Genomic DNA, 130,430 nt, shown 5'->3' with positions numbered 1-130,430 from the left:
AGGGTCTGGCGGTCTTGCTCCGGGAGCCCGTCTGCAGCGGCCGACGTGCTCGGCGATGGGAGCTTACGTGGAGGGGCCTCAGGAGGACATAATGGCGGAAGCGCAGGCCAAGGATCGGAACCTGATGACATCTGGCCACCCTTGTCCACAGAGGGCGGACGGAGCACACTGGGGCGAGGTGGAACAGGAGGTGGAGGAGGGTGAGCAGGAGGCGCCAACAGCGCGTCGTTGCGGCTGTCATTCGCAGCAGTCTGTCTGGATTTCCTCTTGCGTCGGGCACGTCTCTTGCGAACGATCGCGGCGGCTTCGCGGTGCGTCGAGCTGTCTCGGACCATTTGTCTTAGGACAGCACGCTCTTCTTTTAGCCGCGGGCAGTCTCTAGATGAGGCGTCATGGGGACCGTTGCAGTTTGAACACCTGAGAATTTGTGCTGTGCATGTCTCAGAATCATGAGGCTCGGCACACCGGGAACACACACTCGCGTTGGCGCAGACTCCGCTAACATGGCCCAGTTTCATACAATTCGTGCATTGTAGGGGCTTTGGTATGAATGGCCGTACTGCGTGACGAAAAAGGCCTACCTTCACATGTGACGGAAGGCTGTCGCCTTTGAAGACAATCTTGACACAGCGAGATTTCCCAAGACGTGAAACTCGGAGAATCACGGTGCCTTCGTTTCCTGGCTTCACAAGTATGGGCAGATCTTCTTGCGTGATCGTCTCATCGACGTCATAGATGACGCCAGAAGAAACGTCCTCGCCGAGCGGGATAACTGTACGGACCGACATGCCTCCGAGTTCAGTGATGGCCCGCAGTGATTCCAGTGCTGGCGCATGATGGACGTCAACAGCAACAACGTTTTTGCGCGAGTTCACGCGAACGTCTTTAATTTCGTTCGGCACAAGGGCCTCAAGTTGCATTGAGACAGCTTGCCTGTTAAGCCGCCTCATGTTGTGGGATCGATGCGCAGGCAGGATGAGAATAGTATGCTTCGATGCTTGGCCAGGTGTCTTCACCGTGGACTGGCTCGATGAGGAGCTGGCTTTTAATAGTCTTCTTTTGGTCCTGCGGCTGAGGTATGTCTCAAATTCACCTTCAGTACTGTCCTCGCTGAAGTACTCTATGGTATCCTCGCTGTCGGGGTCACTGGGAAGGCTGCAACGCTTCCTCGAAGAACTCGAGGAAGGAGCCGGCAGTCTGGTCGGATGCCCAGGAGGATCCACATCCATCGCCGTATGACGGGGGCGGCGTCCCCGCAATACACACACAAAATACACTGAGAGGAAGAACTGCCATTCTACAGCCAGACTGGAAGAGCTTAATTGTGTGGTCTGTCTTCCACGTGTTTACGTGCAGTGGATAGTGACATGGAAGGGGGCGTATATTCAGCAGTAAATTATTTGAATGAAAGCTTTGTCATTGCATACAAAGCAATAGCATACCGAAGATAATCTCCCTCATCGGAACGGCTAATTGCGCATGCATAGAGCCACCACAGTGATTGTGGTCACTACCGCCGATACCGCATCGTGCGAATCATTCTCAGTTTACTCCAACGCTTTAAAGTCAGGTCTAGCGGCCCTTGGCCGCCACTCTTTCTTGGAGCTCTAAATATTCTGCTCCTTCTCCTCAGTAAACATGGCACATAACCACGAGGGGGGTTGGCCAAGGTACAGCTCTAAACATTAGCGTCATTTTTTTTCTTCGTTGTGTGTTTGTTTTTTATAAACGTGGAATGCTTTTAGACTCGGGTAAACTATTTGTTGAAGGACTTTGCTGAAGAGTATTTCATTTCACGTCACGTAATCTTACAAATTTTCACTCTTGCGCATACCAGCCTTCTTACCACTGTCCTTTGGACACGCGTCCAATAAATCGGATCCAATAAATATAGATGGCGATGTGATTAGTATTATCGCGCATGAAAAGATGTGAATAGTTGCAGCCGAAAGAAAAACAGCTGGCAACAGCCACGAGGAGAGGCGCAGCGCCCATCGATTAAGAAAGGAGATAAAGCGGGAAGGATATGAAGAGGAGTACCCGCCTGAAACTCGGTTACGGAAAACTTGCCCAATATAATGGGTGACGAAATCGCAGGCAGGACAGCCACGAAAGAAGCTTTTGTGCCTTAGACCATATTTCTTAGCTTCTCTCGAATGCGTGCTGGTAGCTACAGATTATGATCAGAGTTGTATAGCTTTCCTCCACTTCAGGAGTCATGCCCAGCGTTCCTGGACATCACCAACTGACGCCATCTGTCGGCCGCCAATAGAGAACATAGCGGAACTGAATGGGAAAATTTTAATTTATAACATAAAAAAACTAGGCCCCCGTAAAATGGCCCAAGCAGATTTCGATACTGATAGTATACTTTTCCTAAGCGACGCCGAATCTGACATAAAATGCTTCCTGCGTCCGCACAGACGGCTTTTGAGAACCATGGGAAATCAATGTGCTGTTTAAAACATTCAAAATTCCCGCGTTCATTTTTGATGATCAGCGCCATGTAACACGCGGCGGCAGCCGCACAAACTAGAACTGCTTGTCCAGATTTTCTGAGCGTACCTCAAAAAGATGGGTGTCAGTGTGATCGTGCACGTTGTACAGTCAAGGTTCAATGAGCCAAGCGGATTCAGGCGCAATTTAATGATGTCAAAATATATTTAAAATCTTATTAGCATTCGTAATAGCGGAAGCCACACACATTAGCGCTCATCTGAGCAAAGAGGGGACTCTAATTTTCCTCTCTTCATTTGAAAATTTCGCGATCTTTTGATATCGGACAATTTCCGGCGCAGGTCGAGAAAGTTCTCAACGCAGCTAAATATACTTCAGTCATATTCTGGAACCTAATTATCATACGGTAATCATTTGAACCAAATAGGAGAACCCATTTTAACTGACGTTAGCAGGTGGATTTAAAAACAGAGGAGAGAGGGAGAAGTGATAATATACACTATGGCACTAGCTGTACGAAAAATACACCGAAATAGCGTGCAGGAAAAACTTACACTAGAATGTAAAACGCAAGAAAATAAATGAAATAACAAAGAAACAGCATGGAAGTGGACTGAGCAAGGCAAATTCATGGCAATGCGGCAACGCAATGACCATATAGAAAAAGAACTAAAACGTGTAGAGCTTAAAAAAATATAGCAAGAAAGGCAGGCCGCAAAGCGTGTAGATTTAAAACCCTATTGGCAAAATGACCAAAACAAACATAACTAAAACGAGAAATTAATTTAGAATATAAAAAGTCCGAAACGCAAATCATTGTACACTGCTGGTACTCTAATAAATGTTAAGACCGGCAACAGTATAGCAAAATCATAAGCAGCCTAGTCGAGAAGTACAACAGAAAATTTTCTGTCGCCACGACAGGTTTTTGGAATCTTTTTGTCCATGAAATTGTAACAACAGATTATTTTAATAATAACAAATTATACGTAGTTAAGGCAGAAAAGTAGTACAGAAGAGTACTACAGAAATAACTATAGTCCTATAGAATAATACCACGAAACAACAGGAAAATCTGTCGTTACGACAAAGCGACAAAAATGTTTGTCCTATTTTTTGCACGGTTCTTTCGTTTTTTCGACTGCGATCATTATGAAGCAAACGCCTCTAGAAAGGTCAAACGAGCACGATACACCCTGTCACGTCGTAACGCAAGGCCATGCGTGAAAAGAAGCTCCCTAATTGTCGACACTCTGAAAAAAAGGTGTGCAAGTTGAGAGTGAGCTGCGAGGCAGTGAAAAATTAGTTGAGAGAGTGATTATAGCACGCATGATGTCTGCTTTCGAAATAAGAGGATTCAGCGCAAGCGAGAATTTACCATGGTGCCCTTAAAGCATTTCATGATCATGAAAGATTATAGGTGTCAATGCCGCATGACACCTGTCCTCTCCACGATGACAAGGTCTAGGACGTGATTCTCTCTCATATTGCTGGCTATCCACTGCGCAGTTCACCACAGAGAAATGCCTTGTCTTGCTTTTTTAATCGCATGAATTTCCAGCGTGGCACATGAAATGCATTTACAACAACAATAACGACGTTATAAACAACGAATATAGTTTTTTACGTTTCAACAAAATCAGTCATTGCATTATGGAGGCCTTTATTGGAACTGTTTGGTCTAAGACCCTTTTCCCAAGCATTTCACCCTAGAAGAGCCGAGCACCAGGCCAGGGGAAACCTTGTACCCATTAAAGAAACCGGTGTGTACCCGGCGGCACTGGGGATCGAACCCAGCACCTCCCGAATGCGAGGCGGATGCTCTACCACAAGGCCACGCTTCGGTCATCTTCCCTGTCGGTAAAAAAAAAAAAAAGAGAACAGCCGTAGCATACGCGCCCTGCACTTCAGAAATGAAGAACATAGGTGTCCACAAGAGCTTGTGCTCACGGAGCCGACGAGGTCATTCACCAAACCTCCTACACCCCGCTTTCGGCTCCTGATATAGGCGGGAAAGGGTGAGAATAAAACAGTGTTACAATGAAATCTGTGCGTTTACATATTGCGTGTTTTGCGTGCTTTGCAATTTGCAGTCGTGCTTCGTTAATACTACCCCATTTACTATGGACGACTCGAATTGTGGACGTTTTCTCTGGGGACCAAACATTCCCGCTGTCCGGACAATGGACAGGGGAAAAACGCAGAGCCCATTACGACCCATGTATTCTTGCCGCGTTAATGTGGGCGGTGATGATGACGAAATTAGTACCACACCAACAAGATTTCATTTTGCTGCATTTTGGTTTATGGTTTCGTTTATGGAGTTTAACATCCCGAAAGCGACCCAGGCTATGAGGGACGCCGTAGTGAAGGGCCCCGGAAATTTCGACCACCTGGGGTACTTGTAACGCGCAGTGGCATCGCACAGTACACGGGCCTCTAGAATTTCGCCTCCATCGAAATTCGACCACCGCGACTGGGACCGAACCCACGTTTTTCGGGTCAGCAGCCAAGCGTCATAACCACTGAGCTACCGCGGTGGCCCTAACATTTTGAGTGGAGGACACCAGAGGACTGTAGTGGAAAATGGAAAAATGCAAACTGAATAATGACCCTTTGGTATTCTGGTTTCATAATTTATAGTACAACGCTGCTGAGTCGACGACCCTTACCTTTGAATGGCTGTGAAAAAAAAAACTTTTCTTCAGTTTGTATTACGCAGAAAGTTGGTTCAGCAGAAGTCAGCAGACTGAGTCGTGGGCTCATGGGAGTCACGAGACGCCATTAAGCGTATCATACATTGGATTACTAGGCGTGTGAGGCTGTACCACATTATTTCAAACATTTGCGGCAACAAGGATAATGGGCTCGGAGATCCTAAAACTGTGTATAATTTGAACTTCACTAATATCGAATAGCCACCCCAATCATAGAGTGTTTTTTTTTTTTTTCAGAATATTTTTCTTTGCGATTCATCATTACTGACGACTAGCTATATGGACAACTTTGCTTGGGAACCAAAGCGTCGCTGTCGTAGGCGTACACGTTTCCTGTACGTGCGACCAACAACTGTTGCTGGCAACAACGCGGTCACTTAACTTATTATCATTTAACTTACTGGCACATTGTCACATCACTCATTGTCATTCTTGCGCTGAAAATTGTAGACTTGGGCAGCTCTACGTCACATGCTGGTTTCTGTATTCAGTTAGAGCAAGTGGCCTTGTATTTTAATCTATTTATGTCGTGATTACTGTCAAAAGACATTTCATAATTAAAGCTCAGCTTATATTTTCAAGTGAGTGCGCTGAGCAGTGAAAGCATATTTTAGTCATTTTTAAAGATATGCCACGATTTTCGAGAAACGCATGTACGAATGTTTGTCTCCCTACTTTTGAAATACTACGTGAACGATCCAAGCAGGGGTAAAAAAAAAGAAGTTCACATCGAATAAATTTCATTTGCATGAATTTAACTACAATGAATTCATGTTTTTACATGGTATGTCATGAAAAAACAACCAAGGACATCATATACCCAAGCATTATTTCAAAAACATTCATTTGGCGTCAAGTTCATTAAATATGTGATTCCGTGTATACACTTTTTGTGAAAAGTATGCACTTCACTTCTGCTGAGCTTCTTGTAACCGAGAACCTTAAAAAAATGAAGTGAAACAGAGTGAATATTTATTTTACTGCTCATTTCAGCTTCAGCACTTGCCACCGATCCCAACACAGACAGCTACTCTGCAAAGCACTAGAAAACTCATGCGCTTTCGTAGAAGCCTGGATTCACTGCTGGGGCAGGGACAAGCAGATCTAGTTAGTTTATTATGCCCATAGTACTGTCTATTGTTTGGATGTTCCAGATGCTTCAAAAGGAAATGGATCAGGAGGAAGAGGAAAGGCGGGGAGGTTAACCAGTAGATGAAACCAGTTTGCTATCCTGCCCTGGGGGAAAGGGACGAGGGGATACAAAGGTGAGGGAGTCCTGGGTGCGAAATGGATCAAGATCCCTGGATCTAAAGGCGCTTGCGTAAGTGGAACAGGAAATTAAGTGAGCAATATGTCCTGCTTCTATTTTCTGCCTTTTATACAAATTTGTCCAAGCTACCGTTGCCCGAACGTGACATACCAACCAGCCCCGAATTCTCGGTATTATATGCTTGCGCAAAAATACGGCAAAGAAGTGCTCACGCATTGGCGATTATGACTACTACACTCCTCAAGGTCTCGTGCCATTGCACTTGGATGTCATAACAGTTTCGTGTACTCTTCAAGTCGGGAGACAGCCTCATCGAACTCTTTTATTTGAAGCTGCATTGTGCTCACACTCTCCTGCGCAGAGTTGCACGTGCATCTCAACGAGTTAACTTTCTAATCTGCATGGCTTAACGCCATCGAGAACTCGCCTTGATTACCTCAAGTTATTAATGAGGCGCGATGCTGTACCTGTGCCTTGACTTCAAAATACATGGCCAGCTGTACGACATGTCTCACGAGCCGAAGCAAATAAAGGCACTATCATCCCTGTGCTCCGAGAGTTTTGTATCGACCAAGCGACTATAGCAAGCCTCGGAGCGACCAGCCTACGGCGGGGACTCTGTGAGTAAGGAATGTCTGCGGCTTTCCGAAGCATGAGAAAAGCTGCGCTCCTACACTGTGAACACGAATACACCTATATGAGAGTAGAAAGGAAGTAAGCTGTCCTCTAGAGAGTGCGCTAGAGTACAGCTGACTCCCATTTTACTCCTATGTGTTTAGAGTGTAGCGGCTCCGAAACGAAGGGGACTCGGGTTCAGAGTGACGAACTCTCCATTATGTGCACAATTGCTAGAGCGACTGCGAGCTTCACAGACTCCAAACAGACGTGTAGGAACTGCATGCGAGGCAGAATCGACAGGGCAACACCCCGCATACTGAAAAAGGCACCGAGAAGCGCAATTATCCGCAAACACGAAATCGAATGGGCTCCGGCACACGTGGAATGAGGCTCAGTGAGGTAGAGGATGAGTCAGCTTGAGGACATGTCAACAGAGCAGACTCACTACTCTGCACCACAGGCACCTTCGACCTTGTCACTCCTACATATTCAGACATCCTTCACCATTACAGGACCGCAGCGGTGGCCTAGTGGTCTGAGCATCCGCCTCCCATGCAGGAGGTGCGGGGTTCGATCCCCAGTGCCGCAGGGTACCCGCCGGGGATACAAGGGGTACAAGCTTTCCCCCGGCCTAGTGATCGGCTTCTTTAGTGTTAAATGCTTTGGAAATGGGTCTTTGACCCAATCTTGAGTAGAAGAAGCAACCCTGTGCCATAGCGCTCTTTGGCCACACGTGTCCTTGCACCATTAAAATTAATCGTCATCATCATCATAGACCATAACAGGGGAAAACAGAAGCGCTACTCAGCCCCGCACGAAAAGCTAACCAAAGAAGAGGTGGTAGATTGGAGAAGGCTGCAGACAGGCACTTACCCCCACTTGCGTAAACTCCACAATATGTACCCTACAGAATACACCGATGAATGTCCGTGGTGCAAGGACAAAACGACACTCGTACACGTAACATGGACCTGCCCGTAGTCAGAGCTAGATCCGAAAATAGACAACCCGAGTGTGACGCAGTGGGAGCACCTACTGGCCAGCGAGGAAGAAGACGTACAGAGGTTCCTCGTATGTCGAACCACGATGGTCGCAAACAGGTGCGGCATCCTAGACCAAGGGTCGACCATGTCCATGTTCATGAGCCCCCCCCCCCCCCCCCTTAACCCATGACCTCATGACCAGGAGGAAACCCCCCAAAAAACAACTTCTACGGAATTATTGCAAGACGACCGGCGTTATCCACAAGATTGCAGGAAGCGCCAGTCGGCTGGCGCGGGCGCTCCAGTACCGCGCTAGTCTAAGCCACGTGACGCCCACGTGAAGTTCACGAACTACACAGGGTGGTGATGCATGACGAGCCAAAGCTTTCACTTGAAGCAAGAAATCCAGGAATAAAAGTAAACATTAGTACTGGTGGGAGAATCTACCAGCTAGACAATGACGGAAGACGTATTCCAAGCTGACTGTTTTGTGAAATATTTCTTGCAGTATTAGCCAGTTTGCATTAAAAAGCTTCCTAATTTCAAGGTGAACGATGATAAATTAACCTGAAAAGAAGAAATCAATGCTAGCTAGAGCAGGCCCAGAAAAAGCTGTGGTATCACAATAGATGTATACAGAACTGCGTACAAAGCACTGTTGGGACTTGGTCAGCGACATCGACGCTTCCGGCGTGGTGTTGAGCCCGAGTCAACAGAGATGCGAAGTTGCGGGAAGACGAAGAGCTTTATACATGAAATTACATATTGCGGGTTGTCGACAAGAGAGCTGATACATGGTGGTGCTCTCTATAAGTAGAGTAAAAGTTCCCCAGGTCCCCACACATTGTCCCTATGTGTTCACGTCACGTTACGTAGTCGTGGGTGAGGGTTCGGAGGACCGCCCATGGGTTCGAAGGACCGCCCATGTGTTCGGAGGACCGCCCATGGGGTCGAAGGGCAGCTTGACGCGGGTTTGTTTATGAGCCGCGGCTCGTCGGCGCGGCTCGTCGGAGGTTGAATCCGAGCTTCTGGGAACAGACCGTAGAGTCGGTCGCGTTCTTTCCGCCGCTGGGAAGATGGCCCCGGAGTCACGCCTCGGTCGTGGCGCGAACAAAATGGAGCAGAGCAGCCGGAATGCACGTTGTAAACAATGTTCTTGTGCGACCGTCGCTCACTGCTCAGTCTCTCGTCCCGGTCGGGATCGCGCAGAAGCCATTAAGCCACGAAACGTAGGCAGGAGGGGATCCGCTGCGCGAGAGCTGTTTATTGCAGCCTTGGGCGAAGCACTTTGGGCCATAAGTCAGGTTGAGATCGCTCTCCGGGTACAACAGCACCTTAAAGTAATAGTCAGCAGACTAGAACGCATGCTGAACAAATGTGTATATATGTGCGTTAAACAGATAGCTGCGAAACCGCGGTCCCGAGCGCGAACAGGTCACATCTCTAGTCGCTGGAAGTTTTTGCGAAATACTGCATTAGTTCTCTCTGCGACGCCTAACTTGGAAGGAATGCGTCGCCAAACCAGGAAACAAGGCTGTAGTCCCCGAATGTCTCCGATGTGAGCACGTGGGTGAAATATTCTCCGTTTGCAGTGCCAAACTATCGCAGATAAGCTTAAAACCTTGTTGATGAAGTGAACTTCGTCAAATGCACGAGGGTGAAGCAGACACAACCCGTTTTCAGGGATGCACCATATGCGCATGTGAAGTGGCAGGCGAGTGCCTGCAGCAGCGTATGCGCGGTACAAACTGGAAGTGTGTGTTCACCAAGTTGAGCTCGGGAGGGGGCAGAGGAGCAGAGGCGCACATGCGCAGAGCGTGTAAGTGACAATATATGGTCATCGAGTAGGTCTCCCAGAGTTGCATGCAGGTTCTAAGCAGCCCCACTTGCCAGTATAGAGCACATGTGGCTGCAAGATTCAAAGCGCCATTAGCGTCGATATCGACAGAAAAATTTATTACTATCAGCACCTGTGCGTACGTATCTGGTAAATTTTGCTCTCATCAGTTGTATTGAGGTTTATAAGAGGCTGTATATTTAAGCGAACTCAATAAGAAAAATATGACGCAAGATAGTGCGCAAGATAGAAATAAACCCCCAGCAGTTGGGACGCGATAGTCATCAGCACTGTCTCTGGGCCGCGGAAACCTTGAGAAAGTAACGCGCAGACTTCTTGGCCATACGACGAATGAATCTCCTAGATGGCAAACATATGAGTGAAACTACAAGTGGTTGTGCAAAAACGCTAGTATATGTACAGAAAAAAAGTTGGAAGAAGGCGTCAGATGGCACTGTCACCTAAACGACATGTCCTTTGGCACCTAAGGCATCAGCGCGTCAATATCTGCAGTAATCAGAGCCATGTCATTCCACCGCAAGCCTCCCTGACTAACGTCCGTCATTCAAGGTCGTCATCGTGGAAGGCTTCCTAGGCGGCTCCTCATTATCTACCCGGTGACGGGGTGCTCAGGCCGCGCCGACGAAGCAGTATCTGGAACAGCGAGTTTACTCGGACCGGTTCCTCCTGCTCGGCCTCCTGGATGGTGTCTGCCACTCGTAGCACGTTAGTCTCCGGTAGGAGCAGTGCGAGCAAGCCAAACCCCAGCGTACCGAGCGAAACCGCCAGGAGCGCCAACGTGTCCCAGTAAACCGCGTCCATGTTGGTTACATTTCCAAGGGCTAACGCCGCCAGCGCTCCCAATCGGCCGCTCATGGTCGACAACGCGAATCCCGCGCCGCGTACCACCGTCGGGAACACCTCAGCCGTGTACACGAACAGCGTGCAGGAGACGCATAGCAGCAAGAGCACCGAGGCACAGATCAGCATTCGGGATAGAAGGCCGACCCCCAGGACCCTCAGGATAGCAAGGGCCGTGGTGTGCCCCGATAGCAGAGCCATGCCGAGTGTCAGCGTCCGGCGACGTCCCCAGCCCTGCATGAGCAGGTAATGGATGACGAGCAGCGGGCCCATGCAGTACATGACCACCACTTCACACTTGCTGGAACCCCGAAGCCGGCTTCCAGGCCTCAGCGTCATACCAGTGCTGAACACGAAGAACCAGCAGCCGAACACGATGATGCTCCGCATACGTATGACCTTGGACCGCACCAGGTCCCAAACGGTGGGCGGCGCGCGACAGTGACGTTGACGACTCTTCACGTTATCCACCACGCCCCTGAAGAGCGGCCGCATATCGGCCACGTTAAGACCGTTGACGCGCGCCGCCCAGAAGACCACGCGCTCGGCCTCGAAGAACTGCCAGGTGACGATGAGCCAGCGTGGTGACTCCTCCATCCAGTAGGTGGCCGGGACCAGGAGAAGGGTGGACACCATGATGCTCGCCTGCACCACGCTCCAGTTGTAAGTGAAGCGGGCGCTCATGGACAGCCAGAACGGGCTCAGCACGGACGCCCCGCAGACGGCGAGCGCCGTGTAACCCGTGCGACCACCGCGAGGGGTCACCTCGAACAAGATGAGCGTGGTGCTGATCTCGGCCACGCTGGCCGCAGCTGACGTCACGATCCTGAGCGTGGCGAACGCGAACAGGGAGGTGGCCACACAAGTGGCCATGCTGGACAGCATGAGCAGGGCGACCGCGCCGCAGAGGATGGGACGGCGTCCCAGCCGGTCAGCGCCCACTCCTGCCAGAGGCATGACGACCACGCTGCCCAGAAGATAGGACGCCGTCAGCAAGACCAGAAGCCAGCGTCTTTGGCAGACCAGGTCCCACTCGCTGACGATGGTCGGTCCGCCTATGCTCAGGTCGTACTCCCAGGCATCGCAGGTCACCTCGGTTCGGTTGATTGTAGCGTCGGCCAGAGGCGGAACGTAGCGGGAGCACCGTCGTGGCCCGCCGTCGTCGGCACGGCGCGGGAGGCTCACGTTCTTCCACGTCTCGATGGGCAGGTACTCGTTCTCCGGTGGTCGCTTGCACCAGTGGTCCACCGGTCGTGCCAGCACCGTCAGCGCCATGTGGTGCAGAGCGGCCGAGAGCAGGCAGAGGTGGGTACAGAGCAGCACGCGCCTTTGGAACGGCCCGGTGCCGAAGATTAGGACCGACTTGGGCGCGGTCTGCTCCAGCAGCGTCTTGAGTCTCTCACCGTCGATGCGGCGGAGGGATAGCGGCGAACCACACGTCGAGTCCATAGATGGTGAAGTCTTGAGCGGAGAACGGTGGATGGTCTTCTTCTGGGCGGTTCAGAACGAGCTCGGTCGCGAGGAAGGCTCACGAGGCTCGCGATCTTCTTTTTCTTCTTCATCCTCTTAAGAATGGCACATACCCACATGGGGGGATTGGCCAAGGTGTAGTGGCATAAACAAGGAAGTCCCGCGTTTCCGTTTCAATATCGTCCTTATTCCTGTCCACTACTACTTCTTTTTATAATTACGCAAACCTAAACCTGCCTGGCTCGTCAGTGCCAAATCCTGCAATACAGAAGCTTAACACAAATCAAAGGAAGCTTTAATTTCTCATTCAAGGAAGGACCGATAGCTTACAGGGCTGATATCTAATACGATACAAAATGAGGAATTTGGGCAACCGCATGAGGAATCTGCAAACTAACAACTCGACAAAATGCAAAGAGGCAGTAAAACAGCGAAATTGCATCCTGAGTTTATTGTATAAGAAAAATAACTTGGAAGACAGCTCAAAATTTCTTGAAAAAATTAATTAATTGGCAGTGAATTCCGGATCTTCGCTCGAACGAATTCAATTAATCTCTCACCGTATATATGCTTTGTTATGGTTTGGAAGGTTAAGATTGCCTCTAGCAGCATGCCTCGTTTTTCGAACGGGCAAAATGAATGAGCTCAGCGGGAATGGAAAATTAGTTGTTATCATAGTGTATATCAAAGGATACATTTTATAATCGCGCACGGAAAATCTTAGTACTTCAAGCTTTTAACATAGACTGTTGCTTGGACGACATAGTGAAGAAAACATTATCCTGAATACTCGTTTCTCTAAGCGTAGTAGAGGATATAGATATGTTAAGTAGCTCACGAAAATAACTTATGTGGCAGCGAATAAATGAAAAGCAAAAACCTGTTAAATATTAAAGTTCTAAAGGAAGCGTTGGCTGGCCTTAATTAGGGCATAGCAACCAAACGAAGCTTTACTACACACAATGTTAATCTTCTCCTTCCAGTTCAAGTTCTTATCGAAAATAACTCCAAGGTATCTTCAGTGAAATGGAATGAGATACACTGTATGCATTCAATATAAACTTATCGAAAATAACTCCAACAAAACTACAGATTCAGCCGCATAGTTATTTAAAGAAATCACAATTTGACTACAATAACGTTTCTTCTGGAACGGAAGACGACGCATTAATTTTTGTGCAGCATTTAGTGTTAATGATAGTCAGAGAACCGGTTGGAAGCGTCCAATAAATCTTTCCTCGAATTATTTTGCATTATAGGAGCCGAATTATGTGAAATAGGAGGGCGGTGTCATCTGCATACATGGAAATCTAGCAAGGAAGCAACTGCACAATGGAGCTCGTTTATATAAACACAAAACAGTATAGGCCCTAAGACTTATCTTTGGCGTACTGGGCGTTTTATATTGTTATATGTAGGGTAAAGTTTATCAATTGCCACTTTTTATTGTCGAGATAAGTAATCGGCGAAAAACGGCAGTGCACCATTAACAATCACCCTAGGCAGTTATCTTCAGTGAAATGGAATGAGATACACTGTATGCATTCAATATAAACATAGACCAGCATATCAGAGACTGGACCAATACCTCTAAAGATAAATTCAGACTTTATTCCGCGTTTTATAGTTTGGATTTTCGTAAAAAATGGCAGTTAGCATCAATATGGTGCATAATGCTTAAGTTGGAATTTAAGGTACGATTACTGCTTTTTTTTTTGTTTAAGATTAACCGTTACTCCATGTTGGCTGCTATGTTGCTCTCCGGTGGAAATAGAAATTCTTTAATATGTTTTCGTAACTTTGTTTTTGGAAGATCATGTTAACAGCCAGTACGGAGTAAGCAAAGTCAGTAAACCAAAAAACCTTGCAATCGTGAATTGTTTTAACGAATAGGAGGTCTGAGGGTGGGGTGCATCCTTTTTTGCTGGAGCGAACTGTAATCTCCGCAGGACATGGAAAAGAAATAAAAATGTAATAGAATGGCTATATAATATAGGGCTCATAACTGCACAGCCTGAGCTACTTTTATCTATTCCCGTCTTTTTAAACTATATAGTTCGAAAAGACAGGCATAGATCAGAGCAACCTAGGGCCCACAGTTATTGAGTTGTGATATTATATAACGGTTCTGTTCCAATTCTATTCATTTCTCTGTTCTTTTAGTCCTTCGTCATCGACTCAAGCGCCTCCACATCCACACTACCTCTGCCATCGACGATTAGAACAGAATAGAGCCGAAAAAAAGGATCAATATACATTGTATCAACCCTAACTTCGCATTCCCAGTCGTGTTTGGTTCACAAACTAACCGACTCACATCATACTCTACCTTTAATTTCTCGCCACGAAGCTAAGGGAACTAACTGCCTTCAACAAACCAAGAAAACACGCACTCTCACACAGGGTTTAGAATTCGACCCGTGATTTTTGCCGCAATAGCATTTGCTCTCATTGCAAAACCAGCATATCATGACGACACACTGATTTGGTCATTACCTTTTGTATTATATTCACCGAGGCAGCTGGCAATTCCAGCGCAAATGCCGTACGTATAGTTCCCGAGCAGAGAGACGGACTAGCTATGAATAGGAGGCCATCGTGCAACTTCCTTCGTACCGCACGCCCTCGGCATTCGGTTTCAATCAACGCACGGGTGTTGGCGAGCGCAGAGGAGAAGGCTTGGTCGACAGCGTGGACTAAAAAGAAGAGGCTCAAGAGACAAGAGTTCCGTGCCCGCGCTGTCGGCGCCCGCGTACATCCGCGTCGTCGGCGCCGACACGAGAGCGTGTGCCCTCCTCCCCTTCTTTACCTCGCACGCCCTCTCCTTACGACACGCGGTGTGCGACGCGTCTGCGCCTGTGACAAGGCCGACGACGTGCGGTCGTGAGGTCTCCCGCTGCGCGCCAGGAGGCGCTGTCGCCTCGATGCGCGCGCCCCCTCACGGCGGCGGGGGGAAGCGCGCGCATCGAGGCACCCTAGTCTCTTAGATGCCTTCGTGCTTCAAACAGGCCCGAGGATAGCGCCCTGTCAAGCCACTGAGGACGCGGCCAGCATTGCTGCTGTGAAAGACTGCTTGCATACAGCTGTTTGCTGAGATGAAAGGTTTGGGTGAGAGAGGCCGAGTTAGATCCCCGCCAGTGGAACGGCAGACTGGCACGGAAGACGTGCCGTACATCGCTCACGGTTATCACGTGACTGGAGCCGGAATACGTCTGTGCCTTAGTGCGTGGTTTTCAGTTGCAGCAAGCCCGGTACTAGAGACAAAGAAAAAACGAACGAAGGCAGACGGCGGTGCTGATTGCCAGTCGAATACAAAAGGCAGATCAAGGTCAAACGCATACGCTGTAGTCATTCTAGGAAGAAAAATAAAAAGGCAGAAACATATCAGATGAAATGAAGCAATGCAGCATTCACGTTTCTTCTTGCTTCTTTTCATATACTTTGTATTTCTGGAGAGACATATCTGCTTTAGAATAAGAACCCTGTTCTTCCTTTCATTTAATATTTTTTTCTTATCTGTCCTCACTGACGACCTCTTTTTTTTAATTATTGCTTACCTAAAAAAACTCAGTTCTCATTTCAACATTGTAATCTCTCTTCTGGAATGATTAGTTGGTATTGTTGATCAATCTCACTTGCAGGTTTGAGTAATTTTCCCTCTGAGGCAAATAACTATACTCGCAACCACGCCACACCTTCAGACATTATGTAGACGAGGTGTAATAAAGTATATGTATAAGGGGTCATTAATACAAAGCAATTCAAGAACTGAACGACTGCGCGTTTACATGAACTCGACGCCAGCAAGTCAAGAAAGCTGCGGCACACCCAGAAGCCGGGGCAGCGCGAGTAGCAAACCGGCTCCCTCAGTTCTTCCTTGCAAATAATCCTATCCCCAAGCTTGAAAGGGATTAATTGACATTTATGGAAGCGACCTGGGGAGTGAACCCATATCTTGCTGTTGGGTTGACTGAGCCCAACCCGCTAGCGTTTACATGAACTCGACAGGCAAATTTCGGCCCGACAGACCGACCCGACCCGACATTGTTGAGTACATATAAATGTACTCGGCAGAGACGAAACACAGAAACACAATACGAACATCATGAGCATCACTAACTAGCAGCACTCCACTCTCTATAGACATGTGAAGTAAGGTCTAAGGCCAGCTGATGCCGGCTGACTGACCAACCCGCACTACTAAGCTACACTCGAAACACAAATTACCCTCTAAGAGAGTAAAAATTGAGTAATAGGTCCTCTAGCGTACTTCCTAAGAGTGAGGGTATGCTGCCCAATCCCTGGGGTAGATTTGCGTCACCTTAAGTATACAGAATACTTACGGTTGGCAACGGCAGCAGATTCCCTCTTCAAAACATTCGAAGTACATGCAGTTGCCAAGATTTTAACCGATGTTTCAATCTCCTCTCATTGCTAACCACAAGACCTCTGGTGGCGCGGTTAAATGTCCACTTCCGTTGCGAACTGCAGCAAGTGAATGTGATTTGAGTGGGGGGAATGTGCCTCCGTTGACAACAGCACAAATATTACGCATGTTTAACGATCGAAATCACTTGGGCAGCATGTACCCTGAGCCTATTACAGAATGGTCTAGAGAACATGTTACTCCGTTTTTACTCCCTTGCAGTGTTTTAGTGTTTAGTGCACTAGTGTGTTCCTCGGTACAGCGCGGTCAACTGACACATGCCCAAATAAAGAGGAAGTAAAGTGAACACTATGTTGCTTCTGTCGTCTTCGGACGACTGCGCTCCACAACTCCATACAAGTTGCACTCCTCCCAAAAACTGATTCGCATTTAATATATTGCTTTCGCTTCTCGGTTTGGGGGGATAATGCGACTGAATGTCCTCATAACGCCTGACCAAAGGTAGAAAAGCCGTGTTTATACTGCAGCGGCAGTATAATTAGTATACTTAAGGTACGGGAATTTTTTATTAAAAAAAAAAAACTAACAGCAAGCCTCACGGCTTAGACAAAAGACAACACGGATTGCTAACAAAGTCAATACAAAATATACGCAGACGTTTTGTACACTCATTAGCAGATTGGCAGTGTAACGAAATTGCAATAATTTTATTACTTTTGGCGGTAATTTGCAATGTAATGACACTTTCCTGTTCTAGTTACTTAGTAATGTAATGAAGTGCTTTCGGACAGTAAGTTCGCAGCAAAATTAATTACATACGAAGTCACTTTTTCCAAACACGCGTTACTGGTCTGTCTCGGCAAAGGTCTCGTGTCTCTTATACCAAGTAGGGAACCTTGAAATCAGGATCAGCGCGCGACATGCCTGCGCCAGTTAAATACTTAAGTATAAGACTGTGCGCCCCAGACTGCCGGTGTACCGTGATGTCGGGTAGCCGTCTGCGCGTATTGGAGAGGTAGAGCAGGTGTCCCCAGCATTCCTAAACAACAATATTTACTGCTGTGTTTGTGGCGCCAAGGGGCAGATGCCGCATATCGGAGTTCAAAACGAGCCAGGAATGCGGGCATCTGCACTCCCATCGTGAGTAAGCTAAGTGCACAGCCGAGCCCGCTAACGCTCGCAGCCACGGGCGCGAGTGAAAAGGCGGTAATGCCCATGAACATTCCCGAGCACTGGCTGCCGAGGTCGACTCTTGGGACTTCCGAAGCAATAAACAATCCGCCTGATAGGCTTCAAATGGCGGAGACAGCTTCGGGCAGCTACGAGTTGGCTTCGCCGCTTGTTTCTGTATTGACGAGGGCTTGGCCATACTTCTGTGTTTCATTGTTTCGTTCGTGTTGTCATATCTTTCCAGTGCTTCTGTAAAGAAGAGAGATAGGGGGAATAGCTGGCCGAGGCGGGATTTGGCACGAACAGCAAATAATGTGCGTCGCAGGTCTAGGGAGATAATTTGGTGCTTGTTTTACTCTTTGCTTTGGTCCTTCTTATGTATGAAAATTAGGAAGTAATGTGCGCTGTAATTTCATTACCATGATAATAGAATTCACATTATTTCGCGTTGTTCTTACAAAAGAAATTAGTAACGCAATTTAATTTGTGCTAATGTGTACTCATAAGAAAACTCATATAATGTATTTGAAGGCCTTATATACACTATGTACTCCAGGCACACCATGCACATGTGCGCCTCTATGATTTCCTCGACATTGTTGTGTGAGCATAGTTGGAGAAGCCGGACTGTACAAGTATCTATGGCTATAAATGTATCGCTGTTTTGACAGCCGGGCGGTGTGGGTGTTAATTGTAATGCCATGAAATGTTATGAGCAAAAAAAAAAAGACGCAACGAAGACAGAAAACACGACAAGACGAGCGCAAGCCAACCAGCCCGACAACATCTCTTGCTGAAGTAGGATATTAAGCTTGGTGAGTTCGATTCTGGTGACGGGATGGTTGGGGAGGTGGTAGGCAAGTTGGCTATGAGGGCGTCTTAGAGTGTTAAAGTATGTTTTTCGTTGAGACCATAATTTCGGTTTGCAATGCGGTGGATGAAATGCGCGATCTGGTTCACAGGGCTCTGAAGGAGATGTATGGTCTGGATGGCTCTCGTGTCCTGTTGAATGTGTAGACCCAGCAGTCGGAGTCGTAGTACTGTAGGGATCGTAGTGTTGTTGAGGAGAACAGTGATAGTTAGGTAGGGTTGGAGGGTTTGTTAAAGGGGCTGCGAAACACTGCTTGAGGGGATACCGGCTATACTTCAGGTGGATTCTTTATGTCACACAGATGCTGACTTAAAAAGAATTGCAAGAATCGATGCACAGGAACGGGAGTTATTCAATGAAGAAATTTCAAAATACAAGCAAACAAAACGCTGCCCTCAACTCGATTTTGGCGGGGTTTCCCACTCCTATTTCTCTCTCCCAATGACGGCACCTGGCGTAACCAATCAAAACAGCCTGCCAGAGCACGTCGCGGAAGTTTGCACTCCATGGTTGCCTGCTCTCTGTAACTCGTTCTTGCTGAGTCTGGCAGCGTCGTTTCCATGCCAGAGCCCCTGGTGGTGTATTTTTATTTTACTTGCTTTGAAGGGCTTTTATCTTAGACAAACAAGTTGTTTTTGTTGATCTAATATGAAACACCGACAGGTGACAAAATGTGTGTCTATTTATTCACACAATTTGCAGCATATTTACTGTTTGTCCAATCATCAAGCTCGCGCCAGGTGATGTCATATCCGCTGCTAAAGCCCACCGCTGTGTGGGGACACCATCAGAGCCATGAATTTGTTTTTGGGAGGACATTAAAATATTAAAAAACGGAATATACGCAGTATTACAGACGCTCATAGCACCATTGTAACTTACTGTATGCGATCAACAGGCAAAATAGTCAACTAAGATAGTGTTTCGGGGCCCCTTTAACCAGGAGTTGAGATTTCTGGGGTGCACACGCACGGCCTACAAGCCTGCGTGCATGTGTGGATTGTATCTGTAGAAGGGGGTGTTCAACGTGGCCAGGGCAGCTCTGAGTAGCCCAGATTGCAGACTCATCTGCATATATGGCGTGTTCGAGATCTGGTATACTAGGGGAGTTAAAGCGATGTTAAAGACGAGGGGTGAGAGCTCTGAGCCCTGCGGGGTGTCTCGATAGGGTAGGTGTATATGGTAGGGGAGATGTAGGAGCCGAGTGTGATGTGGGCCCTGCCTTGGGAGAGGAAGGCCTAGACATAGCCCCAGATGTGCGGTCCGCATTGGTTAGTGGCTAGGGTAGACATAATGTAGTCGTGGCTGATGCTATCAAATGCCTTTTGTATATCGAGGGCAAGTATGGTCCGTGTGGCATGCTTATGGAGGTTGTTGTCGAGGATGTCGAGGATGGTCTCTTTCAGATGTGCTAGAATAAGGCTGAACCCCGTCATGTGAACGCGCCTCCTATGAGCTCGCAATGCCACCTCTCTATGTAGACGTTACGTCACACGCTTAGACATCCACGCGCCACAAGGCGAGGTCGCGAGCCAATAATAAAGAAAGCACGTGCGCCCTCCGACAAAGGGAAACCGAGGGAGCTCACGCTTCTGCAGCGGTACGCTCCCAGGCGCGGCGAATTAGGAGCCGCACAAAAGACGACGAGACAACGTGACCGAGAGACGCGGGGTGTGCGCGACGTCACGAAGCACCGCAGGCAACCCTCGTGCGCAGCCAACGGCGAATGAGCGCGGAACCAAACATTTTTCTCTGCGCGAGCTCCTGTCACCCTCCGCGATGAACGATGGCAGCAGAAGCAGCGGAATCGGGGATGCCGCATACGGCGTGACTGTGGGTCGTAAATTTACAAAAGAAGGACAGGTTTTGAAGCGTTTCAGTCGCCTTTTTCTTTAAGGACAGCGCTGCGAGCTATGGAAAAGAAAAAGATATGCGGTAACGTTCAAAGACAGAATGAGAGCAGCTTGGACAAGAACGCTTCTTAGGGACATTCTTCCGGAAATCAAGAAAATAAAATGGACGGAACATTTAATGCGCAGACCAACGGTGATAATAAATTTATGAGGGTACCCCGTGGATTCAAAGAGAAACCTAGCTCGGGGCGGAAGGAGTCATTTAGGGAGATGAGTTTGGGAGGGGGGTTCTGCTGCGAACGGGGGGCCGCAGCTGGCAGGGCAGGACAGGATAGATGTAGGTTGGTAGCTGAAAGACAGTACAGGTCAGGGATCGGTTATTGGCAGGTGCGTGACTGGACAGGGCAGAGATAGGACGGCAGGTGTATGACAAAACGGCATTGATGGGCTGCGAAGTGAGGGACAGGACAGGGTAGAGGTAGGTTGGCAGGTGGGGAACTGGACAGGACAGGGTTAGGTTGGAAGGAGAAGAAGAGGGCAGGGCAGGGTAGTTGGGCAGGCCGAGTACAGTGCGAGGGAGGATAAGGTGAGCACGTATGGTACAGAGCAGGGCAGGGATAGGTTGAAAATAGGGTACAGGACAGGGTAGAGGTAACGTGACAAACGGTGCAGGACAAGAAGACCAATAGGTGAGGCCTTCTTACCGCATGGTAGCTTCCAACTTCCCCTGCCTACGTTTTTCTTCAATATCCCTATGTTTCTTCAATGGGCCACAAGTTATCAGTTGCGGGAACTGCATGTCTTGCCTTTATCTACTTCTTTATAGTTTCAGCTAAAATATCTTCAGCTCGCGCTTGATCTCAATACGCATGCCTGTGGTAAGTTTATTCCTTCCATCGCTCATTCCGCGGTTTTTAAGGCGGAAACCTTTAATGTCTCATCGTTGTAAGCAGCAGTTGCCGACAGAGAATGTCACGCTTTTCAGTTGGTGGAAACGGTCGTGACGTCACAGTGCGTGAATTTCAAACGGGGCCAATTGTACTTTGGCTAGTAACCATGCAACCAATTGAAGGGATCGTATAGTGATGCTCCAATTAAGTGGGACTGAGCTTAGTTAATTGCTTAATTAGCCTAATTAGCTGTACTATTCAGGCCATATAAATAAATAAAACCGATTAAGAAATTGGTCGAGCTCAGGAATCGGACCCCGGTCTTCGGCGTGAGAGACGAGCATGCTATCCACTCCGCCATGCCAGCTCGATGGTTTGGAATGAACAAAGGCGCGTCTAGTGAATACGGTGTCTTCACTCACTCTCATCCTCCTCCATTCCCTTTCCGCGAGGTTTAGGTGTCCACCGACAAATGAGAGACAGGTACATTTCCTTTCCTCAAAAACCAATTTACTGACGAGCGAGGCGTAGAACCGAATGGGCGATGGCGTTCTATGGACTCCTTGGCAGCGTTGCAAGACGCTGTCGCGTTCCACTCTTAGGGGCATCAGTGACCACACTTTAGGTCAAAAAAGTGCCCCCCTGAATTTTGTGAGACAGTTACTGCGTAATTTCCTTTCATCAAATAGAATTTTCATTTTCTTCATTACGGCTCCTCTTTATCTATCTTCTTTCACTCCCACTTCCTCCCTTCCTCTACGGTGCGGTTCAGGTGTCCACCGAGATGACAGAGAATTACTGCTCCATTTCCTTTCCTCAAAAAGCTTTCCGTTCAAACGGCAAGGCATCGCGCTGAACGGGTGGTGGTCCGTGGACTCCCTGGCAGCGCTACAACGCGCTGTCGCGTTCCGCTCCTAAAGGCGAAGCTTAAGCGTCCTTAATTAATAGTTAATTAGTATTCAGGCATTAATCAGTAATTAACCATTAATTAGTGTTTTGTCATCACTTAGTAATTAGTACTCAATTATATGTGACGCCACCGGTGCCACAGAAACAGCGAAGGTGGTGCGGAAAACGCTTCCGCCTCTACCCACTTTAGACAGTCAAAGTGCCCCCTGAATTTTTAGCCTCACTTCTAGCCTTTTGTTCAGGCTCCAAGTTCCGGCCACGTGAATTAATAGGCGAGCTACATCTGTTATACTTGCCACCGGTAGCGCACTTCCTAGTCCCTATGTCGCGCCAAAACGGACCAGGAGCCGAACTGAAAATGGATAAGAACCTGTCGTCCATTTTCCATTTCAGATCCATTTGCTCCTCTGATATTCGTCACTGCTGCTCAATGACGTAACCGCGGCTTTCAAACGCCCGTGGGAAGCGACCGAATCATTGGGTAATTGGAGACCAGGCTTACCATTGCCTGCATATCTTAGCCAATGGCGAGCCGATGTGTGCGGCGAGTAACAATGGGTATAGATGTGAGTACCCCCTACTTTGAGATTTCTGCGAGTGGATATCTGCTGCTTTCGTCTCAGGCGTCACCTACGCGCTGACGTCACGCCAAATTAAATGAAAATGGATAAATGGATGCAGATTTCACTGACATGGTTGCAGCCGTGGGAAACTTTTTCTACGGTGTTTGGCGCCTTATCTCGAAAGCTCCTCGTTGATGTTTTATGTTTTATGGGGTTTAACGTCCCAAAGCGACTCAGGCTATGAGAGACGCCGTAGTGAAGGGCTCCGAAAATTTCGACCACCTGGGCTTCTTTAACGTGCAGTGACATCGTACAGTGCACGGGCATCTTTAATTTCGCCTCTATAGAAATTCAACCGCCGAGGCCGGGATCGAACCCGCGTCTTTCAGGTCAGCAGCCGAGCACCATAACCACTGAGCCACCGCGGAGGCAAAATTATGGTGTTTTTTAGTCAAATGAAATGGAAAATGAATAAATGGATAGAGATTTCACTGGAATGATTGCAGCAATGGGAAAGTTCTTCTACGGTGTTTGACACACAAGCTTACCTGTGGCTTTGGCACTTCCGTTTTATGTATGTTCGGATTATACTGAATAAAGATTATTATTATTATTATTATTATCCCGAAAGCTCGTCGTTGACTTTAAACTTCACGGCCGAGAGGTTATTCGTGATCTTCGACGACTGCCCACCGCACATGTGGTTATCGCCGCCGTTGAGTTCAGTTCTTTAGAGGGCACGGGTTCGCCCTATAGGGAGTAAGCTCTGACGTCACAGCGACGCCATTTTGTGGCGCATGCAGCACGGTGAAGGGCTGCAGAAGTGCGGCAGCCGGCTTACCGCCACCTCTTACTGCTTTCAGTGCTGAAACTGAGCACTGTACCACCAATGGCGCCTGTGACGTCATGTGAATACCCCCTACAGAAAGTCTGCCTTGAAAGCCTTCAGCTTTCTTCTTACTGCTCTACTGCCGCCACCGCCACGCGACAAAGATCCTCAGGGACACCTAACTCCATTACGTGTTGGCAATGCGATAGCATATTAGCAGGTGCTGATTCCTTTACAGGAAGTGACGTCACCTTCCTCCAACCAATTGGAATTTTATGGTCTAGTGACGTCACTTCTTTCCAACCAATAGGAGAAGTTTATGACCGACTACGTATTTTGGCCCCTTGGGGCTTCAAATGCTTCCTCAGTGCAGATTTTTTTCCCTTCACGATGCTTCCCCTAACCTTTTTGAAATTCCGTCTACCAGACACTCACTCTTTTCAGGCTGGCAACAAATGAACATACTCCTGGCGAATAGATAACGCAAATACAATACGTTCAGCTTATTTGCCCGACGAGTTTGCGTGTGACAGGCACATTGCTGGTGTCAATCGTTAATAGCGTCTATAAGTGCGTCGCTGCAACCGCAGTCACGACCAGACGGAACAATCTTTGGGCAGTGAACTCCCGAAGCCGGGCTCTCTTGTATAAGGAACCAAAAAACGGCAGAAGCAACAGTCGCGGCACCGGCCGCTACCGCTGGAAGCCATTTCCCCACTTCCTTCCGATTAGGACACGCAGAACGGAAGTTAGTTGCGAGGCTCCCTCATATACTACACGTGCGGCAATCGGGTGTTTCTCCGAAGCAGAGTCGTTCATTTCCCACGGGTGAGATTCGTTTTCTTGTTCGGGCACTTTTCGTACGAAAATTCCGCCTTAATCATCGGGGCAACCTGGGAAGAAAGAAAGAAAGAAAGAAAGAAAGAAAGAAAGAAAGAAAGAAAGAAAGAAAGGAAGAAAGAAAGAAAGAAAGAAAGAAAGAAAGAAAGAAAGAAAGAAAGAAAGAAAGAAAGAAAGAAAGAAAGAAAGAAAGATAATCATAAACAAATGAATTCAAAGACCCGTTTGTCGCATTCATAATGCACGTTGCGTGCTCCAGCCGCGTTCGTCGGCTTCCTCCGTCGACAGAGAGTGAGAAGGATAAGAAGAAAGAAAGTGAGGGTAGGTCAAGTTCGCAGAGCGCCGAAAAAAAATTTCCTCACGCGAACCGCACTTCGTGCGCGAAATCGTGAAGTCTCTCCGTTATCCTTCTTCTTCTGTTTTCTTGTCTTATAAAGGAGGCACTTCCCACGACGCGTGTAGTGGTCGAACAGCACACATACGCCCGCGTGAGAGTATAGTACCGGCCTGCAAGTGATTACAAATCGAAGCTGCTTACGACACACCAATCAGCTGCTTAAAGCAAGCTAATCAGCCGTCTTTGCGTGCAGATTACACACCGAACTGCGCGGAAATATGCGATCATTCTGGGAGAGGGGGGGGGGGGGGGGTTCGAACGATGACTTGGCTGCTTTTCGACTGCCGCACAACTTGCGACGCAATCCTCCTCGTGGTATAAGGCGGAGCCGACACGTTTGATATTTCAGTTATAACGTTATCGCCCCGCCGCGGTGGCTCAGTGGTTATGGTGCTCGGCTGCTGGCCCGAAAGACGCGGGTTCGATCCCGGCCGCGGCGGCTGAATTTCGATGAAGGCGAAATTCTAGAGGCCCGTGTGCTGTGCGATGTCAGTGCACGTTAAAGAACCCCAGGTGGTCGAAATTTCCGGAGACCTCCACTACGGCGTCCCTCATAGCCTCAGTTGCTTTGGGACGTTAAACCCCAATAAACCAGTTATAACGTTATGTTTCTTGTTTTCTGCTCTTTTAAGATCATCTCTGTGATCGTGGGCTCACTTTCTGAGTGCATTTCCAATAAACACACTGCAGCAAAAGTAAGAACACCCTCCCCCCCTCTCTCCCACACGCTACCACGTGATAAGGCTGTTTTGAATTTTTTAGCTTTATTGACAGCAGCCTAATCGAAGCTGCTGTCTGTTATAGTTTAATCCTTTGTTGTCTTTACGCTGTGCGGTGGCTCAGTGGCTTTAACGGTCGGATCCAGATCTCAAGTTCGCGACACCGATTCCGGTTCTCGGCGGTGGCATTTGATGATGATGATGATTATTATGATGGATTTTTTATGGCGCAACGGTATCTGTAGCCAAAGTGTGACATGGCATAAGGTGTTTTTCGACTTCTCAAGGTAGGGTGAAAGACCCATTTCCCAAGCATTTCACCCCACATAAACCCAGCACCAGGACAGGGAAAAGTTTTTACCCCTTGTAGCACCGTGGGCACCCCACGGCACTGGGGATCGAACCCGCACCTCGCGCATGCGAGGCGGATGCTCAACCACTTGGCCACCGTATTCTGAACACGAAAACGGCAATGTGCTTTGCGATGTCAGCGCACGTTAAGAACCAAAGGTGATTTAAATCAATCCGAAGTCCTCCACAACAGTGTCCCTCATAGCCCCGTAAGTTGTTTCGGGACGTTAATCCTCTCAAAAAATTTATTGTCTTGTCTGAATAAAAACACGATCGTTAAAATTATGGTGTTTTAGTGGGCAAACTACTGATCAAATCGCACTAAAAGGCACAGAAAGACGAAAACACGGACGGACGAAGCGCGTCCGGAGTGGGCAAGCAGTGCATTACTAAACGAAGGAGTGGGGGATGCATGAGAGGGGGGGGGGGGGGAGGGGAGGTGACGCTATTTGAATGTGACGTAGACGCGTGCGCATCAGTACTCCATCTCCTCACAAAATCGTTTGCAGCATTGCAAAGGCTGCCGCTATCTGAGGTAATCAAAATGGCGTGCGCAGCAAAACGTGTTCCTCCGTACCCTCACTCCGCGACTGGTGGCTCCATCTTTAGGAAGGAAAGATCACTAGTGTCCAGCTGCTGCGCGCAGGAGAGTCTGCCAACTCGACCGACGCCATGTTTGCGAATAGGAGGGCGCCACATCACAGCAGGCCTCCGCAGTTCTAAGTTAGCGCGGTCTTTCACTGCAAATTTAACCAGTGAATGAAACGTTCGCTGTACTATCAAAACACCAGCCCGGACTCCTTTATGAATTACAGCAATAATAGTGTAAAAATAGTCACAACATCTTTCAAATATTTGACGGAGTATTTGTTGTTTTCCTTGGCCCTGATTGGACGAGAGAGCTCTACCTTTCACAACGGCGAAAGCCACTTTAGAGATGAAGTATACGAGTAGTGATGACATTGCCATTACTTTACAATGTTGACTTATTTATTCAGTTTTTGGAACATCCGCGCCATTGTTAGCCCTCCACTACGGCGTCTCTCATAGCCTTAGTCGCTTTGGGACGTTAAACCCCATAAACCAAACCAAACCATTGTAACCCTCCACTTAATAAACAAGAAAAAACGGTGGTGTTACCCAGATACAAGAAAGAGGGGGTGTGGTGTGATGCACCACGCTACCTGGGATTCTGAGAAGAGCCCCTTATTGCCCAAGGCTAATATCCCTAGTCTAGAGCAGTGGAAGGCCCTTCTAACCGACTCCAACCCGAGCACATAGCTCATGTAGCTGACGAGGGCCAAAGAGGCGGCAAAGGCCAACGGTACCCTGGACTAAGGAAAACCAACCATCTAAATACTATGTCTCCCCCATCCCCTATGCCCTAATTCTTTCTTGCTCTTATTCAGTCAGACACTGAATAATAACGCCTACTCGCAACCCACTTGTTGGACGTTGGCACATGAGGCCACGCAGGCCTCATGTGGCATCTTGTCATCTTTTATGCGTTTCTTTTTCCTTTCAGTTGGAGCACGAGACTGCTCTCAAGTAACACCGCCAGTTGGGCAAACTTCCGCCCTCAAAAGAAAGGGGGACGAAAAATTCCCCGTATAATAATTGGAACGCCAAAACAGGATATCCACATCAGGAGGTGCATCGCCTGAGAGAATACATTACCAGTCCAGACCATCTAGATACAAACGCAACCATCTCCGAGCGTGATAAATGACCCATCACTCCCTACTTCTGACGCATTTCACCCCTGGGAACCAGCTGCTCGCTCGTTCTGCCTTGAAAAGCCCGCGCGCGATTTACCGTGACGCATTACACTCAGACACACACAGATACACACGCGCGCAAAAAATAAGGAGCGCCTGTCTTGCAGCTCTTCGAAAGACCGTGCGAATCCCGGAGACGCCTTCGTCTCCTCGCCACAATAAGAGGCGGCTCACCGCATAGACACAACACACGCGAATACACGCATCAACAGCGAAATCAGCGGACACAGACAAAGCAAAGGTAGGTGGAGGTCCCAGCAATGGCCATGGATCCCACCCCAGTGTGTGTCTATGTATTCTTTCTTCAGCTGGCGGCGATTGGCTCTGCAAGAACAGAGCTAAGACTGTCTGCCGTCGCTTCGGAAGGCAGGCAATGCGGAACGCCAAACGAAAAGGGTTCCTCGCTTCTACGTCGTCGTCGGCGGCTCAGCGAACATCGCCGGTGGCGGCGGGGTGACGAGTCCGTGGAAGCGAGCATCCGTACAATGGCGGGCACGTCCGGGACACGGTAAGCCGACTGGAACACGCGGCGTCTCCTTTTCTTCGCGCCAGGCCGCCTGAATCCGTGCACACAGACACACATACGTAGCGTGCACGCCTATACCTCCTCCCCCAACTGCGTGACGCTTGTGCGGGGCGTCCTGTCCCATTCATGAGTGACGCCACTACTGACCCTGACCACCAGAGAAGACAGAGAGACGCCGCGTGCGGCCCACAGTGGCGTCGTGTGTACTCCGGTCCGGCAGGCTCCGCGGAGACTAGCGACCCTACCCGGGTCGTAGTGTGATCGGGTGACGACACCACCACCGCCACTGCCGAAAGCTCCAGCCACTGCCAACAGCACCGGATAACTTTGCCGCAACTACGCGGTACATTCGCAGGACTTGGTCGCCGCAGCGGTAGCCTCTGAGTCGCCTTCGACATCTCTACGGTGAGTAACGCTTGAAGGCCCTTAATTCTTTTCGCGTTTACCCTTGAATGCTGCGGAAGCGGTCCTCTTATTTCCAGCAGTTGACAGTTCGGTTTCAAGAAGGACTTGTAACGCAAGCAATCTTAGCAAACTGCAGTCTTCTGCTCACCGACGGATAGGCTCAAGTGTTGAATCCAGCTGCATTCAATTCATCTTTCACGTTTCCTTACTTGGATCACCGTATCGGAAATGGTGGTAGAATGGTCTTTTACGAATCGATAACCAGTAAGCCAATATCAAAGTACTGCTAGCCGCCGCCCATTTACAGCAGAACGGTACAAGAAGCTGGGCCTGGGACAAGGCAGACAAGATGCCGGCGAATAATAACAGGCTTATTGTGCAGCACTGAGCAAAGATGCAAACATCCAAGAAAGGAAAACAAGTGAAGAGCACGTATAAGACAGACGGGCACCACAAACAAGCCCTCAAGTCCAAACCAAACATTTTACTGAAATCATTTGGTTATCCGTTCATTTGTCCAGAGCATGAACGAACTCGTCAATTTGATGTACTGGTGCAGTTTGATCAGTTAAGTTACCTGCGTTTTCGAATATGGTGTATAAATTTTTGTAAATGCACACGCGATTTGATGTTGAGTGAACATACCGTCCCGTATGTAAATGCGACTAATAAGCAGCCGTCGTTGTTCGAGTCACACATGGCGACGAAGGACTACGATGCTGACTTACGAAGTACACATAGCTCCGACATAACCGGCGCAAAGAACTTAAAATCCGGGAGCAAGAAGAGGGCAGCGCTCCTTTCAAACAATGTCTTTTGTGCTAGTTACCTTCTAACTAGTACGACTTAGACCAACTCTCTACAGTACACATAGCCCTTGTGATGCGCGAGTTATACCGTTACATGTCCAACATTCTCGGTAAAAGTTTTTGAAAACTGGAAAATTGTAAGACACTGCTATGGAAATATTGAAGGTAATGGCCCATTCTTCTCATATGTAGAAGAATCTTTTCTTTTAGAGTGCTTCCATCAATCGCATCAAACAGTTAAGACTGCCATAAAAAACCAATGGTGAACGCACCTGAAGATAGCAAAAAGGGCAATAAAAAAAAAATAGAAGACTGCCATCGGGTTATCTGCGGATATATTGATTGCAATAGTGAAACTTTGCATTGTATGAAGGGACTGCGTTCGGAAACGGTTTCCCACTCAAAAATGCTTTTGTCCAGAATTCATGGTAGAGCGAGGGTGTGGTTGATGGTCCTTTGCGATCACAAAAATGAACAAGGGAGGGGAAAACCTCAGGTTGCTTGAGCCAACGTTTCGACAAGGGGACTTGTCTTCGTCTGGGCAAAGCGTTCATCATTGGCAGGGATTAAATAGGGCCTTCGCTCCGAGGAGGAAGGCCCCGGGGGTGGGGAAGGAAAGTGGTGTTAGAGGGGATGCGTGTCAGGAAGGGGAGGGAGGTGAACCTTGATTCCTTAAGCTGCAATAGTGGAAAAACTTATATCCGGGGGGTGTGTAATGAACAAAGGCTTTGAAGGGGCTGCGACGGGGGGAGGCGCTGTAGGACCTGAAAAACTCAGATAAGAGGATTAGTCAGCGTGGTACAGGGAAATGAGAAGAAGGCAAACAACATAGGCTGGCACTGGAAGGCGGGGCATTTCCAAGGAAGGACAAGGCAGGGGGGGGGGGGGGGGAATGGCTCGAGTTCAGAGAAAGCCAAAAAGGTGAGGCGGAGGGGGTAACAGGAATGTCATGGTTTCCGAGAACTGATAGTAGGGGATTAGGAGAAAAAAAAAGGGGGGGGGGGGGGGGTGAGTCACAGGGAGACGGTGAGAAGGCCGGAAATGTGGTGGAAGATATGACGTGGGAAGGGTGCAAAGAGCGATAGTATACTCGGAAGTACTTGTATTTGGCCGTGTTGGTTCATAACTTTTCAGGAGGACACAGGGGCGCAACAAAAGACCCGGACATAGAAGCAGACAGGGACAAGCCCTTGTCCCTGTCTACCTCCACGCCCGTGCCCCCCATCCCGCCCCTGTGTCCTCCTGAAAAGATAATATACTTATGCGAGGTTCTAGGAAATGGTCTGAGCACGTGCAAGACATTTGTTAATTTAAAATTATGCTAACCCTGGAATGTACCTGAGAGATTCCAGGTTTCCTCTAGACATGTTAATCCCTGTTGGTTGCAGTGTTTTAAATTTGTGGATTAGGAATGCTTCTCTGTATTTTCTGTCCCTAGTCGATTTCTGTCCCTAGTCGATGAACGCTTTGCCCAGACGAAGACAAGTCCCCTTGTCGAAACGTTGGCTCAAGCAACCTGAGGTTTTCCCCTCCCTTGTTCATTTTTGTCCAGAATTGTTAGGTATGATTACCTAAGCACCCATTGTCGATACTCGTTAGCTTATTGGTTTATTGGGGTTTAACGTCCCAAAGTGACTCAGGCTGTGAGGGACGCCGTAGTGATGGGCTCCGGAAAAATCGACCACCCGGTGGGTCCTTTAACGTGCACTGACGTCGCACAGTACACGGGCCTTTAGAATTTCGTCTCCATCGAAATTCGACCGCCGCAGCGTTGGTGAGCAAGATTCAACGAGCCCTATCGCCTTTTTTTGAACGCGAATTGTTGCGCTACTGTGGGACAGTTTTGCGTGCTATCCTTGCACTTTTCCCACAGTAGCCAGTACTTCCAAAGTACAGTCTTTGTCAAAAGTTTAGAGCCCAGGGGGTTTGCTTTTAAGCCTCGCAGTGGGACTCCTGTAACATTTGTGGTAGTCCTACCCATTGGAGGAGGCAGGACCAGAAATCTTCTCACCTTCAGCAAATTTGGAGAGCTGGAGATGCATTACGAAGCAGACAGTGTGCTTCAGAAGCAAACCCCCTAGGCTCCAAACTTTTGACAAAGGCTGTACATATACTAAAATTGGAACGATGCAGTGAAAGTTAGCATGGCTATTGTGGGAGAAGCGCTACACTTCGGTGTACTGTGCCCATGTTTTCGACAGCACGATTGCACAAAGTTGGGCAACCTCAGAAGATGGGGTATTCTATTCGAGAGCATCGTATGGTTTGTGCTCGCTGAGGAATTTTTCCGGTACTGTTTGTGACATCAGATGCTGGTCGCTTGTGACTTCATATGTGTTTCGATTTTCCTTCTCGATGCGACTTTAAAACTGTTTTGTCCATTATTTTTAGAAACAATTTATTGCAACTGAGGTCAGATAGGTTAGACAGAGGCCAGACAGACAGCGCCTGTACTGTGTTTTGCGTTTCTGCTGTGTTCTGTGCCGTCTTTTTGCGTTGCCCTCTAATGTTTCAAATATGAATCAACTAGCCCAAGTTCATATTTTAGCTTTAGCGTATAGATATGTTAGGCATCCCCAGAATAAGATGGGGTATTTCATCGCAGAGCACCGTCTGGTTAGTCTTTCGGGGAATTTTCTGGTATTGTTGTGACGTCAGATGCTGGTCGTTTGTGACGTGATTTGTTCTGCTTTCCCGTCTTGTTGCTACTTTAGAACTGCTTTCTCCACTGAAACGTTCCATAAGAGCATCTCGTATAGAATTATGGAAATCTAAAGTCCATAAGATATGGAAAAATATATGGAAATCCATATCTTGTCTGTGCAGAGTGTATAAGCTTTCTACGCAATTTCCACACGGTTTCCATACAGTGTACATGACGTCATAGTAGTCTATAAGTTTCCATACGTGCTTCCATATAAAGTCGATACCGACTCCATATGGACTTCCATGCTTAGATGTCAATTATATTTATTAACAATGTATTGCAACTGAGGTCAAATAAATATATCACCCTTATGAACTCAGAATGTTGAACAGTGCTCCGTAGTTGCCTTTCAAACCGCCATCGGAGGTGCTCCAACTCGTGTTTAGGATCGTATAGTGAAAGAACGCAGTTAGGGAAATGGGCTAGCTGATAAGAGTCTAGCTGTTGCGGTTCTAAGCCCCCCAAAAAAGACCAACGGCCAAAGCAGTGCGAGCCAGTCCATGGTTACTAATCTCGCGGTAACAGTATAAGGGAGTAAGTAGACCAATTCTGGAATCGAAGAGCTGGTTTTCCCGTGGCTCAGAGAGGGCAATTTTCTTTGGAAAAATGGAAAAGAAACACTGACATTTTGTTAATTGCGTATCACGCTAATGAAAAAAAAACTAAGCTTTAACGGCCTATTGCAGGTTGAGACAGTCACAGTAATAGCAGTACCGCCCACCCCTTTGGTTGCCGCACACAACTCCAGCACCGATGCCGTTAACCGGGAATGTCCTTCCTAAATCTATGGGAGAAGATCCTTCGAACAGCTACCGCAGAAAGTACCTCGTGCAGCTGTCGGAGAAAGCTCTTCAAACAACTGCCGGGTAAAGCCCCTCATTGAGCTATGGATGAAAGTCTCCCACTGGAGAAGTGCCTCATAGATACCCGAGCAAGTCCCTCATATAGACATCGGAGAAAGTTTCTCATATGACTGTCGGAGAAAGTCCCTCATAAAACTGTGGAAGAAAACCACGCATATAGTTGGAGAAAGCCCTTCTTGTAGCATTTAGAGAAAGTCCCTCATGTGGTTCTCGGAGAAAATTCTTATATGCGTATATCGCAGGAAGTACCGCACATAGCAACAGAAAGTCCTTGTAATTAACGGACACAATTCCTCGTATAGTCATCGTATAGAAGCCACTCACAAAGCTGCCTCTGGGAAGTGAGATCGCAGGCCTTCTGAAATGCATAACACCTGTCCATTTCCAACGTGTATGTGGAAGGGGAGGAGAAGAAAACTTCATTCAGTGAAATCTCCAAAATTCCATCTTGAAGGGGACCAAAACTTTGTTCGAATTATGCGGACTCCGAAGTAAGGGGGAACTTCGTAATGCACTTGATGGTGACCGGACCAGAGAATTAATTCGAAAGAGGTCAGCCGATGAACGCGCGTTAGCATGCTATATTTTCCTCTTTTTTTATTCTTCAGTTTGTTTTTTTCGTTCGCTTGCTGTTAGAGCTTCGTCCGCCTATCCCGTGTCCAAAGCCATTGGTTGATTGGTTTGGTTCATGGTTTACTGGGGTTTAACATCCCAAAGCGACTCAGGCTATGAGGGACGCCGTAGTGAAGGGCTCCGCAAATTTCGACCACCCGGGGTTCTTTAACGCGCACCGACATCGCGCAGCACACGGGTCTCTAGAATTTTGCCTCCATCAATATTTGACCGCCGCGGCCTAGATCGAACCTGCCTGTATTTATTGATTGATTAATGCAAAATTTACTGATTTGATAGCAGTTAGATTAGGGAGAATGGTTAATGAAACGGACATGCCATGTTCTCTCATGTCTAGAGCGTCGTGTCAGCGAACCATTTCACGCGTCTCCGGCGCGCATACCTAAAGACACCGCAAGAGTGTAATTTATGGAACAACTGTCTGAGGTTACTTCGATAATTTGCTGCGAACTGCAGGCAGTTGTCTGTTTCCATTTTTTTTATGCACTTCTTTTTCGATTCTTCATTCTATAGTTACGGTCAGTGAACAATCTTCGCAGCGAACAGGACATCAAACAATTAGCAGTAATAAATCATAACCAGTCCTAACTGACCGTTGCGACACGTTCGATAGTAGTTGCTCCTGGGCGCAATGCGTGACGACATCTTTCAGCAGAAGTCAAGTGACTCATGTATTCGCAAGAAAAAAAAAGAGAGAGAGAGAGAGAGAGAACGAACAGACAGAATAAAAAAATCAACAAAGAGAAAAAGCGATTCGTCAAGCAGAAACTCTTCCCACAGCGTGCCCGCGGGCCGTACGGTCCGCCAGCTGTCAAAGTAATTGCCAGCCGACCGCACCAAATAGCCTGCGGGCTGACAAAAGGGAAAAAGAAGATAAACTGAAAATAAAATAGGCGAAAAGTATAAAAGGGGGAACGGCTATACAGGGGCCGTCGAGACAGAAAAGATGGGAGAAGAAGGGGGTGTACAGAAGGGAGAAAGGCATAAGCCCGGGAACCCGGGAGCCCCGGGGCCGTCCACTGGGTCAGTGTCGCCGCCGGGTGTGGTCAACTCCCCGCTCTTCCTCCCTCTTTCCTTCCTTTCTCTCTTTCCCTCTTCCACACCAAAGCGCTGCTGAGGCTTCGCGTCCGGTCACGCAAACGCCGCGGTTAAGGTCGCGGCACGCTAGCGTTCCGCGCTACTTGGTGTCGGCTATATGTATACCGCTCTGCGCGCCCCCTGGCCGCAGTGAGCTTCGGAGTCGCCGCAGCGGCGGCCAGAGCGGGGTGCACCCTTGGCCCGCTTGCTCGGTCATCCCTCGCGGGTGACGCGGCCACGGACGCTCGCCCTACACGCTGCGCTGTCTGTTATGAAAGGGAACACGCGCACAAGCTTGCCCCCGGCCTCTAGATTCAGCGAGAAGCATTCCGAAGAGCAGTGAGAATGGACAGGGTGGAAAGTAACCGGCGTCGATGCATGGAAAATTCATTAGAGGGAGCGCGTTTTTACTCCGTTAACTGCTAAAGGTTACGCTCTGTGCAGACGGCGTCGTTCGCATGAAATGACGTCATCACCACGTGACCATCGCGACGAAAACGTGAGAGCTTGTTGGGCGCGCTCGTGGTCTCGTGATCTTGATTTTAGGTATTAGCGTCGCCTGCTCTACTCCCTGCGGAACAGCGTGACTTGCTAAAGGCTTGTTGTGTGGTGGTTGCGCCTTTCACACGAAATGACGTCATAGTCACGTGGTCAATGACGAAGCTGCGGTAACGGAACGCGCTGACAAGCTTGGCGCACAATTGTATAAAGGTCGCGTGACGCCAGTATACCACGACTGCAAGGTTTAGAAACCGACGCCACGATAGCATAACCATTTGTGATCCATTTAAACTAGGGGCATCAAAAACGAAACCCGCTAAGCCTAAAGGTTCCAGCCTTTGTTTCGGAAGCTCCGTGCATACCAATAGCATGTTGGTTTCTTTTAGTGTGAAAGCATAACACGGTCAAACACAACCAACAATCTTGTGGCTGGCATGACCTTGAAGTTGACCCTGGCCAGCTTGTAGAAAAATAAAATATTGCCGCGACTAGGCTTCCAACTCCCCCCCCCCCCTTTTTTTTTTCTGAAAAAAAAGTACATTAACAGGTTACTCTTAGGAGACATCTATATTAAGACTCCTGCGCTGGAAGAGGTGGTAGGTGTGAATAAAACTAACCTTTATACGGATAGAATATTCGAAGATACAATGCTGAAGTTATATCCGCTTTTTTGCCGTTCTGTAATCATTCATCGGAGAGCTTTTCGCAGTTTGACACGTATTTCGATGCGAACTTTTATTAAAAGTAATAACGAAAAGGAAAAGATATGTTTTCAGCCGGGAAACTGCCGCTTGTTTCTCGGACACCTGATAACTGTATTCAGCTGGCAGAAATAAAAGAAGGGATGGCGATCGAGGAGACAGATAGGACGAAATAAAGGCAGCACAGATAGTAAAAAGAGGAAGAGGATTTGCAGCTATGTACAAGGATTACTTTCACACGAAAACGCGTACAAAAACTACCATCGTCATTTAACAGGACAACGACAGTTTTTGCTACGTCCGCCTTCGAGTCCTGTCCTTGCGCTGCTGTACACAATCCAGCAACGACTGCCGCTTTGCTTTCTTTCTCACTGTCTTATTGATGCGTAATTAATGGCTACGTTTGCGGATTCGTGTCATCACGAGCTTGTCCGCACGATTACATCCGAACGAATGGGTTTATGTGAAAAAGAATGCTGCCATCGGATAGAGCATCAGAAAATATCGTACCGGATATCAGGAAGTTGGGTTAATTAGTTAATTAATTAGAGCCGAAATGTAAAAAGTGAGCGGGACCGGAGCAAAAGTGGCGCCAAGCGCCAAACATGAAATCGCCGGAAGTGTGGCACCGTATGACCGGAAGTGTGGGCAGAGCCAACGCTTGGCGCCAAATTTGAAAACGAAGCGTGCCGCGAAGTTTTTTCTCTGATGGGCAATTGACGGAACTTGGTCAAGTAAGGCAATCAATTGTGGTATTGATCAGGTATCGTCAATGCTTACGCATTTCTCCAATGTTAGTGCCGCAGTAATCTCTAACGTTTCTGCCCTTGCACTTTTGGACGAAACAGCAAAGGAACCGCTGCTGCTGCCTGCTTTTTCTGTTCTTCTATGGTTGAACACGACTACGCCAGGCGCTAAAAGTCATTAGTGAACTGTACGCTTATCACTCAAGAGCTTCCCTTTCCGCGCCAGCTGATCGGTCAGGCCTGGAGGGCCGCATTCGCCAATGGTTTCCCAGACGTGGGTGAACCACCCGCGTAATTATCTATATTAATAAAGTTTATTCTCTCTCTCTCTCTCTGTATGCTTATACACCGCTCAAAATCGTTCCAGCCCACTGTTTGCCATGGCACCACCGTCCCTCTGGGCTCCCACGCTGGTATTCTTCGGCACGTGTAGCTGGGCGCTGGCGTCCGGCAGCTACACGGCCACCGTGGGTCTCCTGGCGACGCCTCGTTCCGTGAGCCCAGCTTCCAGGCACGGCAACGGCTCCACGGGAAAGGTGGGAGCCACTTCCGCTTCCTGGAGCCTCCCCATCACGAGCAGCTTCTTGCCGTCGTCCTCACCGCCATCCTTTTCGACCACCGAGTCACCGCCCGCCAACTACCTCAAGAACCACGCAACCAGCTACTCGCTGCCATCTTCTCACATGGCAAACAAGAACCGTGAGTATTCAGTTCTTAGAGAGCAAACTGCTGAGCCGAACGAAACTTCGTTTGGCATGCCGCTTGTTAAGGCGAAAGCCTTTAATGGCTCATACTGCCGTCCGTTAACAAAGCATGTCACACGCGTTTAACTCTGGAACTAAATTAGAAGAAAACGTTGCTTCAGATAGAGGAGGAAAAAATGAACCTAGAAGCCACGTTTAATGATTGTAGAGTAATTAGTTTAATTAAAGGCAAAAATGTCGAAATTGCGTCGAAATAGCGCGGACGTCGATATAGCCACGGGAACGGTGTGACGTCACATCCACCGGAAGTCGTCACGGCATAGTGAAAATTATCACAGAATGGTCGGAAAAAGGTCGGATTTGTGTCAAATCAGATCAAAAAATGGGTGATTAAGCGCAATTAACACTTAAGATCCCCGAAAGATGTACGATTTGGGTAACGATAAAGCCACGGGAACGATGTGACGTCACATCCACCGGCAGTCGTCAGGGCATAGTGTCCTAGGCTTTCGCCTCTCAACACTTTAGTTTCCAAATTGTCCACGCAATTTTTTTTTGCACTCTATGTAAGGACGAGGTACACTCTGCTTAGAGGAGTCTGTTGAATAAAGCCTCTGTAGCACTCCATCTGCTATCCATAGTCTGCAAGGACAAGGCAATTTATCTAGGGAACTCCCTCCAGTGTGGGGCAAAGAGCTTTGCAGACGCCATTGGTGTAGATCGTGCAGGTGTGGCTTCCAGTAGCCACACCTGTACACCTGGAAGTTGTTTGTGGTTTACAAAAGGGAGAGCACTCGTTGGGCCTGTGTAAGGACAATAACTGTGTTCTGCATTCGACTGCCTTGACAAATGGCCGCTGTGCGAAGCACGGGGTTCCTGGGCGGTCGCCCTGGTGCGCACCAGTCCCGACCACGGTGGTCCCGACTGCTTCTTACACTCGACAGCCTTTTGACGTCAGCGCGGTCTTCACCAATACCAGACTTACTGTTTCCTTCTTCTTTCGCTTTTCCCTTTCCATTTGTTCTTGGTGCCTACGTGGAATCACTTCTGGTCGATTTTGTTGCCTACATCTTCCCTCATCTTCCCTGGTGAAGATTTTAATGAAATTAAGCGTTAAATATTGTGTCAACGATGGAACTGGAGCAGGGAAGGAGCGGACCCGTCTCAACTGAACAGTATGTTAGTCTGGTACCTGATGTTAGTTAGTCTGGTACCAGAAAGATCCAGATAACCAGCTTTTACTGAGAACAGTAATTTCATGGCGTTTTCCTCAGTCTCCTTTTAGACAAAACAGCCTTTGCATCTTCGGTCGAAATGGATAATTAGACCAGTTCCGACTAGTAGGGTATGCTGGAGAGGAGGGTAAGTGTGCTGAACTGTATCTGTTTGTGACGCAGGCTTTCAGACAGCCCCTCGTTTTGGCAGACAAGAAACATACGTTAGTTCGTAACACTCGACAGCTCGGCAACCGAACAGTTCACATGCACTCGCCAAATTCAGGGCATTTCCGAGTGGTATTCAATTTCAGTGAATATTGCTACATCACCCTATTATGGAATTTATTGGCAAGGCAGCGGCATCACTTCAATAGCTTTGCTTCCTTCAGTGGGTTGACTTACGAGAAAAGCGCTTTCATTCTCATAGTAACGCTGCATACACATAAATTTCACAATGCTTTTGGGGTCCTATTTCGTTCATTTCATTGCGGTCCATGCACCTGTGTATAGCAACGATATACCAATATGTGACAGATAAATAGTGACTTAGTTTCGACAGATGTAATAGAATCTCACTTTATTTTTTGCAGTTTATAGTCCACACAGGCAGAGTTCCTCCGACTCTGTCTACACCGGCTCCTCGGGTAGTCAGGCTGCATACGCCGCAGCGGCGTACTACGCGACGTCCTCGACATCGACCACGACGACGACGACTCCACGGCCGTTCGCGTACAACCTGCCATACAGCCCCATCGACTACTACTTCGACAACAAAAACCACGGCAGCGGTGGTGGCAAAGCGAGTTTCAAGCACGGTACCTTGTCATCAAAGCCGCCCGGTGGCGGGTACTACACCTCCAACGACTACGAGGACGACGAGGACGACCGGGACAGTTACCTAACAAGAAACGACGCTATCAAGACGACGGACTACGATTCCGCCGAGGAGTCGGCGCCAACGTACGTCAAGACCAAGTACGGCTACACATCCCGGAACCCGTTGCTCATGGCTAGCGAGAGCAACAAGGTTTCTTCCAGTCAGGTCAGCCGCGGAGACTCCGAGAAGGCGGACCAGGGGAAAGACGACAAGACGTACGCCGCGGCTCCCAGCACCGACCACTACGACTACAAGGGATACGTAGCTGCGGACTACGCGGACGACTTCGGCTACCCCGACGTGGACCACCTGCCTTACCTCCACCGGCGCAAGCACCACAGCGGCAAGGGACCTCTGGCTCTGCTGTTGGGACTGCTGCCGTTAGGCCTACTCATGGCGGCGCTCGTTCCGAGTGTGATCAATCTGCCCGTGGCGGCGGTAGGTGCGGTAGGAGCGGCGGGAAGAAGACGGAGAGAGGCCGCTCCCACCTACCGCAACCCCATCTTGGAGGTCATCGCCAAGTTCGGCGTGAACAGCCTCGAAGATCCCAGTTGTCTGCAGCGGATCTTCTGCGAGGTGACGGCGGAGGGCAAGGCGCCGGAATCCCTGCCGGTCCAGAAGGTTTTCTACACCTTATCCACACTGTGAGTGCTGGGAAGGCCTAGAGGGGGAAGCGGACGAGGTACTGCGAAAGTTTGAGGGCGTGGCATTTTCACGTCATCTTAGATAGTACCATTATCAGAGCGAAGGTAATCCCAATCTTGCAATATTGCAAGTAAGAAAGAAGGAATAAATTTTGCATAGCGCCAGTGCCAACTTTATTGCTGATGCGGTTAAGAATATAACGAGGCCGAAAAATGAGTCCATCGTGCAGTGTTCGCGGTATTGAAGTTTATATTAAATGTTTGTGCAAAAAGTTGTGCCGTGGCGTGCAAGTAACAGACAAAAAGATAAGATTACATATACGTTATGCTGTCAGCGCGGCTATTATAAGATGAAACGAATAGAGTTGCTCCTTGCAAATTCAAGTAAAGTGATTAAAATAGGTCGCACACAGGAGTAGCTACACAGCACTGATTTGAATTCAAGCGAATGGCTGATGTTTCGCGAAAAGTAATTTATTCTGGTTACATATATGGCGGCCGGTGAAAAATACATATAGTCAACAATGCTGCAAGTGCTTTTACCAACGCCGAATTTCGTCGGTCTTAACTGGTCTACGGACAGAAGCGGCAGCCACAGACGTACAAAAGAGTAAACTTCCACTTTTCCGCAATTTTCTTCACAGAGTCAACGACCTTTGGGCCGAGAGGCTGGGACTCAAGGTTCTTTTCGGGGCAGTCAAGAAGGGCCAGTGTGATGTGTTCCGGTGCAAAGCGGCGAAGCCCACAAAACCGAAGAAGCGCAGAGGAAGCAAGTCCAAGAGCAAAAGTGGCAAGCAGGCATCCAGAAAATAAAAGCCCCTTGAGATTCACTACGCCTGTTCTTGTTAACATTTTGGGACAGAGAATGTCGACGATCATACACTCAAACAAAGGCAGAGGGATCGTAGTAGAAATGAGCAGAGTATCAAAAGAACAAGACGATACAAAACTGGACGAAGCGCAACTATAGTAGCGCTTCGTCCAGACTTGTATAGTCTTGTTCTTTTTATACACAGCGCAATTCTGCCACATCTAAAAAAAAAAAATACCAACTAGCCCCACTTGTCGCATTGTTATCAGAGGGTCAGCCTGAGCTATATGACCTGCTACTCTGCACAGGTGCAGGGAGACAGGTGAAGAAAGAGGGTTACGGGTGGTAACGTTGATGACTGAACAGAGGAAAGTATGCAGACGCTATCAATGCGACTTACCAAAGCCGCGAGACGAGGTCGACGCTGGTTGGGAAGCGAAGAAAGGCCCGAACAGCGTGAATGCTTTCCAAGACTATGTCGATGTGTCTTATATGACGTCCTACGTACACAGCGGAGGGCGCTCGCACCATACAGAACAGTCAGGCAGGAGTACCCAACACCACACAAATCCCTCAATAAGTTAGAAGACACTACAAACTAGGAGACTGCAAACCAACACATACCCAACGCCAGCTAAGTTACACCAGCGGTACCCTACACTGTACTCTCTGCAGTGCCCACACTGTGGAGAGGTAGCTAATCTCTACCACATGGTGCGGGCATGCCAATATAATCCCTTAGTTGACCCCATTCCCAACCCCTCGGAGGAGCAGTGGGAGGCTATTCTGCTCAGCGATGATCCTGACCGTCAGCACTGGCTGGTGGGGAGGGCCAGCGCAGCAGCCAGTGGACTACCGGACTAGGCGGCCCACCAACATGTTTCAAGAATATTCAGGAAGTGTTCTAAGAATATTCAGTAAATAAGGACGTTTTCAATCAATCAATCAATCAATCAATCAATCAATCAATCAATCAATCAATCCGTACACAGCGCGCAGACATACATGCCCTCATTTATAGTTGGTAAAAAATTGAAAACTGGTTTTCACGTAACTCGTTGGACGCCCGAACTGGCCGTAAGGGAAGGGATAAAGAAGGGAGTGCAAGAAGAAAGGTGCTGTAGTGGAGGTCTGCGGCATCATTTTGACTACGTGGGGTTATTTAACGTGCGCTGACACCGCAACAGCACACGGGCGCTTTTTGCGTTTCGCTTCCATCGAAACGCGGCCGCCGCGGGCGGATTCGAACCCGGGTACTCCGGCTCAGCGGACGAGCACTGCAGCCACCGCGGCGGGTGGGGATCTTTAACGTGCACTCAATCTTTAACGTGCACTTTAACTCAATCTCATCAAACGTGTCTCGAGCAAAAGAGGCGGTCTTAAAGAAAAAAACCTACTTAGGCTCATACAAGCTTTCATAATAAGTAGAGTCAGCTACGCTACGCCGTACCTAAATCTCAAAGCAGCAGAGAGGAACAAGATCGACGCTCTCATAAGTGCGTCAAGATACCTCTAGGCCTGCCCATGTGCACATCCTCGGAAAAAATCCTATCACTGGGCATACATAACACGCTTACAGAGCTCGCAGAAGCAGTCCATACATCACAGCTAGAGAGACTCAGCATAACACATGCCGGAAGAGCCACACTAGCCAAAGTCGGACTCAAAACAGATAGGGGAGCTAGACAGAGGGAGGATATCGACATGGAGATTAGGAGCAATCTCAGGATTCCCCCCTTACCCAAGAACATGCACCCAGAAATAAACAAGGAAAGAAGACAAAAACGGGCACAGGTGATAGACCGCATCTACGGTGACAAGCCTGAGGAGGAGGTCGCCTACGTAGACGCAGCGGGTGATATACATAGTCAGTACACGACCGTCGCGGTAGTGAACGGAGCGGGTAGCCTCATTACGGCCGCAACCGTCTTAGGGACAAACACTGAGACGGCGGAGGAGGTCGCAATAGCACTAGCTTGTGTCGGTTCCAAAGCTAAATACGTCATAAGCGACAGCAAAGCTGCAGTCCAAAATTTTAGTAGAGGGAGAGTCTCTCCCCTCGCTGCCAAAATTTTAAGACAAGCGACATTTAATAGAACAATCAATATAATCTGGACCCCCGCGCACGAATCTGTCCGTGGCAACGAGGCGGCCCACGAGGTGGCTCGAGATCTCTACCACCGAGCTGCACACGGCGGTCCACCGCTCGTAGATCATGGGAGAGAAGGGCGACTAATTTCCTGTCAGGAAGTTACAGAATATTATAGACAACATCGCAGGTACTTTCCCCCGCCTAGCATAACACTCAACAATCAACAGACGGTGGCGTGGAGGCGTCTACAAACAGATGTCTACCCACACCCAATTCTATGCAAACATATAATTCCTGAAATAGAAGACGATAAGTGCAAGAAGTGCGGAGCGAGAGGGTCCCTCGACCACATAATATGGGAGTGTAGCCAATCCCCAGGCAGGGCGAAGAACATTAATAGTAGAGACGCCTGGGAGACCTTGCTCCGGAGCTCGGACCGGAGCTCACCGCCGTCCGACTGGCTGAAGAGGCCGCCGGGATACAAGGGATCCGGCCAGCATCTGACGCAACTACCCCATGCGGCCGGATCCCTCCTGATCCTCCTCCCTCAACTGAGGGTATGGGACAGGGGAGGTCTGGGTGAGGTAGTCTCATTCTGTTGGACAATAAATGCTTTTCACTCACTTAACGTGCACTGATATCGCACTCCACAGGAAATGAGTATCCGCTGTGCGCATTGCGAAGAGGAGAGGGAGTTGCGCGTACGCCTACGAGTAGTACACGCGGATGACATGAGTGCACGCGTAGTCGGTAGACAGGGAGCAGAGTCGGCCGAGTCACATGACACCGCTGCTCAAACGTCGCGTACGCGATCGACAGCGGAGTCACCTTGCATGTAGAGGAGCCGCAGTTTCGTGTAGCAGCGAGAGTGCACTACAAAAAGGCGAATACACTCCATAGCCGATGCAAAGCAGATCCCGAAGTACAAGCGAGCGGTGGACGCTTGCGAACGAATTCGACGCAGGCTTTCACCCAGGAACGGCGACGCAATGCAAACTAATAATGTGCCTAAATTATTATTATTTTTTTTAGGAAAGGAAATGGCGCAGTGTCTGTCTCGAATATCTCGGCGGACACCTGAACCGCGCCGTAAGGGAAGGTATAAACGAGGGACTGAAAGAAACAGGTGCCCTAATGGAGGCCTTCGGAATAATTTCGACCACCGGAACAGATCATCACGCGCGGCGACCAGTAAATAGATTTATTACAGTGTACCTCCCCCTATCCTTTTTAACTATCCACTCACCTCTTTCATTTCACTTCTACACACTGCCTGCTATCCTTTATTTCCGCTGCCCCAGATCCAGCACCGGGGCTAGCAAAAATCTTTTCTTTCCATTTATTATGTTTTTTATTAAAACCGCTACCACAACTACCACCTGGGGATCTTTAACGTGCACTAATATCGCACACCACACGGGCGCCTTTTGCGTTTCGCCTCCATCGAAGCGCGGCCGCCGCGGTCGGGTTCGAACCCGGGCACTCCGGCTCAGTATATACGAGCGCCTTAAGCACTGAGCCACCGCGAAGGTTTTTGGTTTGGTTTGGTTTATGGGGTTTAACGTCCCAAAGCGACTAAGGCTATGAGAGACGCCGTAGTGGAGGGCTCCGGAAATTTCGACCACCTGGGGTTCTTTAACGTGCACTGACATCGCACAGTACACGGGCCTCGAATTTCGCGAAGGTTTTTAAATATGGTCGTTTAGGCTTGCTGCTGAAATATAAGTTATGGCCTGCATCGTTACGTTACCGCGTTCTGATCACAGAGACCACTCTCACAAAAAAAGAAAAGGAGCTGTTATCCACCATTTTATGAGGAGCGGGCAGGGGAGGGAAAAATACTCTCAAACACGTGCGCTGCGCGACACCCCACTGTTGCCATCTTCCTCTGGGCTGATAATCCGGTGGCGGAGCAACGTCCGGCTGCTTAGCCACCGGTCAAGCGCGTGTTTGCGTCTGTACAACAAAAGCAGCAATGTAGCACACACGAGGTTGAACACGAGCCAAACCACCACGCAGAATTTTTTGGCTTGGCAGGAATAAACCGGGCGATTCACACTTCCAGAGATCACACGCTGCTTCGTCTGCAGCCCACGATGGCATCAGCGGTAGGCAGCACTGAGTAAAACAAACATGGCGGCGCCATCGACACTAAAATCGTGTATAAGCTATAAAAGGAAACTGGATACAGGTGTCGCCATCACCCGCCTATTACACAAGTAAAATGCCTGCGTTGACACTGTATCGCGGATCTCAGAGGCTTTGCTACATCGCCATTCACTTCACAAAGGTGGCAATCCGTCCTTTTCAGTAAGGCCATCACGAGTTTCAATCAACTGGCGGGAAGATCTTCCAATTCAGTTCTCTCTCCGATAAACGCGTTTTTTTCTACAGGACAAACAGCAACATTTTCATAAAGAGAGTTACTGGTAACTGGATGCAGTTGTCCTCAATGTCCCTTTAACGCTTTTGCTCACTTTCGTCCATCAAGCATCAAGCGGCCGCGATGTCGTGCCTGGGCATCTGCTTTTCACAAACTTTTCAGTACTGTGCAATTGTTCGCAATGCTTACTAGCCGTCCTCAAAGAAAAAGATACACACCAACGACCTTTAAGACCTCACGGACCGCCCTAGAATGGGTGCGCACGGCCACTACCTCATGTGGTTGCTATGGTAATGGCGGAAACCACGCCACCCGCTAGCTACACGGCACTCAAGTATGGCTAGTGATGTCATGCGATTACACCTTATCAGTGAGACGCCATTCTCGTGCATCATTTTGTACGCAATATAGCATTCTCACCGAAAATGTCGTATATCAGCCTTGATACGACAGGCACCTAAGGTAACTGAAGTTTGTGTCCTAAATGAAGTTGCTTACTATTAATACTACCTTAATGAATGTCACCACAGAGATATACTGGTTATAACAAAGGGGGCCACTGTGCTTCAGTTCCAGCCTTTAAAAGTGTCTCTGACAGCGACACTAAGGTCCTCGGATGGAACTTCAGATGAAACTATAGAGCCAACATTATTTTTTCATAAACGCCCGACTACAGCAGTGAACTGTGATTAGACTTCTTTGCACCTGTTAAATCAACTGACAATCAGTGTAACCATAATGTAAGGCAAGTTCAAGTACGTGAACAGCGAGCAAAAGAAAATAAAGACAACAGAACACTGCGTGAAGGCAGACCACAACATTCAATGTCCCAGTTTCTAAATCATTTTCCATCTCCCACCCTCCATTCATATTATATTGTTATTTCTGAATGCACAAGGTCTGTGCGATGTGAACACGGAATCGTCAGGGGATTTTTGGAACGCGGCGTGTCGACGGTGGTGTGTCGGACAGTGGAGCGTCGCACGTGCCAGCCCCGCAATGTGCGTTTGCACGTGCGAATGGTGTGTACGAGGCAGGCACGAGGAGTGGAGAGCTGACGTTTCAGAAAACTGAGGTGTGAGAGAAGACACTGCAACTGAAGTCTGGTCATTACAGCATGGAGGTGGCAGCCATCGGATGTTGGGTCCGTCCTGCCGGGGGCTTCCCTTGAGTCAACGATGCAAGCCAACTCCGTCCCCTTCAAGCGTGGAGGTGGCAGCCGTCGAATGTTGGGTCCGCGCTGCCGTGGCCTTCCCTCGGATCACTGACACAGGCCTATTGCGTCCGAAGTTCGAAGGTGGCAGCCGATGGATTGAGAGCCTGTGCTGCCAAGGCTCCCTAATGCATTCTGGGATGCCGTCAACAGGACTTGGCTACGCCTTTCCCGCTGCTGCTGCCAAGTTCCTGGGTCGGCTGACGACTCCACTGGCATCTTCCCGTGTTCCACCTTACCACCTGGCTCTCTACCACCCCTTGCTTCGACACAACGACAGCGACAGCGACAGTGGGAATGCCTGCAAGGCATTCCCACTTCACATAGGGCACTTCTTATCTGGTGAACTCTTTCCTTTTATCTGTAGTGTTGTATGTCAAGTGTGTGTTTTTTTTTGTTTTCGTTTTTATTGGCTCCTTTCCTTTAAAGCATAAACACGGCTTCGTTTTGTTTGATCTGTTTGTTTTCTTCTTTGAACCTGCACGTGATAGTGTTCCCCTTTGGCAGTCGGGGACGCGTCACCCAATTCAGACTATATGAGAAACAAAGTATGTATGAGTTGTAAAACTCTTTATTGTCACAATCATATGAACCTACCTGAGGAACGAGTGAAACCAATGTCAGTGCAGAAACGAAATATGGTGGGCTGGGAAAATACATTATCGGCATCTCTACCCCACACAAGCAAAGAACCAACACGGTTGGATACATATAGCATCCAAAAGAACGCTTGCGCGAGGTATGCAGATCTCAAAAACAACTGCATTGCCATACAGCTGGGTGGAATGTCACTGGTATGAAAAAATGCACACACATTGTTTTCATGCATCTCAGCTGTCCCAGGTAAGTCCACATACCTACTGACATTCATTTGCAAAAAAAAAAAAAAAAAGATTAAATAATGCCAGCAATGAGTCAATGCCAGTTCTATTAACAGCGAATCTGGAGTTATTGAAAGCTACATTTGCGTGGTCATGGTACTGTATCACCGGCACCTTCAGATGCCTGAGTGACATAGAAAAATACTTCTGGTGCAGTTGCAGAAAACTGTAAGGCCTTGTTGAATGGGTTGTATTGCAGCCACATTTGTACATACCTTAATGCCATTCTGCTTAAATGAGACATCCAAAGGCAAGTGCTGAAGTAAGTCGAACATGGTATCTATCACTAGACTATCTAGCGGTTCAAAAGGCATTGCAAAACTGGCTTGCACCTTGAAGGCATCAAGCTCAAAGATAATGCATTTAGAGCAAGCTTATTTACCTAAAAATGGCATTTAGACAGTGATATATAGCACTGTGAAGGCTAAACATAAAAAATTGGTGGTTGATATACGTAAACTAAAGCATGCCATATTTTCATGGATACATCCTCTACATGCTGCTATGTCTTCATTACAAAAAAGCTACAAAAAGTTTGTGTAAAAATGTGGCCCCTTTGGTCCCTGTTTAAAACCTATTAATGTATCCCTTCAAACTGAGACTTACAGAAGAAAAGCTTTCCATTTAGTGCAAGTCAACCTAAAGAAGGATGGCGGAAAACAGTTAAGGCGGCCACAAGGAGCAATACTAACATGAATACCACATTTTAACTAAGATCACAGAAATATCAATCCTACGGGTATTTCAAGAACTGGTAGTGCAATACGTGACAAAAGAAAAAAGCAAGCTATTTCCTACACTAACGAGGGTATAGTTCTTTGATGCAGCTGTTGTAGGTTGAGTCCTGTTTCTATCCTAAGGCAAGATACCTAAGGCGAGGATACATGCACGACACAACCATTCAAACGCTCACAATGCATGAATCAATCTGCATTCAAAGCACGGTATGCAATTATAACTATCACAGGACTGGTACTTAATGACAAAGCCACTACATATGAAACGGAAAAGGCCATACATTGTACAGGGAGTAAAAGTTATTCCAAAAAGCACCATTCTTGGGTAACAATGAGCACAAGCAGGCTTATTGCTTTTAAGTTGGTCACAAGAAACTGTGCCCTGCTCTGGCAAGAACAGTAACTTTTTTCTGCAACGGACGGTACTCTACAATATGTAACTACACAACTTCTTTGAATTAATCGCCACTCTTATATAATAGACACCTTATCTGCAAGATCTGCAGGCACTTCATATTAGCACCAACAAAAATGCAAACCATCAATAACTTCACCTTCCCTCCTTTTCTTTCCAAGTCACCAAAAAAGCACAGTGTCCCAAATGTCTCAAAACGAGCCACACATGCCATTTCATCCCAAAACTTAATTTTCTAGCACCAAAAAGTCGTCGCCTTCCTTCCTTTTTTTTCCTTTTCCAAGTCACCAAAAAAGCACAGTGTCACAAATGTCTCAAACGAGCCACACATGCCATTTCATCCCAAAACTTAATTTTCTAGCACCAAAAAGTAGGAACAGAAAAGAAATATCTTTTTCTTTTGCATCTGAACACACCACGAAACAAAAGACCGGCATTCTGTGAAGCCAAAAAAAAAAAAAACACGGGGAAGCTCGCAGCAGCACCACCCATTTCATTCCAAATGATGCCATAATCGCTGCTACCATGTGCGTTTCGAAATAAATAAGTGCGCAACAACATGCCATCTGCATGGTTCTTAGAACCTACTGAGCAGGGTGCAATCTGACAAATCACGAGGAGGCAGAACTGCGAAGTATGACGAAAAAAGAAACAAGGTAAAAAGTGTACAAGACATGCCCAGAAAATCTGCCTTTTAGGCTACAGTACATTAAATTCAACAGAATTTATACTTCACAAGCACCTTCTCCTTTCCTCAAAAGACGAGAAAAAAAAGTGCCAAAACGTACTACCAGCTAAACATTGAGCAAAGCATAACAAAGCTCCACAAGTGAAGGAGTCAGCCCAAGTGTGGCAAGTTGTAAAGCCAAACAGCTTTCCTAGTTTTACGCGAAACAGCACAGCTCTACGTAAAAAGGACATCAACACTCTGGATTCCCATTACCACTCCAACATACTCAAACTTGCTTCTAATGCCACTTCTAATGCCTACAAAACACAGCAGAAAAAGAAGCCAGTAAGAAAAAAAATGATGCGTCAATTCGCATTGTGTGTGATGATAAAGTACGGGGCGTGGCTTGCTAATGAAGACCATTATATATGCCTCAATTTTTTAAACTGCCAAGTTGCCAAGGCTAAAACTGTATGCTAAATTTGCAACCGGTGGTGGATTCTGTTTTACAGCCCAGCTGGTTGCAAAAATAGCCTGTTTTGTCCAAGACGTACAAATATTTGTTCTCTACAGCAGTGCGAGATCACAATGTATAATTGTACAGCCCAGCAAGTGAAGCGTTGCCTTCCAATTATCAGTAATAGCTGACGCCAGATGTCTTTCTAAGCAAAGTAGTCCATTACAGGCTAAGCCCCTCTACAGAAAATGGCTTACCTCACTTTGGTCTGAATGAACCAGGCAAGTTCCACAGCCAGACTTCATGGTTGTTAAAACTCATAAGCTGCATCCATGTGAAGTACGAGTTCAAGCCAGTTGGCCATTTACACCTGCTGCCATTAAGGGGGGACCCTGGTCTTGAAAAGAAAATTTTATTAATCTAGATATAGTAATGAAATTTTCAGGCCACATGTATTTTTGTGTGCTGATTTTAGATATGTCATTTAATTTCGTGTAAAAAAATTCCATTGAGCGCTTGTGCAATATTTATGCAAGTATTTTGGGAAAAGTTTTGAAGAAAATTTGCTGCAGGAAACTCGCTGAAATGCATGCCATTGGGTTCTCTTGACACCAAGGAATGCAATAAGGGTAAAATTATCATCCTGGCTATCATAGAACTTGAGTTGTAGGGTACTGAAGCTGCCACTTCAGAAACAGGAATACTACACACTTTTCTTCTCATTTCTGAAGCGACAACTTCAAAACTCTATAACTCAAGTTCTATGATAGCCAGGATGATAATTTTACCCTTATTGCATTCCTTGGTGTCAAGAGAACCCAATGGCATGCATTTCAGCGAGTTTCCTGCAGCAAATTTTCCGCAAAACTTTTCCCAAAATACTTGCATAAAAATTGCACAAGTGCTCAAGGAATTGTTTTACATGAAATTAAATGACATATCTAGACTCAGCGCACAAAAACACATGTGGCCTGAAAATTTCATAACTGTGACTTCATTAATAAAAATTTTGTTTTCAAGATCAGGGTCCCCCCTTAACAATGCTACAGTCTGTATAAGAATGCCCGAATGCTCTCGACATGCACTGCTGCAAATGTCAGACAAGCTCCCAGCCATCCATGTCTGCATCGGACTTCTCGGCAGAGGCAGAGAGGCCAAGAGTGTCCATCTCATTAATGCGTGACGGCAGCTCGAAAGTGGACAACTGCAGTGCAGATCCATCTGTGGCCACGGACCAGAGTCGGTCGTCAATAGACACTGCAACACACAAGTGAAATGGCAATGTCAAACATGCTCGAAAAAGGCAAACGCCACCGACACACCATGCGCACACACACAAACGTAAGCAAAAAAATACAAACTAGTGTCATCAATAAATGCGGCGTGTATATGCGGCGTGGACCTTTTTTAAAAAAGTCAGCTTAACATGGCACACTGCTCACAGCCACCTAAAAACAGAAGTTCTTTGCTATGAGGAGGGGTAGGTTCACCTATTACTGAGATGCAACAACCACAATGTTTAAAGGGCAACTGAAGCGGTTTCAGAATTCGATGAGTTTAAGGTTGCTGAATGTGCGAAACGTGCTGGTAAAGCCTGCGAAATTGTTTTGTCTAGCATTTGAAATGGTGGCGTAATCGCCGAATAAAGTCGTCGTCGGCGTTCAGGCTTCTCTGAAGTGCACAGCGACGGGCAGAGGCCCCAATAATGACGTCACTTATGACGGCACTACGTTTCCAGCGAACAAACGGTTATTCCATGGAAGAAGACCGACGCCATCGAAGGTGAAGCTCACAATGCATTGTTTGGCACCATCTGACGATGCACAGCAGCATGCAGGCGAAAGCAGCGGACATCTGAAATTTCGGCAACAATGACATCACTGCCGAGTTTCCTCGCACTCCTCCAACGTAGCAAGGAGAAGCCTAAACATCGCCACGGTTTTAATCGACGATTATGTCACCATTTCAAATGCTAGTGCTAAAATACTTAGCATGGCTTATCTAGAAGCTTGACAGATTCGAATTCTTGAATAACCTCCAATTCTCAAAAAACCGTTTCAGCTTCCCTTTAAAGCCGGAGCTGCATTTGGACCTTTTCAGCTTGTGTAAAAAAGCTGCACTGCAAAAATGTCACCCATTCAGCTTCAACAGAATGTAACTCAATGTTTCTGCCTCTTCGCAGTAGAGATTCATATATCATAGGGTGTGGAAAAGAACATTCCGCACCCCACCATGTACCGGAACCCGTTTTGAACACATGGAGTCAATTAAAACTCTAATCTGGGTGAGTTGGTTCATAGCTTGAATGGAGTACGTACTTGCGCGAAAGACGGGACAAAAACAAGGAAACACAAACGACATGTACAATGCGCAACTTCCAACTAGTTTATTTCATAGAGAGTTAAACATTTATAGTCTAGAGGTCAAACACAGAGATAAAAACCGTCGTGAGATGTGCATGCGACGGTTTTTATCGCTGTGTTTGACCTCTAGAGTATAAATGTGCAGTTCTCTATGAAATAAACTACAATAATCCCTCGTTATAACGAAATCGCTTTAATCGAATTATCGCTTTATTCGAAATTTCTTATGGTCCCGACCCAAACGCATGCATTTTAAGCCGCATTACTCGAAGCGCATGAAGAGCTTGACCCGCTTAGAGCGAAGTTGCAAGCGGAGGCATCGCCGCCGCCGAGCGTAGGCATCGCCGCCGTGGCGGTGACCCTTTGCGCATGCAGTGCGAAATTAATACCGCCGATGAATTAAACTCATGCAGGCATAGAACAGGCCACAAAAGTACCAAACCCACGATCGATGACCTGCCTAGTAACGGGCACCAAGAGAGTGCCGAGTGCCCGAACCGTTAATCTCAGTCGGAAGCGCACTCCTGGTGTTCCCCGTGACAGAATCCACACGAAAATAAAGTTTTCCTCGCGCTTCGCGATGCCAGAAAACCGCGGTGTCTTGAATGCGGAAAAGTGGCCAGTCATGCTTGATTCGCGCCATTCGACTAGACAAACGGTCTAAATGCGTGCTAGGGTCACTGAATTTTGTTGTAACAGCGGGAACACATGTGCGAAAAGCGAGCGCGATTCAACGCGGCGCGAGTTGCGAATGGCGCTGCGTTGAATCGCGAAGTTGCGAATGGCGCCGCAGCGTCTGATCGCAGCGCGCTGCTTGCGTCCAACCTGCTAGATGTCAACGGCGAGCCGCCCGCGGCAAACGCGATGACGGGAAGTGGGAGCCAACGCGAGCGCGGAGAACGGCAGCGTCATGATGACGTAGGGCGCACTCCTTTGAGCCAGGCCGGCCTGCCCACGGCCGGTCTCGAAGCGCGCGCGCGCGTCGAGACCGGCCATGGCCTGCCAGTTTGTCGATCAGCCTGGATCCTGTCTGGATCACAAAAATGAGCTAAAGCTTGCTCTTGATATAGATAACAAACTCTGGTATAAGCAATTTGAAAACTGTATCATCTTTGAGGATCGCTGACCAATACTGAGTTGCTGGTAAAACAAATGTGCTACGAGAAAATTTTGTTGCGAAAGCTACATTGGCCACGAACTTGCGATTTCGCTGTGGCGGTGTTCCGAGGAGGCACAGAGACCGACCTTGAGCAGTCGCCTAGCAACCGTCGCAGCTGGCGGACGCTGCGCGGCGTCCGCCAACGGCTCAAGGTCATCCGCCAGCTTCCTCGCAGTTGTGGAGCAATTAAATCTCGACTGTTTTAGCTTTTTTCGAGCTTATATCGAATTATCGCTTATAACGAATTTTTCCGGCGGCCCGCTGACTTCGTTATAACGAGGGATCACTGTAGTTGGAAGTTGCGCTTTGTACATGTCGTTTGTGCTTCCTTGTTTTCGTCCCGTCTTTCGCGCAAGTACGTACTCCATTCAATTCATGGAGTCAATGTATATGCACAGTGAACTGTGATGGAAAAATAACACGAAGGAAACACGAAGGCCGAACAGGACAACCACTAAAGGGCCCAACACCGTGATGGAGACACATAAAAACAGACACAAAGTCTCATGAACTAGCGATCTATGTTCCGTCGTTCTTAAAAAGAGTACTTGCTCACCAGCAAGACAGGTGGCGTGACCCGGAATCCTCTTCCAGTAGTCCCCAACAAAGTTGTTGTTGGAGATGCCAAAACGGCGGTAGATTTCGCCCGACGGTGTCAGCGCCCAGACAGCTTTCTCACTGACACAGAGTTGGCGCGCCTGAATGCCAGGCACCTCCACCCAGCTGGTGCCAATGTGCAGCTCAGGGTAGATGCCCTCGCGGACGTAGACACGCTTGCGGTTGTCCACAGCCCAAACCATGAAGTTGCGGGGACCCACATACACCTGGGTTGGCCGACAGAGTACCACGCTCGATGCGCACACTTGCAAGGCAAGCGATCGGAGAGCCTTCAACATGCATTGCCCGCAGGGGGCAGGTGTGCTGCTCGCATTAATACGAATGCCAGGCAGAGAAAGACACCAATGCCTGCAATTACAATTTTACAATTTCTGCGAAGGTTATTACATAAATCCCAGTCATTATGTGGTATGAGTCGTCTCAGCCCATTTTGCTCACTGCATTCAGTATACTGCATGCTGAGTCACCTAGCCCCTGGTTCTATAATGCAGCAGCACACAAGGCATCTCCGCAAGACTAGCACCAAGGTATTTGTTAGTGTAGAAAAAGCAAGTAGCATGTCAAAGTAAAAGTTATCATGCAACCACACAAGAACACAGGCTGGTTAGTACAGCACACTTTGCAGAGCTACATGTGATATACCAAGATAAAAAAAAAATTAACATATATTTATCTTTCAGACAAAAAGTGAGGATGCATACGAAGCATAACTGACTCCGTGTTAACAAGCGTTATATAAATGGAATACCTCTTCCCACATACCCTCAGGCGCAAAACTTACCATCAATAAGTCAGTTATTAGTATTCAAAGGATTCAGTTGCTAACGACCAGTGATGTACAAATGAAAAGATAGTCTGGTTACTGCAAACCTTCAAGTGAGGCCTACCATCCATGTGAGGCCTACCTTCCACAGAGCACGAAAGCACACTGCAAGCAACAGTCAAGGTGCCATAATAGTCAGGTTTCTTGCAACTTGCTAAAAAGGTGGCTTCTATTCCTTCACAAGGCTCAATTAGAAGCAGCACTGTGCCGAGTAGAATTTCAAGTAGACTTAACACATTCACAAAAGATACATTACATTAATCACTACAGATAGAGATTCTTCTGCAGCAGAGTAGAACTTCGCCTACTCAGACATTTAGTTCACAGAAGAGCAAGGTTACGGGCTAGTTGGTAATGCATTTAAAAGGAAGGAACGGCGCGAAGAAGCACGGACACACGAAGAAACGACACACACACGAGCGCTCGTGTGTGTGTCGTTTTTTCATGTGTCCGTGTTTCTTCGCGCCGTTCCTTTCTTTTAGTTCACGGAGTAAACTCAGGACATTCATGGTGGAAAAACAGCGCAAACTAAGACAGAAAACACAAAACAAGAGGGGAGACACCACAAGCGCTGTTACTCGGCAGTGACTCGCGAGACAACCTTCCCGCACACTGCCGGGTTTGCAAATGCACGCCCCTTTTCCCGAAAACTAATGTGCTTTTTCGCCACCAAGACAAGGTGACCCGGGAGCTGATGGAAGCGTTGTTTATTTGAAAAAACGCCAAACGGTGCGTCAGTGAACCTTCAGTGGCCTTGTCATATTTGGAATTTAGATACTTAAATAACCGGGCGTACACGCGCGCTGCTCCTGTTTAGATCATCTTTCACGCCATGCATGTAATCTGTTTCTCCGAGGTTATGACGTACGCAGTCGTGGGTGGTTACTGTACATATTCTGTTCTGTTTTTTTCTAATAAACCTTAGTTGCGAGTTCAGCGCTTGTAGTGTCTCCCCTCTTGTTGTGTGTTTTCTGTCTTAGTTTGCGCTGTTTTTCCACCATGAATTCACATCAACTAGCCCAAATGTCTGCTTTGCTAAACTCAGGACACATTTTTACGTCGATCAAATGATAGGAATGCTACAAACGGGTGACACATCAGTTTTACTTTACACTAGTTCCTTTTTGAGAACTTAAGGGGGGACATGGGTCTTAGAAATTTTTTTTTTATTTACAGACCAAATGTAATGAAACTGCACAGACTTATTCATTTTTTTCTGCTGATTTCAAATATGCAATTTGTTTAGTTCTAGACCAATTAGTTCCTGAGATATTAATATATATCATGCCATTGTCTGCTGAAACAATAGAAAAAAAAATGGGCGACCAGAAATTTAATTTTAATATGTGGGTAGATACTACAATGTGTGAGGAATGCAACGCTGGAAGCAGTTTTCAGTTTTTTGTCCATGTGGTCAAATGGGCTTAATAGTTAGTTTTCAAGTGAGTTAACCAGACATACAGTGCCAGAAAACACATGACACACATGAAACTAACTATTAAGCCCATTTGTCCACACGGACAAAAAACTGAAAACTGCTTCCAGCATTGCATTCCTCACACATTGTAGTATCTACCCACATATTAAAATTAAATTTCTGGTGGCCCATTTTTTTTTTCTATTGTTTCAGCAGACAATGGCATGATATATATTAATATCTCAGGAACTAATTGGTCTAGAACTAAACAAATTGCATATTTGAAATCAGCAGAAAAAAATGAATAAGTCTGTGCAGTTTCATTGCATTTGGTCCCTAAATAAAAAAAATGTTTTAAGACCCATGTCCCCCCTTAAGAGGGCACTACCATTATAGTACTACATATGCTCCCTCCCTCTCTCATCCTCAGAAAGAAACAAGTTTGCCAAGCCTTCATGCGAAGACACACACACACCAGTGAAGACATGCAGTGCAAAGGCTGCACTCCTCTGAGGCAACCAAGAAACACCCGTTTCAAAACTGAAGACACCGGCAAGCATTTGAGGTGCCAAAGAGGGAAAGACCGTGCAGCTGACCGGCATCTACAGGTGCCAAAAACGGTCAGTGGCATGCGATGAGAGGAAAAGTGCGAGGTGAAGGTTATTAGAGAACTGTTGACACATGCAGAGGAGTGCCCACGTTACGCCTGACCTACCTTTGTGAGATGGGGCTTCAGAAACCTTGAAATCTCAAAGGGCAACGAAAAGGGGTTTTCTGACGTGGACTTGGGTGTCGCCAGAAGACAGAACAGAAACAAAACATGATGGGTGTAAACAACTCAAACTGCTTTTGCCCCCAGCAAAACATGTGACCACGAAAACTCTCGAAGAGACCCAAAAAAAACGAAACGGAGACGACAGAAAAAAAGCTAGGGCAGGGGAGAAAGCAGCAAAATGAAAAACAAAAAAACTGAGACATGACATAATAACGAGAGATTTGGGTGAGGCTCCTTTGATAAGCCTATAATTAGAAAAAATAATACAAAGCCCCCCCCCCAATAAAAAAGGATTTCGTTTCTTGAGATTGGCTCTACTAAGAAAAAAATGCCTGATCCAGCAAATTTTCATGTTTTCACTCATTGCTGCATCAGAAAGACTAAAAATTTCAGGTCAGACAATGGCTGCGGCCATGAGACCCTCATTCAATGAAGACTTTACCAGCCAAAAAAGAATGGAAAAGACACGTAAGGCAGCTTCATAATGTCATAAATAAAGGTGTCCTAATTTTACCTAATTTTCAACCTTTTGTTATAGCACTGCGACCGTGTTCGCTTCAAATCGCCACAGGTTAAAAACAGCATGTTGCTTCTGGCTGACACAGGGCCCAAGTTAAACCAAACAGCTAGCCACTCCATGAATTGTCACAGAACCTTTAAAGTCTGACTACATTTATCAACGTTCACTCACCATTAATAGTTTATGGAACGAGACTTCGGCAAAAATTTCATTTCATTGCATCAAGGGCACATTGCTCAAGCTCTAATTACGTAGAGGATCGCTCAATATGAAAGGGAACACGGAAGTGCTTGGCCACACACTCTCATGTTCCCTTTTATATTGAGCGACCTTGTATTACGTGCAAGCAGACAGGTCTACATAAAGCTTTCGACTGTGGGCGTACGTGCGATCGCTTTTGAGCGACAAATTTATAACGTGGCGATCAACATGCAAGCACACTTCTGCACATTGAATAACAGATATGTGCACATAGCACTAACACAAGACAACAAAGGGCCTTGCTGAAGCAAAAGCGAAAAAAAAATACAGGTCTGATGGGTGACAGCGGTGCTGTGAACATGCCTGCTGCTGAAAGTGGCACATGAACTGAATGTGCATCACTCAAGCAAGTTGCATGCAGTTTATCCATCAAAAGGCTCAGGGTACAGATGCAGCAGATCTTTTTGATGACTGCTTTGAATTTGTAGTGCCGAGACAAACACTGTTCTTGACTTCATGGGACACAAGGGACCACTTCATAAACTGCCACTTACCTCGAGAAAATAAAGGCAGTAGACGCCACCAATAGATGGCGCTCCCTGCATTTATTTCATTTGCATTTGTAGTTTCATTATCTTCAAGGGAAATGCACCTTCAACGCATGAAACTTGTGACAGCAACTATAACATTGCTTGAAAAATTCTGTGCAGTGAATCATACTCAGTATTTGTGACACAGGCTGCCTAGCTGGCTTAGTTATGCTGGCTTAGCTTAATGGCTAGGGTCATGAGTATAGTTCCGCGCAGCAATTCATGTGAGAACTGCTGATGTTACCCGAGTTAACTTTTTTGCATTTTCATAAAAAAATTTAACCTATCTGCCACACTCGACAAGACCAACAGCGCTTTAAACATTTATTCAACAAAGCAGTCATAATTCAAAATGACTTTCATGTCACCATTTCATAGCGTATGCAATCAGCTCATATTGATCTTGAAATTAAGAAGGGCAATTCTTGTCGATTTTACTAGGAAAGAAACTTGAAAACATTGCCACTTCCAGAGACCTAGTCAAAACGCAGTTTTCTGAGTATTCATGAAAAACTTTCACATACAGGAAAACCTCGTTAAGGCACACTTACTTAAGCAATAGTACTGCTTAGAGTGCAGTTGCATGAAATCCCCGACTCTGTTTTCACTAAACCTCATGCATTTGGTGCCCGCTTATGATGTAGAGGCTTCACTGGTGCTACTAACATGTAGACTGCAGAAACACATCGATGTGGATTCAGCACAGCACACGATGAGCATGCTAGCTGCTGTTGACACACCTAGAGAGAACACACTCTCCTAGTGTCACTGGAGGTGCCAGCATACCCTCAACCCTGCTCGCTGGTGCCAGTACCCAAGCAGTCACAGTCCAAGCTGCGCGGATGAGCCATAGCTATCGCTTACTGTTGTCACTTGACTCTGCTTTTCCTCAAAACGGTGGCTCCGCAGTTTAGGCTGGCCACAGTAAACTTCTGTTTTCCTCCATGCACCGTAACCACCGTTCCCGCATAGTTGGCTGACCGGCGTCGCCGCACAGCAGCAATTTGGTCCCCCCTCGCTGCATTTTCGCGTTATTGGTGTTGTCATGTAATGCTTGCTCCCCACGTCTAGTGCTTCTCAAGTGGCATTACTCCCCACAGTGTCTCACACTGGGGCAAAGCTCCGAGGAGCGTTGATCACAGCTGGCGACGAAGCCTGTAATGGGCTCTCTGCAGAAATTTTGCAGTGGCTAGGTGCTGTGGAAACTCACCTTTTGCATGTTTAGAAACCCTCACAGTGCAGATGAGACGTCTCGGCATGGTTCAATAGTGGCATGTTGCCTCTGCCGCTGGCAAAACTACATCCAATGCAATGGATACTGACAAGGGAAAAGAAGACAGCCTGGACATTACGGTTGGAGAAACTTGGCATGGGCTGGACATGCTTCGCCTGTTCACCCAAATACAAGGCCCAATAAAGTAATTGGGACCTGGTTTAAGTGAATTTGAGGCTGCACTAGTAGCTGAGAGCCTGCCTCAGTGGCAGACGTCACGGAGCTCGGTGGTTTTATGTGAATAAAAGCTCCCACGTGTGCCTTCCTTCATGGAATACCACATGAATCATCTTTTAGAAGGTCAGTGGATATATTAAAGCTGTTTTCGGTTAGGTTGCATTGCTATTTTGAGTGTAGTTTTTCTGCACTCCAGCAAGGTACGCCTTAACAAGGTTTTGTTGTACTCTACCAAATACTATTTGTGAAAAAACATGTAAAATAGTATACCCCAAAAATTTGTCCACATCTTCGGCAACAAACAAAATGACCCCAGTGCAAGCTGGAGAATGAAACTGCTTTGGATCTAGACTCAAAGGAGTAGGTACACCAAGTGTTCATTTGTTTTTTGCCGAAAACGGTGCACAGGGACTTAGGAATGACAGAACCGAAGAAGACATGCCGAAATGCGAAACCATCACCAGTCCACCTGTACTCACAAAAGTGAATGCATTCGCTGCTCCATCATTTGATACGAGTGTGTGTGACTCTGTGATAGTTTTACCATTCACAGCAGATGGCAAACCCGTAAATGCACCATAATTCTGGTGAGAACACATGACTTGTGGCAGTTTCGTGCACTTTGTGTGAAACTTCATGTCTGCCCTATACTCGAAGTAAACCACGAAGCGAGCTTTGAAAAAGAGGGCAGCAAAGGGTGACGCAGACACTTTGGTCCCATTTTCCAAGCTACTGTTGTCATGCAGACATCAGTGGGTCCTCACGTTGGCTTGGCTTTACCGCTAGGCATTGCTGCACGAACCCACCCAGCATTCGAACGCAAACAGTGTAAGGCCACTTACCGCGGATATGAAGGGAGACTCTTCCTGGTAGCCCGACTCAACGGGCACCCATGCCGGAGGCAGCGTTCGAGGGGCAGGGGGCCGTAGGGAACCAATGCGCATGTACACTGTGCCTTTGCTGTCACACGCCCACACCGTTTCGTAGCTGCAGCTCAGGTGCGTCAGTTGGGCGTCACCTGCATTTGTCACGATGCAGGCCACCCACCCAACTGTTAGTGCACCACAGAGTCACAGTGAGGGAGTTTGCACCCCTAAAGCAAAAATTTGGGCATTCTTTGACCCAGTTCTGAGCACGGTGAGGCCTAGGTGCTCAGCGTAGTCACTGGGTGCTACTATTAAAAACTCTTTCTGCATGGTCGTTGCAAATGCTGTTGAACCGAATGTCATTCGACTTGACAGTCAAAGTTGTACTGCTGCACGAAGTTTTTCAACACTATTCCAGTCGATGCAACGCCAAGGAGACATTCAAGATTTTTGAACGCCTTCAAAATGTGAACACAGCCCGCACCGACCAATCGTCGTTGCCATCGCTTTCGCCTTGCCCACAGACGTGCTGCGCGACTGCTTCGGCTCTGTGGTTGTTGATTTCGACATCTGCTGCTCGCTTTTTTCCCGCTGTTTGTTTAGCTGATCGCTAGCATACTCAATAAATAACAACAGATAACAGTACACCACTGAGCATTTACAGGATGAGCATGAAATTTCCTTGGGAATGCTCCAATGAGGACGCACTCTGGTTTGCATCGCTGTGTACAAACAGCTAGTGCTCGTTGACACGACAAGATGCAAACGGCACTTTACTAATATTGAGTAATCTCTTCTCTTTTGTATCCAACGTAGCCCTGCTTGTTTGCGGACTGCCTGCCTGGAAAGCACTTGATAGCTCGGTTGCTGACAACGCACAGGATCAGCGCTCCTTGCTAACTGTCCCTGATTTCTCTGAAGTGTGACCAGTACTTCATTTTTAATCACCTTATCCAGAAGTAAGTTTGGCGACCATTCGCATTAAATGACACAGCCTAACTTGTTATCTACAAGCAACGGCCATGACTGCTGCTGGCCGCCTAGAGCACTGCTCGGCATGTGGGTCACAAAAGTGCTTCCCGTTCATTGCATATGCACAAGCTGCAATGTAAGCATTAGTCGACTTGAGGTCACTGTTGTCAAAACTACACTCGATGAGCATTTGCGTTCATTAAAACTTATTAATTCACTCTTTACAATCGCTGACATCGCACACAAGAATACTGTAGACTAGTTAGGCCTACCCATCATAAAAGGAGGATACCAATGATTAAAATTGGAGAACTTGGCAAGTGTGTATTACCGGCGAGTGCAGAAGTCAGTACATGCAAAACGTAGCTGCTCATTCACGCTGACGCCACATCAATGTGAAGTTTTCACTCCGTCAGTGGACAATAATGTCCGTGGTGCAGATCTACATCTGGTGCCTGTATTACAGGAAGTTTTATAACTGTTAAGAGAGCCATGCAGTGGGGAAAACTCATTCCCTACATTTCTTCCCATAACTTCATATCCCACATACAAGCCCTTGCTTCTAGGCCTATTCTCAAATGGTGCACTCGGCGAAAAGCAGAAAAACGACCTCTCTTCCTAGTCGGAAATCAATGATGAGACTATTCGCACTAGCTTGAACATGCTGAGTGCACCCATTAGAATTGGCGAATGAGATGCACCAAGGACGACAAGTATATGATGAAAAAAGAATTACCTAGCTGTGAGATGTCAAGGGGGACCCAAGTGTCGCCCATGGGGTGGTGTGGGTTCTGCCCCGTACGCACCAGCACCTCCCCAGTGGAGGTGAGCGCCCACAGGGACTCGGGCGAAGGGGCGATGCAGACCAGGGAGGTACCACGGGGGAGCCCCACGGGGTACCACTTGCGCAGCCTCGACGACAGCGCCACCAGCTGGCCACCCGTCTGCAGGCCCCACACAACGCCTGGGAGAGAGAAGAGAGAGAGAGTGCTGCCGCGGCAAGAGGTGGGAGAGGGCATTGACAACCTCACTTAGATACAGCCTAGGAACAATGCCAGAGGAACCCCATCCGTGCACTTGGGCAAACAATATCAACCCATTCATCATCCGTTCGTCAACCTGTTCATCAACCCGTTCATCATCAACAACCCGTTCGTTCATCAACATCAACCCGTTCATTCATCAACATCAACCCGTTCATTCATCAATATCAACCCGTTCATCATGTTCAAGGTAAGAAGAAAGCGCAAGGAATTTAAAGACAGAAAAAATTGACGAGGACGATCATGAAACCTGATGCAAGAGTGCTGTGAGGGCGATTAGATTTGCCCTCGATAAATACTTCGATGCTTTTGCTCTCAGGAGAGCTTGCACTCTAAGCCGAGGCTTCACATGGGAGACAGCAATTTTTCTGGCAGGTAAAGTTGGGCACAGCTTCTCGCCGGTGGTGTTGGGTGGGTGGGCAGCCCCTCAACTAGGGAAGGGGGGGGTAAGGTGGTTGGTGGGTGGCACTTCTGGGGGGTGGGCGCTTCACTCGCCAAGGCTTCACGCAGAGAATGCCGGCATTTTCACTAAATGCCACTGGTATACTGCTAAGGAAGTAAAGAAGAAAGTACAGAAAGCCATCTTGTGACTGACAGGTAGAAAAATTTAAGGCCCGATCCCAGCAGCTAATCAATTATGTCCAAATGGTAACTGTGAATGATCACTAACAAGGCTGCACCTTTGCTCCTTCTGAAGCTTCTCGGTTTGTAATGTTTTGTTTGTAACAAAAGAAACTCTGCTCAGTTCCACTGAACGATCAAGCTGCAACTGCTGAGAGCAAAGCCTGCTTTTCTAGAGTCTAGCAGGCTAGCAATGCTGAAAAGAGGAAAAAATCTCAAAAAACGGAGGATCAGTCAATGGGCATCCAATCCTGAGAATAAAGACTGGTACACTATGTAGCTCCACCCGTCTGCCCCCATGTGATGGAGACAGAGGGACGGCTCATGCAAAGGTGTCCGTCCTCTTACCCTCATCTTTGAAGACCCCGCCTGCAGCAATGTCCGTCCACTTTGATCCAGAGGGCAGAAGGTTCACGTGTGCCTTCTCCCAGAAGTAGCCTGCATAAAAAGCGTCAAGATGTGCGTCCAGCCGCAAAACACGACAAATACAACTGCAAACACTGCAAATGTTCAGCTGTTGAAGCCCCTTCAAGAATTCCCCCACAGCTAGAGCACAGCTTTACAGTGTGCGCTGAAATACAAGAGATAACGACCCATGCAACGATGTCAGCAGGGGTCTCATGCAAGCAGTAGTAGTCTTATATTTAGATAAATATTGATCTACCAAAGTTATTCCAATACCTTTCTAACTGCTGAAGAAAAGTTTAAGTGGGAAACAAAAAAAATTACAAAGAAAAGTGAGACGACAGAAATCAGATGAGTGAGGTGAGCAAAAAAAAGCTAACCAAAATCCCAAATGACTCATTTTCCCAAACCAAGCTTCATCACTCCCAACGTTTCAGTCAGTGGTCATTTAGTCAAAACAGACAAGGCTAACTTCAACGCATCATGTTTGAATCCCCTTGAATCCCCAAGTTATTTTAAAGAAAAAAAAAACAAAATTTCCCCCACACATTAACTGGTCATATTTTTTCTCACATTGCTCCAATTCTGGAAATTCATAATTTGAGTGATTCTTGATTGTTATCAACATCAAAGAAATCGTAGGACAGTTATGAATGTGTAACACAAAATGATTAATGGGGGTTTAAACTCCCACAGCAACTCAGGCTATGAGGGGCCCTGTAAAGTGGATGTTTGAGTGTTAGCTCTGGTGTGACAGCAAAGGAAGAATCTGGGTGCTTGTACGGCGGTGGGTTTCCAACCAGCCACCCGCTGCGGAGACGGACTCCACCTGTCGCCTCCCACCCTCTCCCGCTTGCCTTCTCTCCCCTTCGCCACCTGCCGACCGAGGCAGATGGCGTTGGAGGCACCGCCCTGACACGAAACTAAGGAACAAGCTAACAAGATCCAACGCTCCAAGATTAAAAAAGCTGTAGTATTCACAGAAGCTTTCCCTTAATGCATGGAACAGTTATGAGAACACGTGTTCTGAAATGCACAGCATTTATCTGATCAGACGCAATAAAACTGAACATCAAGTGACTAGACACTGCTCTGTACTAATGCAAATGAGGTATCATAACGAACGAGCTCTACCTAGCATGTCATTGTCACCATCACTCTGGTCGTCGTCCGAGTCCGTTTCGGCATTCAACAACTACGTCAGACTCATTCTCAGACAAACTCAGTGACTTCATCACCGCCACTGTCCAAACTGCTCCATGAAACAGCTCGCTTCCGAGGAATGCTGCCACTGTCGGCATTATACAAGTGTGCCGTCATTTTTAAATCTCCATTGCCAAGATAGATGCCAAATGCCAAAACACGTGTATTTTTGGTCACTTCTTTTGCCCATAAGTGTTAAAAACAGAGACAAACCAACAATCAAGCCTGCCTCATCCGTGGCAGTGAAATCAAAACAGCATTGGGCTTGATGATTGTGACTCATCACTGGTGATGATACTGGTACAAATTCTCATGACACTCGGGCCTGAGGGGTGAAGGGCTAATTGTGGTAATCATTTTTCTTTCTGCGCATTTTCTACTAGAGTCCAATTTCTGCCCTTTTTACAGTGGCATCGAACCTTGAAAGTAAATAAAGTAAACCAGTGGTTCTTGGCGACATACATGGTGCTTACAGGTGCTGCAACACATTCTGCTTTCATAACTGACTACTACAATTGCTTCAGATCTTTAAACATGGCTGCCAGTGGTAGAAATGATGATGATGACCTGAAGGGCAGCTTTGACCAAAGAGCGCCATGGCTAACATGTTTTTGGTCTGCATGCACCAGGCGAGTCAACGACCTATTTTCCCAAGTGTTTAACCCCAGAGAAGACCTGCACCAGGCGAGGTGAAGCCTGCACCGACTGGACAATCACAGCGAACCCGACATCGAACTCTCGCCCCTTCCGAATATGAAGCGGGTGCTGAAATCACTAGGCCATGGCTGCAGCTGTCGCTGGTAAGACCAACTGACAAATGCAAATACTAGACGAAGTATAAACAAAATCGGCTACAATAACGTGTTTGTGAAGGTGACAGGTGGACATGCACAAAACAGAGACACACACCTGTAATGTCTCTCCGGCAGGAGTAGAGGTGGGAGGACATGCTCTCGCAGAACCAGACACCGTGCTTCCCTGCCACCAGGTGCCACTTGCCCTTGCCGAGCACCTTGTGCGAGATCTTCTCAGCACAGAACACCGAACTCAGGTTCTTCTGCATCTTGGCCAGGGGCGGAGCCATTTGGTAGACAAACTCGTTCAGATCCACCTGGGCACATTACAGCATTAAAGATGGAAGGCAATATATGAGGAAGACATTAAGCAAAAATTTTAAGGCGAAAGCCTTTAATGTCTCATTGTTGTAAGCAGCAGTTGTCGACAGAAATGTCACGCTTTTCAATTGGTCGAAACGGTCGTGACGTCACAGTGCGCCAATTTCAAATGGGGCCAATTGCACTTTGGCTAGTAACCATGCAACCAATTGAAGGGATCATATAGTGATGCTCGAAGAAAGTGGGACTGAGCTTAGTTAATTGCTTAATTACCCAATTAGCCAAATTAACTTTTCTAGTCAGGCCATATATATATAAAGAAAACCGAGTAGGAAATTGGTCCAGCTCCGGAATCGAACCCCGGTCTTCGGAGTGGGAGACGAGCATGCTATCCACTCCGCCATGCTAGCTCCATGGTTTGGAATGAACAAAGGCGCCTCTAACTGCCATCCTCCTCCCTTCCCTTCCCATGAGGTTTAGGTGTCCACCGAGATATGAGAGACAGATAGATTTCCTTTAATAAAAAAACAATCTATGGACCCCCTGGCAGCTGTCTTAGAGGCGAAGCACTTTAGGTCAAAAAAGTGCACCCCCCCACCTGAATTTTGGAAACACCAAGATATGGAAGACAGTTACTGCATAGTAATTTCCTTTCTATTTCACTCCCACTTCCTCCCTTCCTCTACGGTTCAGGTGTCCACCGAGATGACAGAGAATTACGGTGCCATTTCCTTTCCTCAAAAAGCCTTGAGTTCAAAAGGCACTACAACACTACAACACGCTGTCGCGTTCCACTCCTAAAGGCGAAGCTTAAGCGTCATTAATTAGCAGTCAATTAGTATTCAGGCATTAATCAGTAATTAACCATTGATTACTGATTTGTCATCACTTAGTAATTAGTACTCAATTACATGTGACGCCACCAGTGCCACAGAGGCAGTCAAAGTGGTGCGGAAACGCTTTCGCCTCTACGCACTTTAGACAGTCAAAGTGCCCCCTGAATTTTACACACTGTCCTGAATGCAACCTAAGAAGTGAACACACTGGTAATGACCATGGCCAGCATTGTCCAATGTGCTGCCTGCCGGCATACTGGCCGCACACCACGCCTAGCTCACTTCGTATCAAAGCCACAGAGAGCGGTGCTTCAGGAGATGCCATTGCCGATGATAAGAGGTCAAATTCCGTTACTGGTATGCTATAAAGGAAATAATATCTCAATTAAAATTCGGGTACAGGTGATATCTACATCGCTGGTTTCCTCGCATTACAGAGAAAATTTAGAAACTAAATTTGGCACTCCTTGCTTGAAAAAGAGAGCTTTTATGTTATTTACAAGTTACATTTTTTAATAGCAAATAAGAGTAAAAATTAGCCCTACAAAAGGACAGACACTTCAGAGTACAAAGGGAACCAAAAACTTCACTCACTGATTACGCTGTTTCCTTCAAGACTTCAAAAGTATGCCTCTCTACACATGTTACTGAAGCCAGCTATCAGATAAATTACTCCGCAGAGCAGGCTCTTTGCTCTGTGAGAATGCACAATTACAGAAACCAGCGGACTACAGGTGAAATCGAGGAGACTAGGCATTATAAAAGTGATGATGTATATCAGGAAGCTGCTAACCTGGCTAGGGCACAAAAACAAATAAAGCAATAAAAAAAAACCTCTTCACCTGCCACCACTCCTTGTTGTAGCCACAGGGAACACTGTTCTTGAGGTTCGTCTTGAAGAAGACGTTTCCCTCGCTGTCAATGAGCCAGCCAGTGCTGTTGTAGCCCAGAGAAATGCACGCTGGGCTTCCTTTGGAGGGCAGGCTACAAAAGAGACAGACCACATGCAAACTCCCCTAAGAGAACAACCACAAGGCCCCTCCCGCCAAATTTTTTTTGCTTTCACAATAACTTGAAGTCCACAGAGTGTGCCCAGCTGGATGGTCGCATGATACACGCTCTAAAAGCACATAACACCACTCCCTTGGCAACGCAGCTGTTATCAAGTACATGACTAAGTGCACCTCACGTCTTCCCGTCCGCCAGTTAGTGGACATACTTTGATAGTCATCTAAGGGACACGGTTTTAGTGGACATACTTTGATAATCATTGTGTGTGTGAGAGTGAGTGTGTGAGTGTTGAGTATGTTTGATGTCATTTTTTTTCTCACCCTCTTCTTTCATCCTCACCTGGAGTAGCATGCCAGGCCTATAACCAGGCAGACCTCTCCATTATCCATTAAAGTCTCTTTCCTTCCTTCCTTCCCGTCCGCCACAGGTGACATGGACTTAGCACTCCTATGTGGCCATTCAGACCTCTGCACCGTGGAAACATGTACTGTAATGCCACGCCTGTTTAAAATAAAGCCTCCATGTCAAGTCGACTAGCAGGTGCATACTGCGCCTAGGAAGTCTTGCATCCGCCGAAGGCAGCGCGTGTGAAGCCGAGGCCCGGCCATATCAGACCACTGCTTCGCGTGCAGGCAAGAGCGAAGGAGCGCTGCCTTCCTTGCCTGCACCTGCAGGAACACTTACCCGCATGAAAATGCAGTGAAGCTACCTTGCGAGGGTGAGCAAAAGATGAGGACAAGCTCTCCCGAGGGAAACGTTTTCTTGCAAGGAAGCATTTTCATTTCTTTTTTTCTTCAGCCTGCCTCGAGACTGCTTTGCCGACACTCCGCGAGTACTGCTGCGAGGAGCTGCCATTGATGACAGTCATTGTGAAAGTTCATCTCAACCAAAGGGCACGCGAAACAGTTCATCTTGAGCGGATTTTTTCAAAGTTGAGTTTATGCGAAACCAACAAAATGCTCTCATATTATTCGTCCCATCCAACAATTCATCTTAATGGGGTTCATCTCAACAACAGTCAACTCCATACCATTCAGAAGGTCAAACCGAGTGATTGCTGGCCAAATGAACTTTGTAGATTCATACAAAATATTATGGACCCCAAAAGTTATGGCCACCAATGTGCCTCATAAGCTTCATAAAGTTTCTGGTGCCTTCCCTATTTTAAGCCGTACACTACAGAAACAAAAGGTACTACTATCAGCAACAAATGAAACGCGAACAAGGAAACTGAAGTGGCAACTCAAAAACACCAACATATAGGCTCCTGAATTGGAAATACATGCGAGGTTGAATAGCACTTTTGAAGAAGAGTCTTCGCGCCTTTGAAATTAAAATAGTAGGAGCTAGTGTTGAGCTTTTCCTGACTAAGAGCGGCGTATTTTGCTGTCCATGGTTCATTTGTCTTGTTCGCGTTTCATTTCTTGCTGATACGTAGTACATTCCTAATGACGGTAGAAACCAACAGTCACTGAAACTGAAGAAGGCACTGGGAAGTATTACTTCCTTACGATGGACCGATAGAGAAGCAAATTGTTTGAATTTTCATTTTACAAAAGAGATAATTATGCAACAAGAAAAAACAAACAAACTACCAAACGCCACCAGCAGGATCCAAACCCACGACCTCTGGAGGTCTCATGAAATGCCTTGCCGACAGAGACAGGGAAGCAGCTGTCTACGTTCTACTTTTGACGGCATTTAAACTACACGTACCTTACCCTTGAGAGTGTTCACCTCCCCCCCCCCCCCCCCCCCCATACCCCACAATGGCGAATGTGGTACGACCTGGTGTACTGCAAGTGTCGTATAGAACACGTTCAAAATGGAGGAAGTGGCAGCTGTGTTAGTGTGCAATGAAAGGACTACCGACACCTCCTTTTAGTTGCATGTTTTCTTCTCTGTTATGATGCGTAAGACGTTAGAATGCGTTTATCCCCATGAGGTATTCACCTACAACCACTAAATAATTTCGAACTGAATTTCTTCTCATGCTGTTTTTGTTTCGGTTTGATCAACTGAACGATGACTGTGATGTGTAAGAAGTATTTGGGCTACGTAAGGCAGGAAAGAAACAGCAATACAACCGCTGATACGTTGTTTGCCATCATGCCAGCGCTTGAAGCTGGCTTAAACATTTTAGTAAATTAAAAGCATGCATCAGCAGCTATATCGTAGTCAATTTCACACCTCATGCAACCTGCACGCTTTCTATATGTCACAGCCATCGTCTGGTTGATGAAAACAAAACCAACACAGTATCAAGAAGAAATTCAATTATAAATTGTTTAGCGACCATAGAGGAATACAACGGGATGATCCATGCATCCTAATTCTTAATGTATCATTTGAAAGAAGAAAGAATGAAAGCGAAAATCTGGTGTCTATTCTCCTTTAACCACTTATCATGCCCTATTATGCTAGCTACCGCACATTACCACACTCATTGGCTTTATTAAAGGTGCACTGAAGAGGAATCTGAACTTGTCTTTTTGCCGCGCGAACTCAATCTGCACGTTTCGAGCATTCTTAGAAACTTCAATTTATTGCCCTGTGTGGCTGATTTTCCTAATTAAATCGAATTAACGTCCGGCTCCCGCCTTTTTTTTTTTAATTCTCCCTCGTACGGTGGGTGGAGTCGACCAATGCGTGGAGTGCCTTTCATGCAGTCCCGTGGCGGCTTGCCGCTCTGCCATCGGCGGAGTAATACGTACTAACATGTAGTAGCAAATAGTCCGAGCGTATTTTTATTTCTGCCTGCTTATTTTGTGGCTATATTATCTGCGAATGAACCTATTTATTCACGGAAACCTAAAAACAAAATAAAGCGAAAGCAAAGTCTCCACGGAGCTGGCTAAAAGGCACGCTGACTCCGCCCACTGTACGGGGAGATTTCAAAAAATAAAGGCGGGAGCCGGACGTTAACTCGATTTAATTAGGGAAATCGGCCACACAGGGCAATAAGTCAACGTTTCTAAGAATGCTCGGAACATGTAGATTGAGTTCTCGCGGCAAAAAGACGAGTTCAGATTCCTCTTCACTGCACCTTTAAGGTTTCATTTGGAAGAAGCAAGAATGAAAACGAGAATTTGGTGTCAATTCTCCTTTAACCACTTATCATGTCCTATTATGCTAGCTACCACACATTACCAAATTCACTGGCTTTATTAAGATCTGCCCAAACCAATCAAAGTGGAAAAAATAAGTCGGCATGCCCACACAAATCAAGGGTGGTGGTGACAAGACTTACGGCACATCTGTCCAACTGGTGCCTTGAGGCACCTTCGGTGAGATTCCGATGCGTGCGAGCAGAGTGTCCTGTGAGGTGAGCACCCAGACGACGTCATCGTAGCACGTGACCTGCTGCACTTTGAACAGGCAGCTCACCCCGTAGAAGGTCACTGGCTTGCCCTGAGCCACCACGTTGGGGCACATGAACACGTCCCCCGTGCCCGTCACGTACCTGCAATGTGCAACACCAGAGCAAGCAGTTTTTTCCAGTTCAGTGCTCACATTTCAGAACTGCACACAACTAATGTAGCCTCCAATGTTGCCTAAAGTCGCTGTCTGTGAAGCTACGCTACTATTTCCACTCTGCGAATTTCATGTAATTGTCTTCAATACAGCAGCTTTCATTACTACCCTTCATCGTCCAAGTAAAGCGCTCCCTGTGCACCCTCCTAACTGCACCACATGATCTGTTTTCCTAGCAGAGTATGAAGAAGGCTTAGGTTTGTCCCATTATTTCTTGCCTTCTAGAGGGGTACGGACAGCGAATTCTGGTTGTGTTTCTACCTTTGTAATGATAAACAAGACATTAATATGCATGGACCACCATGTTGAATTCACCTGCGGCTGGCAAAACGAATCACAATCGAATTTCTTGTCTCAAGCTGTTACGGCTTCAACAGCCAAACGCTGGCTATGACGTACGAGAAGACTTGAGGTCACGTGAGGAATACAGAAAACTGCAAAATAATCCATCACGGCTACTTCGTTGTGTTGATTCCCACAAACTCTAATACCAGCTTGCCGCCATGAACTGGAATGAGAACAAATGAACAGGTGGCTATTACATCACGGTCTCCATGTATCTCGTGTGAACTCAAGTCCTCATACATCACGGCCACCATTCAGCTGTTGAAAACAGAACTAAAACAAAATGAGAGAAAAAATTCAATTACAGATTATTCGCCAGGCGTGCACAAACTCCACGTGGTGATCCACGTACAGTAATGTTGTCTCATGCACCATTGTAAAGAAAACCTAAAAAAAATTTATGGGACGATCAGACACTTGATGTGACTATTCCACGAAAGCAATTGAGTTTACCCACGATGACTACCGGTATAATGCTTTTACTCTAACGAACACTTCTAAGCTGAGGCTTCACACGTGCAACAGTTTTTCCGGAGGGTGAAGGCCGGCAGAGGTGGTTCGAAGGTGGGCAGCCCCCTAGCTAGGTGGGTGGGGTGGAGAGGGGGGAGTCCCAATGGAGAGAGGGTGGGGTACAGTACCACTGTGTTTGTTGCGAAATTTGGTTCCCCTATCTACAGTCAGACTCACACATAGCTATCTTCCATCAAAACCTAACTGTATCTGCTATACCGGACAGCCATAATAAAATTCTGTACCAGTTAGAATGCTACGTGGCTCACCAAGCTGAGGTCTCGGTGACGCTGACGCTGACCACGCCCATGGCAACCTCATCCCAGCCCAAGGCAAGGGGTTCACTGCGCAGGGGTGAGCGGGCGGCGTACAGCTTCTCCTTGTACACAGCCCAGAGTACGCTGCCCGATGGGGACAGGGCCACACGGTTCATGGGGCGCGTCCCGCTTCGCCACGTGAACTCACGGCCCATGAGGCGCGAGTAGTACACGTTGTCCCGACTGTCCACGCAGCAGAGGTAGCCATCACAGGCAGCCAGCGATACAATGGGACCAGGGCCTTTCACCTGTGGCCAGGCAGAGGATTTAATGACATTAAAGCCCAAAGGATACATAACTTATGAGATACTCTCGCCAGCCCTTTTCTACGTTTCATTCAATCCATGTTCTAGCTGAACAATGGCCAGTGACATAATGACATAAGATGGCCAGTGAAATAATGGGCCCATAGCCTTTAACCTGTAGCCGAGCACGAGAGCATTATACTATCGCCGCAGCTGATCACACCTTGTGTTAAACTGCAACACACGCTCGCGCTGTGCACTGCACATCGTCATCCTCATCAACATCCATCAGCGGTGCGAAGACACAAAGAATTCTCTGCCTTCATCGTCGTCAATAATGTTCAAGCAATGCTGCTTTTGCACATTCATAAAATTTAGTCAAAAATTCTCTGTCAGGTTTTTCTCCATTTGGCAAAAATATTTAGCCCTAGAAACAAACTTGAAGGAATGCTGCACTTTTAAGCTATGCAGTTTGGCAACGAATTAAGTGGCCACAAAGAGCATTAGACAGTGAATTAACAAATAAGAACGTGCAGACGGCTGTCCACAGTTTGTTGACACATTAGAACCGATGCAGGGCAGTCGGAAGGAGACGAGTAAATGAGATGTCTGAACCAAACATTTTCCAGCACCAATACATACTATGCGCCCTTGCACAAAGTTTTTGTATCATCCAACAGCTCGTTATCCACAGCAAGAGCCACAAAAGCGTCTTGCAGCTGGTCGCCACCGTGCCAGACGCCGTCGATGTGAGAAAGCCCTAAGGCCAGCGACGGCGGAGTTGTCACGTGACCAAATGCGGCAGCACCCATGCCTCCACGCCGTAAAGCGTCTATAGAAGGGTTCTACTGTATCTAGGGTAAGCACCCGCACCTTCCAGCATGCTGAGCGACACGAAGAGCAGCATCAGAACTTCATGAATGAAAAAAGGCCCCTTTAATATGTTAAAGTGTGTTTCAGGGTTTCCAGCATAATTAAAAATATGTGGATTCTTTATAATAAGCAGCTAAGCTAATCTAGGATTAAACTGTCTACAGGCTTCAACTAATTACCCAAGCAGTACAGGTAACTAGCCCAATATTGGATATGAACGGTTTCACTGTGGTCCTTTGTAGGCCCAGCCTTTGTGAATAAATTTCAAATGTTGGGTCAATTAGCTGTGCCGCTAGGGAAAGAACAACACTTACGCACCTCCAGATTGTTTATTGCTGCTATTAGTGGAAAAAGCAGGTCTTTGGCCACTGATAGTAGTATAATAAGGGAGTAATTACTCATTAACATCCGCCCGAGCGCAGCCATATGGCTAGAAAGGAAAGCTATTAAGCTTTCTCAGAAACTTCATAATTAAAGAAAAATTCGTCCCGGACCGGGGTTTGAACCCGGGACCACCGCTTCACCGGAGCAGTCGCTCTACCAATTGAGCTAACCGGGACGGCAAGCTTATGGTAGGGTGAGAGCGAATTGATCAATAACTCGAAGTGGGAACTGTGTTGGTCAAATGCTTAGGGGAATCCCCCAAGGTGGAGGAGATTTGTAATAAGGGAGTAATAACTCTTTGGCATCCACCCGAGCGCAGCCATACGGCTACAAAGGAAAGCTATTAAGCTTTCTCAGAAACTTCATAGTTAAAGAAAAATTCGTCCCGGACCGGGGTTCGAAACCGGGACCAGCGCTTCACTGGAGCAGTCGCTCTACCAATTGAGCTAACCTGGATGGCAAGCTTATGGTAGGGTGAGAGTGAATTGATCAATAACTCGAAATGGGAACTGTGTTGGTCAAATGCTTAGGGGAATCCCCCAAGGTGGAGGAGATTTGTAATAAGGGAGTAATTACTCTTTGGCATCCACCCGAGCGCAGCCATACGGCTACAAAGGAAAGCTATTAAGCTTTCTCAGAAACTTCATAGTTAAAGAAAAATTCGTCCCGGACCGGGGTTCGAAACCGGGACCAGCGCTTCACCGGAGCAGTCGCTCTACCAATTGAGCTAACCTGGATGGCAAGCTTACGGTAGGGTGAGAGCGAATTGATCAATAACTCGAAATGGGAACTGTGTTGGTCAAATGCTTAGGGGAATCCCCCAAGGTGGAGGAGATTTGTAATAAGGGAGTAATTAGTCTTTGGCATCCACCCGAGCGCAGCCATATGGCTACAAAGGAAAGCTATTAAGCTTTCTCAGAAACTTCATAGTTAAAGAAAAATTCGTCCCGGACCGGGGTTCGAAACCGGGACCAGCGCTTCACTGGAGCAGTCGCTCTACCAATTGAGCTAACCTGGATGGCAAGCTTATGGTAGGGTGAGAGCGAATTGATCAATAACTCGAAGTGGGAACTGTGTTGGTCAAATGCTTAGGGGAATCCCCCAAGGTGGAGGAGATTTGTAATAAGGGAGTAATTACTCTTTGGCATCCACCCGAGCGCAGCCATATGGCTACAAAGGAAAGCTATTAAGCTTTCTCAGAAACTTCATAGTTAAAGAAAAATTCGTTCTGGTCTGGGGTTCGAACCAGGGACCACCGCTTCACTGGAGCAGTCACTCCAACTTCGGGGATTCGCTTAAACATTTCACCAATAGTAGTATGACTCTAAAACTATGCATCCTTTTAATTTTTATGCACTTCATCTGCTAGAGCATGTCAGCATGACACTTGCAACCACACCAAATCTTACCTGTGCCCAGTGGAAGTCGTAGCGTGGAAAGCGCGGCTCCACGATGCCGTGAAACACAACATCCGGCACAGTCGACTCCTCAGATTCGTACGAGTCACTTGCATCCTTTTTCTTGCTGTAAATGTCCTCCATAGAGAGGTCCGGCTCCGAATCCGGACAGTCTTCTGGCTCTGCATTGCTGTCGACACCGGCTACAGCACTGGCTTGGAGGCAAGCCTCAAGGTCGGTTTGAAGGCTGGCTTCCGCAGCAGCCTCAACAACCACGCTTGGTGGTGAAGCTGGCGAATGAGAGAGACTGTCGGCGTTGGTAGCCTGTGGACTGCCGTTTCCCTCAGGAATGTCTTGCGACTGGCTCGTGTTGGATCCTTCCTCGTCGCGAAGCTGACGCTGCTTCAGTTGGCCGTAACGACTGAGGATGTGAGACACCAATTCGTCTTCGGAGGCGTTGTACGGAGGTGGGCATTCCGACTTCTTGGCTTCCGTGTTTAACGTAGCTTGGCCTACGGGAGAAGCATCGTTTGGAGAGGCAAAGACCTCGTCGTACGTAGGAACAGGAGACGGACGTCTATCCGTCGATGCGGGCACAACCAGTGATCCTGCACTCGGCGACACGCCTGATGAGAATGACCCTGCAGGAAAAACGAGAAAAACTCTTCTAACTCAGTTTCTACAGTTCAACTAGTCCAAAATCATTGTGCTTGTGTGCGCAACACACTAAAGTCACCACATGCTTCATTTGGCACAGACTCTAGAATGAGCAAATTTTGGACTGAAGCCATAGTCAGATACAACTTAAGTCCGCAGTGAAGCTCCGCCCTCACTTCAGGACTGCCGAACAGAATTCGTCCACGACAAAAAAAGTAGTCTGTTGTTAAAAATTCTCTTTACTTAAACAAGCTAGTACAGGAAAAAACGATGAGCTCTAAAATTTTGATGCATCTGGCTTTTTTTAATGTGTGTAGTCAAACATTAAAAGCCAATTTCATTTACTGTTGAGACTGAGCAGTGCAGTAAAACAGGACGCCATATACCATAGCCCATTGTTATTAACTGCTGCTTTTTTAATTTGCATCCTACTATAAACCCCATCCAAGCAGTATTAACTATGCCCCTGAAAAAGGTGCTGATGTCCAATGTAGTATAGTAAATGCTCAAGCAAAGTGAACTAAAGTTTTCAATGTTGCGCAAAGATTCAGACATGTACTCAGTCAACACATATAAAGTACGACATGTTTCTACCCACTGCACTTAACCAAACAATTACGAGATTTAAGGAAGAGTAAGCACACTCCAAAACCTTATGCTGCCATAGCTCTTAGGAAAGTCTTTCCTACCGAATGAGTACGCTTCAAACACTGCTGAGGAGCCTAGTATATAGTACATGTAAATGGTATGGTAGAAGGTACAGTCAAAAGTACCTTCGGGTACTTGTCAAAAGTACCTGAAGTAAAGGTTTTGTCAAAAGTAACCAGGCTGCAAGGTTTGCTTGTAGCTCGTACAGTGGAGCCCTTACAGCTTCCCTGAAGCTAAAATGGCTGTTAAAGGTAAGGACTGGGGGTCTTCTTACTTTCCAACACCTTTTGATCTTTAGGAAAGCCACAAGGACTCCACTACACAAGCTAGAAGCAAACCATGCAGCCTGGTTACTTTTGACAAAGACTGTACATGTAAAAGGTTAGCTTTCACAGGCTAACAATGCTTATGCAGAGATCTTCCACTTGCAACAACCAAAACATTCAGCAAGCACTCAAGACGGTGTTCTGGACAAGTGGCGAAGTCTCCAGGTGCTGTTGCTCGCTCACCGTGCTTCCTGGTCTTGGGTTTCCTGACATTGAACACAATGTTCTCTTCAGCCTCGGATTCGTCGAGAAACTGCATAGACTGGAAGCTCCTCGATCGCTGCATTGACGACAGGTCATCGCTCGACAATGTGACCCTTGGTTCGGCCGGCAACGCCGCTTGATCGTCCGACGTTGCATCCGTGGCGGCACGACTGCTGCCGCCACTGGCGAGAGTTCGACGGATTCCACCGGGGGAGCTGCCAGCGCTGCTGCTTCCTTGTGGCCTTGCGTTGGGCGCCCTCTGGCGAAACCAGTCCAGCACCGCACTTCCGTTTTTGTTCTTGAAGATCTGCAGCACCTGCGGGTCAGGCAACTTTGTGTCCCTGATGAGGGCAGTGATCTCGGCCAATGGTGTGACGAGGCTGTTCTTGATGGCCGCCATGTCGGGGAGCAGGGTCTCATTATCTGAAACACAAAGTTGCGCTTTCATGAGATAAGGACAACGAACAAACTAGTGGCCTTCACAAACAAAGGTTTCTAGATGCAAGCAAATTAAACAGTAATTACATATAACCTCAATGATCTGCTCCCAGTTCATTAGATCCCTGGTTTATAAGCTTGAAACTGTGAGCACAAGAAATGTCTCATAGAGTCGCACCACTTTTCTTTTGGTTAGTATCTCCCCTGATATTACAGTTTCCTGGCCCGTATGCTCATAATTTTGTCAAATTTGAATTGCGCAATACATGTGGAGACCAACCGCAGGTGCGATTAACATAGGAAAGGGCAGAGCCTAGCAGTACCCCAACATCAGCAGAAGCCGAACAGTAGTCAACGTCCACGGCGGCTTCTCTGCAGTGCATCACTGCAATGGTTTGAAGCATCCGAAAACGATGACTGTGTGCAAAGAAGTACGCGAAACAAAGAGCAAGAATGCTGGCCAGAAGGAGACAGTGGTGTGATCTAGCATCAGAGAGGTCCATCAGAATAAAAGAGGGGGACATCAGTGCCACTGCAATCTGCAAGTGAAAGCAGCCAGCAGCGGTGATGCCCTTATTTCACTGTCTGGCCTTTCTTAGCCCAGAAAAGCTCCACTTTCAGTGAAAGTAGCTTCCTTGTCACTAAAACGTGATAATCAATCAATAGAGACCAACTTGAATTTATCCTCAGTGCTCCTTCAAGTTCTGCAAACTCAGGCTTAGATGCAAAAACAAAAATCAAAAAAGAGCCTCAAGCCTAATGTCTCCATACCTTCCGGTTGGTCCCATATGTCTTCGGGGTGACCAGCAAGCCTCACAATGTGGCGCTTGGCTTGGAGCACAAAGATCTCTTCCCCGCATGCTGCAACATCGGTGATGTTGACAAATCCGGGGCAGACAACCACCAAGGAGCGCACAGCGGGGTCCACCACGAAGAATGTCTCCGAACTCCACGTGAGCAGCAAGCGCTTCTGATACGGCCGGAGCAGTCCGAATTGAGAGTCCGGCAACTTTTCCAAGCAAGACTCCTGGAGAAGTAGCAAAACACAAGAGCTGAGAGCTAACAACCACCTAAAGTGTGCTGTGAACAACAGCAACAGCTTCTGAATGCTCTTCATAAAGCTTTTGATAGATGCTTTTGAGATGCACGGGATGCAGTTCACATGAAGCTGCTACATCTTCCCTATCCATCAAATCTCCTATTTGCAGTGGTCCTGCACAAGAAATCAGCTTTCCTACCCATTTTAGCTTAATCTACTGGCACAGTAGGTCAATAGTCTTAACACTACAGGTTCTCTTGGTGTGCATCTAAAGTTCTGCTAACTAATAAATTATACGAGCTGGTATTGTGGTGCTCGACAAGACCTTGTTGCACTTTTATTGCACACATTCTATGTTTTACGCAAGAGCCTCATGCGAAGTTATCCAACTCAACAAATTCACTGAACAAAAAAAAATTTCACTCCTGTTTAAAAAAGGTTACAAAATATTTGCACAAAAAACACAAAAAGTACAGTCGTGCCTCGTTTGTATGGAAACTTTTATTCCCGAGCAAAGCTGTCCAATAGTGAGTCGCCTGTAATAACGAATCATGACAAAAAACAAAAATGAAATGTAAAAATGCAGTTCATGATTAAGGCCCCTAACTTCCTGTAATTCCGCAAAAAATCTCGAATTTAAGAACTTTTTTTTGAGAAATTGTGTGTCAGCAGCTAAATTCTCATTTTGATGCTAGTCATTACAGACATACATTATTGACATCTGTCATTACAGAACTTACAGACATCTGTCAAGTCAGACAAGACATAAATGCACTGAAAATGTTTCATCCCCAAAAAAACTCCATAATTCGAGTCGTCCATATAAACAGGGGCCGTACTAATGGGACATGACTGTAGTACCAACAATTCTAACAAACCGAAATACTGACGAGGATATTCTTCAATGGTATTTTGGGGGCCTGAATAAATGAATAAGCTGCAAGTGATCTCAAGCACTGTAAACAAGGGCCGTGAAAAGCGCTAGGCGTCTGACCTTTGGAAGGCTCAGCAGCTGCGGTCGGAAGTATTCCTGTTTCAGAGAATCCCTGAGCAGCAGCGTCTCCATGACAACGCCATCTACTGTGCCCTTCCAGAGTCGCATTCCAGGCCGGCACGCCCAGACAGTCACTTGGCGCTCGCCGTACGACAGAGGAGGCGCAAAGCATGCCCCGAAATTGCTAGCCCTGCATGAAAAATCCACAAAGTCAGCACTTGAGCAATTTTTACCCGAATTAAATCACCAAAAACAGTAAATTACAACCATAAGCACTCAGTAAATACCTTGATTCCCTCACTGGTAATGACAATCTCAATTTCACTGCTTCAGAAATATTACGACACTCCACAAAGCATGCTGTAGTACTGAGTGGCAGTTCAATTCATTTCGAAAAACTCAATAAAAGTGGGATAAAAGAGAGTTGCTCAATTTTATTATTTCCACAACACTCCAGTTGGCTCCACCAGAGTCCATGTGGCATGCAATGTCAGTGCACATTAAAGATCCCCACGTGATCGAAATTATTCTGGAGACCTCCACAACGGCACCTCTTTCTCTCTTTCTTCTTTCACTCCCACCTTCCTCCCTTCCCTTACAGCTTATCAAGAAGAAGATATGCGAGACAGATACTGCGCCATTTCCTTTCCTCAATAACCAATTTACCAAAAACGATGCGACAAGTTTGAATTGACTGGCAGGAAAATGCATCTTTTGCTGTCAGACAAACATCAACATAGTCGGAATGAGCCAGGGGATCAATTTTTACTGAGAATACTAATTGGGTGGAGTTGCCTTAAGTGACCCTTTAATAGAGCACTAATTGCTGATCACTTAGTATGCAATAACAGAATGTCGTTCGTAAATTTTGTTGCCCAGCTTAAAAACAGGGGGGCGGCTACTCAAACATAAAAAAGCACGCCAAAGAGTGCCACTGTTAACATTTGATGAAAGGAGTACACACTCAGAAATTCAATTAAAATCTCGATGTGAGATAGTAAGCTAATCATCGTAATTTTTAAAGCAGCATGAAAATACGAGGAAACCAAAGAAACACAAAGAAACGACAAGACAAGCGCTGGTAACATGTTTTTTTGTCTTTCCCACACTTTAGCACTGTTTCAAAATTTACGACAGAAAGAAAAGAAATATTACTACAATTTAACAACACTGCAGTAGAATCCCGCTATAGTAAACCCAGATAGAGAAAAGTGAAACTGCAGTTCCACTCTGCCTTCCATCGATGACCGCACATTTTTTTTCCAATAATAGCAAAGAAGAAACGGTTACCGCAAAGAGCGTCCGGTCATGGGGATGAACTTCCATGGAATGATGACACTGATGCACACATGCAGTCTATGGCATCTCAAAGCTACAGACAATTAACGGTGTAATACTGAGGCCAACAGTTTGCGGCAAATGGATGTCAACGTTACACGCTAAAACAATGCTTTCTGAGATGGTTTAACCACCAGGCACATGAGCCAAGAGGAGAAGGTTGGTTGGTTTATGGGGTTTAACGTCCCAAAGGCTATGAGAGACGCCGTAGTGGAGGGCTCCGGAAATTTCGACCACCTGGGGTTCTTTAACGTGCACTGACATCGCACAGTACACGGGCCTCGAATTTCTCCTCCAAAGAAATTCAACCGCCGCGGCCGGGATCGAACCCGCGTCTTTCGGGCCAGCAGCCGAGCACCATAGCCACTGAGCAGAGGAGAAGCCAACTTTTCAAAGTCCTTGGGGCCGTGAGGCAAAGCGTGGTGTGCACAGGGGAAAAGAAAAAGTAAAGCTGGCTATAAACACTGCTAATAAAAGAAAAACAGTAAATGTGCAGAGCGGGATAGGGATGAGAAAAAAAAAGGGCGAATGTTCATAGCACAGGGCAGCGCAGAGACCGAAGCAGAGGCGAGGCAGCACTGCGCGAGTCGTTTTGCCGCGCTACATTGTACCGCGTGCATTTCTTGTGGTACTTCCACAAGACTCGTGAAATTGAAAACGTGATAACATAAAATTTGATGACTGAAGCCCTGACACACAACACGATGACAAAAGCAGGACGGAAGGTATATCTAAGTGTTTCTGCTCTAAATCAAGACTATGAATTTAATTAGCAGCCAAATTACCAATAGCATCAGACACACCACCACCAACAACTGATACATAGTGAAGACTCTGATGTCGTAAAAATTTTTGATGGTCCGAAAAACTTCACTGCAGAGAGGTTCTACTTAGTTGCAAATCGCACAACATCAATCTCTTACGACTTTCTCTCGTGGTTCCCAAGCTGGACCACCCTGGTCGTGTCCTTTGTCAAGTGACAGATGACCGTTCTTTTTGTCGTAGAAATCAGGAGGCTTTGAGGCACGTAGTCCAGCTGGATCACAGGGTGCTCTTCCCGATGCAATTCCTTGCTCTTGCACAAGTGCTGATGAGGGGGAAAAGAGAACACACAAAAGAAGATTGAGCACAAGATACCACAGGGCTTCAGTGCAGCAAAGACTCTTCAAGCATGTGAGACATAAAGCCATTAATCTCTCACTACTATATTAAAAGGAACTTCCACAAAACAAAAAATTAAGTAAAAACTGAACCTTTTGAACAGATTGCAAGACAGGCACGTGACTTTGGCCCTTAGCAGCCTCAACAATAAGACAGCATTAAAATCACCCTTCATGTAAGACTATACGGCTAAAGTGTCAATGACCAAAGCTGGATAGTAGAAAAAAAATAATAATAAAAGGGCAAGAAAACTTCGCATAAAAGTTCACTGATGTGTGAGCTACATTATAAGCTCCTCTGTAGTAAGTGGCACCTTTTGAGAAAGAGAAATAGTATGAATGGGTCAGGTTCGTTGTGCCAATCCTATTGATTGTTCTGCACAAATACTACAAGCCAAGTGTACTTAATGTGCCTATACTCCATTTCATATATAGCAGGCAACGCTGCGGAGGTTGCTAAAGTAGTGTGTCCGCTAAATCATATTACTCCACCACATATCATTCGTTCTTCTGAAAACTCCAGTCATTGTTTGGACGAATGCAAAGAGTGGTATAAAACGATCTGGTAGCATTGAAAATCACTGTAGAAGCTGTGAGGCGCTCAGTGTTCGGGCTCTCTGGCCATAATTTTCAGCGAGTGTGAACTACTTTTTGGGCGCGGATTGAGTAGGGGCAATTCGACCTACCAACTTCTTCCCCACCAATGCTTCAACACTTTTCAACTCCCTTTCCATGTTACAAAGAAAAAAGCCATATTAACAAGCGTGGCAAGTCACATGTACAGCAGCATCTTACATGCAAGAAATCAATGCTTTCCGCAAAGCTGGATGAAAAAAAAAAAAACCCCTGCTGAAATTGTAGACTGAACATAACTTTACCTGATCATAGTCAATTTCCATGCATACAACCGAGCCTCCTGCATCACCGCTGTAGAACTTCATGGCATTTGGACTCCAACAAACACACGTGACAGGTGCACTGTGCATATCTTGAATTATGTACTTCTCCATCTGAAAGAGCCCACGATAGACTTGAAATTAGAACTCAGCAAAATCTATGTAGAGCTCCATGTTTTCCTTCGCAAATTCAGCAATTTACTTTGAACAGAGACCTGGTTAGCTTATTTGTGACGCCACACAAAATGATGGCATTTTTTTTAGTCTATTCTGTTGATAACTTTATTTGGCATCAGTAATTTCCAGACTTGTGGTAAAGATGAAAGCGGCAAAAATAACATGATTATTGCTCTCCCCTGCCCCTTGACCATTAATTTCATCTATTGTTTTTAACTATCGCATGCAAATGTTCACATATTGTGAAAAAATAGAACTTCTGAGACACAATATAGTTTGCAGTCAAGAAGTCAGCGGAATAACTAGAAGAGGGACAGTGCTAAAAAAAGAACAGAGAAGACATTCACCAGAGCCATTCACTATAATATGTGACACCAACTAGCACAGCAGCATGCTTTCCTGAACACGATTGTTTGAGTGTCCGTAGAGACACATATACTCAATGATCCAAACATTTCATTGTGCCTTATTTAGTTCGCTCTCGGACTACCACATTTTCCGTCATATTCCCATCATATGCTGTTAACTTGAAGTTTTTTCCAAAAGTGTGTTTCTCAGTACAAGCAAGCCAATTCTGCATTTCATCAGCTACAACCAAGCAATGTGGGTAAGTGCTGTACGGCATAAAAATGAGGTGTACCTTTGACTGTGTTCCAGCCATGGGGATCTGATAAGCCACACAGAGCCCGCTTTGGCAGCCCACTGCCAGCATGAAGTCCACAGATGTAATGAGAGAGACACAGGTGATGCTGTCCAGTATGTCCTGGCAAAAGAGACAGTTGGTTCACTTAGTAAAGCGAGAGGAATGAAGATCACAGCGGACGAACAAGGCAATCGAGCATCCTCAACGACCAAGTAGCTAACGAGCAGCTCCATAGGACCACGTCATATGTGCAGGTCTGTGATTCAGTAGGTCTTGGCAGAGACAATGCTTAGCAGTTCATACAGCCTCAAGCAATGCCTCATGTAATTTCATCCCAGGGTATGCTAGCTCTAATACAATACCACCGGCGGCATGTGGTTGTTTTTTCTTCTGCTTTTCTAATCAATTAGCTTTAAGCGATAACATATTCAGTAATATTCTTACTTGATCAACACCACAAAATAAATAAATTAATTAAAAATCCCTTGTGCTACTTGGTTTCTGTGGCTGTTGGCTTCTCTCATATTTATAACGAGCCCCTCAATCCCCTTCCCTTGTTTGCTTAATTGCTTAGCGAGGGTCTCGGATCTGGCAGCCTTGCCGCCATAGGAAGCATAAGAGGGTTCTCACACAGCTTCCACCCTCGCCGTTCGATGGCATTCTACGTCACACCAGCGGTAACTCAGGACGTTCCACGTCCGCCGCTTACGAACGAGGGTGGCGCTGATGAACACTCTCAAAGTTAGGTTATTTGTAAACATAAATACCCCCGAGAGCAAAAGGTTTGACAGCTGTCGCCGTAGCTCAGAGGTAGAGCACCGGACGCGTAATTCGGAGGTCGTGGGTTCGGATCCCACAGGCGGCATGTGGTTGTTTTTTCTTCTGCTTTTCTAATCAATTAGCTTTAAGCGATAACATATTCAGTAATATTCTTACTTGATCAACACCACAAAATAAATAAATTAATTAAAAATCCCTTGTGCTACTTGGTTTCTGTGGCTGTTGGCTTCTCTCACAATAATGTAGAGGCATTTTAATCCTGCCTGCTTAAGTTTCTGGCCCATTAATACTGACATATAAAGTAAGGAATAGTTCTTGCAGTACCAAGATGCAGAAAAAATTGCAAGTTTCAGAATAATAAGTTCCAGCCTTACATGGAACTTCCCTGGTCATTTTTGGCCGATGTGATCAGTCATGGCCTGCCTCCTCGAAGGAATGACCCTATTTAAACCCCACCAATGATGAACACTTAGCCCCTAGACGAACACAAGCCCACACATCGAAACGTTGTCAAGCACCCTGAGGTTCCCCCCCCCCCCCCCCCTTGTTCATTTTGTGATTATCAAGAACCATCCCACCAGCCTCTTTGTACCATAGTATCATTATGTGTGATGGTCGTTTCAATAGCATTACGTTTTGCAAGAAAGGATAAGTTTAAGCTATGGAAAGACGCAGAAAAAAATTGCAAGTTTAAGAATTATAAGTTCAAGCCTTTCACAACACTTTTCTGGCCATTTTTGGCCGATGCGATCAGTCATGTGCAAGTTAAAAAGACGACAGATAAGACCAGCAAAAAAAACTGGCCACGGTAGCTGCATTATTATGGCAGTAAAAGAAAAATGCCCATGCGCCAATATTGCGGCACACGTCATGGACTACAATGCTGCTCCAGAACACAAAGATCCGTCACCCCTTAACGCATTAATTGAAACTAATGAAAAGGTCTACTCACGGAGCATTTTAGCCTCGTTACTGTGTTCTTGGTCCGGTCGTACAGGAAGACAACTCCAACACTGGAGCCAATGGCAATGTACTCAGCAATGGCGTCCAAACATGTCAGCTTGACGTCCACTTTGCTAAGGCCCCTCTGCGCATGCTGGGGTATCTGGCTCAAAAGGTGAGTCAGTGGAGCGAACTCCTTCAGGAACACTGGAATCGACCTTTCATTCTCCGGAACCTTGGCCAGACCATTTTGGGCACTCGCGTCCCCAGCTGACGCCGCGCCGCTTAGCACGTCCGGAGATGCAAATTCCATCGGCACGCGCTAGCATGATATTGTAGGGCGACTCGCAGCAGTCATCTGGAAGCGGAAGAGATATCGACATTGATACTAGCGCGACATAGACAACAAAGCACGAGGTTGATCGACCTGACGATAAGAACGGGAGTTATTGACCCAATTCTTGAGTCAGTTCTAAACATGCACTCGGGTTGAGCTGGCATGAATAATATCTCGTTAGCACGCCAACGTCGTTACGCTCTCAAGGGGGCGGCTGTAAGCGTCAAGCACATCACACAACGGTGAGTTACGCGAACTATACTGTTATCTTACTGAATAGCTGTCCTCTTATCACATCTGACACAAGCGTCAAAGCACGCGCGCAACCTTCCAGGCGTGCCCATATCCGAGCTTCGGTGACTGTGACAATGACGACGTATACCAGTCGCTGGTGGGCTCTAAGCGATAAAAGTTCAGTAACTGGACTCTCCCACCAGTTCACAGTGACAACAAGCGGCGAAAAAGTGACTGACTGCGTGAGTCACGTTTAAAAAGCAGAAGCACGTAGATGGCTTTCGCCACTTACGTGTTTTGTCAAGACCGCCGGTGCTTGCCACAGATCTACGGTTTTACGGGAGCTCAGAGACCAGTGCTGACGTCTCGTCACGTAAGAGAAGGCACGCTTGAACGGACGTAGCCGCAATGAGTTGACACACCGGATTGTAATAGCAGGCGCAGTCAAGAAGGAACTAAACTCTTCATTTTTGTTCCGCCGTTCACGAACACCGTCAAAACAAAACTCCTTTTAACAGCGGCAGAAGCAACGTCAAGGAGAGGAGGCGTGTACTTTTCTGACACAAATACAGATGGCGACAGCAGCAGTGGCAGTTGCTTTTGCAGCTTCTGGTAGCGGAACGTCTTCGTCAACTCCGGCTTACTTGTGCGAACTTTAGCTAATCTTTCTAGCCAAATATATCTCGCGTCGCATCACTAATCATGCTTGCTTGGGCCGTGACAAGCACTGGCATTCGACACTACAGAGACGATAACTGAGAGTAAACAGGTCGCCCAACTCAAAGGTGAAAACTGTAGTGACCGCAGCCAAAATGGTATGCTCCTCCGCATGACTCTGTGGTCTTGAAATTTCCCAAATGACTTCGCAGTATTGTACCGCCGCGTACGAAATGTTCACTTCGTAGTGGCGGCTGTTAAGAATGTGCGAAGTGCGCCCAATCAGTACCACACGTTGTCTAGATCAGTTGGCCTGCCACTTTCGACTTGAGATAGTTCAAAAGTAGATAGTGACCAGATACGCAGCCTTGCATTTCACTGGGAAACTCGGGAAAACTTTCTGCTTCGCGTCGCTAAGACGGGAAGATTACGAAGGCTGTCATTAAACGATTCGTTATAGACGCAGCATTCCTTTCGCTACGGTAAGCTCTTGGCGTATAGCTGGCCATTTATCGTTATCGGAAACAGCTCGCCTTCGATTCATGTGTGACTTTGTCGCGTCTTTACGGCAGGAGTTGAGGCGGTCTTTCTACAATGCCCAGGCGATAGTCTGATGTTATCGAAGAAAAAAGACCTCAAATATCTTCGAGATGGAGTGGCAGGGAAGTACGTCAAAAAGGAAACACCACCGCACGTACCAGGTCAGTCGAAATAATAAGCCCGTTTCATTTGCCAGATGGCTCTCTCGAAACGCCTACTTTTTATTTTGCTGATGGAGAACTGACCCGTTTTCCTGCCGCTTACTAACAGCACGGGGTAGGGAAAGGTTGCTTACCTCGATGGCACCTTCTGTAACTTGGAATAACTTTTTCTACAAGTTGACCTACATGCTGTAAGTTGAACATTGCTAACAGCACAAGTCTTTAACCTTACTGAAAGCTAGACAGATCACAGTGCCATTATTGGCTGTTCACTGCATATTTTTCTTCCTTGCTCCTGGCTTCATATCTTTCTTTTCCTTACCATTAAAGGTGCTGAAAATGTTTCATCAGAACTTTTATTCAGTTGTTCCTCAAATCTGTCCTCTTTTCTCAACATTGCTTGCATGCTGGATGGGAAGTGTGAGAGCATTGTGGAATGCTGTCGATGCTTGGCTAATCATGCACTGCGTAGTGATCCTTTATCATCTATTTTGGCAATGTATCAACTCAGTGTAGACCTCTCTTATAATAAGGGAGTAATTACTCATTGACATCCACCCGAGCGCAGCCATACGGCTACAAAGGAAGGCTATACAGCTTTCTCAGTTAATTACTCCCTTATTACAAATCTACTCCACCTTGGGGGATTCCCCTAAAATTTGGCCGACACAGTTCCCACTTCGAGTTATTGATCAATTCGCTCTCACCCTACCATAAGCTTGCCGTCCCGGTTAGCTCAATTGGTAGAGCTACTGCTCCGGTGTAGCGGTGGTCCCGGGTTCGAACCCCGGACCAGGACGAATTTTTCTTTAACTGCGAAGTTTCTGAGAAAGCTGTATAGCTTTCCTCTGTAGCCATATGGCTGCACTTGGGTGGATGTCAATGAGTAATTACTCCATTATTACAAATCTACTCCACCTTGGGGGATTCCCATAAAATTTGACCAGACCTCTCTTATGCAACAGAACCAGCCAGTGCTAGTTCTTCGCCTTAATTAAAGCAACAGAAGCTGTCCTGGTGTAAAAGAAGCTGTGCAGGGTGGTGGGGTGTGAAAAACGGACCTGGGAAAAGGACTGACGAAGGTGTTCTTAGAGTTCTTCATCGCCATTTCTGTGTCGCATTCCTCGATGCACTGTTCGTCACATGTTCGCTCCCATTTCAGTGGTGAACACTTGGACCACCGCGAATCACCGCCAGAACCAGCGGTCGCCAGAGGAGGCGCAAGAACAGTCTGCGTCAGAGCCCGCCAGCCTTGCCCAGAAATGTGCTCGTGCTTGTCAAAACCGTGCCTGTCAGCAGAGCCTCTCCGTGCCGCATGCGGGAAACTCCAAGGAGCATGGTGCCCCTCTGGGACCTTTCCTTAGGTCAGCATCGCCCATCCCTGTGCAGCATTCGCCTCTGAGCTCAGCGTCGACATCATCTGGAGTCGGTACATCGCTGGGGGTTCCTGAACAAAGCTCTGCCAGCTCGTCTCCAAAAGCCAGGCATGCAGCAACTAGCACGGTTGGGTGAGGCACTACTTCGTTCTAGTCGGTGCACTAGTATGCCTGTCTTCGAAACTACAATGTTCTAAAACCAGTGTAAGCCATATTGGTGGGTGTTCATGTAAACACTAGCACGGTTGTGTGAGGCTTTGATTCTAGTGAATGCACTAGCATGTCTGTCTAGGGCTGAATGTTCCGAAACTAGCATTAACCGTACTGCTTTTCGCTTGGCAGTTAGTTGCACAACTTTTGAAGTCAGCTGAGCAGCGATATAGTGTATTGGGTACTTCGGCGCCGTAAACAAGTAACTAGAACGGCTTTGCAGGTATTGCTAACTTTTATTACACACCACTGTCTTTCGAAGCTTAATGGCTGCTATAGCCTAATGCCAATACAGGCTGGGCCCTTAGTTTTCATCCTTTTTCTTCTGTGCCACTATAGCATTTGTAGCCTAATGCTGCCAGAATAACAAGCGGTGAATTTTCCAGTGCCTTTAGTTCACGTGGTATCCTTCCGATGTTTCGCCGCTGTTATCTAGAATGTGCATATTTGTTGACATTGCAGCCAGGGCCCAGTCTTTCTAGACAAAGGCCAGGCCCCGGCCGAAACATCAGCAGCACGTGTTACTGCTTAACAATTTGTGATAATTATCTTTTCAATTTGCTGAGAATGTAACGCTCCGGCATGCATATGTTGGCACTGGATGCTCGAAAACTATTGTGAGCACTGTGGTAGTTTATTTCGGAGTTAATCATACTGTTGAAAGCAGCAGTTGGTTTTGTTTCTTGTTAATCTCCAGTGGCAAGCCGGAGTTGACAGTTTTTATATAACTTTTACCGTAGCTGGCGCACAAAGCGGAAACTTTTTGGTCACTTGCTTGGTGCTTCTCGGTGACATTATAGAGTAGCTGATTTCACACTCAATTGCAGAGTTGTGACAGTTCTCTTCTGTAAATTTCTGCAGTGGCAAGATTACATGTGTGGGCCGCCGTGGTGGCTCAGTGGCTATGGTGCTCGGCTGCTGACCCGAAAGACGCGGGTTCGATCCCTGTCGCGGCGGGTGAATTTCTAAGGAGGCGAAATTCTAGAGGCCCGTGTGCTGTGCGATGTCAGCGCACGTTAAAGAACCCCAGGTGGTCGAAATTTCCGGAGCCCTTCACTACGGCGTCTCTCATAGCCCGAGTCGCTCTGGGACATTAAACCCCAATAAACCAAACCAAACCAAGATTACATGTGTGAGCCGTTATTTTTTTTCACGATGGCACGGGTGTCTTTCGACAGTTGCAGGGCAGAAAATTGCAAAGGAAACATCAGAGATTGACCGTCTGGCACATAGAACAAACAAAATGGCAGGCGAGCAGCAGGTACTACTTCGCGAGATTAAATTGCATGAATAGCTACCCACCTTTATTTAAGGGGGGACACTGGTCTTGAAAAGAAAATTTTATTAATTTAGTCATAGTTATGAAATTTTCAGGGCACAAGTATTTTTGTGCGCTGATTCTAGATATGTCATTTAATTTCGTGTAAAACAATTCCTTGAGCTCTTATGCACTTTTTATGCAAGTATTTTGCGGAGAGTTTTGAAGAAAATTTGCTGCAGGAAACTCGCTGAAATGTATGCCATTGGGTTCTCTTGACACCAAGGGATACAATAAGGGTAAAATTATCATCCTGGCTCTCATAGAACTTGAGTAATAGAGTACTGAAGTTGCTACTTGAGAAACAGGAATGCACACTTTCCTTCTCATTTCTGAAGCGGCAACCTCAAAACTCTATAACTTAAGTTCTATGATAGGCAGGAAGACAATTTCACCCTTATTGTATTCCTTGGTGTCAAGAGAACCCAATGGCATACATTTCAGCGAGTTTCCCGAAGAAAATTTTCTTCAAAACTCTCTGCAAAATACTAGCATAAAAGAGTGCATAAGTGCTCATAGAATTGTTTTACATGAAATTAAATGACACATTTAGAATCAGCGCACAAAAATACATATTCCCTGAAGATTTCATAACTGTGACTTCATTAATAAAAATTTTTTTTTCAAGACCAGTGACCCCCCTTAAGCTGCTGGAAGAATGGGTGCCACCAAAGATCCCATTGGTTGAGTTTACATCACTTTACGATAGTTTTGAAGGGAAGGAGAGATGTTTAAGTGCTCTTGATGAATGGATTAAGTTAACATAATGATTTATGCAAGTCATTGCACTGCAGGAATGGTAGGCGTCTAAATTTAGTGTTCTTGTGTAACCTTAGTAAACAAACAATAACTGTTCCTTTTCTCTGCGCTATACAGGCTTCCCCAGGTGTCCTGTGCTAACCTATGACCAGTTATCAAGCTGGTGACTAACACAGAATAAAATTAACGTATGACTTACCTTTGAAACTTTATTTTAAACAAGTAAATAAAACAAGTGCTGTAAGGAGAAAGATATATCCTAGCAGACTGCAAACTCGTAGCAGAACCCATTTCAGGGAGGTGCATCACATGACCAGACACTGAAATTCTTTAAAGGGGGGTCGAATTTCAATGGAGGCGAAATTCTAGAGAGCTGTGTACTGTGCGATGTCAGTAACTCTGGGTGTTCAAAGTTTCCGGAGGCCTTCACTACGGTGTCTCATAGCCTGGGTCGCTTTGGGACGTTAAAACCCCCTTAAACCAAACAAAACCTTTCGTGCAGGGGCGTGAACGTGAGTGTGGCAGCGGCGAGACCCATCGCTACGGTGCCTCAGTTGGTGCCCCAGCAGGTGATGCTCGTGTCTCCCCAGACGGCGCTGCCGGCTCATGCGTCGCACATCTATGCCAATCCCTACGTCTCCCCACGACCATCGTTCGCCCATGAGTCGTCTGTGCACCCACACAAGGGCTCGTCGGGGCCCTTCTTTGAAGGCAAGCTGCTGTTCCTCATTTGTGGATAACAACCTTTCCTTTTGTAAAAAATATTGTCAGACCTAAACATTTTCTTTTTATAGGTATAGATTGTTTTAAGGGACAAAAACACCTTGGGAGTTGTCCGATTTAACCTCACAGACCCAGAAGGTTGGGAGATCATGGTCTCTAGCTAAGAGTTGGCCTCACAGAATAGGCTGGTGGAATGGGCGGAGAAGGTCGCCAGATGTCATGGACTGATGGCCGCCAACCAGGATTAAGAACCAAACCAACCAAACCTCCACCATCGCCTTCCCTTACTTGGTTCATCAATAAAGTTTTCACCTACGTACCTATACCATAGCGCTGTACAGTTGCCATCACACTTAGCCCAAACATGCATGACGGAATTCTATGTATCTCATAGCACGGAGTTTTCTCTGTGCTTGCCTGATTTGCTGACTTGGGTCATTAGTCTGTACACAATGCTCAGACATGTTGAGACAGTGTGTACAGATGTCTACCATTTAAGTTCACTAATTAATTAATGGTGCCTGCAGAGTCTCAGCACCAACAGCAGCAGCAGCCACTGCCATCATCAATGGTCATCGGAGGGGCGGGAGGCGTGCAAGAGGACCGCTCTGCCCTGGATTCGGCACTCCAGGACAACTACTACCACCAGATGGAGGAGAACTACCAGATCCAGCTGTACCACCAGCAGAAGCGGCAGCAGTACGCGCAGCAGGCCCACGCACCCCTTCACGCCGCTACCCCTACCGACCACCACCCCTTGCACAGTCCGGGTCCACCTCACATCACCAGGGTGTCGGGTGAGCTGCTCGGTGGCACGATCATCATCGTCATCACCAGCCTGACTCCGCCCACTGCAGGGCAAAGGCCTCTCCTATGCCTCTCCAATTAACCCTGTCCTTCGCCAGTTGCGGCCACCGTATCCCCGCAAACTTCTTAATCTCATCCGCCCACCCAACTTTCTGCCGCCCCCTGCTAGGCTTGCCTTCTCTTGGAATCCACTCCGATACCCTTAAGGACCAGTGGTTATCTCGCCTTCGCATTACATGCCCTGCCCAAGCCCATTTCTTCCTCTTTATTCGGCACCATTGGTGCTGAAAAAAGACAGGAACCCTGGTTCACAACAGTTCTTTTTTGCGGTTGATCTGTTTGCTTACTTGCCAACAGTATTCGCTGCCTGCGATACTAGAGCCAGCAGTTGGCATTGCTTGCTAACCTGTCTGTCGTGACCCCCAACGGCTTTCTAAAGCTGCTGAGGAACTCCAAAGGTCTTGACTTGCATCTTTTTCTGTCTGATATGCATGCAGAAAGGGCATACAAAGCACAGCCCATCAAAAAATGCCTCATTTCAGACAGTAACGACTGGCTGTATAGTGAAACATTCTGCTATAAGCAGCTGCAATGTGCTCAGTGCCGAAATAAAAAGGGTAAAGGGAAAGCGGAAACTTGGGCATCTACCATATAAACTCATGCAAGGGCCGCTTTTCTTTTTTTTTAATTTGGGAGTGAATTTTGTAGATGCAGCTCATACACGAATTGAAAAAAAAATACAAACATTGTTTCGCACAGGTCGTTTTCACAAGCAGACTGTCATGACGTCAAATAATTTATTTTTTTTTATCTCTGAGTCTGAGACTGAACTGCACTGCCTTCCACCTCCAGCTGGCTGTTGCAGAGTTCACAAATCTCTCAACATCGTCGTCAGCGCCACAAGTTATTAGTCACAATGGCAGGAAAAAAAATGTCAGATATAAATTTCTTGCCAATAAATATCTTTCCTGGCCAAAAGGAAATATTAAAACCAGAAACTGCAATTTTCACCAAGAAGGAAAATTGGATGGTGCTGCCCTTAGTGTCCCTTTAACATGTAGGGCACTGGTCTGTATACAGATGACAATAGTAATTTATTATATGTACTTTAATTTGTATAGATGCTTAACAAACATGGCAATTACCAACCAGCCTCACAGTAGCTGCCTTCTTATAACCTGGTACAGTACCATAAGTGAGTCAAACTTTTTTTTCTTTAATCTGCCATACATTTATGCCTAGTGGAGAGTGAAGCAAACTGAACCAAGCACTAAATTTGTTTCTTTTTTTCTCTCGTCCAGTGAATGCCAGCGGGTCCAGCCCCATGGGAGGTGGCGGCAGCAGTATCCAGCACCAGCTTCCTTCCTCATCATCGGTGTCTGCAGCGGTGTCGTACACCCCGGGCATCTTCAGCTCCAGCCAGCTGCTGCCCACTGCAGCGGCCATCACAAACGTTGCAGCACTGCCCATGTCAAGTAGCCATCTTGGTGCCGCCACAACTGCCTCTCCTGCGACCAGCAGCCACCCCCAACTCCTCTCTCTGGCTCCGCAGAACGTCTCCGCTGGTGGCAGCAACTCCTCCTTGCAGAGGTATGGACACTGTTAGGCTTAGTGGATGCTGTTAGGCTTAGTGGATGCTGTTAGGCTTAGTGGATGCTGTTAGGCTTAGTGAATGCTGTTAGGCTTAGTGGACGCTGTTAGGCTTAGTGGATGCTGTTAGGCTTAGTGGACACTGTTAGGCTTAGAAAGATTTGGGCTACTACAGAGTGCTTGTCCCTGGCCTGCTAAGCTCCTTCAGCTCTTTTTTTTTTGTGTGCATGGGGGGGTGGGAGGGGGGTTAAGGCTGGTGTGTCACGTAGGCAGTGCTAGTTGGTGTGTGATGTCGCCTGTCCAAGATGGCAGTTCCAAGGGACCACTTTGGATGTGTGAACGGGGAGATGGGTTTCGAAAGAACCCTGCCTGACAAAGCAGGGCTGGACTTGATTGCACTGAAATCGTGCAAGGTGAAGTAGGTGGAGCCAACTTCAATTGGCAGAAATTACCATTGACATCCACCTAAGCACAGCCATACAACTAAAAAAAATTTGGCAGAGACACTTGGGACTGCATACATGTGAGAATGCGAAAGTGTTATGTGCAGAACTGCACAAGGTAGATGAACAGGTTAGTGTTTCGTATGAGTTCGGTGCACTGCGAAGCCAGTGCCAGTGACTGCAAAGCCAGCGCGAGGCCCATTTATAGCTTGATTGCTCTGTGTCGCCATCTGTAGTCCCGGTGCACAGTACTCTGCGCATGTTGACGTAGAGCGGTAATGCAATGCAGGCATTGCCAAGGGTCAGACACTGGTGGGCGAAAATCATGGTCCCTGTGTCCAAGCAATGCATGCTGGTCATACACAGATGCATTGACCACAATGACACGGCGCCGAAATAATAGCACGTCAGAAAGATGTTCCGATATCCTCTGAATTTCGTGCCAGAGACGCCGGCTTTTGTGCTACTAATGGGACATATAATGCTTTCGCATTAAAAACTGTTCCTAAATCCGTGCTGTAGATGAAAAATTAGTCCTGTTCTAAGACAAGCTCGGAACCTCTTCCTTGCCATCGCTTTGCAGACTGAGCTGACCAGGATGGCCAGCTGGTTGGAAAATTGAAAATTGGCTTTGAGGAAAGGAAATGATGCAGTTACTGTCTCGCATATCTCGGTTTGAATTCTGGCACTAACAGGAACCCAATGGTTTTTCTGGCGGGCACAAGCATCTAGCAGCCTGGTGCCACAGTGCTCAATTTGTCCCGGCCCTTTCTTGCACTGACGAGCACTGCTGTTGTGTTGTCTCTCCAGGTTCCCGAACAGCGGTGGTGGTGGTGGAGGCTCGCAGTCGCGTCTGGCTGCCAAGAGTGCTGAAGAGCTGCCCCTGCCACCCGGGTGGACGGTGGACTACACCATGCGCGGCCGGCGCTACTACATCGACCACAACACCAAGACCACCCACTGGAGCCACCCGTATGAGAAGGAGGGGCTGCCCACCGGCTGGGAGCGTGTTGATTCACCCGACCACGGTGTCTACTATGTCAAGTGAGAGTTGGCATGACCTCTGCCATTTATTGGGCCTCTTTTTACAGCAAACATTGTCTCGAATTCACATACCCTGAAATATCAGCGAAGTCAAAGGTTGTTTTTTGTCTCGCAGTAAACTCCCCTTAGTATCATGTGATTGCTGCGGCTTTCGTGATGAAATTTTGATATATTTTTTCATCTGTTGTGTTCCTTGTCTCACCGTGCTACACACAGGAATCCTGTTGTCATAGCTGAGAGCTCAACTTGCGTTGCCGACTTTGCATTGCACAATAAAAATTTTAGAAAGAAAGCTTAAACTTCTACAGCACACAGTCGAGGTGCTGAAAAATTTCAGGACATCGATTTTCTCAAAACCCCATTTTTTTTTCTTGAAATTTTCCTCGGTTTTTATGGTTTCGAGTAAACAAGTAACTCCTGATTGACTTGCAGTTGCCATGGGGGTTTACTGGGTGAAGCACTCTGCTGAGAATACTGAGATTTCTGTGTTTATTAAAAATAAACTCGTGTTGTCGGGAACAGCTCGGAGTCATTCACTGAGGTATCCCCTGATAGCCACAGTATAGCTTTCAGACATAAATTTGCAGTTTTTTATTTTATTTTTTAACACAAAAAATTATTGATGATGTTTTGCAGGTTTCTAGGTGCAAGGAGTAATGAAACCAAAGTGAACTTAACCAAAGCTGTCAAAATTAAGCTAGCAGGGAAGTTCCAAGCGGTGGCAGCTCGGAGTAGAAAGCCAGCATGTTGTGTGTTAGCTGCTTATGTCATAGACAGATTCAGCATCGGGTGTTGGAAAAATAACACTCACATCAGTTTTAAAATCTCGGGAGTTTATTTGTGTACTGCCAGAAAATGAAATGTTGCCCAAGCTTCGGTGCATTTTTTTGCTCAAACGTATCCATCATAACAAGAAGGCTAATTATTTTTCTCTCGGTTTATTCTATTATCCTTTAACTATTGGTGAAAAAAATAATTGTGGAATTCTGCTAGTGTTTGGGTGAATGCCACAGATTATACAGGGCAGGAATTCTACTGGCCAGTGAACCTTGCTGGCCTATCAAAGGGAAGCTTTGCATCCAGACCACGATTCAAGCACTCCGCCGCAGTGGCTCAGTGGTTATGGCGCTTAACTGCTGACCCGAAAGAAGCAGGTTCGATCCCAGCCGCGGCGGCCGAATTTCGATGAAAGCGAAATTCTTGAGGCTCGTGTACTGTGCGATGTCAGTGCACGTTAAAGAACCCCAGGTGGTCGAAATTTCCGGAGCCCTTCACTACGGTGTCCCTCATAGCCTGAGTTGCTTTGGGACGTTAAACCCCTATAAACCAATAAACCAACCGCGATTTAAGCAGTTACAGGTTTTTATATGGACTTCCCAGCTTAATAGCACCCACTACACCTACTCAGCAAACACACAAGACAAGCCCATGTAGGACTTCCTTTCTTTGGGGCTATTGGAAGCCATCCCTAACATCGGAATTCCTCTATTCTCCACTGTGCAATGTGCAGCCACATCACCAAGCAGGCCCAGTATGAACACCCGTGTGCCACCCAGTATGGACAGAGCGGTGGCTCTCCGGGTCACCCGCCACCTCCTCGCCACACCAACTTCCACCAGCACAGCGTGCTCGTGCCTGCCAACCCTTACCTCACCGAAGGCAAGTGGTGCCAGCCTGCCATTTCTCCTTCGTGCCTCGCATTTCAACCATGTTTGTATGCACTAGAAGCATAGATATTGTGCACCGCTGACTTCACCATGGAAGGACGTCCACCAGCCCTCTATGCAATCCCGTTGCACTAGAAGCACTTGGGCATCAGTGAAGTGACTGCAGTTAGCGCGCTTTCAATGAACGGGCGTCCGCCTGTCCAAAAACAGATGAAAGAATAAAAAGACATCAAGCGCCACCTGCTAGAGGTAGAAAGAAGCTAACTACTAGTACGCCTTCTTTCACATGGATGGAGCCACATGTCAGTAATTGGTGGGGCAACAAGCACGTAGGAACACACTAATGTAGTGTGCGCCATTCTGATTGGACGAGAGAGCTCCACCTTTCGTAGTGCTGCAAACATCTTGCGAGACGAAGTATGTATATTGCTTGTCCATTGTTGCTGGTGTATCGTCATTGTAATCTGGCGCAGCATTGGAATTTACTGGTGGGCTGTACCGAGTATACAATTTTTGTTTACTACAGTCGCCTGCACTGTCAATGGGAAATCAAATAATCCTTTGTCATTGCACTTTCAAGCTATTGAGGTGAGCTCTTGTTGAAGTAACAAAATGCTTACGATGTTCCCTCTCGCTCTCGACGAGTGTTTTGCCACCTTTGCAACGGGTGGTGCCATTACTCCAAGCTTTGTCACAGCTTTATCGCAAACCGTCACAGAAATCATAATTAGCTTAGAACATAGGAATGAAACAGTTTGTTCAGACATTAATTTTCTTCACATGTTCTACCACTACAAAGAAAATAGCTTAGAATGGAAAAGAACTAGAATCTGACTCAAAAGATCAAAAGTCGTGAAATAAATAAAACACGCCACTGCCCCGATTCAAAGGAGGGCAATGAAATCAATTCATCAATTGTGAACTTGCTTATGTTTTGTCAGGACCGCTTATGTTTTGTTGCGAGACCCGCCTAACTGTGTGCGGAATGTTTTCTTCCTGTGCAGTAAGTAGGTCCCATTTGGATGTCAGTCAGTGGTTACCGTAGAAACTATCTCTTGCCAGCATGTCTGGGCACATCTTCTTTGAGAGGCCCGCGTGCTGTGTGATGTCAGTGTGTGTTAAAGAACCCCAGGTGGTCGAAATTTCCGGAGCCCTCCACTGCGGCGTCCCTCATAGCCCGAGCTGCTTTGGGACCATAAACCAGAAACATTTTTGAGAGAAACCATTTTATGTTGTAGGCCGTTTCTCAGTGCTAGGGTAGGCCAACAACCTTTTTCTGTTTCGTTATTGGACAACAGAATTAATTCTAGCTAGCGCTGTTCACAAGGGCCGTGTAGTTGTTTAGAAGCTTTCGTTAGCAATATTGTTTCTGCTCACGTCACATTTTTCTTTTTATATGTTTGCATGTGATGAAAAAAAAAAAGGACAAAGTAGGAAGTTACACTGTGGGGAGCTCATTGCTAAACGCATATTTTTCGATGGCCACTGATTACACTTGTGTTCCATGTGTGTTTCTTTCAACAGAGATCCCCAAGTGGTTGTACATCTACTCAAGGGCACCCCCGGAGTCTGACCACAAGCTGAAGGTAAGATTTGGTTCAGCTCAAGGTCTGTTGACCTCAACGAGCGAAATGAGTGATGTTGTCCTGGTCCAGAGATTGGCATCTTGTGACTCATCTCTTGAGAATCATAATCCTGAAACCTCACGTTTTTCTTTCAATGTGCGCGTGTTGTTTCTCGTTAGAAAAAAAAAATTCTGCTTCAATTGGGCTTGTTGAGGGTGTGTGGTATTCTTGTGGTGATTGATTAATTAGTTATTTTTTTATATCAAGACACTGTCAATCCCTTTGGGTATTTTTACGGCAGTGGGCCTCAAGGACCCTTTAAGTGAGCCGCACAAGCGGCTCAATCTCGTGATTTTGTCTGACATAGAGGCAGGGAGCAGGGGCTGACAGAAAGAGACTTCTCCACTGGCTCTATCAAGCAACGCAGCGGATGTAAGATACAGATGGGCGCATGTGTGTGTTGATAGTATCTTGTCGAAGTGTACAACTTTCTTATATTGTGCTTTGCTGTGATGCAGGTCGTCGCGTGAATGGGGGATGTTTGATCAGTGGTTCAGTTTCCCTGTTAATTACACGGAAGCAGTTGCTGTAAATGGTTTCCCTTAAATGCCCTGCATTTAGTCCTCCTTAGGAAATAATAGTCAGTTTGTTTTCTGTCTTTTCTTTTTTTCCCACCGGTGCTGCAGTGGAACCTGTTCCGGCTGCCGGAGCTGGAGTTCTTCCAGGCCATCCTGAACCGGCTCCACCGTCAGGAGCTGGAGGACCTGGTCATGGGCTACGAGGTGGAGCGCCTGGCCATCGCCCGGGAGATGGAGAGGCGCAGGGCGCAGGAGCTGGCCAAAGGGCGCAAGGCCTCCACCAAGGTGCGTCACCTGGCACATCCGTTCAGTTACAGTGGTGCCACCTTGGCAAGCTAGGCATCCATGGTATCCATGGAGTTGTGCTGCTCAGCATGGGTTTTGCAGATTCAATCCCTTGCCATAGAGTCTCGGTGCTGCTGTAAAGTTCCAAGCGTTCTGTTACATTATGTAGAGATGTAGGCTAGTTGGTACTTGACCGACATACGAACCTGTGGCTAGCAAATGACATTGTCATAGTCGTGACAATAAGCAGAGACTAAGAAAGCAGAGAGGACCGCACAGCTCTCTGGATTGGATTTCAGCTGCACCTATGTCGTACAGAAGTTCAGCAGTGATTTTTTTTAAGAGCGTTAGCTCTTACTCTTCCAATTTCAAGATTTCGTGGGGTCTGCTACCACCCCGAGATCACAGCGCCATCTGTGGCAGCAACTAGAAAACAGCGCATCTTGCATCTCATTCATATCAATTCTAGTAAACCAAACAGTTAACGCTCGTTACTTTGTCTTCCAGACAGCGGCGGCCTTTTTCTTTTAGTGTGCGTCTGTTCTTGTAAAGGTCACATGCTCTCATGCTTGTACAGCAACAGTTTTCCCACTAATGAAGACTTCTGGCAAGAGTGAAGCGTGGGTCTAGCCAGTTGTCTTAAGCAGGAGTAGTGTTTATACCTATCTCCACTGTCAGTGCAAAGATCATATTGGCAGAATATTCGGCCATTAATTGTCACTTTATCATTGTCATGGACCAAAGCGCAATATTCGTTTGCTTCCCTTACAGTTATGACTGCTCTTGTGGAGAGAGGGAAATCCGGGGTTGCAATACAACCACCTCCTAGTCACAAGAACGTCTTCAGCGTGCTGCAAAACTGTGTCATGCTTGCCTGCTGCTTCGTCGTTGCCACACAGTGGCCTTGGGAGGCCACGCTGGCCGTGTGCCTCCGAGGCTTCTTTGATGGCTGTGCAAAGAAAAAGGGAGTTTGCTCTGGAATGTGAAGCGTGTGCGTGTGTATGAGCTGGGCATTGTTGCCAGTTTTTGTCTGTTTGGCTTGCTGGCCTGACGAGGTTGCTGCTGAGTTTGAAGGAGAGCCGTATTAACGAGCCCTGCATTTTCTTCCGAGTTGTAGAGCAGACTATGCACCCTTATCGCTCTATGTGACGGTGTCAGTGGCGCCATCTACCACAAACTCTGCAAAGCAATGGGATCGCGGTTGCCTCATCGCACGTGGGTACATCAGGATCAGTACAGTGGCTATTGATGGTCATGTGCCTCAGGATGTTCTGTAGACGCATTGTCAGAGGTTCTGTTTTGTGGAGCGACGCAGGGCATCTTGCACCATGTAGCATGGCAGCCCGGAACCACTGCTTTGAGGTGCATTTGGCAGATGGCACTAGTGGTTCTTTCCAAATCTGACAAGCTCCTTGTGGTCTTCGGCCACACCTGGTATGCGTCTTGCAGGGTTGGTCTTGATCTAGAAACACCAGGAAAAATCAACTGTTTGGCAGTTCATAAACAAGATCTGACTGATAATGACAAATTAAGTCACAGATAGTCTGCATTAGAAAATGTTCCAACCTTTTGATTGATTACTTTTAAATTCTTGTGTCAGACAACTGCAACCAATATTCCATTGGTTACAGGAAATAGGCTTTTGAATGGAATCACTTGTGTCCTAGAGGTGTACCTCTGATTTCAGGATCACACTGCTCTGGTGAGGTAATGCGTAATGTATTTTTGAGTAAGGCCAAAACCCCCATAGTGGCAGGCGAGGTTTTTTTCAGCATATGGATGTTTTACGGAATGCTAGTGGAATTATGTATGCGGTATCTTTGTTCGTTTGTACAAGACTCAGCGCTGACTAAGCCTTCTAACCAGTCATTTATGTGACCACTCTGGGGCAGCGGCCCCCTAGGCTCTTACACTCTCAGTATTTCTTATTGATGTCTTTTATGTTCAAAGAAAGCTTTCCCGTTCGACTATTTTCTGCTGGAGTAGTGTAGAGAGCCTGTACAGGGTTGATTGTTATACCAGCTGAATTGTGCATTCTGAGCTTCTGAACCATAAAAAAAAATTTAATGTGCCACGTCAGTTTTGCCTTTGCCCAACTTGAACCAGTCTTTGTGTATAACATCCTTGGCTGCTGCATTCTGAGGTTTTATAAAATGTACTCCTTCAATATCTATTGGTTACAAACAGCTCTTCACTTTTCATTACTTAGGTTTACTTAGCTGATCTGGTTAGCATTGGCAAAAATAAATTCACCACTCTAATACTGACTGCTGGCTATCAAGTCAGCATTCAGCTCTTGATTATTATTTATGCCAGAAGCTGTTTATGAACCGAATTATTGCTTGGTTGCTTACCAAAACCCGCACTTTTACGGTGGCAAGTAATGAGTCTTCCAGATGGAGTGCCATCGTAATTGTGGCAGCTGTCAAACTGAGAATGTCAGAAATCGGTAAAAAAATAAGATAGACTATGGAGAAATGCCAGTGTTTGGTTTCGTTAATTAACAGGTGCTGAACGAAGTTTCCTAATGCCAACAGGTCACGATTACAAGCAAAGTGGAGAAAATGTACCGTTGTGATGTGAAGCCGTATACAGGAATCTGTAAATGGCACACAACTTTTGTCGTACTGAATGTTGACGACGTATGGTGCTTAACTAACTTCTAGCTTCAATGTTCAAAATTATTTTGGCGGGACTTGTAATCAGGTCAGAGCATTATTTCTCGTGAATTAACAGTCCGTTTAAAACTGCCAAGTAAAGGAATCTTTGACCTTCATCTTGAATAAACAGCGCGAACGCAGACAAGCACAAAAGACAAGAAAACGGACGACACAGTCTTCGTTTGCGCTGTTTATTCAAGGTGCTTAACCAACTAGCCCGCCAAAACGTGTTAACGCAATTTGATCTTCATGCGTAAATTTTTCAGTGAGCATTTTGAATTGCCTCTCTGAGAAAATGCATGTGCCACATAAACTTCATCTGCATAGGATGCCTGGCCTTTTACAACGTGAATCTGTGGTCGGGTTGTTTATTTGTAATTTACTTTCAATGAGCAATGCCTTAAACCACTTGGCAATATTTATACAACTTTACCAAGGTAGCTTTCTATGCGTTCACATTTTAAGATGCCGTGCTCAACACATATTCTATGCAGCTAGCAATAAATTGCGTTGTTGCATGTCCAAGGCATTTTTGGATAGACAGGAGATGTGATGACAAGCTCAGAGTTTTCGGGACGTGCTTCCATTGTTCTTACTCCTCTCACCGAATTCAACTCCAACACCAGCGCAGTATCGATGTTGGTATTTTCAGCCGTGGTAGTCCAAAGACTGTCACTTTTTTACTGAATTGTGCCAAAAACACAGCTTCGTGCCTTTTAATGTCAAAAACATGGTAAACAGTTTATCGTGTAATGCTGTAGTGGGATAAGGGGGGGGGGGGGGGGCATTGTTGTGACAACGGCTCTTGTGTTAGCTTTATGCGTTCGTATGCAGAGCTGCTATTAACTGTTGATGCTGCAGGTGCAGTGGTCACAACTCTAGGCCTCATGCAGAAAGTTGCTGTTTGCTTGTACGCGGAAGAAAGTTTCATCGACAAGCAAACAGTCGCTCGAGTGTGTTTGCAAACTTGTGTTTATTCCTGTCGCGCCGCGAAGGTGTATGTGCTACTGCTGCTTTGGCGAGAATGTTGTGGCCAACGTTTTATCGCTGTCAGTCAGTCTGTTTGTTGGCTTTTGTGTCAATAAACGTTGTACAGAAAAGAAATAAAAGGAAGCCTTGGCCTCGTTTTGTGTCTCGAAGAAAACTAAAGAAAAAAAGATCTGCGACGCGGATGAAGCACTAAGAAGTCTCTGCATCTCTTTTCTTCCGCGCCTCCTCTTTCTGCTGGCGAATGCTGACCAGGTCCTCTTCGGAGAGGTCCTGCCTGGCTACCGAGCCGCCTCTAACGCTGAGAATCGTGGCACTCTTCGCATCTTTCTGAACCCCTGCGAGGAATTTCGCTGCAAGAAAGGAAAGTGTCAGTTATAGGGCTAGGTCGTCAGCACGACCCTGTGGATACATGCACACATCTCAGCATAGACAAAGCATGAACCCTGTAATGTCCAGTGTATCACATACAGTGCAGAACGAAAAAATTCAAAAATGTTTTGTTAAATGAATGATCATCTCTAAACATATTTACCGAAACAAGGCCAAAGTGCTATAGCTGCAAAAGCTAACCTTAACAGCAAAACAGTGTAAACTTAGGTTGGAAGGTTGCATTAGCGGGTCATACAACTTCAATTTTGATACATATAGAGTTATTCTATGCGCCCGAGTATTTGTGTGCAGTCTTATTACTCTTAGAAAAGGACATTATCGTAGTTCACTGATGTTTATCATGCAGTAATTACATTTTTCTTCACAAGTTTTTTTTTTTTTTTACATTTCTGCAATGTCAAGACCACTAGTGTTGAGATACTGGAAGTTCTTACTTTTGTCACTTTGGCTTTACGCGGTTAATTTGCTGTTGACCTCCAGAATGCTACACCTAGATTGCAATCTCAACTTTTGAAGGGCTCTCAAATAGTTAAGCACCATCCGACTTTACTAGACTGCCTTTTCTTGGCCGAGGAACCAACTAGTGAACAAACTCTTGCTTTGCGTCACACTGATCGAATCCGCGGCATCAAGCACGCTCCCATCACAAATTTATACACAACGACTGGGCCTGTGTACTGTGGCAAGACATGGCACGCCTCCGATCCTAGCACCCCACTGCAAAATACCTAGTTATGTCACACTGGTAACTGTTGTCCCCTGCAAATTACAAGCAGCTTGAGGTTGCTGATAAAGTAGCTAGTGATTAATCCTTGCCTTTCATTTGCATCGTACATTTACACCTTGTAGTTGCACCTAGTAGTAACACCTAGCAGTAACGCCTAGCAGTAACACCTAGCAGTAACACCTAGCAGTAACACCTAGCAGTAACACCTAGCAGTAACACTTAGCAGTAACACTTAGCAGTAACACCTAGCAGTAACACCTAGCAGTAACACCTAGCAGTAACACTTAGCAGTAACACCTGTAGTTATATTAGCACATCACAATTTACTGTCATGCGCTTCTCGCAAACCTGGCAACTAGGCACTCGGAATAAAGTATTGATACATGAGTGTCATAACGTTCACCACAGCTGATTCCTTTCCTCTCTTTCCAATATCACCGGTATTACCACCATTGTTGACAAAGCCTTTAACGGTACCTGGCAAAGTTAAAGCTGGACTGTGCCGTATCACCGCCTTAGCTCACCGAGGCACAAGTTCAGGTCAAGAGCACACTACCCAGTCTTCCTCTCCAAGGTCATATAAGGTCAGAGCGGGACCTAATAAACATTTTCAATGTGCCACCTCGCTAGGCCTATGTCGCCACTGAAGTAAAGGGACAAATAGGCCTAGCAGGGCGGCGCAATGAAAATGTTTACTGGGTCCCGCTCTGACCTTATATGGCCTCGGAGAGGAAGACGTGGCAGCACGCTCACGACCTGTGCACTCAGGCCTCAGTGAGCCAAGCCAGCGATACAGCGGACTGCACTGAGACGACCGTCATTTGCATTGGTGACCAGATCTGCCGAGTTTGAACAAGAGCGAAAGAGGCCGCAACAATGCTCACCGTAGTCTATTCCGTTTTCATCTGATGGTACGTTCTTCCTGAAGACTATAACCAACACGGTTACGAAGCCCTGCCAGGCCGCAAAAGCATAAACGTAGCTCAATCGTCGACGTATCGTTTCATGGTCGGCGTACTCCAAGGACGGGAAGATACGCCGCGCCAAGCGGTACAGTCTTTTGCGAAGGATCCACATGTCCACTCTCTTCTCTCTGGTAGGCTGGTAGGCTCTGCTGCAAGGCATGATTTGCACATGAGACCCTGTTGACATGTCTCAACCTGATCTAAAGTTGATTCTGATAATAACGAGATTTTCGTAGTGCCACAACAGCTTGGCCAAAGAGTCCTGTGCCTAATGTGCTTCTGTTCTGAATGACGTGGAGTCCAAACCCATTTTTACAGGCATTTCTTGAGAACTGCCACGGAGATGGGAGATTATTTGAAACACGGGAAAGACACGGAATTGGTCTGGGTACCGGCTCACTCGTCGAACAAGGCAGCCATGATAAAGCTCAAGGATCTATCGGCTAAGCTGTGGATGCTAACTCAGACGTCGGAATGACAAGAGTGGCCTTAATACCTATCGAGAGATCACTCGGAATTACAGGCTAGAAAAGCTAATCATCCCACCTCCGCATAAAAAACCTAACGAAAGAAAAAGGAAGGACTGTGGAGACGACTATAAACTAAAACTCTCCCTAACCCCACTGTCCTTAGCCATAAATACCCCGATATATTTAAGCCAGAGTGCACCAAATGCAGTGGCAAAGCAGTCATAGACCACATGTTCTGGCACTGTCCGACAGATCCCCCACTAATATCGCTTCAGAGACTTGGAAGACTATAACGGTGGCCTAGTGATTTCAGCATCCACCTCGTATGGGCACAAGCTTTTCCCTGGCCTGAAATGAAAAATAAATGAAATGAAATGAATAAATGAAAAAGTGGGTCATTGACCTCGCCTCGTGTAGATCAAATATATTAGCCGTGGCACTCTTTGGCCAAACTGCCCTTGTGGCATTGAAATCAGTCGTCATCAATAGAAACTAAAAAGGAGCGCAAACATTAGTCACACACTAAAATGCATTAACTGAATGTGCTAGAATTTTAAACCCAGTAGAATGTGTTAGGTTTTGACATATTTTCCTGGCTATTTAGAAAACGCTAATTATTTTGAAACGAAATTTGTGACAGAAAATGGTGCGATATTGCAGAAAGCTCGCATTCTGCATAACTGGAGTGCCTTCATATAAATCTAGGTGTTGAGCGAAATTGGTAGGAACGCGGGAGTCAATAAAGGTATAAGACTAGGTATACTGACTTGTATGTGTTCGAGATGGCTTAAAATTAAACTGAACTCTGTGAGCTAAGGAAAGAAAAATGATCAGGGCGACATTAAGAGAGGAAATGAGCAGAGTTTGTCAGGGAACAAACATGAGTTGATGGTCATTAGAGTTTAAATTCATAAGAGGGAATAGACATGGATGGAGAGTTGAAGAGGGAAGGCACTGAGGTAGCCTGCTGGGGCTCTGCCATGCTACCAGTGGGATTGTGGGCTTAACTGTATGTTCACACGGATAGGGCATGTAATATGGGAATCAGATAATCAAGGGTCTCTTAGGGTAATGGAGTGATTCCAAGGAAAGGTGGGTATAGCATGGGGCAGCAGAAAACCAAGTAGGTGGATGAGATAAGGGAAGTCTGCGGGGATAAGGTGGCTACAGCTGGCACAAGACAGGATTAATATTAGGGTGGTTGGCCAATGAGAGAGGCTTTCGTCATACTGTGGACATAATGGTGATGAGTTTAAATTTCCAAATATGACAGCCCCTTCAGACTGCATATCTAGAGAAGCACTACATGATGAAAGCAAGGTGAAAAAAGTGTGTGTGCATGGGCATCATCCTGCAATGTTGTGTTAAAGAACGTGAATTTGTGAATAAAATCTGACAAGTAACCTTTCTCCAAGTCTGCCACGACAAAGCTTGAAACTTCAATATCTGCTCTTACGTAGTTTCAGGTAAGCTGCAAAGTGTATAAGACTTTTCTGCAAGAATTTTGATTGGGTAATTGAAACACTCGGCCATCTCACTGTGTTGTTATCAGTTCAAATATGTCCACTGCAGGACACAGGACTCGCCTGCTGATCTCTTACCAGCCCTGTCCTGTGCAAGCCACAGCCACCCTATCCTGACCTCAGCGTGTGCTTGGGAAGATAAGGAAGCTATTGCTACCCATGCTGATACAAGGAACAAGATTTTTCCTTTCAAGGGCACCTGCAAGGCTAAGGACAGACTACAGTCATCTTGTTCATCCTTTTTTCAGAAGCCATAGCACTGGTCTTAAAAGTACTGCACTCCACTACACTGTGGACTACAACACCAACTGCAAATTTAATGGGGCGCTGACATAACACTACTCCTGAAGCACTGTCGCACGTCTCAAGGATTTCACTATAAAAAAAACATAGCAGAACTAAACAGCACTGCTGTTGTTGCAGTGTGTATGCCTCAAGGACCTCATTCTAAAAAAACAGCGTAACTAAGGTGCATGAACAAAACATGAACCATAGATGCAAAGAGTTGCATGCCAGTGCACTCACAACCTGTCGGCACATATTATTCATAGGTCCCCCCCCCCAACGGTATGCATATACAGCCTTCGTCAAAAGTTTTCATCCACATGGTTCGCTTATGCAGTGCAGCACATACAGGCACCTCTGAAAGTACACTTGTCTACAGCGACAAGAACCCATGTACACATCTAAGAACCATTTGGTGTTCTGAGATGCCATACGTGCTCTACTATACTGTTGCCCCACACTGTGGCTCTGTTGTAAGCCACAGCGTGTACAATTTGTGCCAGGCTTTTTCCCCACGCAGGCTTTCATATGTTATTGATTCCGAATGGCACTAAAGCCTGCTTAATATTTTAACATTAGTAATGTATGTAATGGTTTGGTTTATGGGGTTTAACGTCCCAAAGCGACTGAGGCTATGAGAGACGCCGTAGTGAAGGGCTCCGGAAATTTCGACCACCTGAGGTTCTTTAACATGCACTGACATCGCACAGTACATGGGCCTCAAGAATTTCTCCTCCAAAGAAATTCTAGCCGCCGCGGCCGGGATCGAACCCGCGTCTTTCGGGTCAGCAGCCGAGCACCATAACCACTGAGCCACCGCGGGCGGCAGTAATGCATGTAATATTTACATAATATTTTTAAGTAACATTCATTTATCTAGCATGTGAACAGAACAACAAAAAAAGATAACAAATGGAGGGGATACAAAACAAATCTTTTTGAGCATGCTCCATTCACCATGCAACTATAACACCTGATACCTACAAGGAGCAAGTAACAAAACTGCATTACAAGGCTCATGGAAAAGACGCTAAAAAGATTTTTGGTCTCAGAGAAAAGCACAGTGTAACAAACCTGTCAGTGTGTTATTACGTTAGCTCTTCACATAATCCAAGTGAGTAGTGCAAGCGCAGCCAGGATTTTGAGTTTCCCAAACATGGGCAGGAATTCTTTTTATTCCATAGGAAAAAAGTGAGCGCTTTGTGACAGTTACTATATCTATATTATGCGACAAAAAACATGGAATAAAGGTACTTCAATAAAAGCTTGTTTGTCAACACTGGGCAAAAAACACAGATACCATTAGAACAAAAATACAGAAAGATCTTGCTTTGGACAACCCATATACTTCTCTAGGCGGCCCATGAACACCCAAACATTGTTGCTCTGTTCTCAACTAACGGAAATGCCATGGCAAAACAAGGTGCCAGTGGATCTAAATAAATGCAATAGACTCCCAGCAGAAAACAGTGTGCGTTCTGTGACTAGACAAGAGCAATTTCTTGGTTTTCAGCAAGCAGCGCTGCACTGTAGTAGGGGGGAAAAGAAGGCACAGTTGCATAGAAAAACATGCACTGCACTTGATGCAGCTCGCCACATTTCTATAAACCTCTCAGAATGAAAAGGTCTGCATTGAAACACTCCCAAGCAGCCAAGCTGAGCATTCTCATTCTCAATGCTGTCCTCAACATTTTTCAGGCCGCCTGCAAGTACTGCATGACACCACATTCAAGGTGCAACAGTATCAGTGTGACAGCTCTCCAGAATAACATTCCTTCTTCGGACCACCACACGCCTTGGCCAGAACCTTGTCCAACTTTCGTACAAACATGTCCACGTCTTCCTTCTGCATACCCAGAGCGGAGGCAGCTGTCAGGTAGGAGGACGGGTAATTGTTTGAATGCGAGCCCCAATTCTGAAATGACCTGTCGCCGACCTTCTTGGGCTCTGTACGGTCCGTCGGCACGGCCCTAGCACCGGAGACAAGGCGAATGAACAGCATCGCTCCGATGCCTGTCACGTCTTCTGGGTCGGTAGCCGGTACGGTCATAGCCATCGAGATCCGGTTGTTTGGCGTACGCAGCACCTTTTGTCCGTGCTTCTCGGCGACCTGAGAGAGCTTCTCCTGGAGGTACTTGAACATGGCGCGCCGCTCTTCACGGAGTCTCGAGTACCCGGACAAGCCGAGAGAGAGGAGGGTGATAAACACATCCATGCTGGGAGCGGCCGAGCCGCGGCCCGGGTACATCTGCGCGATGGCGTCCACAAGCTTCTTGTCAAAACCGGCCACGACGCCGCCTCCTACCGGAACCAGGAAGTTCTTGTCCGTGCTCTGCACGAAAGCATCTACTCGACCAACCCGTGACGCCTGTTGTATGAGATGCATGCACTTGGTGCACTGGATGCCGTACGCGTTGTTGACGAGGTGCGGGACGTCCAACTCCTTGCACACCTGCGCGACCTCCTCAAGACTGTCGGGTGCGCGCGGCGCGAAGCACGAGGTCGTCGTGAGGACGCATGCGACCGTTTCGGGGCCTAGCTCGGCGATCTTGTCCCGGATGGCGGCGACGTCCGTCTGCAGTTCGTCGCCGACGCGTACCAGCTCGATGACGGCTGGCTCGAAGCCGGCTGTCAGGATGGACTTGAAGCACGACTTCTGGTCGATCCTCGACCAGACGACGTAGCGCGCTGAGGGTCTCTGCTGTCGAAAGGCGAGCATGCAGAGCGAAAGGCACATGCCGGTTGCCATGGGAACGATGAAACAAGACTTGACCGCGGGGACTCCGGCAGCTTGGAGCAAGTGAAGGAGCATGGAGTTCGTCAGCTTGTTCATGAGACTCGAACCGGCGGCCTTTGGTTGAGTCTCGGAGATGTCCCCCGAGCGGCCGATGCCGTGTCCCATGCGGTAGTGACGCCGGCTGACCAGAGCCGAAGCAATACGGGCCTCGCGCTCGCCGACGCCTGAGTTTCCGAGGAAGTTGTTACTATCCATCATAGATAGATGGTGCAGCAGGAGTTCGATGGTCGCGTCGTCCCAGCCGACTTCGGGTATCCGACCCTGTTCGAGCAACTGCGACACCTTGGACTCGTGCGCGCCGATAGCTTGCCCCGCTTGGACGACGTAGGACGGCTTGACGTACTTTTTCGCCAAGACGATGTTGTCGGGATTCATGGCGAGATGTCCAATGCGGATAAACCGAGCCAGACGGAGCGACAATCAAAGCGCTTCTTCCGTGACGAGATTACACGCTTCCTACTCAAAACTCATTCACTGCCGCACCAAACATAACACCGGGGGAAACACGGGAGCCTTGCAAGTTTCGTATTCGTTACGCGGTCACCGTAACGCCAGCGTCCGCTAACAAAGTCTACGCTAAACGGAGAACAATTTATAAACACAGGCTTACGACTGTAAACTAGAAAGCCAAATAAAAGAACGGGCAAAAAATCAAAATTCAAGCATGCTCTTACCGACACCTTGGAGGGCAAGCCGGAGAAACTTGCGCCTGTTCACCTTTCACACAGAATGCTAACTTGTCATTTATGTTACGAGCATCGTAGTTTAGAACACAAAACCGAAATCAGCGCAGAGAAGCGTTAGGTGAGCTTTAAAACAAGAGAAATCATTGAAATGGACGACAGTAAATAATTAACACGAACTTGTCGCAGACGCGATAAACAGCATGGTGTGGGAAAATATGACTTAATGATCACGCAGTTTCGTAAATAGATTAAGAACGTAAACTAAAAACGACAGGCATGCAAAATTTTTACGTTTATAATATTTGTTATTATTAAGCTTAACGTGCAACTTTAGCAGGGTGAAACATAATTGGCAAAAAACCTAGTGAAGGTAGCGCCACCTCTTGATATAACCTAAAATTTAATAAAACGCGTTTTAAGAAGCATTTATTTTCGGATACTACTTGCTAGAGTCGAAAAAATTGTTCAAGAATAATAGAAATATTACGGGGCTAGGTAAAACTGCCATCATTCCTATTTCAGGGGAGAAGCTTTGCCTCTTTTACCGTCTAGCCATTTATCGTTATGCCCGCCTGTTTTAAACGGCTGACCACACCATAAACATCGCTAATCGCGCGTTCTCGGTCTGCTTCAGCGAGGTTAGGTTTCTTTAAAAGAGGTTTTAGTTTTTCAATATTTACTTTGGGCTAAAGCGAGCTTTTTTGGTGCAGGACACCATGATTTCGATCAAGGCTGCTATTTGAGGATTTTTTACAAAGCAGCTACACTAGCTCGCCACACAGTCAAGTGTACACAAGGTCACAGTATTTGCAGCGCTTGAGTGAGGAGGAGGAGGTAAACTTTATTAAAGAAGAGGTCTTAGGCGCGGATTGGGGTGATGTTCCCCTCCCCGCGGTGGGCTCCTCTTCTAGGCCGGACGCTGGGTGGCCGACCGACGATGTCGTTCGGCGACCTCTTCGGCTCGCTCTGTGACTCGAAGTTGAACCTCCGGGTTCGAGCTGAGCAGCGCGGCCTCCCACTGAGATTGGGTAGAGAGCTGCAGACTGTGCGATGGCTTGTCTTGAGTACATGAGTATAGGATGTGCGGTGTGTCTGCCTTTTGGTGCCCACAGAGAGAACAGACGGGGCTGTACTGCTCCGGGAACCATATGGAGTACATGTACGGATTAAAGAAAATGTCTGTTTGGAGCTGCCGCCAACTGACTTGTTGTGTTTTACTCAGGGATTTATGTGGTTCTGGGAAGATCTGTCTTTCTTTCTTGAAGTGCGTAGTAATTTCTTTGTAGGTTGTCATTCGCTCCTTGGCCGACCTGAGCTCGGGGTAGCGCACCTCCCGGTTAACCACGAATCCTCGGGCAAAATGGTGTGCCGCCTCGTTTCCAGGATGGTCCGAATGGGCGGGGACCCAGATCAATATTATCTGGCGGGTATTGGAGATTTTTTGTAAGATTTTGATGGCTGCTGAGTGGGCCCTTCCTTTTGCAAAATTTCTAATTGCTGTTTTGGAGTCACTTATGATGTATTTGGCAGTGGTGGAGGTAATGGCTAAAGCTATGGCAGCTTCTTCGGCCTCCTCCGGAAATTTTGTTTTATCTATTGTCGCCGATGCAAGGGGAGAACCTCGATGATCGACAACTGCCAGAGAAAAGGCGTCTCTGTCCGCATGTTCTGCCACGTCCACGTGCGCCGTGTCTTTCTTAACTGAAAATCTTTCGTGAAGTTTTTGTGCCCTAGCCTTTCTTCTGTCCGTATCGTAGTGTGGATGCATGTTTTTGGGCAGAAGAGGGACTGTTAAGTGTTCGTGCACGTGTCTTGGAATTGGCAAGGTGTGTGTACGGATTCCTTCATATTGTATTCCTGCTTTCTTTAGGATGAAACGTCCCGTTTCAGTGCCTGATAGTCTTTCATATTGTGCGGTGAGGTGTGCTTCTATCATTTCCGCTAAGGTGTTATGAATTCCTAACTGTAATAGTTTTTCATTTGGAGTATGACGAGGGAGGTTGAGCGCAATTTTGTAGGACTGTCTAATTAGAGAATCCAGGTCGTCTCTTTCTCCCACTGTGAGGGTGACGTATGGCGTAGTGTAGTTGACTCTGCTAAGAACGAAGGCTAGTATTAGTCTCCTGGTCTCGGCTTCTTTAACTCCTCCTCGCCTATTCGCGATGCGTCTGATGAGGAAGGAGATTTGGTTGACAGTGTTTCTCAGTTTTTTAATTAACGTGTCGTTTTTTTGGTTTGACTGGATCAGCATTCCTAAGATTCTTAGTGTTTCCACTTCTGGGATGGCTGCCCCTTCCGCGTAGATTTTGATCTCAGGCGCTTTATTTTTCCTTTGACGCTTTGGGTGTAGGATGAGGACTTCAGATTTTTGGGGGGAACACGCGAGTCCCGCGGCTTGTGCCTCCTCTACTACTACATCTGCCGCTTGTTGTAGCGTATCTTGTATCGTGGCGATACTCCCCTTGGTGGTCCAAAGGGTGATATCGTCCGCGTACAAAGAGTGCTCTAGGTCTGGGATTTTTGCGAGTGCGTGTGCCATTTGGATGAGGGTTATATTGAATAAGAAGGGGGAGAGGACCGATCCTTGCGGCGTTCCTCTGTCTCCTAAACTGAAGGTGTCGGATTTGATTGCGCCAATTTCAATTTTAGCCGTTCTATCGCAGAGAAAGTCCTTGATGTAGTTAAACGCTCTTTCGCCCACATTCAACGGTGAAAGAGATTCTAGGATTGCTTTCTGTTTGACGTTATCAAACACTTTTGTTAAATCTAGAGCTAGGATTGCCCTGGTGCTCCTTTCTTGCTCCTGAGATAGGACTTCGTTTGCTAGTCTGAGCATCGTGTCCTGTGTTGATAAATGTGGTCTAAAGCCAATTATAGTGTGTGGATATAAATTCTCTTTGTGCATGTGAGACTGGAGTCTGTCTAGTATGACGTGCTCTATCAGTTTTCCTATGCAAGATGTAAGCGAAATAGGTCCGAGGTTTTCGAGCGCGAGCTTTTTGCCCGGTTTTGGGATCAAATCAAATCAAATCAAAATTTTATTCGTCTGTATACGTACACATTCATAAAGTCTGATCTGCCTAAGCACATTTTGCTTGTTGGCTGATCAGGCAGCAGGGATGAATTTAACAATGGGGATGAATTTAACATCAGGGATGAATTTAACAATGGCATGTTTCCAAGCCGCTGGGAGTTTGCCCTCCCTCCAACACTCGTTCGCAAAGTCCGTGAGGGCTGTGATGGAAGCGTCGTCTAGGTTTCTGACTGTCTTATTGTTAATGGCGTCTTCTCCCGGGGCGGATGTCGTGCGTATATCTTATGGAGGGCTGCTCTTATTTCCGCTATTGTTATGTCAGCGTCCAGGAGGGGATTAGGTTGTCCTTTATAATCTGGTAGTGACTGCGTCTCTCGGGTTGTGCAGAAGTATTTCTGCTGTAGCGTGTTGGCTGCTAGAGGGCCAACGGAGGCACATGTGCTTCGTATGGGCTCCGCGTTCGAGCATCTTCTGCAAGGAAAAAACCCAGGATACTTCGACTCCGACACACGGACAAGAAGCGTGAGTCTATACGGCACCTTTCAAGACCTCATTTAAGCAAATCGGAGCTCGGGCGACCGAGCTCCGACTGTCTAAAGCCAGCGTCGCTCCGGCGCCCTAGCTTACCCGAACGCCAGGCCTGGCGCGGCGCGAACGCCACGGCGGCAGTCATGGAGTACGCCGTAGCTGGGGCGAACGCCTCCCCAGACGAATTCGAAACGCCCGATTGGAAAACGATTTTGTCTTACCGGAATCAGGACCCCAAAGCTGTGTCATTAACAGCTCAGAAGCCAAATAAGCAGACCGAAAAGTCGAAGGCGCAACCTCTCCCTCCACTCCATCTTAAGAAACCACTTCCACGACTACCGGAGGAAGACTATAAGATCATCTACAGACCAACGGGTGGCGTAGACATCACGCGCTACACCGAGAAATCAATCGGGTAAGCTATCGCATCAGCGAGCGGCATTACCGCGACCGAGGCTGACAAAGACCAATCCAGAACGAACTGCACAAATAATGTGTTCACCATATCGACGCCGGTGCAGGCAAACGCACTACGTTACGTCGCAGTCAAACAAATCAAGATGGAAGGCAAGGACATCATCATGACGTCGTACATCGCTCCTCCGGACAAGGCCTTGCAGGGCATCATCTACCGGGCTTACGATGGCGAAACGCAGCAATAAATGATGACAGAACTTCGCAAAAGAAACCCTGAAATCGTCCAAGCACGAACCATGGGAAGAACATCAAAGTCCCTCCTGCTCCACTTCGACGCGGACTAATTGCCAAATAGCATCATATACTTCGGCGTCCTGTATCCGGTCTACCCCTTCATTCCAAAAGTAGAGGCGTGCACGAACTGCAGAAGAGTCGGACACAGAAGAGACGTATGTCCGGAGCCACCGCAACAACGGTGCCCGTACTGCGGCAACCAGCACCTCAAAGAAGAAATCTGCGACCCAGTCTGCATTGTCTGCGGAGAAGGGCACCGCACAGGCGATAACAGCTGCAAGAAAAGATTTCTACGACCCCACACTAAAACGTCGGAGCACCAGTCAAGATCAAAATCCCGGACCAGCGACGACTCAACATCCACCCAAAGGAAGGACCGCTCGAGCTCCTTCCCGCCCTTGGACAGCGGACGCAGCAGCAGCCGCAGTGGACGCAGCAGCAGCAGCCGGACGCAGAGCCCCGGACCGAAACAGGTGAGCTGGGCGGGAGTGGCCTCTCACGGAAAGGGGACGGAGCTGCAGTTACTACAGTCTAAACTCGGTCAGGCACTCCACCACATTCAAATACTTACGGACCGCATCAAACACTTAGAACAGGAAAACAGTTAACTAAAAGCACCCGCCAAATCTAAGGACCCTCCTCCAAAACCACTTGCAATGCAGGAAGTTACAGAAATGGAAACTACTGTGTCCGCAACAGTCGAAACCCCAGTAAGCGTAGTAAGCAAGGAAGAAACACCTCGCAAAAAACGAGCAGTAGCTGATGTTAGAAATCCCTCATCGGAGGATAGAGTCCCAAAACTCGAACAAAAAGTGGAAGAGCACAGTCAGAAACTCAATAACGTAACACAAACAGTTGAAAATTTATCACAAAGACTCGAACAACACATACAGGATGTAAATCACAAGTTCGGGGTAATCGACACCATTTTACAGGAAATTTTACGTCGGCTTCCCCCGTCAGCTCAAGGGGCGCCAATCGATCTATCCCAGCAAAATGGCCAATCCTAAAACCATAACAATTTGGCAGTGGAACTGCAGATCTGTGCGCAACAAAAAAAGCAGATCTGCAGTTACATATTCAATCGCACTCTGAAAAACCTGACGTAATAGCGATCCAAGAACCCAGAATATCTCGACTAAAACTGCCAGGGTACCGGGCAGTTCTGCCATGTCACATCACAGAACAACCTTTAACCACTACGATGGTACATAGAAACCTTACCGTGGTTAACCACGAAATTGAAAACGCAGAGCTCGACTGTGTATTAATCGAAATTTTACCCAGCAAAAGAAACTCCTCTTCTCTGTTCATACTGAACGCATACAGCCACCCCAGGGCGCAGGCTGGACCAGCGAAAGCCGCTATACTGAAAGCCCTACAAATTGCAGGCCAAAACCCAACCCGAATTGTGGGCGACTTCAACGCTTAACACGTGCAATGGAGACAGGCAACTATATCTAAGAAAGGCACGGCCCTGATTGATTTTATCCAGCAAAGAGGGCTAACCCAATACACGGATCCCGTGCAACCTACCAGGATAGGCAACAGCGTGAGCAGGGACACGTGCCCGGACCTCACGATAGGCAAAAATCTCCCAGACTTAAGCTGGAGCAACACCAGACAAAATCTGGGAAGTGACCATTATATCATAGCATCTAAAATCGCCATTACCAATCTCAAACCCCAACCCAGAAAAAACAAGATCACCGATTGGGACAAACTTAGGACGATCCGCGACCAAAATCAGGAACCGATCACAGACCTAGAACAGTGGACACAAACCCTCCTATCAGATGTGGGAAAGGCCACTATAGAACTAGTACATGACCTAGGCGTAAATGCGATTGACAGCCGACTTACACACATGTGGGAGGCAAGGCAAAGCCTAGAAAAAAGATGGCTTAAACAAAAATACAACAAAAAGCTTAGAAACAAGATACTCACACTCACAGAATAAATTCAACACCACTCCGCAGAAATCGCAAGGCAGCAATGGGACCATATCTGCGAAAATGTAAATGGCAATCTAGGCACGAGAGAGACGTGGAATCTTCTGCGGCATCTCCTTTATCCGGAATCAAACAAAGCTACGACTCAAAGGGAAATCACCAAAATTTTAAACATGGACCCAGGCACGCTTGAGTGAAGTAGAAAGCCCAGTTCGACAGTCAAAGGCATGCTGGGTGGCTCATTATTTGAAAGGGAGCACGCGAGAGCGCGGCCGCCTTGAGTAGGCGAGAACCGGCGGCAAAGGCGCATGCGCGATACTCTTTCAGGCTACTCTTTCCGCGCATGCGTCTGGTGCCGCCCACTCGCGCAGACTATCGGCGGCAGCGCTTCACGAAGCGCGGCGGCCACTCGCTCACTGTTCCCTTTCACATTGAGCCACTCTGTACTGTGAATCTACTCTCTGCGAAACGATAAACGGGCAGTAAGGACACTTCCCAAATAAATTTCATCTATCACGATTTTCGGTGGTAATAGTCGGACTGTTAAAAAAAAGAGAGACACACAATTACATTATGTGTCAGCAATACGATAGCATTCGAAGCTGTTGATGTCTTTGCCGGAAATTACTGGTGGGAAGTGGCTGGTGTTATTTATATGCAGGATGTTTCACGTAAAACCATCAGAAATTTTTAAAATTAGTTTTTATACACCAGCACTTTTTTGGGCATAACATTGTGTAGTTCATGAGAATACAGCTAAGTCGTGCAACTATCAGGCTGATTAACCAATACTGAATAGTTAACTTTTTTACTATTACTGTTAGGCTTCTTATTTACTGAGAGGCTTGCTGCCCACCGTAAGTAATATCATATCAATTTTAAGCGTTTCTAAAATGCATTTATCGTCGCCTCTGCATCGTAAGCAATTTTGGTGTCAGACAAGGACGAAACTGAAACCACGAGACTTGATAGAGCCACGCCTACAAGTGCGTGTAATCGGCGCAGGTTTTTCGTGTTTAACGTCACTTAAGTGTGTACCACACATAGAGGAAGGAAAACACAGGAGAGGCCCTCGCTCTTGATTGCTTATTACTACTTCACACCTTGCTTACACATCGTGTCAGGCAAAAACGTGTCATTTCACGTCCCCATTGTTCGAGTATTACCCTCTCTATAACGCCGAACACCAGTACACGGCATGACATAAATCATCCCGAACTAAATGGCGCTTTCTTTTTTTTTTTTGCAAGATGAACGATTGGAAGAGATTGAGAAAGGAGAAAAGAAACCGTGAAATCTTTAAATGGCGTTGATCATTTGTCAGTCTAGCCGAAAGACCGTCTTCGTCTTCGTAATGAGTTCACTCAAGCCAGAGGCGCTCGACGCGCCCTCTTTAATTCACCAGGAAAGACATCCACAGCTCTCCCAGCTCCTGACCTGTCATGAAGTTCGTCTTTCCTGTGCTCATCTTCGCAATAGCTTCTGCAGTAGTCGCAAATGGAGCGTTTCCGGGCGAAGCATATCCGAGCGAGACATTGGGCGGGCTTTCAAGGAGCACGACTGAGTTTGGGGAGTACATGCCTCTGGCGCGCAAAGTGGCTCGTCGCATTTCCAAGGGCCGAAAACGGCTCCTTGTCGTGACATCCATTAAGAGGATTCGATCGATGGTAAGTAGGAAAGCGGGCCAATTTGGGGGTTACTTTGAATAAGGCTGTGAACTGCTCGCAAAACTGTATGGGAAGAGAAAGTGCGTTGTAGTGATGATGATGACAACGATGTTTGGTTGTGAGAATAGGAAATGGGCGGTAACTGTCTCGCTCATGGTGGACACCCAAACCGCTTTGCGAGTAAATGGACGAAGGAGAGAGTGAAAGGGAGAAAGAAGCGAAAGGCTGGGAGGTAACCAGTAGGGTGTTTTCCGATTGGCTACCCTACAAAGGGGAAAGAGAAGACGGGATATGAAAGGGAAAGAGGGGAGAGAATGACGGATAGGAAGAAAGAAATAGTTGACATGGTGGACAGCTACAGGCTATTTTCTTGCACTGGCTGAAAGTACATGTGTATAGTTGAAAGAACACGTGATTTTGTTCACGCTCGGCTCCTTTCCTTGCTGTAAGGTCGTGCTTTGTGGTTTGCGTTAACCAGTGAACTGAGTAGTGTAAAGTGCAGTAACTATCGAGCTTGGTGCGCCTTGTACTGAACCACCGAGAGGAGAGTGAAATGCCTGTCATCCGTATACTCGAACGCTTACGTTTTGTCGCAGCTCGGGCATGCATTATCTTCGTGCCGTAGTCGCTAACTGCTTCAAAATAAATACAGAGATTTGTAGATACCAGAAGCTGAGCTGTGAGATGATGTTCTCAGAGCTCTTAAAGGGGCCGCGAAACACGATTTGAGGAGAGTACATAAACTCGCTCAATATCTGCATCGTGTTGTCGTGAACACTTGAGCCAAATAATGGCCTTGTACACAATGCAAAGAACCCACAGTAGCGCGCAAAAGTTGGCGAGCCATTTGGGGAAATTTTTCATACCCACTGCCTCCTCCGTTTTACGCTCCTGGGTATGTCGGTTGAGAGATGTCTATAGCCATGGTTACATGAATGCGACAGAAGTACTCCAGTCCAGTTTTTGAGACAAAGAGCAGGCTTTGAGAAGGAAAGGCGTGATTCGCCCTCTACTCTCTTCCTCGACGTTTTCGCACTTTCAATCAAAAAGTTTGGTTTGGTTTGGTTTATTGGGGTGTAACGTTCCAAAGCAACTCGGGCTATGAGGGACGCCGTAGTGAAGGGCTCCGGAAATTTCGACCATCTGGGGTTCTTTAACGTGCACTGACATAGCACAGCACACGGGCCTCTAGAATTTCGCCTTCATCGAAATTCAGCCGCCGCAGCCGGGATCGAACTCGCGTCTTTCGGGTCAGCAGCCGAGAGCCGTAACCACTGAGCCACCGCGGCGGGGCCAATAAAATAAAATGTAGAGTCGACTTCTGTCGCATTCGTGTAAACGCAGCTTATTACAGTCTATGTCAAAAGTAGTTTGCAGCAGTGTGAAGGCTTCGGCGATCTCAACCAATCAGAGCGGCGGCCGCTGCAAAACGTGTTCCTCCCCTCCAATCGCCCCGCGACTGGTGGCTCCATCCCTGGGAAAGAAAGAGCACCAGTGTTTAGCTCCTGCGCGCAGGAGTGTCGACCGACTCGGCGGACGCATTGTTTACGAATGACGGCGAAATGCTTCTCAGCAAGCCTCCGCAGTGCGCTGTTCGTGCGCACTTTCTCTCCATCTAACGAGCGAATGAAACGCTCGCTGTACATTCAAAACACCACACCGAACAACATTTTCATTTACTGCAATAATTGTTTGAAAAATAGTCAAAACACTCCTCAAATGTTTGAGAGGCTATTTGTTGTCTTCCTTGGCCCTGACTGGACGGATGAAGTACCCCCCCCCCCCCCCCCCCCCCAAGCGGGGATTAACCATGCGTGCAGGCAGCCGGCGAAGGGTCGAGTGAGTGGAGCCAGCGGAGGAGCACTGACTTTTTAACAAACAAAAAGTGACGAGAGAACACGGAAAGACATAAAAACACCGATGTTCAGAGTTTGACTACAGTTGACTCAGATTCTAAGAAATACAAAAAATTGTTGCTAGAGGGTAATAACTTTATTGAGAGCCCCTTTCAGAGCTCCTTTAACTGAGCAACGTACACTTTATGTGTTTCAGAAAGAGTCTCGCTTTTTTCTCGTAGTATGCCTTTCTTTAGTACGCCACGCTGTATAAGGCAGTGCAGTGTTCATGGTCACGTGAATGAGTAAAGCGAACAAGTGAACGAATGAACTGAATGAATGAATGAATCGACAAATGATTTAGGTAGCGAATAAATAAGTGAATGCATCAGCTAAAAGTCATTGCAGTAAGGAATGAACGAGTAAATGGAGGAGCGAGTTGAGTGGATGAGTGAGTGAATCAAATCAATCAAAATTAACTCATCACCTTTTATGCATACAAAATCATAGATTCCGATCTACAGTGTGCTTCTTTGGCTGATCAGGCAGCAGGTGAAGCATTTTTAGCAAAGTCGAGATCAGAGCATGTAGAACAAGTTTTTTGTCGTAAATATATGTACCACCGATATATATTTTGGACAGGACAAAATACCATATACATGCAATACCAGGCAAAGCTACACTGAAAGAAGCATAGTCGCGCAACAAATAATCAATGTGCCAATGAATTTCCTCAGGGGTTTCAAGACCACATGTGGATCGACATGGACCTGACCCCGTCTAAATGCAAGATGGCGCCTTCCAGGCCTCCCGCGTGGGCCTGTGCGCCTCTCGACAATAGGGTGAGCGGCTCGAAGTGAAAGCAGTCGAGGCAGTGGTATCGCTTTCTCCTTTTGTTTGCCACCTTCGTGTTGCCTTTAAGGTTTCAAATAAGGGGTTGAAAATTTTGTGTGTGCATTTTGGTCCCAAAAAAGCGTATACCCACCGCCAACTATATATATATATATATAATCGTCCGACGCCATTGGCTGGAAGTGGTTGTCCTGTGACGGGGAAAAGCCGCTTCGGTCTTGAGTTGTATCCGACTCTATATCGTCGCGTGCCTCTCTGAAAGAAAGTGTACATTTGCACTGGTGCTTCCATACTATCATTTCCAACCAATGGGACACTTTGAACGAAGTTTTCTACATCCCTGCAGAAAACGACAGTTGGCTTTCTCATGGCAGCTTATTTTATTGATGCCAACACAGTCTATTTGAGCAGCATTCTTTTTCTATTGCTTGGATGATACAGGTAAATATGTGTACTGAATGCGGATTTTTTAATTATTATAAAATTAATAAGAGCAGAAGATAGGCGGCCGTAGCTTAGGGATCTTCAACTAACCCATTTTGGCTGCTGACAGTGATGCCACCGCAAGGATATTGCTGCTTAGGTACCTGAATATATTTTAGGCCACACAGTGCTTTGTTCGAGAGACATATATAAATGTAGTGAGCTGTCGACAATTCGCTAAAATTAAGTGTTCATACCATTTTCCTCGTCTTGCAGCGATCTTCGAGGCACGCAACAGACTCGATCGGAGAGCTGTTTAAATCAGGTCGTTTTATTTACTATGCAACGCACATTCTTATAACGTTAATACAGCGGCAGTAATAAAGCAGCAACGACAGCAACGAGGGAAAAGGTATACTGAGTTAAAATTACTATTAATTGTGAACCCATTGCATGAAAAGATGGGCCTGGCGGGATTAGTTTCTTGGAAGCAGGTTTTCATTAGAAGCCCCATGGGCCGAAAATGCGTCGTCAGTCACAAAATTCGCTCACTGGCTGGAGAGAAGTGACGTCACTAGACCGGAACATTCCCATTGGCTGGAAGGAGTGATGTCATCAGACCGGAAGTGGCGTAACTTCCGGTAAAGGCTTCGAAATTTACTCAAATTAGGCGTCCCTGTGAATTTGTTTTTCCAAGCACTCAAGGGAGCGAAATCAGAATCATACATGACGCCTACCATGAACTGTAGCCGTCAAGCGAGCGATTAAAAATCATAGTATATTATAAGCTTTACAATGACGAAGTTATATTGCCGCCATATCTTAAGACAGCAGGCCAGAAGTTTCTTTTCTGATAACAAGCCTCCAAAAAAGGGTCGTGCTTAGGGAAAAGACAATTAGAAAGTACTGTTAAATTTCGGCCTTTAAATAATAACTATCATCATCATCATCAGCCTGACTACGCCAACTGCAGGGCAAAGGCCTCTCCCATGTCTCTCCAATTAATCCTGTCCTTTGCCAGCTGCGGCCACCGTATCCCCGCAAACTTCTTAATCTCGAAGAGTGCGGTGAGGGGCTAGTTGGTATGTCCCGTTGGTATGTCTCTTGTCCCGTCCTTTTGCGCAGTTATTTTTTGTTCTCATAATTCTTAATCTCATACGCCCACATAACTTTCTGCCGCCCACTGTTACGTTTGCCTTCCATGGGAACTATATGAACTAGAGAGAGAGAAAAGGACGGAATATGAACTATAAATAATAACTATAGGAACTGGTAAAACGATGACCGACTACCAAGTTCGACACATCTCGCCAGATGGAGCGAATGAACAAGGAAAAAGCGAATGCAAAGCTAAGAGTCGTTTGCATCTCGAGTCTCCTGTGTAGCTGATGGCTAATATTCTACACTCGTTCTTGGTTCACGCTTTCAGCCGCATTTCTTCTGCACCGGTCACGTGCATATGGGCAAAGGACTACGAAGTGCCCACGTCTTGTCCTACACTTGCACGTAAGCATTTTTTTTTAGAATTTCGCAGTATTCAAGAATTCAAATCTATATCGGTCGTAGGTAAAACATGCCAAGTGTTTTTGCACTAGCATTTAAAATAGTGACGTAATCGATGATTGAATTTTCCGCTTCTCCTCAATGCACCAGAGGAGTGCAGGAAAATTCAGCATGACGTCACGGAAGGTATGATTTCAAATTACCGCTGTCGTCAGCCACACCCTGCCCTGACTCGTTAGACGCTGCCAAACAACTCTCGGCAGGGTTTGACTTCGGTGGCGTTGGTTTTTTCCTTCAAAGCAGGCATTTTGTGCGTTGGAAATGTACCGATACCTTCGATGACGTCATCATGCACCCCCACTTGGCGTTGTGCGCTGCAGAGAAGCTTCAAGGGCGTCCGGATTTTAATCGGTGATTACTTCACTATTTCAAGTGCTAGCCCAAAAAGACTTCGCATGCTTTACCTGCAAGCTTCGCACATTCGACCCTCTCAAGCTCGTTGATTTCTAAAACCTATGCAGTTTCCCTTTAATGGGGCAAAATAAATGATGAAATGATGATGTCTAACATTCATGGAAAAAATTTTTGAATATTGAAAAACTGTAAAACACCGGCATAAAGATATTGAAGACAATGGCCCATCCTTAGGATGTGTAGCAATATCATTCTTTTAAAGTTCTCTGTCGCTCGCATCGAGCAGCTAAGACTGACACAAAAAGCCAATGGGGAATGCTTTTGACGATACTAAAAACATTAATGGCAAAAAAAAAAAGATGCAAACCTGGCGACGGGAGATCTGCAGGTATATTGGTTGTTATAGTGAAATCTTACAATATGTGAAAAAATTCCTAATTTCCTAAATTCCTAAAAATTTTGGAAAAATTTAGTTGGTCCGCTGAAGCGGGTTCCGTCGATACTCGGCGTGGCGGTGACAGCTGCCGTCTTCCTCCGTACGTGGAGCGTAGAAGGTGTCAGCTGAGGATGCCGCGACATTAAGTATACTTAATTGCAAAAGGCAATTTGACCACGCAAAGGATGCTCCCTTGAAACTGAACTTTCTCTTTGTAAATGTATTTTTTTAGAAGACTTGGCGAATAATGTTAGTGAAGAGCTCCGGGCATAGAAACTATGGTCTAAATAAATTGTCTGCAGAGAGACTGCTAGAGTTAATTTTATACACGTACAGAACACAAGAAAATCCACTGAACTTCTGTAAACAGACAAGAAGCACTGTGTTTCTAACAGTTTCTGGCTTGTTTTTTTTTATACCTTGTTTTTCCAGCGAACTGCCTTTGCCGACTGAGTATAGCAAAGAATGAAGTCCGCTGTGAACGATCCAGGACACCATCTTCGTAGAATTTTTGCTGCACGTATTTGTAATAAAATGGTTTCACGCGTCTTCAGAGGCATGCGCCCAGAGGTGTCCGACCTTTCAGCGCAAATTAATAACATTGTCGCGTCGTCGTCACCAGCCAATTAAAGTTCACTGTAGAACATAGATCGTTCCCAGTGATCTCGGTCTCGCGGAACTAATTGAATTTATGGATTATTACACAAACACGCACTCACGCACGCATGTATTAGTCATTAAACCAAGGTGAACGGCTCTTTTCTTTTCCGACGTCTTTGCTGCTGCGTTTTTTAATTTGTTTACCGATTCAAAGATTTGAGAACGCTTCATCCGGCTAGGCAACAATGCGTAGTCTTTCTTTCTTTCTTTCTTTCTTTCTTTCTTTCTTTCTTTCTTTCTTTCTTTCTTTCTTTCTTTCTTTCTTTCTTTCTTTCTTTCTTTCTCTCTTTCTTTCTTTCTCTTCCTTTCTTTCTTTTTCTTTCTTTGTTTCCTTTATTGATTTCCCTCTTTCATTCTTTTTCTCTTTCTTTCCCTCTTTCTTTCTTCCTTTCTTTTTCTTTTTTCTTTCCTTCTTTCTTCAATTCTTTCATTCATTTATTTCCTTTTTTCATTCTTTTCTTCTTTCTTTTCTACTTTTATTTCTTTCTTTCCTTTATTTCCTTCTTTCATTCTTTTTCTCTTTTTTCCCCTCTTTCTTTCTCCCCGTCTTTCTGTTTTTCTTCCTTTCTTTCTTTCCGTCTTTATTTCTTTCTTCAATTCTTTCATGCCTTTATTTCCTTCTTTAGTTCTTTTTCTCTTTATTTCCTCCTTTTATTTCTTTCTTTAATTTATTCTTTCTTTCTTTCCTTCCTTCTTTCTTTTCCTTATTCCTTTGTTTACTTCTTGCTTTTCTTGTTCCTTTATTTCCTTCTTTCATTATTCCTTTCCTCGTTTCTTTCTTTCTTTCTTCCTTTCTTTCTTTCTTTACCTCTTTCATTCTTTAAAGCTCTTTCTTTCTTTTCTTTCTTTACTTCTTTCTTTTAAGAGGCAAGTTCCATTTCGTTCGCGCTCTTCGCGCTGACTGACTCGCACGCACCGTTCGAAAGTATTCTCGAGTGTAGCTGACTGCAGACCGAGTCTATGCTATTACTCCACGCCAGGTTTAACCTTTAGGAGGTCGGTCAGGAAGCAACGACAAATGTACAATTACAACTTGTCTCCACACTGCCAAGCTCAGCCTCCTAACATAGTGGGAGCTCCCATTCTATATGTGCGTCCTTATAGCAATGAGTTTTCTCGTGCACCTGGTCCAAAATATATTAAGACCGGGGCTTCATTGACAGCAACCCAAAGAAACTTCTGTGTGGTATAATGACGGACTCACAGCTCTGCAGCATGACACCCTCTTGATGGAAGTGAAAAGGTGTGGGACGCATTTCTCATTCAAGGTCCTCGAATGCGAGCAAGCCTTTTGCAGAGCAAGAGACATCAAATAGAAATCGATGACAGCTAGTTTAACACTAGGGCGCCTATACCGATATGCTGATGGAACTATTAATTTCTTCTCTCTGTCGTTCTTCGTAGAGCACGGAAGAACGTATGAAGCGAAATTAGCCATTGAGGCGATTGAAGACAGAAAACCGAGTCAAAGCCACACACAGACACACACACACACACAAAAAGAAATTTGAATTTTAAGTTATAATGAGTAAAAACTGGCGGGGACACTTAGGCTCCTTCTCCTGGGGTCCCTATTTTGCATATCGCTTAGCGGACACGGATACTCTCGCACAAGACGCATAAGGACTCCCTCTAAGTAAGACGAACGAACGTGCACAGTTGGCTAGCGTGTCCGACATTCGACCCAAGGCTCACAGGTTTGATTCCCATCTAATTAGCCCCATTTTCCTTTCAGCGCCTTTAATTTACTTCACGTTCTTGCACGCCATGATGACGTTTGAATCACTTTGAGACCTCATAAGCACTATTTATCTAACGTTTTAATCACTTTTCAATTCCGCGGCCCCACGTATGACGTCACGAGCCTCTAGACCAATCGGGATTTTCTTGACTCACCAACTACGGCGCCAGGTTTTCCGCTGAACGGGACACTTACCGCTATCGCGTTGAAATGTAGAGTCGGAGACGAAAGTTTCTGGACCGCGTGTTCCTTAAGCGAAGCCCACAGCTCTAATAGTAGCCGGCGGGTGGAGACCACATTTGTGCAGGTGAAATTCAAAATCCTGTTCTTCCCTCTCCACAAGTGAGGTCGTCAGCCGGCGGCTAATAACAGAGCTATCGGCATCGTTGACGGTGGTGGTGGTGAAAACTTTTAATTTCTGAAATAGAGTTTGGGAGCCACAGAGTGGCCACGCTACATGGTCGGCGTCCCTAGTCCGGGACACCGCATGACAATGCCCCGTCTCTAGCCCGTTTCACCAGAGCCCTTTGGGACTCAAGCGAGGAGCAGTTGAGAAGGGCAGTCTCCCATGCCTCTCTGGAAGGGGTAGGGGAAGGGGGGAGGTGGGGATTTTGAGTACATGCCCACACCATGTGGAAGATATCACAGGTCTCCCCACAGTGTGGGCATCGCCCATCCGTGTTAGGATCGTAATGCTTTAAGATTGCAGGACAGAGTAGAGTACCTGTCTGCAGGCGCCTTAAAGTTCGCTCCTCCGTGGGGGCGGGGCGGGGGGGGGGGAGAGGGTTGAATGAAGGGTAGCAGGAGGAGGATGGAACAGGAGGAGGATGGAACTGTCAGCAGGGTTTTCCCTCCCATTATTCGTTGTTCGTGCTCTGATCTTAACATCAAAATCCTTTTATGACAAGTTGCATTCACAACACTGGTAAAGGGGTGTTATACCGACACATATTCTGAATGATTACACCAATGGAGCCCTTCTAGTTTTTGTGAAGGTTGGCTTTAAAGGTGCACTGAAGAGGAATCTGAACTTGTCTTTTTGCCGCGGGAACTCGATCTACACGTTCCTAGCATTCTTAGAAACTGCGACTTATTGCCCTGTGTGGCCGATTTCCCTAATTAAATCGAATTAACGTCTGGCTCCCGCCCTTTTTTTTGAATTCTGCCTCGTACGGTGGGCGGAGTCGACCAACGCGTGGAGTGCCTTTCATCCAGTCCCGTGGCGGCTTGCCGCTCTGCCATCGGCGGAGTAATACGTAGTAGTCCGTAGTAGCAAATAGTCCGCGCGTATTTTTATTTCTGCGGGCTTATTTTGCGGCTATATTATCTGCGAATGAAACTATTTATTCATGGAAACCTAAAAAACAAAATAAAGCGAAAGCAAAGCCTCCACGGAGCTGGCTGAAAGGAACTTCACGCGTTGGTCGACTCCGCCCATCGTACGAGGCAGAATTAAAAAGAAAGAGCGGGAGCCAGACGTTAATTCGATTTAATTAGGGAAATCGGCCATACAGGGCAATAAGTTGCAGTTTCTAAGAATGCTAGGAACGTGTAGATCGAGTTCCCGCGGCAAAAAGACAAGTTCAGAATCCTCTTCAGTGCACCTTTAAGCTCTCTAGACCTACCAAGGCGGGTGGCATGCTGTGTCGGTGTATGCGAGATCATTAGGAGGACCGTAACGGCGAAAACTGCTCGGCGCAGATCTCTTACCACCTGGCAACCGTGGCAGGTGGCATTTAGGGAACGTTCCCGCTCTACACGTGCCACCTCTCTACCTTCCGCCTGCTATAACACCGCCTATAATGAAACATCGGTTATAATGAAACACCAGCTCTAATGACACACCGGCGATAGCAACTGGCAAGGACACTTCAGTGAAAGGTGATAGGGATTGGGTTCCAGTGACAGCAGTGGCTTAGTAACGTTACAAGTAGCAGCAGAGGCCGTAGTGGTCCAGTTCGGGCTTCAGAATGCAGAACGATAGGGCAAAGGAAGATGGTTTATGGGGTGTTAGCGTCCCAAAGCGACTCAGGCTAGGAGGGACGACGTAGTGAAGGGCTCCGGAAATTTCGACCACCTGGGTATCTTTAACGTGCACTGACATCGCACAGTACACCGGCCTCTAGAATTTCGCCTCCATCGAAATTCGACCGCCGCTGCCGGGATTGAACCCGCGTCTTTCTGGTCAGCAGCCGAGCGCCATAACCACTGAGCCACCGCGGCCGGTCGCAAAGGAAGATGAGGTAGAGAAGAATGGTCTCGCATTTCCTTCACATCAATCAAATTGATCGCCCCTCAATTCCTGATGTACTACACAGAACAAAACGTTAGCTTTAAATTCAGCGCCTTACTTTCGTTTTCCTTATCCGTCGCGTTTTTCGCGTTTAATGAAAACAACATCAAAAGCCCGCACAGTTTGCGCATAAAAAATGACGTCATCTTGCTCCACGAATCCAAAGCTCCCACACAGACAATCAACAAACGGGGCGTTGCAACCTTCTTCTTGAGGGGCCGACAAATGTCACCGCAGCGTTCTCCCCACTGACTTGTCAGAAGTCAAGCATGCAGTCAGGGGTGCAGGTCCCGGAATGGTCCAATGCCGCATCCCGGTACATCGAGCACTAGCACGCAGCAGTTACTCCGACGAACATCACTGTCCGTAAATCGAGATATCGATATGACGCCCTGACGGGGAACAGTTCCTCTGCGCACATGTGTGTCCTATATTGAACAAGCGAATGCGTGTGAGCAATTTATAAAGCTTTTCTGTAGTATTTCTTGACAGCGAAATATTTCAAACTTGGTCCTCTGAATGGCAAAAGGCAGCAGCTATGTATGGCGGCTTTATAACTGTCGTAGTACCTTTCTTTAACGTCGAGAAGAAGTCGGGAAAAAGTATATAAATTCGTCATGGATAATGCGTAAGTCGAGAACAGCGATACACACAAACAGGAAAAAGAAAAAAAAATTAACGGCGGCCCTTTGAAATGTGCCTGCACTTGACGACATTTTCAATAACGAAATGTACGTTCCCTCGTGCTGCCTGCCTCCTTCATACAAGCCAGAATACTAGAAGCTATAAATACCTTATCATCCTTACAAAAAGTTCCCTCAGCAATACCGACCGCATCTGCTAGAGGCCGCCAGAACGTCGACAGCACACCCATTCGTTAGTGCCGGTCTTTTCTTCAGCCTCCCGTACCACTCATACAA

At 46.7% G+C, this 130,430-nt stretch overlaps 5 protein-coding genes across 14 annotated transcripts; 2 read left to right on the top strand and 3 right to left on the bottom strand.

Moving 5' to 3' along the window:
* Positions 1-10,488: 10,488 nt before the first annotated feature.
* LOC149332113 (solute carrier family 22 member 7-like) lies at positions 10,489-12,305 on the bottom strand. The gene is made up of 2 exons (XM_089557476.1): positions 12,276-12,305; positions 10,489-12,234 (listed from the first exon to the last, which is right to left on the bottom strand). Exons 1-2 carry the CDS (start codon positions 12,303-12,305, stop codon positions 10,489-10,491), a joined length of 1,776 nt encoding a protein of 591 aa, XP_089413602.1.
* A 24,813-nt stretch (positions 12,306-37,118) lies between these two features.
* On the top strand, positions 37,119-40,993 carry LOC149332112 (uncharacterized). The gene is made up of 3 exons (XM_089557475.1): positions 37,119-37,437; positions 39,250-40,180; positions 40,825-40,993. Exons 1-3 carry the CDS (start codon positions 37,119-37,121, stop codon positions 40,991-40,993), a joined length of 1,419 nt encoding a protein of 472 aa, XP_089413601.1.
* A 9,759-nt stretch (positions 40,994-50,752) lies between these two features.
* Positions 50,753-87,114, bottom strand: LOC149332111 (tectonin beta-propeller repeat-containing protein 2). Of its 4 annotated transcripts, none has more exons than XM_089557050.1 (20): positions 86,668-87,114; positions 85,685-86,032; positions 83,950-84,072; positions 83,115-83,246; positions 82,000-82,163; positions 79,739-79,928; positions 78,477-78,732; positions 77,247-77,690; positions 75,445-76,073; positions 72,486-72,781; positions 71,078-71,290; positions 67,659-67,800; positions 65,775-65,976; positions 63,606-63,695; positions 62,330-62,557; positions 60,598-60,773; positions 58,270-58,314; positions 56,935-57,003; positions 53,918-54,185; positions 50,753-51,096 (listed from the first exon to the last, which is right to left on the bottom strand). In XM_089557050.1, the coding sequence occupies exons 2-20, from the start codon at positions 85,985-85,987 to the stop codon at positions 50,936-50,938; spliced, it is 4,131 nt and encodes a 1,376-aa protein (XP_089413176.1). In that variant the 5' UTR covers positions 85,988-86,032; positions 86,668-87,114; the 3' UTR covers positions 50,753-50,935. The 4 variants fall into 4 exon arrangements, with proteins under 4 accessions (XP_089413176.1, XP_089413175.1, XP_089413177.1 ...); XM_089557049.1 differs by having other exon boundaries at positions 50,754-51,096; positions 86,538-87,113; XM_089557051.1 differs by lacking the exon at positions 58,270-58,314 and having other exon boundaries at positions 50,755-51,096; positions 86,538-87,112.
* sav (scaffold protein salvador) lies at positions 86,120-103,754 on the top strand. Of its 7 annotated transcripts, none has more exons than XM_089557058.1 (11): positions 86,120-86,253; positions 87,475-87,603; positions 88,766-89,111; positions 91,769-91,977; positions 92,517-92,786; positions 94,098-94,386; positions 95,640-95,873; positions 97,384-97,532; positions 99,065-99,126; positions 99,792-99,968; positions 100,740-103,754. In XM_089557058.1, exons 2-11 carry the CDS (start codon positions 87,516-87,518, stop codon positions 100,743-100,745), a joined length of 1,830 nt encoding a protein of 609 aa, XP_089413184.1. In that variant the 5' UTR covers positions 86,120-86,253; positions 87,475-87,515; the 3' UTR covers positions 100,746-103,754. The 7 variants fall into 7 exon arrangements, with proteins under 7 accessions (XP_089413184.1, XP_089413186.1, XP_089413185.1 ...); XM_089557060.1 differs by lacking the exon at positions 86,120-86,253 and adding an exon at positions 86,803-87,030 and having other exon boundaries at positions 87,505-87,603; XM_089557059.1 differs by lacking the exon at positions 86,120-86,253 and adding an exon at positions 86,803-87,060 and having other exon boundaries at positions 87,505-87,603.
* On the bottom strand, positions 103,583-111,431 carry SecS (Sec synthetase). Its single transcript, XM_089557473.1, has 3 exons — positions 109,727-111,431; positions 105,620-105,849; positions 103,583-103,968 (listed from the first exon to the last, which is right to left on the bottom strand). Exons 1-3 carry the CDS (start codon positions 111,148-111,150, stop codon positions 103,808-103,810), a joined length of 1,815 nt encoding a protein of 604 aa, XP_089413599.1. The 5' UTR covers positions 111,151-111,431; the 3' UTR covers positions 103,583-103,807.
* Between the last annotated feature and the right edge of the window lie 18,999 nt (positions 111,432-130,430).

The sequence above is a fragment of the Amblyomma mixtum genome, chromosome 8, assembly GCF_055824585.1.
Source record: "Amblyomma mixtum isolate Tamu chromosome 8, ASM5582458v1, whole genome shotgun sequence".
NCBI classification, from domain to species: Eukaryota; Metazoa; Arthropoda; class Arachnida; order Ixodida; family Ixodidae; genus Amblyomma; species Amblyomma mixtum.
Note: the sequence above shows the minus strand (reverse complement) of the source record. Positions and strands in the feature narration are given on the sequence as shown.

What these genes read in the sequence shown, in the direction of transcription:
- LOC149332113 (XM_089557476.1), bottom strand. Translation starts at nt 12,305, where the DNA reads ATGAAGAAGAAAAAGAAGATCGCGAGCCTC. An exon ending in AAAAGAAGATCGCGAGCCTC is followed by an intron (nt 12,235 to 12,275) that starts GTGAGCCTTCCT and finishes TGAACCGCCCAG; the next exon opens with AAGAAGACCATCCACCGTTC.
- LOC149332112 (XM_089557475.1), top strand. Translation starts at nt 37,119, where the DNA reads ATGGCACCACCGTCCCTCTGGGCTCCCACGCTGGTATTCTTCGGCACG. An exon ending in TCACATGGCAAACAAGAACC is followed by an intron (nt 37,438 to 39,249) that starts GTGAGTATTCAG and finishes TATTTTTTGCAG; the next exon opens with TTTATAGTCCACACAGGCAG. An exon ending in TTCTACACCTTATCCACACT is followed by an intron (nt 40,181 to 40,824) that starts GTGAGTGCTGGG and finishes TTTTCTTCACAG; the next exon opens with AGTCAACGACCTTTGGGCCG.
- LOC149332111 (XM_089557050.1), bottom strand. Translation starts at nt 85,987, where the DNA reads ATGGAATTTGCATCTCCGGACGTGCTAAGCGGCGCGGCGTCAGCTGGG. An exon ending in TGGCTGGAACACAGTCAAAG is followed by an intron (nt 83,247 to 83,949) that starts GTACACCTCATT and finishes GGGCTCTTTCAG; the next exon opens with ATGGAGAAGTACATAATTCA. An exon ending in AGCTGCTGAGCCTTCCAAAG is followed by an intron (nt 78,733 to 79,738) that starts GTCAGACGCCTA and finishes CTACTTCTCCAG; the next exon opens with GAGTCTTGCTTGGAAAAGTT.
- sav (XM_089557058.1), top strand. Translation starts at nt 87,516, where the DNA reads ATGTTATCGAAGAAAAAAGACCTCAAATATCTTCGAGATGGAGTGGCA. An exon ending in AGCAACTCCTCCTTGCAGAG is followed by an intron (nt 94,387 to 95,639) that starts GTATGGACACTG and finishes TTGTCTCTCCAG; the next exon opens with GTTCCCGAACAGCGGTGGTG. An exon ending in CAACCCTTACCTCACCGAAG is followed by an intron (nt 97,533 to 99,064) that starts GCAAGTGGTGCC and finishes TTCTTTCAACAG; the next exon opens with AGATCCCCAAGTGGTTGTAC.
- SecS (XM_089557473.1), bottom strand. Translation starts at nt 111,150, where the DNA reads ATGAATCCCGACAACATCGTCTTGGCGAAAAAGTACGTCAAGCCGTCC. An exon ending in TATTCTGGAGAGCTGTCACA is followed by an intron (nt 105,850 to 109,726) that starts CTGATACTGTTG and finishes CATGCCTTGCAG; the next exon opens with CAGAGCCTACCAGCCTACCA. An exon ending in TGAAAACGGAATAGACTACG is followed by an intron (nt 103,969 to 105,619) that starts GTGAGCATTGTT and finishes CCTTTCTTGCAG; the next exon opens with CGAAATTCCTCGCAGGGGTT.